This window comes from Bombina bombina, chromosome 1, assembly GCF_027579735.1.
Source record: "Bombina bombina isolate aBomBom1 chromosome 1, aBomBom1.pri, whole genome shotgun sequence".
Classification (NCBI taxonomy): domain Eukaryota; kingdom Metazoa; phylum Chordata; class Amphibia; order Anura; family Bombinatoridae; genus Bombina; species Bombina bombina.
In genome coordinates this window covers 626,438,582-626,582,760 of record NC_069499.1, presented here as the reverse complement: position 1 = coordinate 626,582,760, position 144,179 = coordinate 626,438,582, and the positions used below count along the sequence as shown (strand labels likewise).

Sequence of the window (144,179 nt, the reverse complement as noted above, 5' to 3'; positions counted from 1 at the left end):
GAGGACTGACGAAAATCCTTGGTCGCCTGTAAGTAAAATTTTAGAGCACAAACCACATCTAAATTGTGTAAAAGTCCGGGCAGAAACAACTTTAGGAAGAAAACCTAACTTTGTACGTAAAACTACCTTATACGAATGAAAAATAAGGTAAGATGACTCATACTGTAATGCCGAGAGCTCCGACACTCTACGAGCAAAGGAAATAGCCACTAGAAATAAAACTTTCCAAGACAACTACTTAATATCTAAGGAATGCATAGGCTCAAACGGAGCCCCTTGAAGAACCTTAAGAACTAAATTAAGACTCCAGGGAGGAGTAACTGGTTTGAACACAGGCCTGATCCTGACTAAGGCCTGACAAAACGACTGCACCTCTGGAATGTCTGCCAGACTTTTGTGTAACAAAATAGACAAGGCAGATATTTGACCCTTTAGGGAACTTGCCGATAATCCCTTCTGCAAACCTTCTTGGAGAAATGACAGAATTCTAGGAATCCTAACTCTACTCCAAGAGTAGCCTTTGGATTCACACCAATATAGTAGGTATTTACGCCATATCTTCTGGTAAATCCTTCTAGTCACAGGTTTACGAGCCTGAAACATGGTCTAAATAACTGAATCTGAAAATCCCTGCTTAGATAAAATTAAGCGCTCAATTTCCAAGCAGTCAGCTTCAGAGAAACTAGTTGTGGATGAAGAAAGGGCCCCTGAAGTAGAAGGTCCTTCCTCAATGGAAGTCTCCAAGGTGGAAGAGATGACATTTCCACCAAGTCTGCATACCAAATCCTGCAAGGCCAAGCCAGTGCAATGAGAATCACAAACGCCCTCTCCTACTTGATTCAAGCAATGACCCGAGGGAGAAGAGCAAATGGAGGAAATAGGTATGACAGACTGAAATTCCAAGGTAACACCAGGGCGTCTATCAACACTGCCTGAGGGTCCCTTGACCTCGATTCTACCTCGGAAGCTTGGTATTCTGTTGAGATGCAACGAGATCCAATTCTGGCTGACCCCATTCGAGAATCAGGCTGGAAAATACTTCCGGATGGAGTTCCCACTCCCCAGGTGAAAGGTCCGTCTGCTCAGGAAGTCCGCCTCCCAGTTGTCCACCCCTGGGATGTGGATCATCGACGGACAACAAGAGTCAGTCTCCGCCCACCGAATTATCTTGGCTACCTCTGTCATTGCTAAGGAACTCCGCGTTCCTCCCTGATGATTGATGTAAACCACTGAAGTTATGTTGTCCGACTGGAACCTGATAAACTGGGTCAAGACTAACTGGGGCCAGGCCAGAAGAGCATTGAAGATCGCTCTCAGCTCCAGAATGTTTATAGGAAGAACAGACTCTGAGTCCAAACTGTAGAGACAAATCCGCATAATCTCCTTTTCACTGACTGAGCATGTTTAGCTGCAGAGGTCTGAGGTGGAAACAAGTGAACGGGATGATGTCCATTGCGGCCACCATCAGCCCGATTACCTCCATGCACTGAGCCACTGATGGCCAAGGAGCGGACTGAAGCGCTAGGCAACTAAGGAGCTCTTTTCCAAATTTACCTTCCAACCGTGAGATCGCAGGAAGGATAACAACATTTCCATGTGGGACCTTGCTTGCTGAAAGGATGGCGCCTGGACCAGTATGTCGTCCAGATAGGGCGCCACTGCAATGCCCCGTAATCGGAGCACCGCCAAAGAACTTAACAACAACAAATGTAATATTAAACTCACTTGTCATATGAGTCAAAATGAGGTACCTTTCTTAGACTTGAGAATCTTTAAAAAACAGAATGGGCAGAATATCTTACAGTCATATGTGACGTTAAAACAGATATTAGGCAATAAAGTAGACGTAAGCTACAGAAGAGGGAGGAACTTTAAAGACATTCGGCTAGATTACGAGTGGTGCGTTAGCCTTAAAAAGCAGTGTTGAAAGGTCCCAACGCTTCTTTTTTCCAACGCTGGTATTACGAATCTTGCAGGTACAGGTGTACCGCTCACTTTTTTGGTCAGACTCGAAAATACCACAAATCCACTTACTTCAATTGCGTATCCTATACTTTCAATGGGACTTGCATAACGCCGGTATTACGAGTCTTCCAAAAAGTGAGCGGTACAGCCTCTCCTGTCAAGACTCCTACCGCATTTAAAAGTCAGTAGTTAAGAGTTTTATGGGCTAACGCCGTAGCATAAAACTCTTAACTAAAGTGCTAAAAAGTACACTAACACCCATAAACTACCTATTAACCCCTAAACCGAGCCCCCCAACATAGCAAACACTAAAATAAAAGTTTTAACCCCTAATCTGCTGAACCGGACATCGCCGCCACTATAATATATTAACCCCTAAACCGCCACCCTCCCGCATCGCAAGCATTAGTTAAATTTTATTAACCCCTAATCTGCCGTCCCTAACATCGCTGACACCTACCTACATTTATTAACCCCTAATCTGCCACCCACAACGTCGCTGCAACTATATTAAATGTATTAACCCCTAAATCTAAGTCTAACCCTAACCCCCCCTAACTGAAATATAATTTAAATAAATCTAAATAAAATTAATACAATTCACTAAATTATTCCTATTTAAAACTAAATACTTACCGATAAAATAAATCATAAGCTAGCTACAATATAACTAATAGTTACATTGTAGCTAGTTTAGGGTTTATTTTTATTTTACAGGCAAGTTTGTATTTATTTTAACTAGGTACAATAGTTATTAAATAGTTATTAACTATTTAATAGCTACCTAGTTAAAATAAAGACAAATTTACCTGTAAAATAAATCCTAAGTTACAATTACACCAACACTACACTATAATTAAATTAATTACCTAAACTAAATACAATTAAATACAATTTAAATAAATTATCTAAAGAACAAAAAAAAAACACTAAATTACATAAAATAATAAAATAATTACAAGTTTTTTAAACTAATTACACCTAATCTAATCCCCCTAATAAAATAAAAAAGCCCCCCAAAATAATGAAAAGCCCTACCCTATACTAAATTACAAATAGCCTTTAAAAGGGCCTTTTGCGGGGCATTGCCCCAAAGTAATCAGCTCTTTTACCTGTAAAAAAAGTACAATACCCCCCCAACATTAAAACCCACCACCCGCACACCCAACCCTACTCTAAAACCCACCCAATACCCCCTTAATAAAACCTAAAGTCCAAAGTCCTCAACGAAGCCGGGCGAAGTGGTCCTCCAGACAGGCAGAAGTCTTCATCGAAGCCGGGAAGAAGAGGTCCACCAGATGGGCAGAAGTCTTCATCCAGACGGCATCTTCTATCTTCATCCATCCGGCGCGAAGCGGGTCCATCTTCAAGACATCCGACGCGGAGCATCCTCTTTAAACGAAGTCCAATACAATCAGCCAATCGGAATTAAGGTAGAAAACAAATCAGACAATAGAATGCCAGCTCAATCCTATTGGCTGATTGGATCAGCCAATAGGATTGAACTTCAATCCTATTGGCTGATTGCATCAGCCAATAGGATTCTTCCTACCTTAATTCCGATTGGAATTAATCTATCTATCGATCTATCAGCCAATCGGAATTCAAGGGACGCCATCTTGGATGACGTCATTTAAAGGAACCGTCATTCGTCGGGTAGTCATCGGTCTGGATGGATGCTCTACATCGGATGTCTTCAAAATGGAGCCGCTCCTCGTTGGATGGATGTAGAAGATGCCGCCTGGATGAAGACTTCTGCCCGTCTGGAGGACCTCTTCTGGCCGGCTTCGATGAAGACTTCTGACCGTCTGGAGGACCACTTCGCCCGGCTTCATTGAGGACTTCGGCCCGGCTGGGTGAAGACTTCTCAAGGTAGGGTGATCTTCAAGGGGTTAGTATTAGGTTTTATTAAGGGGGTATTGGGTTGGTTTTAGAGTAGGGTTGGTTGTGTGGGTGGTGGGTTTTAATGTTGGGGGGGCATTGTACTTTTTTTTCAGGTAATAGAGCTGATTACTTTGGGGCAATGCCCCACAAAATGCCCTTTTAAGGACTATTTGTAATTTAGTATAGGGTAGGGCTTATTATCTGGGGGGCTTTTTTATTTTATCAGGGGGATTAGATTAGGTGTAATTAGTTTAAAAAACTTGTAATTATTTTTTTATTTTCTGTAATTCAGTGGGTATTTTTTTCGTACTTTAGATAATTTTTTTAAATTGTATTTAATTGTATTTAGTTTAGGTAATTTATTTAATTATAGTGTAGTGTTAGGTGTAATTGTAACTTAGGCTAGGATTTATTTTACAGGTAAATTTATTTTAACTAGATAGCTATTAAATAGTTTTAACTAGCTACCTAGTTAAAATAAATACAAACTTGCCTGTAAAATAAAAATAAACCCTAAGCTATTTACAAAATAACTATTAGTTATATTGTAGCTAGCTCAGGGTTTATTTTATAGGTAAGTATTTAGTTTTAAATAGAAATAATTTAGTTAATGATAGTTATTTTATTTAGCTTTATTTAAATTATATTTAAGTTAGGGGGGTGTTAGGGTTAGACTTAGAGTTAGGGGTTAAAAACTTTAATATAGTGGCAGCGACTTTGGGGGCGGCAGATTAGGGGTTAATAAGTGTAGGTAGGTTGCGGCAACATTGGGGGTGGCAGATTAGGGGTTAATAAATATAATGTAGGTGTCAGCGATGTTGGGGGCGGCAGATTAGGGGTTAATAAGTGTAAGAGTAGGGGTGTTTAGACTAGGGGTTCATGTTAGGGTGCTAGGTGTAGACATAAATGTATTTTCCCCATAGGAATCAATGGGGCTGCGTTAGGAGCTTTACGCTGCTTTTTTGCAGGTGTTAGGTTTTCTTTCAGCCGGCTCTCCCCCGTTGATTCCTACGGGGAAAACGTGCAAGAGCACGTTTTGCCAGCTCAACGTTACCGTAAGCAGCGCTGGTATTGAGGTGAGATGTGGAGCTAAATTTTGCTCACCTCGGTAGCCTACCATTTCCACAAATACCACCAAAGTTGGTAATTTATTTTGCACTGGAATTCAAAAGATCAATTTGGGCATAAGAGGTGGAGACATAACCAAAACACTATTACAGTGTGAAAGTAGATGGATTTTCTTAATGAATTCTGTTCAACCAAACGGATTAAACAAACATAACAATTAGTTTTCATATCTATAAGTATTTTTATATTATCCAACAAATACAAGATAGATGACAATAGAGGAGACAATTATATCTAACTGATAGGATATATGATAAGAGGAAATAGAAAACTAATGTATACTATTTACACTAAATTTAAACTTATCCTTTAGCAGTGGAGTAATACACACGTTTCTCTCCATTGGTATAATATAAAAGTCAACATAACTATCTTTTGGTTTGAATGCCCCTCAGAATAACACAAGTTGTCCTTAGAATGAATTTAGGATTAGACTCTTATAATACAAATAGAAACATTATTCATCGTATACAAATTCAAACATGAGAAACCACTTAAATTAATACAGGTGGTTGCTGCACTTGCACTATTTTGAAATAATTTTTGCTATACACAATCAATATTGTACTCTATTTCAAATGGGACTTTTTCTAAGTTAATTATTGCCAAACATAGCAATCATAATAGAATTTTTAGTTTTTATACACAAAGTAATTTTTGTTTTGAATCATTTAATTAGGTTATGCTTTTAGGTGCAGATCTCTCACTAATATCTTATTACAACTGTAAATGGTTGTATATGTGTGTTATTCCACTTTTCACAATACTCAGATTTAGCAAGCCCACTTGAGGATAAAGTCAATAGGATTAAACTGTTTGTAGATGACTCTAAGTAACTGTCCTTTCACCTTTTATTTACTCATATATACCAATTAAAATTATCACAGTATTCAGTCACACATCACGTTTACCTTAAGTACATTATTAAAAAATGTCACTGTTACCTACGTTTTATTTGTCCCCTGTCACATCCACTCAATCCTTAAAGGGACAGTCAAGTCCAAAAAAAACCTTTCATTTTTAAATATGGCATGTAATTTTAAATAACTTTCCAATTTACTTTTATCTACAATTTTGCTTTGTTCTCTTGGTATTCTAGTTGAAAGCAAACCTAGGGAGGCACATCTGATAATTTCTAAGCCCTTGAAGGCCGCCTCTATTTTATTTACTTTTCACAGCAGGGGAGAGCAAGCTCATGTAGGCCATATAGATAGCATTGTGATCACGCCCGTGGCTAGTGGCAGACACTGCACTAATTGGCTAAAATGCAAGTCAATAGATAATAACTAAAAGTCATGTGATTAGGGGCGGTCAGAAGATGCTTAGATACAAGTTAGTCACAGAAGTAAAAAGTGTATTAATATAACAGTGTTGGTTTTGAAAAACTGGGGAATGGGTAATAAAGGGATTATCTATCTTTTTAAACAATAAAAATTCTGGTGTTGACTGTCCCTTTAAAATAATATATCCCATCATAAAGATTAGTATAGTCAAGATTTTAAATAAAAAAAGTTTTTTTCTTAATTCACCTGTCACTTGTACACGTTTTTGAGAATGTTATTAGATTTTTATACACTAATTGTGGAACACTAACTGTAAATATTCTTAAGAATTGTCCCTAAGTATATTCTTATCAGAGTCTCCTGGACAATTTATATAAGATTAATACTCAGTATTGTTCCGCACAGAAATAACAATTATAACACATATCTTTAGCATTTAACAATTCAGACCTATTCTGATAGTAGGTGTGGGCAGTTTGGTGCAATTAAGGGCATAATAGTTTGGCAATACTATCATCTGAAGGGATATTGGTAATACCTCCCTATCGATGTATCCAATTAGCCTTAATGAATTTAAGAATATATAAGGGGATCTAAGAGTTTAGCTTGTAAAATATTATCAGATTATTCGTTCAATTAATACCTGAAGCACTAACAGCTCTGTACAACGTTTATTTAAACTACCTTAGAAGCACTTCTAGCAATATATATCTGCACAGGGTTCAAAATGAACTGTTAAAGATACATAGTCAGATATACTCCTTGTTTTGATTACTATACAACTGGGAAAAATATTTACAAGAAAAAGATGTCAATATGACAAAGTGTATCCATTTCCTAACAAAGATTTAATACAAAATCCAGGAGTGGGAATAAATGTGTGCCTTACAGCAAACCACCTTTCTAAGAACCGTGTAAATTTCATATACCTAGTACTAATTTGAACGTTAACTTGATACCCTCCAACAAGAGCTATATCAGCATTCTGTTTAGATATACTTACTATCAGGCAAGTGCCATCGAATTTCCTTAAATCCCTACCCTTAAGCCTTAATGAAGTTAAGAATAAATAAGGGGGATCTAAGAGTTTAGCTTGTAAAATATTATCTAATTATTTGTTTAATTAAAGCACTAACAGCTCTGTACAACGTTTATATAAACTACTTTAGAAGCGCTAATAGCAATATATATCTGCACAGGGTTCAAAATGAACTGTTAAAGATACATAGTCAGATATACTCCTTGTTTTGATTACTATACAACTGAGAATAATATTTACAAGAAAAAGGTGCCAATATGACAAAGTGTATATATTTCCTAACAAAGACTTAATACATAATCCAGGTAATACATAATCCAGGAGTGGGAATAAATGTGTGCCTTAGAGCAAACGACCTTTCTAAGAACCGTGTAAATTCAATATACCTAGTACTAATTTGAACATTAACTTGATACCCACCAACAAGAGCTATATCAGCATTCTGTTTAGATATCAGATCAGACAAGTGCCATTGAATATCCTTAGATCCCTAACCTTAATTTATTTGTAATCTACTGACACTGAGATACACCCTGGCCCCCTACATCTGACTCTGTATTATTATTGGAACTATATGTGGATATTTCTATAAAACCATGGATTAACACCGACATCCTAGGTTATTTATGTCATAATCATTGTTATAGTACATAAGACAGAGTGTTTGGTGCCACCTATACCAGTCTTCCCTCACAACCACATTATCCCTTACTTATTATTTTAAGTCTAGATGCAATTTCTGTGTTAACTTTTTCTGTCCATTTTTTAATTTGCCTAAATAAAAGTTATATTTTATTATTTGTTTCTTGTCGAATATCTGCCTCCTGCTGCTCTCTAGGTCTAGTAAATTTATAGGGAATCTGAGTGCTTTCAGATGTACATTTCTTAGCAGACCTGCACTGCTTTTTTCTACAAGTGCTTGGGCTTTTAATTGGATGATTTGGAATATGGGTGAAAAAATAAATCTTCCCATAGGAGGTCTTATTCTTAATATAATTTGATATCCCTGAGAGATTATATTCTGAATCCACGGATTTTGGACAGATTCTGACTAAAATTCTAAAAAAAAGGGTTGGGGGCTGCACCTTCATGCTGTCTTAAGGGCTGAATTCGGTTTCTTATATTTTTTGGATTTATTCCTATTTGAAGAGTCTCCAGTTAGAGCCAGAGGGTTTAGGGGAGGAGAAAACGTTTTGTTCTCTAGTCTGACGAAAGGAACGAAAGTGATTGGGGGCCTTAAAATTTCTCTTAGACTTTTTGACTTGGGGAAGGAAAACCGCATTACCTCAAGTAATAGTGGAAATAATAGAATCTAGTTGGGAACCGAATAAATTCTTTCCCTGAAAAATAAGAGATAACAATCTTGCCTTAGATACCATATCAGCATGCTATGACTTAAGCCATAAAGCTCTTCTGGTGAGAATAGTTAAAGACATAGCTTTAACATTGATTTTCAAATAACAATTTTCGCATGTTGAAGCAAATGAAGAATATTGGAACATTCAGGATCTGAAGAGAACTGCTGAACAAGACTAGATAACCAAAAAGTGGATGCGCAACTACGTCAGCAATAGAAATAGCTGGAATGGAGAAAGTAACCAGTATGTAAGTATGCCCTTCTAAGATAAATTCAAGTTTCCTATTTAAAGGGTCTTTGAAAGAAGTACTGTCTTCCAAAGGTATAGTAGTATGTTTGGCAAGAGTGGAAATAGCCCCATAAACTTTGGGGACTTTTTGCCAAAGCTCTAAATAAGCAATAGGTAAATGATATAATCGTTTAAACCTTGAAGAAGGGTTAAATAAGTACCTGGTTTAGACCATTCTTTAGCAATCATATCAGATACAGCGACAGGAATAGGAAAAACTTCAGGGAGATTGACAACAGTTTTAAACACTGAATTTAAATGATTACAGGGTTAATTGTCAGAAGGATTAGCTTCTTCAATCCCTAGAACAAATAAAAAATATTTTAAAAGAGATTGAATATGTTTCATTTTAAATAGAAAAGAAGAATTAACAACCTCTGTGTCTAATGTAGGAACTTCAGATTAAGAATTGTCCCCATTATTAGAAGATGCATCAGAATAAAATCGATCAGTACATATATTACTAGTAGTAGGTAAGACATGTGCTGACCTTTTACATTTATTTGAAGGCAGTATAGTTAGGGTTTTCTCAATGATGGCAGTAATAAAATCCTTCATTGCTGTGGGTATGCCATCTGCATTAGACTGAGGATAAAACGGTAGGTGCATTTGTACACAGAAACATTGTCAGAATGTGATAAAATTTCAAAACATGAGCCACATAAATGCACTGAAGAAGCTACTTCAGTCTGTTTACAATAAGCACACTTAGATTTGGTAGAAAGGTGTTCAGACAGCTCAGTTCCCATGGTAAGTTCATGGACAGGTGCAGGCTGCTCCATTATGGCAAACAAAAAATATAAAATAAATTTAAGAATGCAATAATATACTATTATAACCCCTTTTAAGTAAGTTTTTGGAGAAATTAGAAAAATTGCCTCTTTTCAAATAAATAGTAATAAACGGTTCTATTACATAAATGTTATATCATAAAGATAGGCAGTTAAAAGTTTGCATTGCAATTACATATATGTGTTTAGAAAATCAAAGGATGCAATAAATAGCCCCTTTGTTGCGATCTAGGGCAATGGTAGCGGAGGGGACTCTTCTTAATATAGCAAAAAAAGAGGCGCGAAAATTATCGTTTACCAAGTTGCGCCAAGTGGTGTGAAATGATGTGGATAACTGCGTCTTAAAAACTACGACACGACAAGCGCACCTGTGCGTGGGAAATAATAAATGCTTTGTCCAAGCAGAGGCCAAACTTCCTAAGGTAATGCCATAAAATTATATTTTACAGACCTTTAATATTTAATTGAGAAACAAATTAATATTATGCCTCATATATGCTTGTAGCAAGCAAGTTTAACCCCCTGACTTACACCAGAATTAGAAAAAACTGAGACCAGATATTAGATCGTTTTAAAGAAATAAAATACGGTCAAAAATATTATATTACCTATTTGCATTTAGGGGAAAACATAATTTATGTAAGAACTTACCTGATAAATTCATTTCTTTCATATTAGCAAGAGTCCATGAGCTAGTGACGTATGGGATATACATTCCTACCAGGAGGGGCAAAGTTTCCCAAACCTCAAAATGCCTATAAATACACCCCTCACCACACCCACAAATCAGTTTAACGAACAGCCAAGAAGTGGGGTGATAAGAAAAAAGTGCGAAAGCATAAAAAATAAGGAATTGGAATAATTGTGCTTTATACAAAAAAATCATAACCACCAAAAGTCTTTGGTTCATCATGTTTATGTTGAGTCAGGTAGAACTCCGCCTCAAAGGATTACAGCTCATTCAACTAGGTCAGTCTCTACTTCCTGGGCATTTAGGAATGAAGCTTCGGTTGATCAGATTTGCAAAGCAGCAACTTGGTCTTCTTTGCATACTTTTACTAAATTCTACCATTTTGATGTGTTTTCTTCCTCAGAAGCAGTCTTTGGTAGAAAAGTACTTCAGGCAGCTGTTTCAGTTTGATTCTTCTGCTTATATTTTCAGTTTTTTTCATTATAAGATTTAAACTTTGTTTTGGGTGTGGATTATTTTTCAACGGAATTGGCTGTCTTTATTTTATCCCTCCCTCTCTAGTGACTCTTGCGTGGAAGATCCACATCTTGGGTATTCATTATCCCATACGTCACTAGCTCATGGACTCTTGCTAATTACATGAAAGAAAACATAATTTATGTAAGAACTTACCTGATAAATTCATTTCTTTCATATTAGCAAGAGTCCATGAGGCCCACCCTTTTTTTGTGGTGGTTATGATTTTTTTGTATAAAGCACAATTATTCCAATTCCTTATTTTTTATGCTTTCGCACTTTTTTCTTATCACCCCACTTCTTGGCTGTTCGTTAAACTGATTTGTGGGTGTGGTGAGGGGTGTATTTATAGGCATTTTGAGGTTTGGGAAACTTTGCCCCTCCTGGTAGGAATGTATATCCCATAGGTCACTAGCTCATGGACTCTTGCTAATATGAAAGAAATGAATTTATCAGGTAAGTTCTTACATAAATTATGTTTTCTTTCATGTAATTAGCAAGAGTCCATGAGCTAGTGACGTATGGGATAATGAATACCCAAGATGTGGATCTTCCACGCAAGAGTCACTAGAGAGGGAGGGATAAAATAAAGACAGCCAATTCCGTTGAAAAATAATCCACACCCAAAACAAAGTTTAAATCTTATAATGAAAAAAACTGAAAATATAAGCAGAAGAATCAAACTGAAACAGCTGTGTGAAGTACTTTTCTACCAAAGACTGCTTCTGAGGAAGAAAACACATCAAAATGGTAGAATTTAGTAAAAGTATGCAAAGAAGACCAAGTTGCTGCTTTGCAAATCTGATCAACCGAAGCTTCATTCCTAAATGCCCAGGAAGTAGAGACTGACCTAGTTGAATGAGCTGTAATCCTTTGAGGCGGAGTTCTACCTGACTCAACATAAACATGATGAACCAAAGACTTTAACCACAATGCCAAAGAAATGGCAGAAGCCTTCTGACCTTTCCTTGAACCAGAAAAGATAACAAATAGACTAGAAGTCTTCCGGAAATCTTAGTAGCTTCAACATAATATTTCAAAGCTCTAACTACATCCAAAGAATGCAACGATCTTTCCTTAGAGATCTTAGGATTAGGACACAATGAAGGAACTACAATTTCTCTACTAATGTTGTTAGAATTCACAACCTTAGGTAAAAATTAAAAAGAAGTTCGCAAAACCGCCTTATCCTGATGAAAAATCAGAAAAGGAGACTCACAAGAAAGAGCAGATAATTCAGAAACTCTTCTAGCAGAAGAGATGGCCAAAAGAAACAAAACTTTCCAAGAAAGTAATTTAATATCCAGCGAATGCATAGGTTCAAACGGAGGAGCTTGAAGAGCCCCTAGAACCAAATTCAAACTCCAAGGAGGAGAAATTGACTTAATAACAGGTTTTATATGAACCAAAGCTTGTAAAAAAAAACCAAAACAATAAATATCAGGAAGACTAGCAATCTTTCTGTGAAAAAGAGCAGAGATTTGTCCTTTCAAGGAACTTGCAGACAAACCTTTATCCAGACCATCCTGAAGAAACTGTAAAATTCTAGGAATTCTAAAAGAATGCCAAGAAAAATGATGAGAAGAACACCAAGAAATGTAAGTCTTCCAGACTCAATAATATATCATCCTAGATACAGATTTACGAGCCTGTAACATAGTAATAATTACAGAGTCAGAGAAACCTCTATGACTGAGAATCAAGCGTTCAATCTCCATACCTTCAAATTTAAGGATTTGAGATCCTGATGGAAAAAAGGACCTTACGATAGAAGGTCTGGTCTTAACGGAAGAGTCCACGGTTGGCAAGTAGCCATCCGGACAAGATCCGCATACCAAAACCTGTGAGGCCATGCTGGAGCCACCAGCAGAATAAACGAACGCTCCTTTAGAATCTTGGAAATCACTCTTGGAAGAAGAACTAAAGGCGGAAAGATATAAGCAGGATGATACTTCCAAGGAAGTGACAATGCATCCACTGCTTCCGCCTGAGGATCCCTGGATCTGGACAGATACCTGGGAAGCTTCTTGTTTAGATGAGAAGCCATCAGATCTATTTCTGGAAGTCCCCATATTTGAACAATCTGAAGAAATACCTCTGGGTGAAGAGACCATTCGCCCAGATGTAGCGTTTGGCGACTGAGATAATCCGCTTCCCAATTGTCTATACCTGGGATATGAACCGCAGAAATTAGACAGGAGCTGGATTCCGCCCATACAAGTATTCGAGAGACTTCTTTCATAGCCAGAGGACTGTGAGTTCCTCCTTGATGATTGACATATGCCACGGTTGTGACATTGTCCGTCTGGAAACAAATGAACGACTCTCTCTTTAGAAGAGGCCACGACTGAAGAGCTCTGAAAATTGCACGGAGTTCCAAAATGTTGATTGGTAATCTCCCTGAGATTCCCAAACCCCTTGTGCTGTCAGAAACCTCCATACAGCTCCCCAACCTGTCAGACTTGCATCTGTTGAGATCAGTCTAGGTTGGAAGAACAAAAGAAGCCCCCTGAACTAAACGATGGTGGTCTGTCCACCACGTCAGAGAGTGTCGAACAATCGGTTTTAAAGATATTAATTAAGATATCTTTGTATAATCCCTGCGCCACTGGTTCAGCATACAGAGCTGAAGAGGTCGCATGTGAAAAACGAGCAAAGGGGATCACGTCCAATGCAGCAGTCATAAGACCTAGAATTTCCATGCATAAGGCTACCGAAGGGAAAGATTGAGACTAAAGATTTTGACAAGCTGAAACCAATTTCAGACGTCTCTTGTCCGTCAGAGACAGAGTCAAGGACACTGAATCTATCAGGAAACCTAAAAAGGTTACCCTTGTCTGAGGAATCAAACAAACATTTTGGTAAATTGATCCTCCAACCATGTTCTTGAAGAAACAACACTTATAAAATACTGGAAAGGTTCTTTCTAGTGAAAATGAGCAAAGGGAATTGAATCCAATGCTGTGGCCATAAGACCTAAAACTTCTATGCATATATAGCAACGGAAGGAAATAATAGAGACTAAAGGTACCGACAGACAGAACCCAAAAAAATTATCCTTGTCTGATAGAGACAAGGACAATGACACAAACTATCTGGAAACCTAAAAAAAGGTGACCCTTGTGTGAGGAATCAAGAGCTTTTGAAAAAAAAGATCCTCTAACTATGTCCTGAAGAGCAAGTGAATCATATGAGATTCCGCATCCTCAGAAAATAATCTGAATGAAAACAGAAAAATGAAAATATGCATTTATTGTATCTAATGAAAACAAATAATGCTATCAATGACCATAAAAAGGCAAAATAGTTTGAATAAAACTCCAAAACCCGGTTCCTCAAAAGGAACTGGAAGAAATACCCCAGAAGATTCCAGGTCTGAGCAGCGCTTGAACGCCATGGGTGCCCAGCCATGCTTCAACAGTACCCAAAATATATAGGACAGAAACACAGTTAAAGAAAGTGTTAGCCTTACTGGAATAAAATCAAAGAAATTTGGACAAAATAGAACCAAATAAATTTCAAAGAAGTCTTAACCTGCCCCTTACCAGCCAAGCTGGAATACGGCACGCACATCGCAATATTAGGGAGCTGATTTCGAACTCCAATTATAAACATGTTACTTGGGAAAGAACTCAGGAATTCGTTCCTTAATAAGAACAACCAAACTAGTATAAGCTTAAAGTTTTAGTCTTAGAACTCAATCTTGAAGCCCAGAGTAACAGTTAAGAATTGAATCCAATTATAAAACAAATAATTGATTATCTTAGAACAAAAGAAATATGGATTTTTTTTATTTATTTATTTTTATTTTTTTTTAAAAATCACAAAATTCTTCTAGCTAAAAAAGCTAAAGACATAGATTAACCCTCATTTGCGAAAATATTCAATAAAATGAAGACACAAATGAAATTATTAGCATGATAGTCCAGTTTAAAGGACCAGCCAATACAGTGGACTTGCATAAATCAATAAATGCAAAACAACAAGACAAATGCAACAGCACCTAGTCTAGTAAATCTTGTCCCTTTAACAATGCTAAAATAAATCATAATCTGATGCTTGATCTTAAAGTAAACAGAGAAAATGAAACAATTGCAATATCCAAATAAATCACAGGACCAAGAAAAGTACCTGAAACTAAATAATTTTCCATAAATAAGATACAACTATCTAAAGGAAAATAAATACTATTTTGCTATAGAAACAATAGCATAATTAGTAGAATTAGAGATAGCCCCAATAAATTGGAGAACCCTCCAAATTGAATTTAACTGCTGGCAAAGAATATAGTTTAAAACCTTTGAAGAAGGAATAAAAGAAAATTCTCAGCCTATTCCATTCCCTAGTATGGGGAATTGGAAAGAAAACCTCTGAAAACACAGAAGAAATAAATAGGCAGAAATAGTGTCAGCTAGTCTTAAAGAACTAGTTACCTTAATATCCAAAATAATCAACACCTTTTCAACAAAGAACAAATGTACTTTAATAATAGAAAAATAATAAAAAAGTAGATTTGTTAGTGTCAATATCTGATGAAGAAAATTTCTGAAAGAGAAAAAAACATCATCAGAGAAGAATAAATCAGTATGTTGTTGGTCATTTGAAACTTCAATAATTAAAAAAAGAAGTGAAAAAGACCTAAAAAATTTATTAGAAGGCACGAAGTCAGACAAAGCCTTTAAAATAGAATCAGAAAAATATTTCTTATAAATCTTCTAAATATTTCTTGTAAGAATGGAAATATATAAAGCATAAATACTAATGGATTCTGCATGTAAAAGTATATCATAATAACTTATTACAAACCATAGCTAAAGATAAACATTTATAACATTTAAAATAAATGAACTTAGCTTTGGTAGAACTGAAACTCAGTTAAGCGTTTTTTCCAGAAGTGGCTTCTGATTCAGGGTCAATCTGAGACATCTTGCAATATGTAATAGAAAAAACAACATATAAAGCAAAATTGATCAAATTCCTTAAATGACAGTTTCAGGAATGGGAAAAAAATGCTATAGAACAAGCTTCTAGCAACCAGAAGCAATAAATAATGAGACTTAAATATTGTGGAGACAAAAATGACACTCGAATTTTTTAGCGCCAAAAAAGCCGCCCACATTATTTGGCGCCTAAACGTCAAAAAAATGACGCAACTTCCGGCGACACGTATGACACCGTAAATGACAAGAAAATTTTTGCGCCAAGAAAGTCCGCGCCAAGAATGACAATAACATGAAGCATTTTCAGCCCCCGCGAGCCTAACAGCCCACAGGAAAAAACAGAATTTATGTTTACCTGATAAATTTCTTTCTCCAACGGTGTGTCCGGTCCACGGCGTCATCCTTACTTGTGGGATATTCTCTTCCCCAACAGGAAATGGCAAAGAGCCCAGCAAAGCTGGTCACATGATCCCTCCTAGGCTCCGCCTACCCCAGTCATTCGACCGACGTTAAGGAGGAATAATAGCATAGGAGAAACCATATGGTACCGTGGTGACTGTAGTTAAAGAAAATAAATTATCAGACCTGATTAAAAAACCAGGGCGGGCCGTGGACCGGACACACCGTTGGAGAAAGAAATTTATCAGGTAAACATAAATTCTGTTTTCTCCAACATAGGTGTGTCCGGTCCACGGCGTCATCCTTACTTGTGGGAACCAATACCAAAGCTTTAGGACACAGATGAAGGGAGGGAGCAAATCAGGTCACCTAAATGGAAGGCACCACGGCTTGCAAAACCTTTCTCCCAAAAATAGCCTCAGAAGAAGCAAAAGTATCAAACTTGTAAAATTTGGTAAAAGTGTGCAGTGAAGACCAAGTCGCTGCCCTACATATCTGATCAACAGAAGCCTCGTTCTTGAAGGCCCATGTGGAAGCCACAGCCCTAGTGGAATGAGCCGTGATTCTTTCGGGAGGCTGCCGTCCGGCAGTCTCGTAAGCCAATCTGATGATGCTTTTAATCCAAAAAGAGAGAGAGGTAGAAGTTGCTTTTTGACCTCTCCTTTTACCTGAATAAACAACAAACAGGGAAGATGTTTGTCTAAAATCCTTTGTAGCATCTAAATAGAATTTTAGAGCGCGAACAACATCCAAATTGTGCAACAAGCGTTCCTTCTTTGAAACTGGTTTCGGACACAGAGAAGGTACGATAATCTCCTGGTTAATGTTTTTGTTAGAAACAACTTTTGGAAGAAAATCAGGTTTAGTACGTAAAACCACCTTATCTGCATGGAACACCAGATAAGGAGGAGAACACTGCAGAGCAGATAATTCTGAAACTCTTCTAGCAGAAGAAATTGCAACTAAAAACAAAACTTTCCAAGATAATAACTTAATATCAACGGAATGTAAGGGTTCAAACGGAACCCCCTGAAGAACTGAAAGAACTAAATTGAGACTCCAAGGAGGAGTCAAAGGTTTGTAAACAGGCTTGATTCTAACCAGAGCCTGAACAAAGGCTTGAACATCTGGCACAGCTGCCAGTTTTTGTGAAGTAACACCGACAAGGCAGAAATCTGTCCCTTCAGGGAACTTGCCGATAATCCTTTTTCCAAACCTTCTTGAAGGAAGGATAGAATCCTAGGAATCTTAACCTTGTCCCAAGGGAATCCTTTAGATTCACACCAACAGATATATTTTTTCCAAATTTTGTGGTAAATCTTTCTAGTTACAGGCTTTCTGGCCTGAACAAGAGTATCGATAACAGAATCTGAGAAACCTCGCTTCGATAAAATCAAGCGTTCAATCTCCAAGCAGTCAGCTGGAGTGAAACCAGATTCGGATGTTCGAACGGACCCTGAACAAGAAGGTCTCGTCTCAAAGGTAGCTTCCAAGGTGGAGCCGATGACATATTCACCAGATCTGCATACCAAGTCCTGCGTGGCCACGCAGGAGCTATCAAGATCACCGACGCCCTCTCCTGATTGATCCTGGCTACCAGCCTGGGGATGAGAGGAAACGGCGGGAACACATAAGCTAGTTTGAAGGTCCAAGGTGCTACTAGTGCATCCACTAGAGCCGCCTTGGGATCCCTGGATCTGGACCCGTAGCAAGGAACTTTGAAGTTCTGACGAGAGGCCATCAGATCCATGTCTGGAATGCCCCAAAGTTGAGTGACTTGGGCAAAGATTTCCGGATGGAGTTCCCACTCCCCCGGATGCAATGTCTGACGACTCAGAAAATCCGCTTCCCAATTTTCCACTCCCGGGATGTGGATAGCAGACAGGTGGCAGGAGTGAGACTCCGCCCATAGAATAATCTTGGTCACTTCTTCCATCGCTAGGGAACTCCTTGTTCCCCCCTGATGGTTGATGTACGCAACAGTCGTCATGTTGTCTGATTGAAACCGTATGAACTTGGTCCTCGCTAGCTGAGGCCAAGCCTTGAGAGCATTGAATATCGCTCTCAGTTCCAGAATATTTATCGGTAGAAGAGATTCTTCCCGAGACCAAAGACCCTGAGCTTTCAGGGATCCCCAGACCGCGCCCCAGCCCATCAGACTGGCGTCGGTCGTGACAATGACCCACTCTGGTCTGTGGAATGTCATCCCTCGTGACAGGTTGTCCAGGGACAGCCACCAACGGAGTGAGTCTCTGGTCCTCTGATTTACTTGTATCTTTGGAGACAAGTCTGTATAGTCCCCATTCCACTGACTGAGCATGCACAGTTGTAATGGTCTTAGATGAATGCGCGCAAAAGGAACTATGTCCATTGCCGCTACCATCAACCCGATCACTTCCATGCACTGAGCTACGGAAGGAAGAGGAACGGAATGAAGTATTCGACAAGAGTCCAGAAGCTTTGTCTTTCTGGCCTCTGTTAGAAAAATCCTCATTTCTGAGGAGTCTATAATTGTTCCCAAGAAGGGAACCCTTGTTGACGGGGATAGAGAACTCTTTTCCACGTTCACTTTCCAGCCGTGCGATCTGAGAAAGGCCAGGACGATGTCCGTGTGAGCCTTTGCTCGAGGGAGGGACGACGCTTGAATCAGAATGTCGTCCAGGTAAGGTACTACTGCAATGCCCCTTGGTCTTAGCACAGCTAGAAGGGACCCTAGTACCTTTGTGAAAATCCTTGGAGCAGTGGCTAATCCGAAAGGAAGCGCCACGAACTGGTAATGTTTGTCCAGGAATGTAAACCTTAGGAACCGATGATGTTCCTTGTGGATAGGAATATGTAGATACGCATCCTTTAAATCCACCGTGGTCATGAATTGACCTTCCTGGATGGAAGGAAGGATAGTTCGAATGGTTTCCATCTTGAAAGATGGGACCTTGAGAAATTTGTTTAAGATCTTGAGATCTAGGATTGGTCTGAATGTTCCCTCTTTTTTGGGAACTATGAACAGATTGGAGTAGAACCCCATCCCTTGTTCTCTCAATGGAACAGGATGAATCACTCCCATTTTTAACAGGTCTTCTACACAATGTAAGAACGCCTGTCTTTTTATGTGGTCTGAAGACAACTGAGACCTGTGGAACCTTCCCCTTGGGGGAAGTCCCTTGAATTCCAGAAGATAACCCTGGGAGACTATTTCTAGCGCCCAAGGATCCAGAACATCTCTTGCCCAAGCCTGAGCGAAGAGAGAGAGTCTGCCCCCCACCAGATCCGGTCCCGGATCGGGGGCCGATATTTCATGCTGTCTTGGTAGCAGTGGCAGGTTTCTTTGCCTGCTTTCCCTTGTTCCAGCCTTGCATTGGTCTCCAAGCTGGCTTGGCCTGAGAAGTATTACCCTCTTGCTTAGAGGACGTAGCACCTTGGGCTGGTCCGTTTTTACGAAAGGGACGAAAATTAGGTCTATTTTTTGCCTTGAAAGGCCGATCCTGAGGAAGGGCATGGCCCTTACCCCCAGTGATATCAGAGATAATCTCTTTCAAGTCAGGACCAAACAGCGTTTTCCCCTTGAAAGGAATGTTTAGTAGCTTGTTCTTGGAAGACGCATCAGCCGACCAAGATTTCAACCAAAGCGCTCTGCGCGCCACAATAGCAAACCCAGAATTCTTAGCCGCTAACTTAGCCAATTGCAAAGAGGCGTCTAGAGTGAAAGAATTAGCCAATTTGAGAGCATTGACTCTGTCCATAATCTCCTCATAAGGAGGAGAGTCACTATCGAGCACCTTAATCAGTTCATCAAACCAGAAATATGCGGCTGTAGTGACAGGGACAATGCATGAAATGGGTTGTAGAAGGTAACCCTGCTGAACAAACATCTTTTTAAGCAAACCTTCTAATTTTTTATCCATAGGATCTTTGAAAGCACAACTATCCTCTATGGGAATAGTGGTGCGTTTGTTTAAAGTAGAAACCGCTCCCTCGACCTTGGGGACTGACTGCCATAAGTCCTTTCTGGGGTCGACCATAGGAAACAATTTTTTAAATATGGGGGGAGGGACGAAAGGAATACCGGGCCTTTCCCATTCTTTATTAACAATGTCCGCCACCCGCTTGGGTATAGGAAAAGCTTCTGGGAGCCCCGGCACCTCTAGGAACTTGTCCATTTTACATAGTTTCTCTGGGATGACCAAATTTTCACAATCATCCAGAGTGGATAATACCTCCTTAAGCAAAATGCGGAGATGTTCCAATTTAAATTTAAAAGTAATCACATCAGATTCAGCCTGCTGAGAAATGTTCCCTAAATCAGTAATTTCTCCCTCAGACAAAACCTCCCTGGCTCCCTCAGATTGGGTTAGGGGCCCTTCAGAGATATTAATATCAGCGTCGTCATGCTCTTCAGTAACTAAAACAGAGCATCCACGCTTACGCTGACAAGGGTTCATTTTGGCTAAAATGTTTTTGACAGAATTATCCATTACAGCCGTTAATTGTTGCATAGTAAGGAGTATTGGCGCGCTAGATGTACTAGGGGCCTCCTGAGTGGGCAAGACTCGTGTAGACGAAGGAGGGAATGATGCAGTACCATGCTTACTCCCCTCACTTGAGGAATCATCTTGGGCATCATTGTCATTATCACATAAATCACATTTATTTAAATGAATAGGAATTCTGGCTTCCCCACATTCAGAACACAGTCTATCTGGTAGTTCAGACATGTTAAACAGGCATAAACTTGATAAGAAAGTACAAAAAACGTTTTGAAATAAAACCGTTACTGTCACTTTAAATTTTAAACTGAACACACTTTATTACTGCAATTGCGAAAAAACATGAAGGAATTGTTCAAAATTCACCAAACTTTCACCACAGTGTCTTAAAGCCTTGAAAATATTGCACACCAATTTTGGAAGCTTTAACCCTTAAAATAACGGAACCGGAGCCGTTTTAAGCTTTAACCCCTTTACAGTCCCTGGTATCTGCTTTGCTGAGACCCAACCAAACCCAAGGGGAATACGATACCAAATGATGCCTTCAGAAGTCTTTTATAAGTATCAGAGCTCCTCTCACATGCGACTGCATGCCATGCCTCTCAAAAACAAGTGCGCAACACCGGCGCGAAAATGAGACTCTGCCTATGCTTTGGGAAAGCCCCTAAAGAATAAGGTGTCTAAAACAGTGCCTGCCGATATTATTATATCAAAATACCCAGAATAAATGATTCCTCAAGGCTAAATAAGTGTTAATATCAATCGATTTAGCCCAAAAAATGTCTACAGTCTAAATAAGCCCTTGTGAAGCCCTTATTTACAATCGTAATAAACATGGCTTACCGGATCCCATAGGGAAAATGACAGCTTCCAGCATTACATCGTCTTGTTAGAATGTGTCATACCTCAAGCAGCAAAGGACTGCAAACTGTTCCCCCAACTGAAGTTAATGCTCTCAACAGTCCTGTGTGGAACAGCCATGGATTTTAGTTACGGTTGCTAAAATCATTTTCCTCATACAAACAGAATTCTTCATCTCTTTTCTGTTTCTGAGTAAATAGTACGTACCAGCACTATTTGAAAATAACAAACTCTTGATTGAATAATGAAAAACTACAGTTAAACACTAAAAAACTCTAAGCCATCTCCGTGGAGATGTTGCCTGTACAACGGCAAAGAGAATGACTGGGGTAGGCGGAGCCTAGGAGGGATCATGTGACCAGCTTTGCTGGGCTCTTTGCCATTTCCTGTTGGGGAAGAGAATATCCCACAAGTAAGGATGACGCCGTGGACCGGACACACCTATGTTGGAGAAAAGTCAAATTTCAAGGTAAGAAAAAATTGATTTATTCATATGCATTATCCCAAATATGAAACTGACTGTCTGAAAATAAGGAACGTTGAACATCCTGAATCAAGGCAAATAAATGTTTAAACACATATATTTAGAACTTTATATAAAAGTGCCCAACCATAGCTTAGAGTGTCACAGAAAATAAGACTTACCCCAGGACACTCATCTACATGAAGTAGAAAGCCAAACCAGTACTGAAACGAGAATCAGTAGAGGTAATGGTATATATAAGAGTATATCGTCGATCTGAAAAGGGAGGTAAGAGATGAATCTCTACGACCGATAACAGAGAACCTATGAAATAGACCCCGTAGAAGGAGATCATTGAATTCAAATAGGCAATACTCTCTTCACATCCCTCTGACATTCACTGCACACTGAGAGGAAAACCGGGCTCCAGCCTGCTGCGAAGCGCATATCAACGTAGAATCTAGCACAAACTTACTTCACCACCTCCATGGGAGGCAAAGTTTGTAAAACTGATTTGTGGGTGTGGTGAGGGGTGTATTTATAGGCATTTTGAGGTTTGGGAACCTTTGCCCCTCCTGGTAGGAATTTATATCCCATACGTCACTAGCTCATGGACTCTTGCTAATTACATGAAAGAAATAAGCAATATATAAGACTTCAAAAAAGTGCAAAATCCATAGCTGTGTCTGATAAATCTTAACTATACTTACCCATGGACACTCATCCACTGATAGCAGACAACCAAACCAGTGCAGAACCATATTAGCAGAGGTAATGGAATAGGGGTATGTTGTCGATCTGTAAAGGGAGGCAGAAGATGAATCCCTGCGACTGAATTTACAGACAGCCTATGAAGAGATTTCCTGTGATGCGAAAACATGGTTTCAAAAGGCAATACTCCCTTCACTTCCCTCTGACAAGCTCTGTACTCTGAGGGGAACTGGCTTCAATATGGTCTGGAGCGAGGTGGGCGGGGTATTTATAGGCTTTCAAGATTTGGGTAAACTTTGCCTCCTCCTGGTAAGAATGTAAATCCCATATGTAACAGCTTGTGGACTCTCACCACCTGTATAAAAGAAATTCATATTTCATGTCGGGTTAGAGCTCTTGAGAAAACAAGATTGAGTTTTAGCACGCGTCAGGTTACAGCTTGCGTGAAAACTTTTTACTTTCAACTTACGCATGCTACCTAACTAAAATAAGGGGGCAGCCTGCAGAGGCTTAGATACGAGGTAATAACAGAGGTAAAAGCATATTAATATAACCGTGTTCATTATGCAAAACTGTGGAATACGTAATAAAAGGTTCTGTCTTTTTAAAACAGTAATTCTGGAGTAAACTGCCCCTGTAAACATTTATTAAGTTACTTTTTTTTAAGATACTCTTATTTAACGTTTCATATATTCAACCACAGATACATTTTCACCCGTTTCCGAAGATCATGGTTTTGCTTGTTGAAAGATAAAAAATTCCAATATGAATGTCCGTGAATAATACGTAAGATTCCTCTGTGCGTCAAAGTATACGTTAGAAAGTTTCAACTTGAAGTTGATCTGTTAATCCCTTTTGTTGGTATATAAGCGGCAGTTTCTGCTTGGGAGTGGTCTGCTAGTCTCAAGAAGCATCGCTAGTGTTCAAATTAAATGTTCTATACTGGCCCTTCAAGGTAAACATTTACTTTCCATTTATCTTACCTCTACTACTTATCCCTACTAGCACTCCCAAATATCTTCAGTTCCCAAACATCAAGTCAAATTGATTTAACAGATTCATGTAATAAAGAATCTCCACTCTTTTTATAAAGAATTATAGCAGTCAAAAAGTGTAATCTTGAAACGAATAAATAATTTCAGTGGCCCTTTAATAAATAAAAAAAAAATGTTCAAAACAAAAAAAAAAACACACCAAACTGAAAATATATTTTATAAAGAATACCTTTATAAATATGACAAAAATATAGTTTTTGAGATATTACTCGGGGGAAAAAAAAAGTTTGAAAAAACATATCCTGTTGATAAGTGATGATGGACACTTCTATTAAAGGGATATGATATCCAAAATGTCATGATCCAGATAGATCATGCGATTTTAAAGAACTTTCTAATTAACTTCTATTATCAATTTTTCTTTGTTCTCTTGGTATCTTTTTTAGAAAAGCAGAGGAATATTCTTAGGTGCCGGCCTATTTCTGGAGCACGATATGGCAGCAGTTTTGCAAGAATGTTATCCATTTGCAAGAGCACTAGATATCTCTTAAACGCAGAATAGCATGGTAACAAAGCAAATTTGATAATATATGTACATTTTAAAACGGTATGCTCTGTCTAAATCACAAAAGAAAATGTTTGGGTTTCCTATCCCTTTAATATGTGTCACACTGTATAGAACCCTCAAAAGATGAACACATTCCAAAAAGATTTAAAGCATTATACAAAACAGTGGCATTCAAGGGATGCTGTAAGATGAGGCTTTGATCCTCAACACACTGTGGTCTGTTTCTGAGCTCTTTAAATAATTCAAAACTATAAAACATATCTGTATTCACACTAAGAAGTTTTTGATTTAAAACATGTTGTGTTTCCATTCTGTACATTCTGCTAGCACGGTCATGTTGGAGGGTGGCCCTGCCATCCTTAAAAGTCTCTGAACAGCACAGGACAAGTGTCCCCGCTACTTGAATTGGTTGTCAATCAGTGTGCCCTTCATCTTGGCTTTCTTAGCTTCCAGCTCAGCCTGGAGAGGGAAATGGAACAGAAATTAATGTAAGTTCTGCATCAGGTCAGCAAGAATAATTCCATATAATAGAGAAAAGAAACAGTGGTAAACATCTGGAATAAAAAGAAAGTTTTGTTCTAATTTCAGAAAGTTGTTGTATCAAGTTAGCAATTTCACCATCCATCCTTCTCATTATTGATCACCAGAATATACAAGCACATATTTCACCATCCTTCTCATTACTGATCACCAGAACATACAAGCAGATATTTCACCATCCATCTCATTACTGATCACCAGAACATACAAGCAGATATTTCACAATCCATGTCATTACTGATCACCAGAACAAACAAGTTAGCTATTTCACCATCCTTCTCATAACCGATCACCAGAACATACAAGTTAGCTAAGAAAAGAAACAGTGGTAAACATCTGGAATAAAAAGAAAGTTATGTTCCGATTTCAGAAAGTTGTTGTAGCAAGTTAGCCATTTCACCATCCATTCTTCTCATTACTGATCACCAGAACATACAAGTAGATATTTCACAATCCATGTCATTACTGATCACCAGAACATACAAGTTAGCTATTTCACCATCCTTTTCATTACCGGTCACCAGAACATACAAGTTAGCTATTTCACCATCCTTCTCATTACTGATCACCAGAGCATACAAGTAGATATTTCAGCATCCTTCTCATTACTGATCACCAGAACATACAAAGTTAGCTATTTCACCATCCTTCTCATTACCGATCACCAGAACATACAAGTTAGCTATTTCACCATCCTTCTCATTACTGATCACCAGAACATACAAGTAGATATTTCACCATCCTTCTCATTACTGATCACCAGAACATACAAGTAGATATTTCACCATCCTTCTCATTACTGATCACCAGAACTTACAAGTTAGCTATTTCACCATCCTTCTCATTATCCATCACCAGAAAAACAAAATGTATGCTTACCTGATAAATTTCTTTCTTTCCGGACATAGAGAGTCCACAACGTCATTCCAATTACTAGTAGGATATTCACTCCTAGCCAGCAGGAGGAGGCAAAGAGCACCACAGCAAAGCCGTTAAGTGTCACTTCCCTTACCCATAACCCCCAGTCATTTAGCTGAAGGGAAATAGAAAAAGAAAATAACACAAAGGTGTAGAGGTGCCTAAGGTTTAGTAAAAATTACGGTCTAATCTAAAGGGCGGGGTCGTGGACTCTCCATGTCCGTAAAAAAAGAAGGAAGATCAGGTAAGCATCAATTTTGTTTTCTTTCCTAAGACATGGAGAGTCCACAACGTCATTCCAATTACTAGTGGGAACCAATACCCAAGCTAGAGGACACGGAATGAACAGGGAGGGAGAACAAGACAGGTTTCAGGCTCTTACTCTGGCCTTTATCAAGAGTCTTGATAAAGGCCAGAGGAAGGGCTGAAACGCGTTGACTGACACAGAACTGATTGACACTTCACAGCAGGTCACATACAATATTGGTGAACTGGAATTTGTGAGTTGATTTTTAGTTGAATTTTTAGTTGGCTGTTTAATGGCGCTTTAGTTGTGTTTTTCGCCACTCATTATATACACGTTTGGAACAATGCTGGAGTAATAACACTTCTGGAATGATAATATGGTAAAAAACTAAACCAGCCTCACTCCTCCACTGAAATTTACAGAGCCTCACATCTGCTGGCAATTTATAGAGCCCCACTGTGGGACTATTCAGGATCCCAACAATCTAGGACAGAGACTATTGAACACAGAGATCATTATTATTGTTTACCAGAGAGGGTCTGTCACACCACTGGTTCAACTCTAACACATAAAACAGACCAGTATTATTGTTTTTAAGTGATATTGTTTATTGTCTCATTTATGTACGCATTTTAATGATACACAGTGTACGGTTAGGGTGCATGGATCCATGCTAATCTTATCAGATTGTTTTTTAGCAAAGTGTGTGTTTTATGTTTAATACATTTGCACTAGCTTTTTAGTTGGTACAAGTACAGTCTTTAACCTTAGCCTCCATAAGGTAGGCGCTCTGTACATATCCACATCTCACTAGATTAACTCAAAGGAAGAGTAACAGGTTTAAACACAGGCCTGATTCTAACTAGGGCCTGACAAAAAGATTGAACATCTGGCACATCTGCCAGACGCTTATGTTAAAGAATAGATAATGCAGAAATCTGACCTTTCAGAGAACTGACTGACAACAAAATTCTAGGAATCCTGGCCCTACTCCAAGAGTAGCCCTTTGATTCACACCAATAAAGGTATTTACGCCATACCTTATGGTAAATCTTACGAGTAACAGGCTTGCGAACCTGAATCATATTTATCAATGACTGACTCAGAAAACACACGCTTAGCCAGAACTAAGCGTTTAATCTCCAAGCAGACAACTTCAGAGAAATGAGATTTGGATGGAGTAAAGGACCCTGAGTTAGAAGGTCCATCTTTAGAGGAAACCTCCAAGGAGGAAGAGAGGACATCTTCACTAGGTTTACAAACCAGATCCTGCGAGGCCATGCAGGAGCTATCATAATTACAGACACCCTCTCCTGTTTGATACGAGCAATGCCTCGTGGAAGGAGGAAACGGAGGAAACAGGTATGCTAGACCAAATTCCCAAGGAACCGCCAGAGAATCTATTACAGCGGCCTGAGGATCTCTTGACCTTGAACCGTAGGATTAACCTGGAGAACACCTCCGGGATGGAGAGCCCACTCCCCGGGATGAAAGGTTTGTTTGCTCAGGAAATCCACCTCCCAGTTGTCCACTCCTGGAATGAGGATGGCAGAAAGAAGACAATTGTGAGCTTCCACCAACTGCAAAATGGCCAAGGAACTCCAAGTTCCTCCATGGTGGTTGATGTAAGCCACTGAGGTGATATTGTCCGACTGGAACCTGATAAACCGGGCTAAGGACAACTGAAGCCAGGCCATCAGAGCATTGAAGATTGCTCTCAATTCCAAAATGTTTATTGAGAGAGAAGACTGCTCCCGAGACCATAGGCCCTGAGCCTTTAATGAGTCCCAGACTGCCCCCCAGCCTAGCAGGCTGGCATCCGTGGTCACAATCATCCAGGAGAGTCTCTTGAAGCATGTTTCCTGAGAAATTCACCACGAAAGAGAGTCTCTTGTCAATTGGTCTAGTTCTATCCTCTGAGATAGATTTGAATGGTCTCCATTCCATTGTCTGAGCATGCATAACTACAGAGCTCTCAAATGGAATCGATCAAAGGTAATGATGTCCATGGAAGCTACCATCAGACCAATTACCTCCATACATTGAGCCACTGATGGCCGAACAGTAGACTGTAGAGAGGGGCAAGTAGAGAGAAACTTGGATCTTCTGACCTCCATCATTTTTTTTTATAGATAGGGAATCGATGATGGTCCCTAAAAAAACCCACCATTGTAGCTGGTACAAGGGAACTCTTCTCCAGATTCACTTTCCATTTGCGGGAATGTAGAAAAGACAACAAGATCTCTGTATGAGAGTTTGCTTGTTGAAAAGATGGCCCCTGAACCAATATGTCATCCAGGTAAGGAGCCACCACAATTCCCTTAGACCAGACAACTACCAAGAGAGCCCCCAGAACCTTTGAAAAGATTCTAGTAGCTGTGGCACGGCCAAACAGAAGAGCCACAAACTGAAAGTGCTTGTCTAGAAAAGTGAATCTCAGAAACTGATGATGGTCCCTGTGGATGGGAACATGAAGATACGCGTTCTCCAGGTCTATGGTCGTTATGAACTGACCCTTTTGGACCAAAGGAAGAATGGAACAAATGGTTTCCATTTTGAAGGACAAAACCCTAAGAAACTTGATGAGACACTTTAGATCTAAAATGGGTGGAAAAGTTCCCTCTCTTTTGGGAACCACAAACAGGTTTGTTAAAATCCTAGACCCTGGTCTCTTACTAGAACCGGAATAATCACTCGCAGGGAGGAAAGGTCCTGAACGCACTTTAAGAATGCCTCTCTTTTTACCTGATCCGCAGATAACCTTGAGAGGAGAAATCTGCCCTTGGGAGGACAATATATGAATTCTATTTTGTACCCCTGAGATACTATATCCACAGCCCAAGGACTTGGGACATCTCGTATCCATGCTAGACAAAACAAGGAAAGTCTGCCCCCTACCTGATCCAATCCCAGACTGGGGGCAGACCCTTCATGCTGATTTAGTCTCAGCAGAGGGTTTGTTTGAATGCTTTCCCTTGTTCCAAGACTGATTGGGTTTCCAAGAAGACTTGGATTGCTCCTGCTTGGATGAGGGAGAGGAAGACTTTTGACCTTTGAAGTTACGAAAGGAAAAAAATTACTTTCCTTTAGATCTATTCTTCTTGTCTTGTGGTATAAAGGACCCCTTTCCACCCAAAATTTCAGAAATTATCACTGCCAGACCAGGACCAAACAGGGTATTAACCTTGTAAGGTAGTGATAAAAGTTTGGACTTGGAAGTAAAATCAGCTGACCATGATTTTAGCCACAGAGCCCTGCGGGCTAGGACAGTGAAGCCAGACATCTTGGCTCCCAGTCTAATGACTTGCATGTTAGCATCAGAGATAAAGGAATTGGCTGGCTTGAGAGCTTTAATCTGCACTTGCTACTGTGGCAATACAAACTGCAGGTTGCCATTGTAGACCCTGATGAACATAGATTTTCTTTAAATAGGCATTCAGCTTTTTTCCATGGGATCCTTAAAAGAACAGCTATCCTCAATAGGTATTATGGTTCTCTTAGAGTAGAAATAGCCCCTTCTACTTTAGGTACTGTATGCTATGAGTCTCGAATGGAGTCAGCAACATTAAACATCTTTGTAAAAAACGGGAGACAGGGAGAAATGTATCCCAGGTTTATCCCATTCCTGTGCAATGATCTCCAACACACGGTCTGGAACAGGAAATACTTCCACAGCGGAAGGAACATCATAGTATTTGTTAAGTTTACTAGATTCCTTAGAAATGACAGCGACATTGGCGTCAGAGTCGTCCAAAGTAGCCAGAACCTTCTTTAGCAGTAAGCGGAGGTGCTCAAGCTTAAATCTGAAGTTTACCTCTTCAGAGTCAGACAAAGCAATTATACTATCAGAATCTGAGATTTCACCCTCAGAGGCTACCGAGGTATCCTCATCAGACTTATGAGGGAGGTCAACCTTCACGGCAGCAGATGGGACAGACACCTTACCATCTGATAAATGATTAGATTTCCTCTTGCGTTTTCCCAACATAGGAAAAGCAGATAATTCCGCAGATACCGCAGAAGATATCTGTGCAGCAAAATCTGATGGCGAATAAACTCCTCCAGGAGGCTGAGAGGAACTGCAGGGCACTGTATGTGACGCCATTGAGACTTGGGACATTTGAGGAGAAAGCTGTGGCATTGCCTGAACAGCATCATCCTGAGAGACTTTAGGCTCAGAAAAAAGAAACATTTATCCATAAGAACAGACTCCTGCTCCATATCCATAGTAGAAAAGATTTCCAAAAATTAGAGAAAAGACAAATATATTTAAAATGACACTGTCACTTTAAAAAATAAAATTCACTCAGGGCGAATTTGAACTCCAAAATAAAACCCATAAATAAGGACCTTTACACCTCAGACAGTCTGAGGTACCCTACCTGACCCTCTGGATTAAAGACGATATTGCATCAAAGTAAAATCCTGCAGATCGCAGCAAAGAGTTCCTGACGATCACTAGAGAGACACAAATACCGCCGCTCCGCTCATAGACTGTGAACGGAAGCACAGTGAGTCACATGATTGGCCCTAAAAAAACTGTGCAACAAAAACAAAAGCGTCCATTTCTTTATACAGCCGAGAAAGACTGGAATGTAAAAATGCTAGTCTAGTAAGTCCATATAGTTACTTTTTATTATGCTTTCACTATAAGTCCCACATCAGAGCCTAAAAAACAAAATGAGCCACATAATAAAAATTATATTTAAAGGTATATCCTCCCCACACATTTAAGGAAGATTAACCCCTAAGTCTCCTGTCACATAAAATGAGTGCCTGCACCCTGCCTAAGTATATCCTCTAAAAAGGATAAGTTTGTCCCAATTAATTATTGCAGTAATAGCCTCTGAAGAGCAAGTCTCCAAGACCTAGAAGACAAAAGCACTTACCTGAGAAATTCACCACGAAAGAGAGTCTCTTGTCAATTGGTCTAGTTCTATCCTCTGAGATAGATTTGAATGGTCTCCATTCCATTGTCTGAGCATGCATAACTACAGAGCTCTCAAATTGAATCGATCAAAGGTAATGATGTCCATGGAAGCTACCATCAGACCAATTACCTCCATACATTGAGCCACTGATGGCCGAACAGTAGACTGTAGAGAGAGGCAAGTAGAGAGAAACTTGGATCTTCTGACCTCCAAATCATTGCTTGCTGTCATCGTTTTTTCCCTGCTTTCTTTGCCATGTGCTGCTGGCAGCCATTTTACTCACCTCTCTTGCTGAGTCTGGTGCAGTGTGTGATGCTGCTAATTTCCTGCATGCCCTCTTATGGCCAGACTGGTGTACATCATCCGTGTGAGACAGGTTGCAGTCTCAGAATTGTGATATCATCACTTATTATTTAAAGGGCCTCTGTTCAGTGTGCTTTGCCCTTGCGTTGTCTCAGACCCGTTTGTGAGTTCCAGTTCCTGTGTATTACCTGGCTGTCTTAACGTCCTTCCTGGTTCCTGATCTCTGGCATGTTCCTGACTCTGCTGTTCTCCTTGTTCTTGATTCCGGCTCGTCTGACTATTCACTTTGGCTCCTGACTCGGCTCGCCTGACTACCAGCTCTGGCTTTGACTCCTGGCTTGTTTTTTGACTTGTAGACATTTTATAATTTTTTGTTATTAATAAAGGTGTGATTATTTTTGCACTTCTCGTCTCAGTCTGATTCCTGGCACCCTGATATTACGCAAGGGCTATGAATCATGATGGTGCTAATAATCCAACTTTACCTACCATAATTTCCAGGATGGATGAACAGGATCACCGCTTGGATCAATTTGCACTAGCCCTGCAAACCCTGCTGACTCGCACCAAAGTGTCGCGCAAGTTATGGCTGCTCCCGTTTCCGCTGCTGCATCTCTACCTCAGCGATATGGAGGCAATCCTATTCAGTGCAGAGGGTTTTTGAACCAGGTGGGCATTTAATTTGAGATGATACCTCAGGTGTTTCCCTCTGACAGGGCTAAGGTGGGATTTCTCATCTCGTTACTCTCTGACACAGCTCTTGCCTGGGCTAATCCCTTGTGGGAGACTAATAAACCTGTAATTTCAAATTACCCTAAATTTGTGGCCTCCTTTCGAAGGGTATTTGATGTTTCGGCTCGCTCCTCATCTGCTGCTAAATGACTCATGTCCTTTCAGCAAGGTACAAGATCTGTTGCTCAGTATGCCATTGAGTTCCGTACGCTTGCCGCAGAGGTAGGTTGGAACAATGAAGCCCTTGTTGCCGCCTTTTTTCATGGGCTCTCTGATGCGATTAAAGACGAAGTTGCTGCCAGAGATTTACCAGAGGATCTCAAGACATTGGTGTCTTTTTTTATCCTAACTGACATCAGACTCAGAGAGAGGCCCTCTTTCAAGGAGTGCTTGCGGAAGCCTCCTGTTCCGTTGTCTCCTACGTATTCGTTCCCACCCATGCCTCCCTCTCCTCCCATACCTCCTGGTCCTGAGTCACCAGGTACTGCTGAGCCGATGCAGTTGGGATTCACGCATCTCCGGCGGAGAGGGCCTTTAGGAGGAGAGGGGCTCTGCCTCTATTTTGGGTTACAGGGCCAACTTTTAAAGTCTTGTTCTACACGGCCGGGAAACGCTCGCACATAAGGTCCTGTCGGGCATTTTCCAGTTGTTCTGGGTTATCCCTGGCTCCAAAAGCACAATCCCAGTCTCGACTGGCGCAGGTCCGAAATTTTGTCATGGTCTCCGCAATGTATTTCCACTTGTCGTCAGAATCCAATTAAAGTCTTGTGCATTTCTTTGGAATCTCAATTGCCAGTGGAGTACCAAGAGTTCCTAGACGTTTTTGACAAGGTGCGTGCCAGTACGTTGCCTCCTCACCGGTCTTACGATTGTGCCATAGACCTGCAACCCAGAGCCATTCCTCCTCGGGTCTGTTGCGGAGAATTGTGCTATGGAGGAGTATGTTGCCGATGCTCTATCGCGGGGGATCATCCGCAAATCCTGCTCTCCTGCAGGGGCTAGCTTCTTCATTGTGAAGAAAAAGGGTGGCGAGTTAAGACCATGTGTCGATTATAGGGGTCTTAATCGTCTTACCATTAAGAATGCTTACGCTATTCTGCTTATTACGGAACTCTTTGACCACTTCAAGGGAGCTACGGTCTTTTCTAAACTTGATCTGAGAGGAGCGTACAATCTAGTTAGGATCAAGGTGGGCCACGAATGGAAAACAGCATTTAACACCAGGAGCGGGCATTATGAATATCTTGTAATGCCCTTTGGCCTATGTAATGCTCCTGCTGTTTTCCAGGAATGTATTAATGATGTCCTATGAGATATGTTGCAACAGTGTGTTGTGGTGTACTTAGACAACATCCTCATACACTCACCCATACTTGAGGCTCATCGTTCTGATGTTACACAGGATCTTAAGAGACTACGTGAGAATGGCATGTTTTGTAAACTCGAGAAATGTGAGTTCCATCAGACTCAAGTAACCGTCCTAGGTTATGTTGTTATCTCCGTTGCAGGGTTCTCTATGGATCCCGACAAGTTGTCTGCAGTGGCCTCGCCCAGTTGGTCTTCGGTCTATTCAACGTTTTTTGGGCTTTGCCAATTACTATAGAAAGTTTCTTAAAAACTTTTCACTTACATGACCCGTAAAGAGAATGATCCACTCCAATGGTCACCTACTGCCATTAAGGCCTTTGATAGTCTTAAGACTGCCTTTGCTGCCGCTCCAGTTCTGACTCATTCTAACCCTGACCTGCCTTTCGTTCTTGAGGTTGATGTGTCTGAGACTGGAGTAGGTGCCTTCTTGTCTCAACGTCCTATGCCTGACGGTTCCTTGCATCTATGCGGTTTCTTCTCTAAGAAATTGGCTCCAGCGGAGTGCAATTATGAAATTGGCAACAGGGTATTACTGGCCATAATATTGGCACTCAAGGAATGGTGGCATCTTCTTGAGGGTACTAGCGTACCAGTGCTCATTCTTACCGACCACAAGAAATTAACTTATCTATCCGAAGCAAAGCGTGTGTCGCCCCCGACAGGCCAGATGGGCGCTATTTTTGTCTCAGTTTAATTATGTGGTCTCCTACCTGCCTAGTAGTAAGAAAGTTAGGGCTGATGCCCTCTCTCAACAATTTTTGCCTCTTTCTATGAAGGAGTCTATACCTACTCCAGTTATACCTCCTGACCATATTTTGGCTACCATACGTACTAATTTGACTTCTCCCTTGGGGGAGGAGATCCTGGCTGCACAAACCAAAGCACCTCCTGAGAAACCTAGTGGTAAGTGTTTTGTTCCTGAGAATCTTCAAACTAAACTTTTGCACACTTACCACTATCCTAAAGCCGCAGGACACCCGGGCAAGAACCAAATGATTTGGTCTGCCACTCGACAATTCTGGTGGCCAGGTCTTCGTTCTGATGTTGCTGCGTATGTTGCCTCCTGCTCCGTTTGTGCACAGAATAAGACTCCTTTATGTCTTCCTGTGGGTCTTCTTCAACCTATTGCTAATGATGAGCGTCCTTGGAAACATCTTTCCATGGACTTCATTGTCAAGCTCCCTGTTTTCAATGGCAATACTGTTATCCTTACGGTGGTTAACCGTTTTTCTAAAATGTCACATTGAATTCCCTCGAAGAAGCTGCCTACCGCTCAGGAGCTTGCTTCAATTTTTGCCCGGGAGATCTTCCGTTTACATGGGTTACCCAAGGAGATAGTGTCGGACCGGGGTAGCTAGTTTGTCTCCAGACTTTGGCGTTCCTTTTGTGCTCAAATTGGGATCCAGCTTTCCTTCTCCTCGGCATATCACCATCAATCCAATGGGGCTGCGGAACGGTCTAATCAAGCTCTGGAACAAATTCCTCCATTGCTATGTCTCAGATCACCACAATAATTGGTCTGAACTGTTACCTTGGGCAGAGTTTGCTCGTAATAGTGCTATTAATGCTTCCTCCCAGTTATCCCCGTTCATGGCGAATTATGGGTTTCAACCATCCTAGTTGCCCAATTCATTTATGTCTCAAGGTATTCCAGCTTTGGAGGAGCATCTCCGGCAACTCCGCTCCACGTGTGTGCAGATTCAGGATTGCCTTCATTGTTCTATGCAGCGCCAAAAGTTCCAGGCTGACCGTAGGCGTCTGCCCTCGCCTTCCTACCAGATTGGTGAGAGGGTTTGGCTGTCCTCCCGCAACTTGAACCTTCGTGTGCCTTCCAATAAACTGGCTCCCCGTTATGTTGGTCCTTTTCGAATACTCTGACGGGTCAATCCTGTGGCCTACACTCTTGACCTTCCTCCTGCATTCTTGAAATCATTGGTTTGTATTCGGTTTACTAATGTGTTGCCTCGTCCCCGTCCTATCTCTGTTGACAACCATGAAGAATATAAAGTCAGCCGCATTATTGACTCTCGTATGTCCAGGGGCAGCGTTCAGTATTTGGTTCACTGGAGGGGCTACGGTCTGGAGGAGCGTTCATGGATTCCCTCCTCTGATGTTCATACTCCCGCCCTCCTCCGTGCCTTCCATGCCCGTTTCCCCAATAAGCCTTTTGTCCTCCCGCGGGGGAGGGGTCATTGAGGGGAGGGTACGGTCAGGGTTTTTTCCCTACTTTGTTTGCCATGTGCTGCTGGCAGTCATTTTACTCACCTCTCTTGCTGAGTCTGGTGCAGTGTGTGATTCTGCTAATTTCCTGCACGCCCTCTTATGGCCAGACTGGTGTACATCATCCGTATGAGACAGGTTGCAGTCTCAGAATTGTGATGTCCTCACTTATTATTTAAAGGGCCTCTGTTCAGTATGCTTTGCCCTTGCGTTGTATCAGACCTGTTTGTGAGTTCCAGTTCCTGTGTATAACCTGGCTGTCTGACGTCCCTCCTGGTTCCTGATCTCTGGCTTGTTCCCAACTCTGCTGTTCTCCTTGTTCCTGATTCCGGCTCGTCTGACTATTTGCTTTGGCTCCTGACTTGGCTCGCCTGACTACCAGCTCTGGCTTTGACTCCTCGCTTGTTGTTTGACTTGTGGACTTTTTATTATTTTTTGTTATTAATAAAGGTGTGATTATTTTTGCACTTCTCGTCTCAGTCTGATTCCCGGCACCCTGACACTTGCAGGGAAAAGCACCCCAAAAATAAGGAAAAATATCTTCAGACACCTAACGTCACCTCCTCCATTGACAGAGGCAACGAGAATGACTGGGGGTTATGGGTTAGGGAAGTGACAATTAACAGCTTTGCTGTGATGCTCTTTGCCTCCTCCTGCTGACCAGAAGGGAATATCCCACTAGTAATTGGAGTGACGTTGTGGACTCTCCATGTCTTAGGAAAGAAATACAAGTTAGCTATTTCACCATACTTCTCATTACCGATCACCAGAACATAAAAGTTAGCTATTTCACCATCCTGCTCATTACCGACCACCAGAACATACAAGTTAGCTATTTCACCATCCTTCTCATTACTGATCACCTGAACATACAAGTTAGCTATTTCACCATCCTTATCATTACTGATCACCAGAACATACAAGTTAGCTATTTCACCATCCTTCTTATTACTGAGCACCAGAACATACAAGTGAAAGTCATGTGTCCCAGAAATATGATAAAAGGAAGAACAGTATTAAGTAAGTTATACAACTATAAGGAACAAATCAAGCCTAACATGACATCAATCAACTGTTTAGATTAGATGAAAACTCAACAAACTCTGGAAGTCAGGGTGCTATGGCCAATAAAATTGTATCTCTGGCTACCCAATTTTTTGTTGGCTCCAAAGTCTGATTAACACTTGTGAAGCTCCCTTGTTCCCAGTATGCAAAGGCCCAGTTTGCAAACCTTGTAATTTACCTTTAGTTTAGAAAAAACACACTCACTAGTTTTATAATTAATGATTAAAACAACATATCTGAATATGGGTAAGCCATTAAATTGTCTGTGAATATGTGATCTATTACTAAAATTTTAGGGCCGATAGTAGCAGAGGATGTGAATGACAGGGACTTACCAGTTCTTGCAGCCGTCTCTTGCTCATGCCCTTCCTCTCCAACTGCTTCTCAATCACCTTAGCGTTCTGGGCATATGAGTCAGCCACCTCCCTCTGAATGACAGACAAAAGCACATCAGTCACTGAGAAGATTATTTCCTTTTCTACTATACAGTGACAAACAACAGGCACTGCTTTAGCCTAAAGCCTGGAAGGATTAAGTTTAAACAGAACCCTTTTAACACATTTCTACTAACCGCTTCAATCTCCTCTTCTTCCTCATCAATAGTTGACACTGTGACGGAGCTAAACTTCCCCATGTCTTTTGTACGCTTGGTCATCATAACCTGCAAATAAAGATAATATTGATAAACTCATGCATATCCACATAAAAGCCTGTAAATTCGACTATAATGAAAACTGCTTATTTTAAGAACAGCTGGCATGTGGCTATAAATACTAATAACTATATAATCCATGCACTGGTATCTAAGACATATCAGATAACAATTAGCTGTGAAATAAATAATAATCACACAGACACCATGAGTTTTTAATTTTCATTATATAAATGTATGTACTATTAAACCTTAAGATGCTGTGACTATATTAAATCACAGCTGCAAAGTGCGATCAAAGCGTGCTGCTGACACCTAGCTCAGTTCTTAAAACAACCCTTCAGGGCTATGTGACCTGAAATGCCATTGCTGTTTGCAGTAATTGAATGTAGACAACAAAAACAAACAAAAATAGAACATGATACAGAATTATATATACACCCAGTTCAGAGACTGAGGCTATGGGAGTTACTGAGAAGTAATACCATCTCACACTTTTCTAATCAGTGCCAGAAAAGGTCACTAAGTGATAAAGTATGCCCACTGCTTATAGCTTGTACCTTCTTGGGTGGGTCAGGTTTCTGTGTATAAATGTTAGTTTTTCCAAAACCTTGTCCAAATTTGACTAGAGCTCCATCAACAATGAATGTAGCTGGTGCATTCTTCTGGTGGTGTTGGTAGAAGACAAGCAGGCTGCATCTGCAGACACAAAGGCCCAGGGAAATGTAATCATTGCAGTAACATTCTTATTCTCATATTGGTGTATACATCAGATACCACACTTCATTTTTATTTGAAAGGGATATGAAACACAAAAATTCTCTTTGTGATTCAGACAGAGCATAACATTTTTAAAAAAAATTCCAATTTACTTCTATTATTAAATCTGATTCCCATGATACTCTGTGTTGAAGAGATACCTAGGTTGGCATCCGGAGCACTACATGGCAGGAAATAATACTGCCATCTAGTGCTCTTGAAATGAACAACATTCTTGCAAAACTGCTGCTTTATAGTGCTTCAGAAATGGTCCGGCTCTTAAGCATAGGTCCCTGCTTTTCAACAAAAATACCAATAGTACAAAGAAAAATTGACAATAAAAGGTAAATTAGAAAGTTAATTAAAATCGCATGCACTATCTAAATCCCGAAGGGAAAATTTTAGGTTTCAATACCTTTAAAATATTCTTAAACACTTTTGAGATTCCATTTAAAATTGCTACATTTTAAATAAATACATTTAAAAAATGTCTATGCGATATTTATAAAATTCTTTACAAAGGAACATAATTAAAGCGACATGAAACACAAATATTTTCTTTCATGATTCAGATAAAGAATACAATTTTAAACAACATTCTAATTTACTTCTATTTTCTAATTTGCTTCATTCTTTAGATATCCTTTGTTGAAGAAAGAGCAATTCTCATGTGTGAGCCAATCACACGAGGCATCTATGTGCAGCCACAAATCAGGAGCTACTAAGCATATCTAGATATGCTATTTAAATAAAAAAAGGATCTCAAGAGAATGAAGCAAATAAAATAAGTAAATTGGAAAGTTGCTTAAATTTGCATGCTCTTTCTAAATTATGAAAGAAAAAAAATTGGGTTTCATGTCCCTTTAATGTTTACTTGTTTTTTTTTTTTTTTAAAGAGGCATGAAAGTGATGCATTTATTTCAATACTTTAAAAAAATTTAAATATAAAAAAAATAAATTATACATGTTCAAGCTTTGTATAAACTAAATGCAAACTATATATAATATATATACAGGTAGCCCTCAGTTTACGCCGGGGTTAGGTTCCAGAAGGAATGGTTGTAAAACGAAACCGTTGTAAATTGAAACCCAGTTTATAATCTAAGTCAATGGGAAGTGAGGGAGATAGGTTCCAAAATTGTCATAAGTAAGACCTAATACATTATTTTTAAAGCTTTGAAATGCAGACTTTAAATGCTAAACAGCATTATAAACCTAACAACAATCACACAATACAGACTTTACTTGCATTTTTCTGCAAACAGTTATTTCTATGCATTCCAATCTGGATTGATTTATAGACAGGAAGATCTTGTTCCTATGAAATCTGCTTGATAGCTCAGGTCTGGTTAAACTGATTAATTTCAGCATGCTTGGCTTGCATATCTTTGCTGCAACACAAGCGGACAGCTCCACCTACTGGCTATTTTAATCAATGCACTACTTCTCAATGCTTTTCAATAGCATTGACTGGAAAAAAAACATAATTTATGCTTACCTGATAAATTCCTTTCTTCTGTAGTGTGATCAGTCCACGGGTCATCATTACTTCTGGGATATTACTCCTCCCCAACAGGAAGTGCAAGAGGATTCACCCAGCAGAGCTGCATATAGCTCCTCCCCTCTACGTCACTCCCAGTCATTCGACCAAGGACCAACGAGAAAGGAAAAGCCAAGGGTGAAGTGGTGACTGGAGTATAAATCAAAAAATATTTACCTGCCTTAAAAACAGGGCGGGCCGTGGACTGATCACACTACAGAAGAAAGGAATTTATCAGGTAAGCATAAATTATGTTTTCTTCTGTTAAGTGTGATCAGTCCACGGGTCATCATTACTTCTGGGATACCAATACCAAAGCAAAAGTACACGGATGACGGGAGGGATAGGCAGGCTCTTTATACAGAAGGAACCACTGCCTGAAGAACCTTTCTCCCAAAAATAGCCTCCGATGAAGCAAAAGTGTCAAATTTGTAAAATTTGGAAAAAGTATGAAGCGAAGACCAAGTTGCAGCCTTGCAAATCTGTTCAACAGAGGCCTCATTCTTGAAGGCCCAAGTGGAAGCCACAGCTCTAGTAGAATGAGCTGTAATTCTTTCAGGAGGCTGCTGTCCAGCAGTCTCATAAGCTAAACGAATTATGCTACGAAGCCAAAAAGAAAGAGAGGTAGCGGAAGCTTTTTGACCTCTCCTCTGCCCAGAGTAAATGACAAACAGAGAAGACGTTTGTCGAAATTCCTTAGTTGCCTGTAAGTAAAATTTTAGAGCACGGACTACATCCAGGTTGTGCAGTAGACGTTCCTTCTTTGAAGAAGGATTTGGGCATAAGGAAGGAACAACAATCTGTTGATTGATATTCCTGTTAGTAACTACCTTAGGTAAGAACCCAGGTTTAGTACGCAGGACTACCTTATCCGAATGAAAAATCAAATAAGGAGAATCACAATGTAAGGCTGATAATTCAGAGACTCTTCGAGCCGAGGAAATAGCCATTAAAAATAGAACTTTCCAAGATAACAACTTTATATCAATGGAATGAAGGGGTTCAAACGGAACGCCCTGTAAAACATTAAGAACAAGGTTTAAACTCCATGGTGGAGCAACAGTTTTAAACACAGGCTTAATTCTGGCCAAAGCCTGACAAAAAGCCTGGACGTCAGGAACTTCTGACAGACGTTTGTGTAACAGAATGGACAGAGCTGAGATCTGTCCCTTTAATGAACTAGCAGATAAACCCTTTTCTAAACCTTCTTGTAGAAAAGACAATATCCTAGGAATCCTAACCTTACTCCAAGAGTAACCTTTGGATTCACACCAATATAGGTATTTACGCCATATCTTATGGTAAATCTTTCTGGTAACAGGTTTCCTAGCCTGTATTAAGGTATCAATAACTGACTCAGAAAATCCACGTCTTGATAAAATCAAGCGTTCAATTTCCAAGCAGTCAGCTTCAGGGAAGTTAGATTTTGATGTTTGAAGGGACCCTGTATCAGAAGGTCCTGTTTCAGAGGTAGAGACCAAGGTGGACAGGATGACATGTCCACCAGGTCTGCATACCAAGTCCTGCGTGGCCACGCAGGTGCTATTAGAATCACTGATGCTCTCTCTTGTTTGATTCTGGCAATCAATCGAGGAAGCAACGGGAAGGGTGGAAACACGTAAGCCATCCTGAAGTCCCAAGGTGCTGTCAGAGCATCTATCAGGACTGCTCCTGGATCCCTGGATCTGGACCCGTAACGAGGAAGCTTGGCGTTCTGTCGAGACGCCATGAGATCTATCTCTGGTTTGCCCCAACGTCGAAGTATTTGGGCAAAGACCTCCGGATGAAGTTCCCACTCCCCCGGATGAAAAGTCTGACGACTTAAGAAATCCGCCTCCCAGTTCTCCACTCCCGGGATGTGGATTGCTGACAGGTGGCAAGAGTGAGACTCTGCCCAGCAAATTATCTTTGATACTTCCATCATAGCTAGGGAGCTTCTTGTCCCTCCCTGATGGTTGATGTAAGCTACAGTCGTGATGTTGTCCGACTGAAACCTGATGAACCCCCGAGTTGTCAACTGGGGCCAAGCCAGGAGGGCATTGAGAACTGCTCTCAATTCCAGAATGTTTATTGGCAGGAGACTCTCCTCCTGACTCCATTGTCCCTGAGCCTTCAGAGAATTCCAGACGGCACCCCAACCTAGAAGGCTGGCGTCTGTTGTTACAATTGTCCAGTCTGGTCTGCTGAATGGCATCCCCCTGGACAGATGTGGCCGAGAAAGCCACCATAGAAGAGAATTTCTGGTCTCTTGATCCAGATTCAGAGAAGGGGATAAGTCTGAGTAATCCCCATTCCACTGACTTAGCATGCACAGTTGCAGTGGTCTGAGGTGTAAGTGTGCAAAGGGTACTATGTCCATTGCCGCTACCATTAAGCCGATTACCTCCATGCATTGAGCCACTGACGGGTGTTGAATGGAATGAAGTCTTGTTAGCCTGTCCTCTGTCAGGTAAATCTTCATTTCTACAGAATCTATAAGAGTCCCCAGGAAGGGAACTCTTGTGAGTGGAACGAGTGAACTTTTCTTTTCGTTCACCTTCCATCCATGTGACCTTAGAAATGCCAGCACTAACTCTGTATGAGACTTGGCAGTTTGAAAGCTTGAAGCTTGTATCAGAATGTCGTCTAGGTATGGAGCTACCGAGATTCCCCGCGGTCTTAGTACCGCCAGAAGAGCACCCAGAACCTTTGTGAAGATTCTTGGAGCTGTAGCCAATCCGAATGGAAGAGCCACAAACTGGTAATGCCTGTCTAGGAAGGCAAACCTTAGGTACCGATAATGATCTTTGTGAATCGGTATGTGAAGGTAAGCATCTTTTAAATCTACAGTGGTCATGTATTGACCCTCTTGGATCATAGGTAAAATTGTCCGAATAGTCTCCATCTTGAACGATGGAACTCTTAGGAATTTGTTTAGGATCTTTAAGTCCAGGATTGGTCTGAAAGTTCCCTCTTTTTTGGGAACCACAAACAGATTTGAGTAAAACCCCTGTCCCTGTTCCGATCGTGGAACTGGATGGATTACTCCCATTAACAAGAGCTCTTGTACGCAGCGTAGAAACGCCTCTTTCTTTGTCTGGATTGTTGACAATCTTGACAGATGAAATCTCTCTCTTGGAGGAGAGTATTTGAAGTCCAGAAGGTATCCCTGAGATATTATCTCTAGCGCCCAGGGATCCTGAACATCTCTTGCCCAAGCCTGGGCGAAGAGAGAAAGTCTGCCCCCCACTAGATCCGATCCCGGATCGGGGGCCCTCAATTCATGCTGTTTTAGGGGCAGCAGCAGGTTTCCTAGTCTGCTTGCCCTTGTTCCAGGACTGGTTAAGTTTCCAGCCTTGTCTGTAGCGAGCAACAGCTCCTTCCTGTTTTGGTGCAGAGGAAGTTGATGCTGCTCCTGCTTTGAAATTACGAAAGGAACGAAAATTAGACTGTCTAGTCTTGGCTTTGGCTTTGTCCTGAGGCAGGGCATGGCCTTTACCTCCTGTAATGTCAGCGATAATCTCTTTCAACCCGGGCCCGAATAAGGTCTGCCCTTTGAAAGGTATATTAAGCAATTTAGACTTAGAAGTAACATCAGCTGACCAGGATTTTAGCCACAGCGCCCTGCGTGCCTGAATGGCGAATCCTGAATTTTTCGCCGTAAGTTTAGTAAGATGTACTACGGCTTCCGAAATGAATGAATTAGCTAGTTTAAGGACTCTAAGCCTGTCCGTAATGTCGTCCAGAGTAGCTGAACCAATGTTCTCTTCCAGAGACTCAATCCAGAATGCCGCTGCAGCCGTGATCGGCGCAATGCATGCAAGGGGTTGCAATATAAAACCTTGTTGAACAAACATTTTCTTAAGGTAACCCTCTAACTTTTTATCCATTGGATCTGAAAAAGCACAGCTATCCTCCACCGGGATAGTGGTACGCTTAGCTAAGGTAGAAACTGCTCCCTCCACCTTAGGGACCGTTTGCCATAAGTCCCTTGTGGTGGCGTCTATTGGAAACATTTTTCTAAATATCGGAGGGGGTGAGAACGGCACACCGGGTCTATCCCACTCCTTAGTAACAATTTCAGTAAGTCTCTTAGGTATAGGAAAAACCTCAGTACTCGTCGGTACCGCAAAATATTTATCCAACCTACACATTTTCTCTGGTATTGCAACTGTGTTACAATCAGAGCCGCTAACACCTCCCCTAGTAATACACAGAGGTTTTCCAGTTTAAATTTAAAATTTGAAATATCTGAATCCAGTCTGTTTGGATCAGAACCGTCACCCACAGAATGAAGTTCTCCGTCCTCATGTTCTGCCACCTGTGACGCAGTGTCTGACATGGCCCTAATATTATCAGCGCACTCTGTTCTCACCCCAGAGTGATCACGCTTACCTCTTAGTTCTGGTAATTTAGCCAAAACCTCAGTCATAACAGTAGCCATATCCTGTAATGCGATTTGTAATGGCCGCCCAGATGTACTCGGCGCTACAATATCACGCACCTCCCTCTGAGCGGGAGATGTAGGTACTGACACGTGAGGCGAGTTAGTCGGCATAACTCTCCCCTCGTTGTTTGGTGAAATTTGTTCAATTTGTACAGATTGACTTTTATTTAAAGTAGCATCAATACAGTTAGTACATAAATTTCTATTGGGCTCCACTTTGGCATTGCAACAAATGACACAGGTATCATCCTCTGAATCAGACATGTTTAACACACTAGCAAATAAACTTGCAACTTGGAAATACAATTCAATTAGAATAATATTAAAATGTACTGTGCCTTTAAGAAGCACAGAAGATCTATGACAGTTGACAATTAATAAATTGAAACAGTTATAGCCTCAATCCTTGTAAACAACACAACTTTAGCAAAGGTTTAATCCCATTAGCAAAGATAACAAATTCTGAAAGCAGGAAACAAATTACAGAATAAACGTTTTTTATCTCAGTCAAACTATAATTCTCACAGCTCTGCTGAGAGAAATTACCTTGCAGGGAATACAATGAGTTGCTGACTGAAATATTTGATGCATAGAAAAAGCGCCAAAAAATGGCCCCTCCCCCTCACACACAGCAGTGAGGGAGAACAGAAACTGTCAGAAAAACAGATTAAGCAACTGCCAAGTGGAAAAATAGTGCCCAAACATTTATTCACACAGTACCTCAGCAAATGAAAACGATTTTACATTCCAGCAAAAACGTTAAACATAATCTCTAGTTATTAAACAGCTTTATGTATTTCTTACAGTGTAATTCTAGTGAAGTACCATTCCCCAGAATACTGAAGTGTAAAGTATACATACATGACATTATATCGGTATGGCAGGATTTTCTCATCAATTCCATTGTCAGAAAATAAAAACTGCTACATACCTCTATGCAGATTCATCTGCCCGCTGTCCCCTGATCTGAAGTTTACCTCACTCCTCAGATGGCCGAGAACAGCAATATGATCTTAACTACTCCGGCTAAAATCATAGCAAAACTCTGGTAGATTCTTCTTCAAACTCTGCCAGAGAGGTAATAACACACTCCGGTGCTATTTTAAAATAACAAACTTTTGATTGAAGATATAAAACTAAGTATAATCACCATAGTCCTCTCACACATCCTATCTAGTCGTTGGGTGCAAGAGAATGACTGGGAGTGACGTAGAGGGGAGGAGCTATATGCAGCTCTGCTGGGTGAATCCTCTTGCACTTCCTGTTGGGGAGGAGTAATATCCCAGAAGTAATGATGACCCGTGGACTGATCACACTTAACAGAAGAAAAAGGTTGATATATATATATATATATATATATATATATATATATATACACAATGAAAAATAGTCAGTCATATTGTAAGCATAGAGTGCATTGTTTTGCAGTTATCTTTTAAAGCTAGTCAAAATTATGTGGCAGGGTTATCCTTGATAAATTTCCGCATGCTTTTTCAGTTATGAGAATCAGAAAAAAGTCACAATTTTCAGAACTAAATTGCACGAAAAGGAAGCAAAATAAAGTGAAATTACATTGCAAAGTTATTTTACTACACATAAAAAGCAATTTTATATTAAAATCTCAAGGTATTTACTGTTCATTTAAAGGAATATGAAACCAAATATTTTCTTTTGTGAATCAGACCGTAAAAAAAAAAAAAAAAAAAGAAAAATGTACTATTATCAAATTTGCTTTGTTCCCCATGATATTCTCTGTTGAAGAGAAACCTAGGTAGACATCTAGCGCACTACATGGCAGGAAATCGTGCTGCCATATAGTGATCTTGCAAATGGATAGCATTTTTGCAAAACTGCTGCCATATAGTGCTCCAGAATAAGCCGGCTCCTAAGCATACATCCCTGCTTTTCAACAAAAGATACCAAGATTACAAAGAAAAATTGATAATAGAAGTAAAAAAAAAAAAAAAAAAGTTTAAAATTGCATGCTGTATCTGAATTATTAAAGAAAACATTTTTGGTTTCATATCCCTTTAAACAAAAGCTGTACTCCATTAAATACAAAATCCTAATATCAAGCCGTCAACGCCGGATGGATGAAGATAGAAGATGCCGTCTGGATGAAGACTTCTCCAGCTTGGATGAAGATGGAAGAGGCCGAACAGATGAAGACTTCTTGCCACATGGATGAGGACTTCGCCGGCTGGATGAAGATGGAAGAGGCCGCCTGGATGAAGACTTCTTGCCGGCTGGATGGATCCTTCAAGCGGGACTTCTATAACTGTAAGTGGATCGTCGGGGGTTAGTGTTAGGTTTATTTAAGGTTTTTTTTGGTGGGTTTTATTTTTAAATTAGGGTCTGGGCATGTAAAAGAGCTAAATGCCCTTTTAAGGGCAATGCCTATACAAATGCTCTTTTCAGGGCAATGGGGAGCTTAGGTTATTTTAGATAGGGTTTTCATTTTGGGGGGTTGGTTGGTCGGGTGGTGGGTTTTACTGTTGGGTGGTGTTTGTATTTTTCTTTACAGGTAAAAAAGCCGATTTCTTTAGGGCAATGCCCCACAAAAGGCCTTTTTAAGGGCCATTGGTAGTTTAATTGTAGGCTAGGGTTTTTTATTCGTAATTTAGTGTTTTTTATTTTTTGTAACTTAGCGTTTTATAGTATATTTGAATAATTTTAGTAGGGTTAGGTTTTTTCAATATGTAATTTGGTTAATTTAATTGCTAGTTTAATTTAATTGTAGTATAATAGTTAGGGTAGGTTAATTAATAGTTTATTTTAATTCTACAGGTAAGTTTAAATTTATTTTAAGATAGGGATGTTGTAATTTTAATTTAGAGTTAGCGGGTTGTTAGGTTTAGGGGTTAATAGCTTAATTTAGTTTATGGCGATGTGGGGGGGCTGATATTTTAGGGGTTAATAGGTTTAGTTAGTGGTAGTGATGTGGGAGGCCAGGGGTCTAGGGTTTAATAAGTTTATTTAGTGGCGGTGGGGTACGGGAGCGGCGGGATAGGGGTTAATAACTTTATTTAGGTTGCGGCGATGTCGGGGAGCGGCGGAATAGGGGTTAATAACATTATGTAGGTGTCGGCAATGTTGGGGCGGCAGATTAGGGGTGTTTGTAAAGGTAACTTGTTTTCAACCACGGAAATCAATGGGATATCTGGCAGCATCGAACATAATCTTTCGGTGCTTTCAGACTCCTATTGATTTCTATGGCATCCACGGCCTCCAGGGTGGCGGATTTAAAACCAGGTACGCTGGGCCAGAATAGCCGTGAGCGTACCTATTAGAAATTTGATAACTTTGAAAAAGTGTCAGATAGAGCCGAATGTGTATTCAGAACATCTGTAATGACGTAAGCATTGATCTGCGTCGGATTGAGACCGGCGGATCATATGTTACGTCACAAATTTCAACTATTGCTGGTCTGTAGGCTTTGATAACTAGGTCGGATCAAGCTCGCAATAATTACGCTGCAGAATTCCGGCGTATTTGCAATTGACGGATTGATACATATCCCCCATGGTCTTGTCAAAAATAAACTTTCATGATTCAGATAGATCATGCAATTTTAAGCAACTTTCTAATTTACTCCTATAATCAATTTTACTTCGTTCTCTTGGTATCTTTATTTAACAAAGCTGGAAAACATAATTTATGCTTACCTGATAAATTTATTTCTCTTGTAGTGTATCCAGTCCACGGATCATCCATTACTTGTGGGATATTCTCCTTCCCAACAGGAAGTTGCAAGAGGATCACCCACAGCAGAGCTGCTATATAGCTCCTCCCCTCACTGCCATATCCAGTCATTCGACCGAAACAAGACGAGAAAGGAGAAACCATAGGGTGCAGTGGTGACTGTAGTTTAATTAAAATTTAGACCTGCCTTAAAAAGGACAGGGTGGGCCGTGGACTGGATACACTACAAGAGAAATAAATTTATCAGGTAAGCATAAATTATGTTTTCTCTTGTTAAGTGTATCCAGTCCACGGATCATCCATTACTTGTGGGATACCAATACCAAAGCTAAAGTACACGGATGATGGGAGGGACAAGGCAGGAACTTAAATGGAAGGAACCACTGCCTGTAGAACCTTTCCCCTAAAAACAGCCTCTGAAGAAGCAAAAGTGTCAAATTTATAAAATTTTGAAAAGGTGTGAAGTGAAGACCAAGTCGCAGCCTTGCAAATATGTTCAACAGAGGCCTCATTTTTAAAGGCCCAGGTGGAAGCCACAGCTCTAGTAGAATGAGCTGTAATCCTTTCAGGGGGCTGCTGTCCAGCAGTCTCATAGGCTAAGCGTATTATGCTCCGAAGCCAAAAGGAGAGAGAGGTTGCCGAAGCTTTTTGACCTCTCCTCTGTCCAGAGTAAACGACAAACAGGGCAGATGTTTGACGAAAATCTTTAGTAGCCTGTAAGTAAAACTTCAAGGCACGGACTACGTCCAGATTATGCAAAAGACGTTCCTTCTTTGAAGAAGGATTAGAACACAATGATGGAACAACAATCTCTTGATTGATATTCCTGTTAGAAACCACCTTAGGTAAAAACCCAGGTTTGGTACGCAGAACTACCTTGTCTGAATGAAAAATCAGATAAGGAGAATCACAATGTAAGGCAGATAACTCAGAGACTCTTCGAGCCGAGGAAATAGCCATTAAAAACAGAACTTTCCAAGATAAAAGTTTAATATCAATGGAATGAAGGGGTTCAAACGGAACTCCCTGAAGAACTTTAAGAACCAAGTTTAAGCTCCACGGGGGAGCAACAGTTTTAAACACAGGCTTAATCCTAACCAAAGCCTGACAAAATGCCTGGACGTCTGGAACTTCTGCCTGACGCTTGTGCAAAAGAATAGACAGAGCAGAGATCTGTCTTTTTAAAGAACTAGCTGATAAGCCTTTGTCCAAACCCTCTTGGAGAAAGGACAATATCCTAGGAATCCTAACCTTACTCCATGAATAACTCTTGGATTCACACCAATAGATATTTACGCCATATCTTATGGTAGATTTTCCTGGTGACAGGCTTCCGAGCCTGTATTAAGATATCAATGACTGACTCAGAGAAGCCACGCCTTGATAGGATCAAGCGTTCAATCTCCATGCAGTCAGTCTCAGAGAAAGTAGATTTGGATGATTGAAAGGACCTTGTATTAGAAGTTCCTGCCTCAGAGGCAGAGTCCATGGTGGAAGAGATGACATGTCCACTAGGTCTGCATACCAGGTCCTGCGTGGCCACGCAGGCTCTATCAGAATCACTGATGCTCTCTCCTGTTTGATTTTGGCAATCAGTCGAGGGAGCAGAGGAAACGGTGGAAACACATAGGCCAGGTTGAAGAACCAAGGAGCTGCTAGAGCATCTATCAGCGTTGCTCCCGGGTCCCTGGACCTGGATCCGTAACAAGGAAGCTTGGCATTCTGGCGAGACGCCATGAGATCCAGTTCTGGTTTGCCCCAACGATGGACCAGTTGAGCAAACACCTCCGGATGGAGTTCCCACTCCCCCGGATGAAAAGTCTGACGACGTAGAAAATCCGCCTCCCAGTTCTCTACGCCTGGGATGTGGATCGCTGACCGGTGGCAAGAGTGAGACTCTGCCCAGCGAATTATCTTTGAGACTTCTAACATCGCTAGGGAACTCCTGGTTCCCCCTTGATGGTTGATGTAAGCCACAGTCGTGATGTTGTCCGACTGAAATCTGATGAACCTCAGTGTTGCTAACTGAGGCCAAGCTAGAAGAGAATTGAATATTGCTCTTAACTCCAGAATATTTATTGGGAGGAGTTTCTCCTCCTGAGTCCACGATCCCTGAGCCTTCAGGGAGTTCCAGACTGCACCCCAACCTAGAAGGCTGGCATCTGTTGTTACAATCGTCCAATCTGGCCTGCGAAAGGTCACACCCTTGGACAGATGGACCCGAGAAAGCCACCAGAGAAGAGAATCTCTGGTCTCTTGATCCAGATTTAGTAGAGGGGACAAATCTGAGTAATCCCCATTCCACTGACTTAGCATGCATAATTGCAGCGGTCTGAGATGCAGGCGCGCAAATGGCACTATGTCCATTGCCGCTACTATTAAGCCGATTACTTCCATGCACTGAGCCACTGACGGGCGTGGAATGGAATGAAGGACACGGCAAGCATTTAGAAGTTTTGATAACCTGGACTCCATCAGGTAAATTTTCATCTCTACAGAATCTATAAGAGTCCGTAGGAAGGAGACTCTTGTGAGTGGTGATAGAGAACTCTTTTCCATGTTCACTTTCCACCCATGCGACCTCAGAAATGCCAGAACTATCTCTGTATGAGACTTGGCAATTTGAAAGCTTGACGCCTGTATCAGGATGTCGTCTAGATACGGAGCCACCGCTATGCCTCGCGGTCTTAGAACCGCCAGAAGTGAGCCCAGAACCTTTGTAAAAATTCTCGGGGCAGTGGCCAACCCGAAGGGAAGAGCTACAAATTGGTAATGCCTGTCTAGAAAGGCAAACCTTAGGAACCGATGATGATCTTTGTGAATCGGTATGTGAAGGTAGGCATCCTTTAAGTCCACTGTGGTCATGTACTGACCCTTTTGGATCATGGGTAGGATGGTCCAAATAGTTTCCATTTTGAATGATGGAACTCTGAGGAATTTGTTTAAGATCTTTAGATCCAAGATTGGTCTGAAGGTTCCCTCTTTCTTGGGAACCACAAACAGATTTGAATAAAATCCCTGTCCTTGTTCCGTCCGCGGAACTGGATGGATCACTCCCATTACTAGGAGGTCTTGCACACAGCTAAGGAATGCCTCTTTCTTTATCTGGTTTGATGATAACCTTGAAAGATGAAATCTCCCTTGTGGAGGAGAAGCTTTGAAGTCCAGAAGATATCCCTGAGATATGATCTCCAACGCCCAGGGATCCTGAACATCTCTTGCCCACGCCTGGGCGAAGAGAGAAAGTCTGCCCCCCACTAGATCCGTTTCCGGATAGGGGGCCGTTTCTTCATGCTGTCTTGGGGGCAGCAGCAGGCTTCCTGGCCTGCTTGCCCTTGTTCCAGGACTGGTTAGGTTTCCAGGCCTGTATGGAATGAGCAACAGTTCCCTCTTGTTTTGAAGCGGAGGAAGTTGATGCTGCTCCTGCCTTGAAATTTCGAAAGGCACGAAAATTAGACTGTTTGGCCTTTGATTTGGCCCTGTCCTGAGGAAGGGTATGACCCTTGCCTCCAGTAATGTCAGCAATAATTTCCTTCAAGCCAGGCCCGAATAAGGTCTGCCCCTTGAAAGGAATGTTGAGTAATTTAGACTTTGAAGTCACGTCAGCTGACCAGGATTTAAGCCATAGTGCCCTACGCGCCTGGATGGCAAATCCGGAATTCTTAGCCGTTAGTTTAGTCAAATGAACAATGGCATCAGAAACAAATGAGTTAGCTAGCTTAAGCGTTCTAAGCTTGTCAATAATTTCATTCAAGCCAGCCATGTGGAAAAAACTAGGCCCCAATAAGTTTTATCACCAAACATATGTAAAAAACGATTAAACATGCCAGCAAACGTTTTAAAATACACTTTTATAAGAGTATGTATCTCTATTAATAAGCCTGATACCAGTCGCTATCACTGCATTTACGGCTTTACTTACATTACTTCGGTATCAGCAGCATTTTCTAGCAAATTCCATCCCTAGAAAAATATTTTAACTGCACATACCTTATTGCAGGAAAACCGGCACGCTATTCCCCCTCTGAAGTTACCTCACTCCTCAGAATATGTGAGAACAGCAAAGGATCTTAGTTACTTCTGCTAAGATCATAGAAAATGCAGGCAGATTCTTCTTCTAAATACTGCCTGAGATAAACAGTACACTCCGGTACCATTTAAAAATAACAAACTTTTGATTGAAGAAATAAACTAAGTATAAAACACCACAGTCTTCTTACGACCTCCATCTTAGTTGAGAGTTGCAAGAGAATGACTGGATATGGCAGTGAGGGGAGGAGCTATATAGCAGCTTTGCTGTGGGTGATCCTCTTGCAACTTCCTGTTGGGAAGGAGAATATCCCACAAGTAATGGATGATCCGTGGACTGGATACACTTAACAAGAGAAAACAAAATTTATGCTTACCTGATAAATTCCTTTCTCCTGTAGTGTGGTCAGTCCACGGGTCATCATTACTTCTGGGATATTAACTCCTCCCCAACAGGAAGTGCAAGAGGATCACCCAGCAGAGCTGCTATATAGCTCCTCCCCTCTACGTCACACCCAGTCATTCGACCGAGAACCAACGAGAAAGGAGAAGCCAAAGGGTGCAGTGGTGACTGGAGTATAATTTAAAAATTTAGACCTGCCATAAAAACAGGGCGGGCCGTGGGCAGACCACACAAAAGGAGAAAAGAAATTATTAGGTAAGCATAAATTTTGTTTTCTCCTGTTAAGTGTGGTCAGTCCACGGGTCATCATTACTTCTGGGATACCAATACCAAAGCTAAAGTACACGGATGACGGGAGGGACAGGCAGGCTCTTTATACGGAAGGAACCACTGCCTGAAGAACCTTTCTCCCAAAAACAGCCTCCGAAGAAGCAAAAGTGTCAAATTTGTAAAATTTGGAAAAAGTATGAAGAGAAGACCAAGTTGCAGCCTTGCAAATCTGTTCAACAGAGGCCTCATTCTTAAAGGCCCAAGTGGAAGCCACAGCTCTAGTAGAATGAGCTGTAATCCTTTCAGGAGGCTGCTGTCCAGCAGTCTCATAGGCTAAACGTATAATGCTACGAAGCCAAAAAGAGAGAGAGGTAGCCGAAGCTTTTTGACCTCTCCTCTGACCAGAATAAACGACAAACAGGGAAGACGTTTGTCGAAAATCCTTAGTTGCCTGTAGATAAAATTTCAGGGCACGGACTACATCTAGATTGTGTAGAAGACGTTCCTTCTTCGAAGAAGGATTAGGACACAAAGATAGAACAACAATCTCTTGATTGATATTCCTGTTAGTGACCACCTTAGGTAAGAACCCAGGTTTAGTACGCAGAACTACCTTGTCTGAATGAAAAATCAGATAAGGAGAATCACAATGTAAGGCAGATAACTCAGAGACTCTTCGAGCCGAGGAAATAGCCATTAAAAACAGAACTTTCCAAGATAACAGCTTGATATCAATGGAATGAAGGGGTTCAAACGGAACACCCTGTAAAACATTAAGAACTAAGTTCAAACTCCATGGCGGAGCAACAGTTTTAAACACAGGCTTGATCCTAGCCAAAGCCTGACAAAAAGCTTGAACGTCCGGAACCTCTGACAGACGTTTGTGTAAAAGAATGGACAGAGCTGAAATCTGTCCCTTTAAGGAACTAGCGGATAAACCCTTTTCTAAACCTTCTTGTAGAAAAGACAATATCCTAGGAATCCTAACCTTACTCCATGAGTAACTCTTGGATTCGCACCAATATAAGCATTTACGCCATATTTTATGGTAAATCTTCCTGGTAACAGGCTTCCTAGCCTGTATTAAGGTATCAATTACTGACTCAGAAAAACCACGTTTTGATAAAATCAAGCGTTCAATTTCCAAGCAGTCAGCTTCAGAGAAATTAGATTTTGATGTTTGAAGGGACCCTGGATCAGAAGGTCCTGTCTCAGAGGCAGAGACCAAGGTGGACAGGATGACATGTCCACTAGATCTGCATACCAAGTCCTGCGTGGCCACGCAGGCGCTATTAGAATCACCGATGCTCTCTCCTGTTTGATTCTGGCAATCAATCGAGGAAGCATCGGGAAGGGTGGAAACACATAAGCCATCCCGAAGGTCCAAGGTACTGTCAAAGCATCTATCAGAACCGCTCCCGGATCCCTGGATCTGGACCCGTAACAAGGAAGCTTGGCGTTCTGTCGAGACGCCATGAGATCTATCTCTGGTTTGCCCCAACGTCGAAGTATTTGGGCAAAGACCTCCGGATGAAGTTCCCACTCCCCCGGATGAAAAGTCTGACGACTTAGGAAATCCGCCTCCCAGTTCTCCACTCCCGGGATGTGGATTGCCGACAGGTGGCAAGAGTGAGACTCTGCCCAGCGAATTATCTTTGATACTTCCATCATTGCTAGGGAGCTTCTTGTCCCTCCTTGATGGTTGATGTAAGCTACAGTCGTGATGTTGTCCGACTGAAACCTGATGAACCCCCGAGTTGTTAACTGGGGCCAAGCCAGAAGGGCATTGAGAACTGCTCTCAATTCCAGAATGTTTATTGGCAGGAGACTCTCCTCCTGAGTCCATGGTCCCTGAGCCTTCAGAGAATTCCAGACAGCGCCCCAACCTAGTAGGCTGGCGTCTGTTGTTACAATTGTCCAATCTGGCCTGCTGAATGGCATCCCCCTGGACAGATGTGGCCGAGAAAGCCACCATAGAAGAGAATTTCTGGTCTCTTGATCCAGATTCAGAGTAGGGGACAAGTCTGAGTAATCCCCATTCCACTGACTTAGCATGCACAATTGCAGCGGTCTGAGATGTAGGCGTGCAAAGGGTACTATGTCCATTGCCGCTACCATTAAGCCGATTACCTCCATGCATTGAGCCACTGACGGGTGTTGAATGGAATGAAGGACACGGCATGCATTTTGAAGCTTTGTTAACCTGTCTTCTGTCAGGTAGATCTTCATTTCTACAGAATCTATAAGAGTCCCCAAGAAGGGAACTCTTGTGAGTGGAAAGAGAGAACTCTTCTTTTCGTTCACCTTCCATCCATGCGACCTTAGAAATGCCAGTACTAACTCTGTATGAGACTTGGCAGTTTGAAAGCTTAAAGCTTGTATCAGAATGTCGTCTAGGTACGGAGCAACCGAAATTCCTCGCGGTCTTAGTACCGCCAGAAGAGCACCCAGAACCTTTGTGAAGATTCTTGGAGCCGTAGCCAATCCGAATGGAAGAGCTACAAACTGGTAATGCCTGTCTAGGAAGGCAAACCTTAGATACCGGTAATGATCCTTGTGAATCGGTATGTGAAGGTAAGCATCCTTTAAATCCACTGTGGTCATGTACTGACCCTTTTGGATCATGGGTAGGATTGTCCGAATAGTTTCCATTTTGAACGATGGAACTCTTAGGAATTTGTTTAGGATCTTTAAATCCAAGATTGGCCTGAAAGTTCCCTCTTTTTTGGGAACCACAAACAGATTTGAGTAAAACCCCTGTCCGTGTTCCGACCGCGGAACCGGATGGATCACTCCCATTAGTAAAAGATCTTGTACACAGCGTAGAAAAGCCTCTTTCTTTATTTGGTTTGTTGACAACCTTGACAGATGAAATCTCCCTTTTGGGGGAGAGGATTTGAAGTCCAGAAGATATCCCTGAGATATGATCTCTAACGCCCAGGGATCCTAGACATCTCTTGCCCAAGCCTGGGCGAAGAGACAAAGTCTGCCCCCCACTAGATCCGTTCCCGGATCGGGGGCCCTCAATTCATGCTGTCTTAGGGGCAGCAGCAGGTTTCCTGGCCTGCTTGCCCTTGTTCCAGGACTGGTTAGGTCTCCAGCCTTGTCTGTAGCGAGCAACAGCTCCTTCCTGTTTTGGTGCAGAGGAAGTTGATGCTGCTCCTGCCTTGAAATTACGAAAGGAACGAAAATTAGACTGTCTAGCCTTAGGTTTGGCTCTGTCTTGAGGCAGGGCATGGCCTTTACCTCCTGTAATGTCAGCGATAATCTCTTTCAACCCGGGCCCGAATAAGGTCTGCCCTTTGAAAGGTATGTTAAGTAATTTAGATTTAGAAGTAACGTCAGCTGACCAGGATTTTAGCCACAGTGCTCTGCGTGCCTGAATGGCGAATCCGGAATTCTTAGCCGTAAGTTTAGTTAAATGTACTACGGCATCCGAAATAAATGAATTAGCTAGCTTAAGTGTCTTAAGCTTGTTTGAAATCTCATCTATAGTTATTGAGTCAAGAGTCTCTTCCAGGGACTCGGACCAAAAAGCGGCCGCGGCCGTGACAGACGCAATACATGCAAGGGGTTGCAATATAAAACCTTGTTGAACAAACATTTTCTTAAGGTAACCCTCTAATTTTTTATCCATTGGATCTGAAAAGGCACAGCTATCCTCCACTGGGATAGTGGTACGCTTAGCCAGAGTAGAAACCGCTCCCTCCACCTTAGGGACCGTCTGCCATAAGTCCCGTGTGGTGGTGTCTATTGGAAACATTTTTCTAAACACAGGAGGGGGGGGAAAGGGTACACCGGGCCTATCCCACTCCTTAGTAATTATCTCTGTAAGCCTCTTAGGTATAGGAAATACGTCAGTACTCGCCGGTACCGCATAGTATCTATCCAGCCTACATAATTTCTCTGGGATTGCAACGGTGTTACAATCATTCAGAGCTGCTAATACCTCCCCTAACAGTACACGGAGGTTTTCGAGTTTAAACTTAAAATTAGAAATGTCTGAATCCATTCTATTGGGATCAGAACCGTCGCCTGCCGATTGAAGCTCTCCGTCCTCATGTTCAGCATACAGTGACGCAGTATCAGACATGGCCCTATTATCAACAGCGCACTCTGTTCTCACCCCAGAGTGATCACGCTTACCTCTAAGTTCTGGTAATTTAGCCAAAACTTCAGTCATAACATTAGCCATATCCTGTAATGTGATTTGTAATGGCCACCCTGATGTACTCGGCGCTACAATATCACGCACCTCCCGAGCGGGAGATGCAGGTACTGACACGTGAGGCGAGTTAGTCGGCATAACTCTCCCCTCGTTGTTTGGTGAATGATGTTCAATTTGTACAGATTGACTTTTATTTAAAGTAGCATCAATGCAATTAGTACATAAATTTCTATTGGGCTCCACTTTGGCTTTAGCACATATAGCACAGAGATATTCCTCTGAGTCAGACATGTTTAACACACTAGCAATTAAACTAGCAACTTGGAAATACTTTTCAAAGCAATTTACAAATAATATGAAAACGTACTGTGCCTTTAAGAAGCACAGAAAAAAAGTTATGACAGGTGAGAAATAATAAACTTGAGAAACTATAACATCCAATTCTTTCTGGTAAAAACACAATTTTAGCAAAGGATTGCCCCCATTAGCAATGGATAACTAACCCTGAATAGCAGAAAAAAAGTACAGAAAATAAACGTTTTTTATCACAGTCAGTCACAATCTCACAGCTCTGCTGTGAGTGATTACCTCCCTCAAATTAACTTTTGAAGACCCCTGAGCTCTGTAGAGACGAACCGGATCATGCAGGGAAGACAAGAGACTTCTGACTGAATTTTCTGATGCGTAGCAAAAGCGCCAAAATAGGCCCCTCCCCCTCACACACAACAGTGAGGGAGATCAGTAAACTGTCTTAAATTAAATAAAACGACTGCCAAGTGGAAAAAAACAGTGCCCAAAACAATTTTTCACCCAGTACCTCAGAAAATTAAACGATTTAACATGCCAGCAAAAACGTTTAACATCAAATAAATGAAATGTCATTAGAAAGCCTGTTGCTAGTCACTGCAAATTAGGCTAAAGTCTTATGCATACAGTATTATCCCAGTGAAGTGCCATTCCCCAGAATACTGAAGTGTAAATATACATACATGACAGCCTGATACCAGTTGCTACTACTGCATTTAAGGCTGAGCTTACATTATATCGGTATGGCAGAATTTTCTCAGTCAATTCCATTGTCAGAAAATAATATGCTGCTACATACCTCTTTGCAGGTTAACCTGCCCGCTGTCCCCTGATCTGAAGTTTACCTCACTCCTCAGATGGCCGAGAACAGCAATATGATCTTAACTACGCCGGCTAAAATCATACAAAAAACTCAGGTAGATTCTTCTTCAAATTCTACCAGAGAAGGAACAACACACTCCGGTGCTGTTATAAAATAACAAACTTTTGATTGAAGGTATAAAACTAAGTATAATCACCACAGTCCTCTCACACATCCTATCTATTAGTTGGGTGCAAGAGAATGACTGGGTGTGACGTAGAGGGGAGGAGCTATATAGCAGCTCTGCTGGGTGATCCTCTTGCACTTCCTGTTGGGGAGGAGTTAATATCCCAGAAGTAATGATGACCCGTGGACTGACCACACTTAACAGGAGAAAGTAAGTTTATTTTTTTTGCCCATTTTTGGTTCAGGCCCTGGGTAGCGCTTGCTGATTGGATGGCTACATTTAGACACCAATCAGAAAGCACTTACCAGGTGATGAACCAAAAATGGTCCGACTTCTAAGCTTACATTTTAGCTTTTTAATATAAAAATACCAAGAGAACACAGACAATTTGATAATAGGAGTAAATTAGAATGTTGCTTAAAATTGCATGTTCTCTCTGCATCATGAAAGTTTAATTTTTGACTATACTATCCCTTTAATAGATTGTAATGTAAGATGTGACGGCAAACCCTTATTTCAGTTGCTGGTTAGCAAAGTTAAATGCCTTCCTAGTTACAGATGTAGATGCCTTGAAAAACGATAAAAAAGAAAACACAAAAGTATAATTGCTGAAAAAATGCAGTGTTTAGAGCTATAAATAACAATTTGTAAAGCATTTAGACTTAATAAACCTTTCTTCGGTGTGGTACTGACAGAGGATTTTCAGCTTGAGGAGCATACAAAAATAAAATGTAATGAGAAACAGAAAACGCATGGAGTTAAATGAAGCTTTTAGAGGAAAGCACAGATCTATATATGTGTTCCCCAGAGGGTAATTTCCTGCTGCACAAACCATTCACCAAATCATGTTCTTCCTTGTGAGCTACAGGCTACAGAAAAATTATACCCAAATGAATGCATTTCTGTGCCATTCTCAGACACTTCTGGGCATTCAGTGTAATCTCTCTTAAAGCATCTGCAGGGTAAGTCTTTTGTAATTGCAGCTTTCCTGTAGGAAACCTTTTATGCCAGACACGTACAGTTTGCCCATATCACGTTATCCGTTTCTTTCTCAGGACCTCACATTCCTTTTTAGCTGCAGCACATGTGATTATAGAAATGTGGGGAATGCAGCATGGTTCTGCCTTGATGGACTAGCTAACAAGGGTATATGCAGCCTGGTAAAGTAACTGCTGCACACTTGTACACCCGGTCTTGTTTTTGTTTCAGTTCCAGAGGCTCTAAAGTGAAATCCTTAATACAGTCACAATGCACAGAAAAGGAAGTGATAATCAGAAATATTGCAATTTAATCTCCACATTTGACTTGCAAAACAATCTCATTGTATTGGGAAAGAAGAACACTTGCATTGTGGCTGGTGGTTGAAGTGATGGTCAGTGCATGTTAAAAGGGACAGTCTACTCCAGAATTTCTATTGTTTAAAAAGATAGCTAATCCCTTTATTATCCATTCCCCAATTATGCTTAATTAACACAATTATATTAATATACTTTTTACCTCTGTGATTACCCTGTATCTAAGCTTCTGCAGACTGCCCCCTTATTTCAGTTCTTTTGACAGACATGCATTTTAGCCGATCCGTGCCCTCTCATTTGTAACTCCATGGGAGTGAGCACAATGTTATCTATATGGCACACAAAATAGCAATGTCTAGATGTGAAAACTTGAACTGAGAAAAGAGGCATCCTTATGAGCCTACCTAGGTTTAGCTTTCAGCAAAGAATATACCAAGAGAACAAAGCAAATTTGATGATAAAAGTAAATTGGAAAGTTGTTTAAAATTGCATGCCCTATCTGAATCATAAACGTTTAATTTTGACCAGACTGTCCCTTTAAGAAACAACTGAAGGGATGTTACACACATTTGTTTAGCTTAAAGGAACACTAAACCCAAAAAAATTCTTTCATGATTAAAGTAGAGAATACAATTTTAAACATCATTCCAATTTACTTCTATTATCTAATTTGTTTCATGTTTTAGATATCTTTTGTTTAAGAAATAGAAATGCACATGGGAGAGCCAATCACACAAGGCATCTATGTGCAGCTACCAATCAGCAGCTTCTGAGCCTATCTAGATATGCTTTTCAGCAAAGGATATCAAGAGAATGAAGCATCATAGATAATTGAAGTAAATTAGAAAGTTGTTTAAAATTGCATGCTCTTTCTAAATCATGAGAGAGAAAAATTGGGTTTCATGAGAGCATTTAAAATGTTTTACATTATTTTGAGAAAGTGTTCTTATACTGAATAAGCCCAGTGTTTCTTATTACACTACAGCGAATTAAACTTTTCATAACTGATACATTATTTCCTTTACTGCAGTGTCTGTACCCTTCTCCTTCCCTTTAAATGTACCTTTTTATGCAAAACATTTAGCAAATTCAATCAACTAAATTTAAACAAGTTTTTTTTACAGCAATGCCCCTTTAAAAGGGATATGAAACCCAAACTTTTTATTTTGTGATTCATAAAGATCTCGCAATTATAAACAACTTTCTAATTTACTTCTATTATACATTTTTATTTCTTCTCTTGGTATCTTTTGATAAAAAGTAGGGACATAAGCTCATGAGACGGCCCAATTCTGGAGCACTATATGGCAGCAGTTTTGCAAGAGCACTAGATGGCAGCTCAATTTCCTGCTATGTAGTGCTCCATTTGTCTACCTAGGTATCTCTTCAACAAAGAATACCATGGGAACAAAGCAAATTGTAAACTTTTAAAAATGGTATGTTCTATCTGAATCACAAAAGAACATTTTTTTGGGTTTCATATCCCTTTAAAGTAAAAAAACATCTGCATACAAAATGTTTATCTTTTTTTTTAGTCAAGTAGTCGAGCATGGACAGTTCCAAAATATGAGATAAATAAAAAAACACTAGATGGAACCTTTAAGATAAAAAACTCTATAAACCAAACAATATATTGTGTTCATTTCTCAATGGTTGTTATTTAATCTCCAACATCAAATATGTGAAGCTGCACTGTCCCCAGAGTCACAGGCAGTTAACCCCAGACAGGTCTGGGTGCAAGGCCCATAGGGAAAATTACAAAACAAATTAATACAACACACAGAGAAAGTCCAGGACTCACTTACAAGCTCTCAGCTAAGATTAAAAGCAAAAATGGAAGAGTTAGTTACCGCATCTGGCCAAATGGAATAAGCCCAGTGAGTGCTGGACTTTCTCTGTGTGCTGTATTAATTTGTTTTGTTTATATATATATATATATATATATATATATATATATATATATATATATATATATATATATATATATATATATATATATATATATATATATATATATATATATGTCACTTTACCCCTAGAAAAAAAAAACACAGAGAACTAGAATGGTACAACATTGTGTATCAATAGGGTTAATTGGAGTAGAGAGGGATGGGGGAGATGAGTAGTGGATCACAGTTTGTTCTGTCTTTGCTTTATCTCCATGCCTCATGCTTGCCTAGTTTAGTTTACAATTCAAAATCACATGATTTTACTCTATACTTATTTAAAAGGGAATAGTAGATATTTTATTTCAAATCTGACCCATCAGCAATTATTATAAATTATCATCAGAGAGATATATTTTTTTCTAGAATTAGTCTATTTTTAAACATTAGTTAAAAATAGTACAGTGCAATACCACAAAAGGAAAGTAATACATGTATTAATTAGGAAGGATATGTAGTAAGGGCAAAAAGCATCTAAAACCTTTAATCAAATCATTTCACTCACAGAAGTTCTTTGACACAAATGCTTTTAAACTGCTTTGAATAGAACACTTTACACCTTTGTCTCAGCAAAACATAGATAATGTACCTGAGAAAGAAGGTCATCTCTATTTTGTACAAAACTTTACCTTTTATCAGCAATAGTACTAGGTAGCAGACCATTTGTGGCTATTTAACATAGCTGCCTCATTCACAAACTGGTATGCAGGTGAAGTGTGCATTGTACAAAGCTTAAAACATAAAAATCGACCTGCTCATCTGCTCATTTCCTCCCTCTAAACCAGTGCTTTCCAAACTGTGTGTCGTGACACACTAGTGTGTCGGCAGCAGTGTATAGGTGTGTCCCTGCTTCAGCACAAATTGCTTTTTAATTTAAAATTCTTTTTAAATGTTTTTTTGGTTTCCGACTTTCCGCCTTCCTGCTACGCATAACAAGTAGTTGACTGCACGTGTAGTCTCCTCAATCGGCTCGTGACTGCATGTGTAGTCAGTGAGTGGTATAGCAGTGTATTTGCAGCGCGGGCAGTAGTCAGTCGGACTCGCAGAGCTCTGAGGGCAGCAACTTAAACGCTGAGCAGAAGTCAAAGTGTTGGAGGGGGGGTTACAGCTAGCTCCCAGTAGTGCATTGCTGCTTCTGCTCTTGATATATGGATAGGAAGTGGAAGCTTAAAAATGCTTGATGATGTAATCTGAGTGTCTTTATCTAATATTCCACTAAATATTCAGAAACTGTTCATCCCATAAACCTCATACAGCCCATTAAAATAGTACGTAGCTATTGGGGTTACTAAACTTTTTTAAAACACATTTTTGTAAATACATTTCATTATTATATAATTTATGTATGTGTCCGTATCTCTTAAAACAAGTTAGTTTAACCTCCTGTTTGCTAGTACAACTGAATTACTGTGTCGCAAAATGATGTAGGTCTAAAAAGTGTGTCACCAACATGAAAAGTTTGGAAAGCTCTGCTCTAAACCAAGGCACTACAAACAGTACATACCCCCTTTACACCTAAAACAGATGTATGGCTCACAGTTAACTCATTCTACATTATTAAAGAGACACAAAACCCAATTTTATTTTCTTTCATGATTCAGATAGAGCATGCAATATTAAGCAACTTTCTAATTTACTCCTATTATAAAAAATGTTTTAATTCGCTTGCTATCTTTATTTGAAAAAGCAGGAATGTAAGCATAGGAGCCGGCCCATTTTTGGTTCACCTGGGTAGAGCGTGCTGATTGATTGCTAAATGTAGGCACCAACAACAAGCGCTACCCAGGTGCTGAACCAAAAATGGGCCAGCTCCTATGCTTACACTCCTGCTTTTTCGAATAAAGATACTAAGAGAAAGAAGAAAGATTGGTAATAGGAGTAAATTAGAAAGTTGCTTAATATTGCATGCTCTGTCTGAATCATGAAAGAAAAAAAAATGTGGATTTTGTGTCCCTTTAACAACCAATAGCATTTATATTGTTCACAAAGTACAGATTCAAATGTAAAATATAATCAGATTATCTTGTGATATGAAAAATATAATTTGCAAATACAACCTTTAACTTTATATAAAAATATGTTAAAGGAACAAGTTTCCCATATTCTATATCACTTGAAAGAGATGCAGCATATGTGTATAAAGCCGACTAGAAAATATCACCTATCTCCATGTAAAAAAGAAATATATTAATTGAAAATTAAATGTTTACATTGTAGACGAACATTTAAAATCTAATTTGGATTATCCCAGGTTTAGCAAAGGAGTTTGCAACTATCACATTTATTTCCCTCGTCAGTTTATGAAAATATCATGAGATTATAGTGAAGTTCCAGAAAAACACAGTAAATCTCAGTTACTTTGGTGAGATGATCTTAGTTATAAAGAAAAACCCAGGTATGCATCATAAAAAAAAATGTCAAAGCTGCATCAAGGATAAATGAGAATCTATGCTAAGTAGCATGTTAAATGTTAAAGGGACAGTTTAGTCAAAATTAAAGGACCCGTCAACAGAGTAGATTTGCATAATCAACAAATGCAAGATAACAAGACAATGCAATAGCACTTAGTCTGAACTTCAAATGAGTAGTAGATTTTTTTCCTGACAATTTTAAGTTATGTCTTTTCCACTCCCCCTGTACCATGTGACAGCCATCAGCCAATCACAAATGCATACACGTACCATGTGACAGCCATCAGCCATTCACAAATACATACACACTTATTCTTGCACATGCTCAGTAGGAGCTGGTGACTCAAAAAGTATAAATATAAAAAGAATGTGCACATTTAGATAATGGAATTAAATTGGAAAGTTGTTTAAAATGGCATGCTCTATCTGAATCATGAAAGTTTAATTTTGATTAAGTGTCCCTTTAAACTTCATGAATAAGATAAGGCATGCCATTTTGAACAACTTCCCATTTTACTTATATCATCAAATTTGCTTTGTAGTCTCATATTTTACTGCATTTTGACAGCGCTAGTTCATGTGTGCCATATAGATAACATTGTGCTCACTCCCACAGAGTTATTTATGAGTCAGCACTAATTGGCTAATATGCAAGTCTGTCAAAAGAACTGAGATAAGGAGCAGTCTGCAGAGGCTTAGATACAAGGTAATCACAGAAGAAAAAAACATAATTTATGCTTACCTGATAAATTCCTTTCTTCTGTTGTGTGATCAGTCCACGGGTCATCATTACTTCTGGGATATTATCTGCTCCCCTACAGGAAGTGCAAGAGGATTCACCCAGCAGAGTTGCTATATAGCTCCTCCCCTCTACGTCACCTCCAGTCATTCGACCAAAGACCAACGAGAAAGGAGAAACCAAGGGTGTAGTGGTGACTGAATTATAATTTAAAAAATATGCACCTGCCTTAAAAACAGGGCGGGCCGTGGACTGATCACACAACAGAAGAAAGGAATTTATCAGGTAAGCATAAATTATGTTTTCTTCTGTTATGTGTGATCAGTCCACGGGTCATCATTACTTCTGGGATACCAATACCAAAGCAAAAGTACACGGATGACGGGAGGGATAGGCAGGCTCATTATACAGAAGGAACCACTGCCTGAAGAACCTTTCTCCCAAAAATAGCCTCCGAAGAAGCAAAAGTGTCAAATTTGGAAAATTTGGAAAAAGTATGAAGCGAAGACCAAGTTGCAGCCTTGCAAATCTGTTCAACAGAGGCCTCATTCTTAAAGGCCCAAGTGGAAGCCACAGCTCTAGTGGAATGAGCTGTAATTCTTTCAGGAGGCTGCTGTCCAGCAGTCTCATAGGCTAAACGTATTAAGCTACGAAGCCAAAAAGAGAGAGAGGTAGCAGAAGCTTTTTGACCTCTCCTCTGTCCAGAATAAACAACAAACAGGGAAGAAGTTTGGCGAAAATCTTTAGTTGCCTGCAAGTAGAACTTGAGGGCACGAACTACATCCAGATTGTGTAGAAGACGTTCCTTCTTTGAAGAAGGATTTGGACACAAGGATGGAACAACAATCTCTTGATTGATATTCCTGTTAGTGACTACCTTAGGTAAGAACCCAGGTTTAGTACGCAGAACTACCTTGTCTGAGTGAAAGATCAGATAAGGAGAATCACAATGTAGGGCTGATAACTCAGAGACTCTTCGAGCCGAGGAAATAGCCATTAAAAATAGAACTTTCCAAGATAACAATTTTATATCAATGGAATGAAGGGGTTCAAACGGAACACCCTGTAAAACGTTAAGAACTAAGTTTAAACTCCATGGCGGAGCAACAGTTTTAAACACAGGCTTGATCCTAGTTAAAGCCTGACAAAAGGCTTGGATGTCTGAATTTTCTGACAGACGCCTGTGAAACAAGATGGACAGAGCTGAAATCTGTCCCTTTAATGAGCTAGCCGATAAACCCTTTTCTAAACCTTCTTGTAGAAAAGACAATATCCTAGGAATCCTAACCTTACTCCAGGAGTAATCTTTGGATTCACACCAGTATAGGTATTTACGCCATATTTTATGGTAAATCTTTCTGGTAACAGGCTTCCTAGCCTGTATCAGGGTATCAATAACCGACTCAGAAAAACATAATTTATACTTACCTGATAAATTCCTTTCTTCTGTTGTGTGATCAGTCCACGGGTCATCATTACTTCTGGGATATTATCTGCTCCCCTACAGGAAGTGCAAGAGGATTCACCCAGCAGAGTTGCTATATAGCTCCTCCCCTCTACGTCACCTCCAGTCATTCGACCAAAGACCAACGAGAAAGGAGAAGCCAAGGGTGTAGTGGTGACTGAATTATAATTTAAAAAATATTTACCTGCCTTAAAAAACAGGGCGGGCCGTGGACTGATCACACAACAGAAGAAAGGAATTTATCAGGTAAGTATAAATTATGTTTTCTTCTGTTATGTGTGATCAGTCCACGGGTCATCATTACTTCTGGGATACCAATACCAAAGCAAAAGTACACGGATGACGGGAGGGATAGGCAGGCTCATTATACAGAAGGAACCACTGCCTGAAGAACCTTTCTCCCAAAAATCGCCTCCGAAGAAGCAAAAGTGTCAAATTTGTAAAATTTGGAAAAAGTATGAAGCGAAGACCAAGTTGCAGCCTTGCAAATCTGTTCAACAGAGGCCTCATTCTTAAAGGCCCAAGTGGAAGCCACAGCTCTAGTGGAATGAGCTGAAATTCTTTCAGGAGGCTGCTGTCCAGCAGTCTCATAGGCTAAACGTATTATGCTACGAAGCCAAAAAGAGAGAGAGGTAGCAGAAGCTTTTTGACCTCTCCTCTGCCCAGAATAAACGACAAACAGGGAAGAAGTTTGGCGAAAATCTTTAGTTGCCTGCAAGTAGAACTTGAGGGCACGAACTACATCCAGATTGTGTAGAAGACGTTCCTTCTTAGAAGAAGGATTTGGACACAAGGATGGAACAACAATCTCTTGATTGATATTCCTGTTAGAGACAACCTTAGGTAAGAAACCAGGTTTAGTACGCAGAACTACCTTGTCTGAGTGAAAGATCAGATAAGGAGAATCACAATGTAGGGCTGATAACTCAGAGACTCTTCGAGCCGAGGAAATAGCCATTAAAAATAGAACTTTCCAAGATAACAATTTTATATCAATGGAATGAAGGGGTTCAAACGGAACACCCTGTAAAACGTTAAGAACTAAGTTTAAACTCCATGGCGGAGCAACAGCTTTAAACACAGGCTTGATCCTAGCTAAAGCCTGACAAAAGGCCTGGATGTCTGAATTTTCTGACAGACGCCTGTGTAACAAGATGGACAGAGCTGAGATCTGTCCCTTTAATGAGCTAGCCGATAAACCCTTTTCTAAACCTTCTTGTAGAAAAGACAATATCCTAGGAATCCTAACCTTACTCCAGGAGTAATCTTTGGATTCACACCAGTATAGGTATTTACGCCATATTTTATGGTAAATCTTTCTGGTAACAGGCTTCCTAGCCTGTATCAGGGTATCAATAACCGACTCAGAAAAACCACGTTTTGATAAAATCAAGCGTTCAATTTCCAAGCAGTCAGCTTCAGAGAAGCTAGACTTTGATGTTTGAATGGACCCTGAATCAGAAGGTCCTGTCTTAGAGGTAGAGACCAAGGCGGACAGGATGACATGTCCACTAGATCTGCATACCAAGTCCTGCGCGGCCATGCAGGCGCTATTAGAATCACTGATGCTGTCTCCTGTTTGATCTTGGCAATCAATCGAGGAAGCAGCGGGAAGGGTGGAAACACATAAGCCATCCTGAAGTTCCAAGGTGCTGTCAAAGCATCTATCAGAACCGCTCCCGGATCCCTGGATCTGGATCCGTAGCGAGGAAGTTTGGCGTTCTGGCGAGACGCCATGAGATCTATCTCTGGTTTGCCCCAACGTCGAAGTATTTGGGCAAAGACCTCCGGATGAAGTTCCCACTCCCCCGGATGAAGAGTCTGACGACTCAAGAAATCCGCCTCCCAGTTCTCCACTCCCGGGATGTGGATTGCTGACAGGTGGCAAGAGTGAGACTCTGCCCAGCGAATTATCTTTGATACTTCTATCATTGCTAGGGAGCTTCTTGTCCCTCCCTGATGGTTGATGTAAGCCACAATCGTGATGTTGTCCGACTGAAACCTGATGAACCCCCGAGTCTTTAACTGGGGCCAAGCTAGAAGGGCATTGAGAACTGCTCTCAATTCCAGAATGTTTATTGGCAGGAGACTTTCCTCCTGACTCCATAGTCCCTGAGCCTTCAGAGAATTCCAGACAGCGCCCCAACCTAGAAGGCTGGCGTCTGTTGTTACAATTGTCCAGTCCGGCCTGCTGAACGGCATCCCCCTGGACAGATGTGGCCGAGAAAGCCACCATAGAAGAGAGTTTCTGGTCTCTTGATCCAGATTCAGAGTGGGGGACAAATCTGAGTAATCCCCATTCCACTGACTCAGCATGCACAATTGCAGCGGTCTGAGATGTAGGCGTGCAAAGGGAACTATGTCCATTGCTGCTACCATTAAGCCGATCACCTCCATGCATTGAGCTACTGACGGGAGTTGAATGGAATGAAGGACACGGCATGCATTTAGAAGCTTTGTTAATCTGTCTTCTGTCAGATAAATCTTCATTTCTACAGAATCTATAAGAGTCCCCAAGAATGGAACTCTTGTGAGAGGCAAGAGAGAACTCTTCTTTTCGTTCACTTTCCATCCATGCGACCTTAGAAATGCCAGAACTAACTCTGTATGAGACTTGGCAGTTTGAAAGCTTGAAGCTTGTATCAGAATGTCGTCTAGGTACGGAGCTACCGAAATTCCTCGCGGTCTCAGAACCGCTAGAAGGGCACCCAGAACCTTTGTGAAGATTCTTGGAGCCGTAGCCAATCCGAATGGAAGGGCTACAAACTGGTAATGCCTGTCTAAGAAGGCAAACCTTAGATACCGGTAATGATCTTTGTGAATCGGTATGTGAAGGTAAGCATCCTTTAAATCCACTGTGGTCATGTACTGACCCTTTTGGATCATGGGTAAGATTGTCCGAATAGTTTCCATTTTGAACGATGGAACTCTTAGGAATTTGTTTAGGATCTTTAAATCCAAGATTGGCCTGAAAGTTCCCTCTTTTTTGGGAACCACAAACAGGTTTGAGTAAAACCCTTGTCCTTGTTCCGACCGCGGAACCGGATGGATCACTCCCATTAATAATAGATCTTGTACACAGCGTAGAAACGCGTCTTTCTTTATTTGGTTTGTTGACAACCTTGACAGATGAAATCTCCCTCTTGGGGGAGATAATTTGAAGTCTAGAAGGTATCCCTGAGATATGATCTCTAGCGCCCAGGGATCCTGGACATCTCTTGCCCAAGCCTGGGCGAAGAGAGAGAGTCTGCCCCCCACTAGATCCGGTCCCGGATCGGGGGCCCTCGGTTCATGCTGTCTTAGGGGCAGCAGCAGGTTTTCTGGCCTGCTTGCCCTTATTCCAGGACTGGTTAGGTTTCCAGCCTTGTCTGTAACGAGCAACAGCTCCTTCCTGTTTTGGTGCAGTGGAAGTTGATGCTGCACCTGCTTTGAAATTCCGAAAGGGACGAAAATTAGACTGTCTAGCCTTAGCTTTGGCTTTGTCTTGAGGCAGAGCGTGGCCCTTACCTCCTGTAATGTCAGCGATAATCTCTTTCAAACCGGGCCCAAATAAAGTTTGCCCCTTGAAAGGTATATTAAGTAATTTGGACTTAGAAGTTACATCAGCCGACCAGGATTTTAGCCACAGCGCCCTACGTGCCTGAATGGCGAATCCTGAATTCTTAGCCGTAAGTTTGGTTAAATGTACTACGGCCTCCGAAATGAATGAATTAGCTAGTTTAAGGACTCTAAGCCTGTCCGTAATGTCGTCCAGCGTAGCGGAACTAAGGTTCTCTTCCAGAGACTCAATCCAAAATGCTGCCGCAGCCGTAATCGGCGCGATGCATGCAAGGGGTTGCAATATAAAACCTTGTTGAACAAACATTTTCTTAAGGTAACCCTCTAATTTTTTATCCATAGGATCTGAAAAAGCACAGCTATCCTCCACCGGGATAGTGGTGCGCTTAGCTAAAGTAGAAACTGCTCCCTCCACCTTAGGGACCGTTTGCCATAAGTCCCGTGTGGTGGCGTCTATTGGAAACATCTTCCTAAATATTGGAGGGGGTGAGAACGGCACACCGGGTCTATCCCACTCCTTAGTAACAATTTCAGTTAATCTCTTAGGTATAGGAAAAACGTCAGTACTCGCCGGTACCGCAAAGTATTTATCCAACCTACACATTTTCTCTGGTATTGCAACAGTGTTACAATCGTTAAGAGCCGCTAAGACCTCCCCTAGTAATACACGGAGGTTTTCCAATTTAAATTTAAAATTTGAAATATCTGAATCCAATCTGCTTGGATCAGAACCGTCACCTACAGAATGAAGCTCTCCGTCCTCATGCTCTGCAAGCTGTGACGCAGTATCAGACATGGCCCTAGAATTATCAGCGCACTCTGTTCTCACCCCAGAGTGATCACGCTTGCCTCTTAGTTCTGGTAATTTAGCCAAAACTTCAGTCATAACAGTAGCCATATCTTGTAATGTTATCTGTAATGGCTGCCCAGATGTACTAGGCGCCATAATATCACGCACCTCCCGGGCGGGAGACGCAGGTACTGACACGTGAGGCGAGTTAGACGGCATAACTCTCCCCTCGCTGTTTGGTGAAATTTGTTCAATTTGTACAGATTGGCTTTTATTTAAAGTAGCATCAATACAGTTAGTACATAAATTTCTATTGGGCTCCACCTTGGCATTGGAACAAATGACACAGGTATCTTCCTCTGAATCAGACATGTTTAACACACTAGCAATAAACATGCAACTTGGTTACAATCTTAGTTAACAAAAACGTACTGTGCCTCAAAGAAGCACTAAACGATTAAATGACAGTTGAAATAATGAACTGAAAAACAGTTATAGCATCACTCTTTAAAAACAACACAACTTGTTAGCAAAGGTTTGTTCCCATTAGTAAAGTAACACTAATTAAATTTTAAACATAAAAATCATAGAGCAACGTTTTAAAACACAGTCACTACATAAGTCTCACAGCTCTGCTGAGAGAAACTACCTCCCTTCAAAGAAGTTTGAAGACCCCTGAGTTCTGTTAGAGATGAACCGGATCATGCAGAAAATACAAGAGTAACTGACTGGAAATTTTTGATGCGTAGCAAAGAGCGCCAAAAACGGCCCCTCCCCCTCACACACAGCAGTGAGAGAGAAACGAAACTGTCATAATCAAAACAAGTAAACTGCCAAGTGGAAAAATAATGCCCAAATATTTATTCACTCAGTACCTCAGAAATGCAAACGATTCTACATTCCAGCAAAAACGTTTAACATGAATTAAATACCTATTAAAAGGTTTAATGTATTTTTACAGAGTAATTCCGGTGAAATACCATCCCCAGAATACTGAAGTGTAGAGTATACATACATGTCATTATAACGGTATGGCAGGATTTTCTCATCAATTCCATTCAGAAAATAAAAACTGCTACATACCTCAATGCAGATTCAACTGCCCGCTGTCCCCTGATCTGAAGCTTTTACCTCCCTCAGATGGCCGAGAAACAGCAATATGATCTTAACTACTCCGGTTAAAATCATAAGAAAAACTCTGGTAGATTCTTCTTCAAACTCTGCCAGAGAAGTAATAACACGCTCCGGTGCTATTGTAAAATAACAAACTTTTGATTGAAGTTATAAAAACTAAGTATAATCACCATAGTCCTCTCACACCTCCTATCTAGTCTTTGGGTGCAAGAGAATGACTGGAGGTGACGTAGAGGGGAGGAGCTATATAGCAACTCTGCTGGGTGAATCCTCTTGCACTTCCTGTAGGGGAGCAGATAATATCCCAGAAGTAATGATGACCCGTGGACTGATCACACATAACAGAAGAAAACCACGTTTTGATAAAATCAAGCGTTCAATTTCCAAGCAGTCAGCTTCAGAGAAGTTAGACTTTGATGTTTGAATGGACCCTGAATCAGAAGGTCCTGTCTTAGAGGTAGAGACCAAGGCGGACAGGATGACATGTCCACTAGATCTGCATACCAAGTCCTGCGCGGCCATGCAGGCGCTATTAGAATCACTGATGCTTTCTCCTGTTTGATTTTGGCAATCAATCGAGGAAGCAGCGGGAAGGGTGGAAACACATAAGCCATCCTGAAGTTCCAAGGTGCTGTCAAAGCATCTATCAGAACCGCTCCCGGATCCCTGGATCTGGATCCGTAGCGAGGAAGTTTGGCGTTCTGGCGAGACGCCATGAGATCTATCTCTGGTTTGCCCCAACGTTGAAGTATTTGGGCAAAGACCTCCGGATGAAGTTCCCACTCCCCCGGATGAAGAGTCTGGCGACTCAAGAAATCCGCCTCCCAGTTCTCCACTCCCGGGATGTGGATTGCTGACAGATGGCAAGAGTGAGACTCTGCCCAGCGAATTATCTTTGATACTTCTATCATTGCTAGGGAGCTTCTTGTCCCTCCTTGATGGTTGATGTAAGCTACAGTCGTGATGTTGTCCGACTGAAACCTGATGAACCCCCGAGTCTTTAACTGGGGCCAAGCTAGAAGGGCATTGAGAACTGCTCTCAATTCCAGAATGTTTATTGGCAGGAGACTTTCCTCCTGACTCCATTGTCCCTGAGCCTTCAGAGAATTCCAGACAGCGCCCCAACCTAGAAGGCTGGCGTCTGTTGTTACAATTGTCCAGTCCGGCCTGCTGAACGGTATCCCACTGGACAGATGTGGCCGAGAAAGCCACCATAGAAGAGAGTTTCTGGTCTCTTGATCCAGATTCAGAGTGGGGGACAAATCTGAGTAATCCCCATTCCACTGACTCAGCATGCACAATTGCAGCGGTCTGAGATGTAGGCGTGCAAAGGGAACTATGTCCATTGCTGCTACCATTAAGCCGATCACCTCCATGCATTGGGCTACTGACGGGAGTTGAATGGAATGAAGGACACGGCATGCATTTAGAAGCTTTGTTAATCTGTCTTCTGTCAGATAAATCTTCATTTCTACAGAATCTATAAGAGTCCCCAAGAATGGAACTCTTGTGAGAGGAAAGAGAGAACTCTTCTTTTCGTTCACTTTCCATCCGTGCGACCTTAGAAATGCCAGAACTAACTCTGTATGAGACTTGGCAGTTTGAAAGCTTGAAGCTTGTATCAGAATGTCGTCTAGGTACGGAGCTACCGAAATTCCTCGCGGTCTTAGTACCGCCAGAAGGGCACCCAGAACCTTTGTAAAGATTCTTGGAGCCGTAGCCAATCCGAATGGAAGGGCTACAAACTGGTAATGCCTGTTTAAGAAGGCAAACCTTAGATACCGGTAATGATCTTTGTGAATCGGTATGTGAAGGTAAGCATCCTTTAAATCCACTGTGGTCATGTACTGACCCTCTTGGATCATGGGTAAGATTGTCCGAATAGTTTCCATTTTGAACGATGGAACTCTTAGGAATTTGTTTAGGATCTTTAAATCCAAGATTGGCCTGAAAGTTCCCTCTTTTTTGGGAACCACAAACAGGTTTGAGTAAAACCCTTGTCCTTGTTCCGACCGCGGAACCGGATGGATCACTCCCATTAATAATAGATCTTGTACACAGCGTAGAAACGCGTCTTTCTTTATTTGGTTTGTTGACAACCTTGACAGATGAAATCTCCCTCTTGGGGGAGAGGATTTGAAGTCTAGAAGGTATCCCTGAGATATGATCTCTAGCGCCCAGGGATCCTGGACATCTCTTGCCCAAGCCTGGGCGAAGAGAGAGAGTCTGCCCCCCACTAGATCCGGTCCCGGATCGGGGGCCCTCGGTTCATGCTGTCTTTGGGACAGCAGCAGGTTTACTGGCCTGCTTGCCCTTGTTCCAGGACTGATTAGGCTTCCAGCCTTGTCTGTAACGAGCAACAGCTCCTCCCTGTTTTGGTGCAGTGGAAGTTGGCGCTGCTCCTGCTTTGAAATTCCGAAAGGGACGAAAATTAGACTGTCTAGCCTTAGCTTTGGCTTTGTCTTGAGGTAGAGCGTGGCCCTTACCTCCTGTAATGTCAGCAATAATTTCTTTCAAACCGGGCCCAAATAAAGTTTGCCCCTTGAAAGGTATACTAAGTAATTTGGACTTAGAAGTTACATCAGCCGACCAGGATTTTAGCCACAGCGCTCTGCGTGCCTGAATGGCGAATCCTGAATTCTTAGCCGTAAGTTTGGTTAAATGTACTACGGCCTCCGAAATGAATGAATTAGCTAGTTTAAGGACTCTAAGCCTGTCCGTAATGTCGTCCAGCGTAGCTGAACTAAGGTTCTCTTCCAGAGACTCAATCCAAAATGCTGCCGCAGCCGTGATCGGCGCGATGCATGCAAGGGGTTGTAATATAAAACCTTGTTGAATAAACATTTTCTTAAGGTAACCCTCTAATTTTTTATCCATAGGATCTGAAAAAGCACAGCTATCCTCCACCGGGATAGTGGTACGCTTAGCTAAAGTAGAAACTGCTCCCTCCACCTTAGGGACCGTTTGCCATAAGTCCCGTGTGGTGGCGTCTATTGGAAACATCTTTCTAAATATTGGAGGGGGTGAGAACGGCACACCGGGTCTATCCCACTCCTTAGTAACAATTTCAGTTAATCTCTTAGGTATAGGAAAAACGTCAGTACTCGCCGGTACCGCAAAGTATTTATCCAACCTACACATTTTCTCTGGTATTGCAACAGCGTTACAATCGTTGAGAGCTGCTAAGACCTCCCCTAGTAATACACGGAGGTTTTCCAATTTAAATTTAAAATTTGAAATATCTGAATCCAATCTGTTTGGATCAGAACCGTCACCTACAGAATGAAGCTCTCCGTCCTCATGCTCTGCAAGCTGTGACGCAGTATCAGACATGGCCCTAGAATTATCAGCGCACTCTGTTCTCACCCCAGAGTGATCACGCTTGCCTCTTAGTTCTGGTAATTTAGCCAAAACTTCAGTCATAACAGTAGCCATATCTTGTAATGTTATCTGTAATGGCTGCCCAGATGTACTAGGCGCCATAATATCACGCACCTCCCGGGCGGGAGATGCAGGTACTGACACGTGAGGCGAGTTAGTCGGCATAACTCTCCCCTCGCTGTTTGGTGAAATTTGTTCAATTTGTACAGATTGGCTTTTATTTAAGGTAGCATCAATACAGTTAGTACATAAATTTCTATTGGGCTCCACCTTGGCATTGGAACAAATGACACAGGTATCTTCCTCTGAATCAGACATGTTTAACACACTAGCAATAAACATGCAACTCGGTTACAATTTTATTTAATAAAAACGTACTGTGCCTCAAGAAGCACTAAACGATTAAATGACAGTTGAAATAATGAACTGAAAAACAGTTATAGCATCACTCTTAACAAACAACACAACTTTTTAGCAAAGGTTTGTTCCCATTAGTAAAATAACACTAATTAAATTTTAAACAACGTTTTAAAACACAGTCACTATATAAGTCTCACAGCTCTGCTGAGAGAATCTACCTCCCTTCAAAGAAGTTTGAAGACCCCTGAGTTCTGTTAGAGATGAACCGGATCATGCAGAAAAACTGACTGGAAATTTTTGATGCGTAGCAAAGAGCGCCAAAAACGGCCCCTCCCTCTCACACACAGCAGTGAGAGAGAAACGAAACTGTCATAATTAACACAAGCACAAGTGGAAAATAATGCCCAAATACTTATTCACTCAGTACCTCATTAATGCAAACGATTCTACATTCCAGCAAAAACGTTTAACATGAAAAATACCTAATAAAAGGTTTAATGTACTTTTACAGAGTAATTCCGGTGAAATACCATCCCCAGAATACTAAAGTGTAGAGTATACATACATGTTCATTATAACGGTATGGCAGGATTTTTTCATCAATTCCATTCAGAAAATAACAACTGCGACATACCTCAATGCAGATTCAACTGCCCGCTGTCCCCTGATCTGAAGCTTTTACCTCCCTCAGATGGCCGAGAAACAGCAATATGATCTTAACTACTCCGGTTAAAATCATAAGAAAAACTCTGGTAGATTCTTCTTCAAACTCTGCCAGAGAGGTAATAACACGCTCCGGTGCTATTGTAAAATAACAAACTTTTGATTGAAGTTCTAAAAACTAAGTATAATCACCATAGTCCTCTCACACCTCCTATCTAGTCTTTGGGTGCAAGAGAATGACTGGAGGTGACGTAGAGGGGAGGAGCTATATAGCAACTCTGCTGGGTGAATCCTCTTGCACTTCCTGTAGGGGAGCAGATAATATCCCAGAAGTAATGATGACCCGTGGACTGATCACACATAACAGAAGAAAAGTGTATTAATATAAGTGTTGGTTATGCAAAACTGGAGAAAGTAATACATGAATTATCTATCTTTTTAAACAATAAAATGTTTTCAAGTAGATTGTTCCTTTAACTTGCAACTGTATCGGCAGTTAGTCATGTGCAAGTAACCTACATTTCTTCTCCTGTGCAATGTCATGTGACATGGTCGGCATAGTCACATTGACACCAGCTGCAGTGCAAATTATTATTTTAGCCAGACTAACCTAGCAGAATTTTTTTTTTTCAAATGCAGGTTTATTGCAAAAGTTCTTCTATTTATATTTGAATTAGACTTCTGTGCATTTAAAAATAGTTATTAGGTCAATCTAAAGGGGTAAAAACAACTAAGAAAGAATAGCCAAGGAAGGAATCTAGATTTAAAGGGGCATTAAAGTAAAAAATTAAAAACTTTCATTATCCAGATAGAGAACTCAATAATAAATAAAAAAATCTTCCCATTTTGTTTTCTTCCTATTCTTAGTTGAACAGCATACCTAGGTAGGTTGTGGAGCATGCACATGGCTTAAGCACCATATACACAGACTGAGCACTTTATAAACAAGCAAAAGATAAAGAATCTGATAATATTTGTAAAAAGTAACTTGTATCATCCACCCTTGTTGTTAATCGCTTGGTTTCAGTGGAGCAGCAGGTAACTCAAAACTTCCTGGTTTTGTTGCCGCATTTCCGAAGGACACCATACTTATGTTCAACTTTTATACCACAGGTTTGGTTCTGTAGACACCACTGTGGGTATATTTTGTTTTTAAAGGGTAACGGCAAGGTCAGTAATTTATGATTCACTTTTTCACTAACGATAATGGGTGCAATTAAAGGATATAAATATGTTCTATTAATACATCAAACCTGGGAAACCTCATTAAACAAATTACAGAATATTACCTTGGTGAAAATAGCATTTCTAGTTATGTGTGTGATCTGATGAGATGCTGTTTGGTGGCTTTACAGTTAAGACCCACATAACAGTTACTCAACCGCTGAAACAATATTGTTGTTCATTATACTGTTTTCTCTTTAATCCTCTGTCTATGACCAGTTAATATTGTTAACAATAAACATATAATTAGACTAAATGAGGTGCTTGTCTATTACTTACTTGCTGCACTTTTTCCTGTACTGCCGCTCAATACCATCCGGTCTGGAGGGGGAAAAAAAACAGTAAATCAATGATCACAGTTTCATCCTATACATCACAAGACTGGCATTGCAATAGCATGGATGGCCTCATCAGTCCCACATATGCAATCGCTAGGTCTCAAACTACAGAAAAGGTCTAACACACATTAAATGAAGAGCAACTATTTAAGTTATATTTTTGTTTTGTTTATTAAGTGACACTTCTACCGAGGGCTCTTGATAGTGCAGTTCTGTTTTTTAATAACACATTTCAGCTTTCTACATGTAGGACTTGTCTCCACTAAAATCTGTAAAAATGAAAAGGTAAACAAAAAACTATTTCTGTTTTCTTGTACCAGATGTAGAAAAAACACAGACAATGTCATACCATGTATTGTAAGTCAAGAGTTTATTGATATATAAAAAAGCACTTTAAATAAAATGAACATTAAAACACCATGTATCTGTACAATAATAAATAATGCCCAGTGTTCAATAGCCCATGCAGATCACATACAAACCTTATCTATAGCAATTCCTTATTCATTATACTTTTTAGGAAAAATAAATAAATAATGAGTTTTCTAGGTAAAGAACTTCCAGCTACTCCCCCACGTGCACCTGCAAAAGGCGTCAGTGTTTTGAGTGCAAGAGCAAAACAGAGGTGGCTGTGCACATCAGCAGAGCTAATTAAGGCTCAAGAGCACACATCACATGACTGAGGAAAACTTAAGGTATAACAAAACTGTAGGGGTGGTGGGGTGCGTTCATTTTCTAAACAGCTGTTTTTTTATGCCAGAAAGTAAATAAATACATCTTTTTTGCTCACCTGTTAAAGGGACAGTCTACCATAGAATTGTTATAGTTTTAAAATATAGATCATCCCTTTATTACCCATTCCCCAGTTTTGCATAACCAACACAGTTATATTAATATACTTTTTACCTCTTTGATTACCTTGTATCTAGGAACCTTCTCCCAGCCCCCTGATCACATGACTGTAACTGTTTATTATCTATTGTCTTAAATTTAGCATTGTATTGTGCTAGATCTTAAATAACCCCCTGTGCCTGAACACAGTATTATCTATATGGCCCACGTGCACTTTCTGTCTCTTTGTGTTGAAAAGAGATTTAAAAAGCCTGTGATAAGAGGCAGCCCTCAAAGGCTTAGAAATTAGCATATGAGCCTACCTATGTTTAGTTTAAACTAAGAATACCAAGAGAAAAAAAGCAAATTTGATGATAAAAGTAAATTGGAAAGTCAATTAAAATTAAAAGTCCTATCTGTATAATGAAAGTTTAATTTATACTTGACTGTCCCTTTAAGTGTGTTTTTTCTCTCAAAATATCTATATGAACTTTAATGCCCCTTTCATGGAAATTAATGTTTCTAGTTATATTTAGCATTGCTTTTTGATTTAGCCCATAATTTGAATTTAGAATGCCCCATCACAACTTCTTTTTCCCCCAAATTCTACAATGTGTAAATAATGATGCTTAGTTCGTACCTTCTGTATAATTTTTCTTTTTTTAAGTGCCTAATGATTTTAAGCCTAAAGTCTCCTGTTGATTTTGCCATCGTTAGAAGCAGAGAGAAAATTTACTCCAGCAATCAAGGCCAATCAGATGATAAACGAGTGACGAGATGCCATGCACTGCTACAGCAAAGCATGTTAATTATACCCCCTACTGAGACTAATAGGAATTAGCATACTGTTCATTCAAATGCAGACCTAGCACCGTGCAAAAAAATAAAAAAGCCACCAGGAAAGGGGAGGGCATCACCAATATAAGGAGAACAGAAAACGAGGCTATGAAAATTAGAAAACTAATGTAAATCATCTAGGACGAAAAAAGAAAAAAAAGGAACACACAAAATATTTAAGTTACAGAAATAGAAATTAAAATAGAAGTGTAAAAAAGAACAGAACAGACTTGTTTTGTCCCATGTACAACAAATCCAATGTATGTTGTTAATGAACACACAAGGCTTGATTTATGTATTTATTTTTATCAAATCTAGATTTCCTTTAGAAATAGTGGTAAAAATACAGAAGCTTTAATTCTATACAGCACACTCACGTTTTAGCTTGATTAAAGGGACAGTCTACTGTGGGGCGCCAGAGCTCTTAAGGGGAGGCGCAAGAACAGGAATGTTTTTTTTTTTTTTTTAAATTAATGTGCAAGTTTTTCGGTGGCAGTCTCTCCAGGAAACGGCGCAGAGACCTGAAGACTGAACGCCTTCCAAGCACAGTGAGGCTCAGTGACCAGCCGTAAGTACAAATGAAAGGACTCTGGCTTGCTGCATGTCTTCAGATGCGTGTGGATGAAGAGAAGCAGGGAGCGCGGGCTGTGAGTCGCACATACAGGGCAGCAAAACAAAGTAAGGGGACTGAATTCAGGTCCTTTTGCTTTATAGTGCTGAAAAAGCCTCTTAGCACAGAGGCAAAAGTTAGAGAAGGTTAAAAGTATAAAATGAACCCCATAATGCATGTATCGAGTACTATGCAAATTAATGCCTGTACATGTTGTGCCTGTATAAAAACTGCTTTTATTTGGAGATGTAATTGAGACAGGATTTTGCTCCATCTGTATTACAAAGTGCTATTTTTTAAGAAACATTATTTTGGGTGTGTGGCTGCCTATGGGGGCTTATTTTTCTATGCATGTGGCTGCCTATGGGGGCTTGTGTATGTGCTCATGTGGCTGCATATGGGGGCTTGTGTGTGTGCACATGTGGCTGCCTATGGGGGCTTGTGTGTGTGTGCGCGCATGTGGCTGCCTATGGAGGCTTGTGTGTGTGTGCGCGCATGTGGCTGCCTATGGGGGCTTGTGTGTGCGCATGTGGTTGCCTGTGGAGGCTTGTGTGTGTGCGCGCGCATGTGGCTACCTACGAGGGCTTCTGTGTGTGTGTGGGCATTTTATTTATTTTTTTGCTCCCCCCACCCTTTGAAAATGTTCTGCGGACACCAAAATTGTTATTGTTTGAAAAAGATATATAACAACTTTACTACCCATTCCACAAACAACATTATTATTATTATATTATATTAATATACTTTATAACATTTCAACCTCTAAATTTCTGCTTGTTTCTAAGCAACTTCAGACAGCCTCTTATCACGTTTTTTTATTAGCTTTTCACAACAAGACAAGGCTAGTTCATGTGGGCCATATAGATCAAATTGTGCTCTCTCTGTGGAGTTGTGGCTGACACTGCACTAATTGGGTAAAATGCAAGTCAATATATAATAAATAGCCATGTGATCAGGGGGCTGTCAGAAGGGACTTAGATACAAGGTAATCACAGAGGTAAAAAGTATATTAAAGGACCCGTAAATACAGTAGATTTGCATAATCAACAAATGCATGGATTAAAGGGACAGTCAAGTAAAAAAAAAAAAAACTTTCAGGATTTAAATAGGGCATGTAATTTTAAACAACTTTCCAATTTACTTTTATTACCAATTTTGCTTTGTTCTGTTGGTATTCTTAGTTGAAAGCTAAATCTAGGAGGTTCATATGCTAATTTCTTAGACCTTGAAGGCCACCTCTAATCTGAAAGCATTTTGACAGTTTTTCACCACTAGAGGGCGTTGGTTCATGTGTTTCATATAGCTAACATTGAGCTCAGGCACGTGAAGCTCCTAAGAGCAAGCACTGATTGGCTTAAAATGCAAGTCTGTCAAAAGAACTGAAATAAGGGGGCAGTTTGCAGAGCCATAGATACAAGGTAATCACAGAGGTAAAAAGTATATTATTATAACTATTAGTTATGCAAAATTGGGGAATGGGTAATAAAGGGATTATCTACCTTTTTAAACAACAAAAATTCTGGTGTTTACTGTCCCTTTAAAAGACAATGCAATAGCATTAAGTCTGAACTTCAAATCAATAGATTTTTTTTCTGACGAATTTCAGAGTTATGTCTATTTCCATCATGTGACAGCCATCAGCCAATCACAAATGCATATTGTGAATTCTTGCACATGCTCAGTAGGAGCTCGTGACTCAAAAAGTGCAAATATAAAAAGACTGTGCACAATTTGTTAATGGAAGAAAATTAAAAAGTTGTTTAAAAATGCATGATCTAGCTGAATCATTTAAGTTAGTTACATTTTGACAGAAGTGTCCCTTTAACATAACCATGTAGGCTGTGCAAAACTGTGGAATGAGTAATAAATAGATTATCTATCTTTTTAAACAAAAATTTTGGAGTTGACTGTGACTGTCCCTTTAATCATTTGAATAATTTGACAGCAAACCCTTGTTCACTAAATAGGATCCCATTTGATCAATTGTATCATAGAGAATAGATAAATTCAGCTAGATTACGAGTTGTGCGTTAGGCTGAAAAAGCAGAGTTAAGAGGTCCTAACGCTGCTTTTTTATGCCCACTGCTATTACGAGTCTTGAAGGTTTAGGGGCACCACACACTTTTTGGCCTTAGCGCAAAACGACTTACGTAAACTTCTAAAAGTCTTTTTTTTATGGGACTTCCATAGCGCCGGTATTACGAGTCTGTCCTGGGCGGCCAAAAAGTGAGCGGTACACCCTACCCTGTCAAGAGTCCTAACGCATTTAAAAGTCAGTAGTTATGAGTTTTATGGTACAACGCCGTAACATAAAACTCATAACTAAAGTGCTAAAAAAGTACACTAACACCCATAAACTACCTATTAACCCCTAATCTGCCGCCACCAACGTCGCCGCCACTATAATAAACATATTAAACCCTAAACCGCCGCACTTCCGCCTCGCAAACATTAGTTAAATATTATTAACCCCTAATCTGCCGTCCCTAACACCTACCTACATTTATTAACCCATAATCTGCCGCCCCCAATGTCGCCACCACTATATTAAAGTTACTAACCCCTAAACCTAACACCCACTAACTTAAATATAATTTAAATAAATCTAAATAAATATTCCTATTATTACCTAAATTATTCCTATTTAAAACTAAATACTTACCTGTAAAATAAACCCTAAGATAGCTACAATATAACTAATAGTTACATTGTAGCTAGCTTAGGATTTATTTTTATTTTACAGGCAAGTTTGTATTTATTTTAACTAGGTAGAATAGTTACTAAATAGTTATTAACTACCTAGCTAAAATAAATACAATTTTACCTGTAAAATAAAACCTAACCTAAGTTACACTAACATCTAACACTACACTATAATTAAATAAATTAACTACATTAAATACAATTACCTAAATTAAATTAGCTAAAGTACAAAAAACAAACAAACACTAAATTACTGAAAATAATTTTTAACTAATTACACCTAATCTAATAGCCCTATTAACCCCCCCCCCCCCCAAATAAAAAAAACCTTAGCCTAAACTAAACTACCAATAGCCCTTAAAAGGGCCTTTTGCAGGGCATTGCCCCAAAGTAATTAGCTCTTTTACCTGTAAAAAAAAAAAAAATACAAACAACCCCCCCAACAGTAAAACCCACCACCCACACAACCAACCCCCCGAATAAAATACTATCTAAAAAAAAAACAAAGCTCCCCATTGCCTTGAAAAGGGCATTGCCCTTAAAAGGGCAGTTAGTTCTTTTGCTGCCCAAACCCTAATCTAAAAAATAAAACCCACCCAATACACCCTTAAAAAAAAACCTAACACTAACCCCCTGAAGATCGACTTACCGGGAGACGTCTTCATCCAAGCCAGGCGAAGTGGTCCTCCAGACGGGCAGAAGTCTTCATCCAAGCCGGGCAGAAGTGGTCCTCCAGACGGGCAGAAGTCTTCATCCAGACGGCATCTTCTATCTTCATTCATCCGGCGTGGAGCGAGTCCATCGCAAGACATCCGACGCGGAGCATCCTCTTCATCCGACGACTAAAACAGAATGAAGGTACCTTTAAGTGATGCCATCCAAGATGGTGTCCCTTAGATTCCGATTGGCTGATAGAATTCTATCAGCCAATCGGAATTAAGGTAGAAAAAATCCTATTGGCTGATGCAATCAGCCAATAGGACTGAAGTTCAATCCTATTGGCTGATCCAATCAGCCAATAGGATTGAGCTTGCATTCTATTGGATGATTGGAACAGCCAATAGAATGCAAGCTCAATCCTATTGGCTGATTGGATCAGCCAATAGGATTGAACTTCAGTCCTATTGGCTGATTGCATCTTGGATGACGTCACTTAAAAGGTACCTTCATTCTGTTTTAGTCGTCGGATGAAGAGGATGCTCCGCGTCGGATGTCTTGAAGATGGACCCGCTCCGCGCCGGATGGATGAAGATAGAAGATGCCGTCTGGATGAAGACTTCTGCCCGTCTGGAGGACCACTTTGCCCGGCTTGGATGAAGACTTCTGCCCGTCTGCAGGACCACTTCGCCCGGCTTGGATGAAGACGTCTCCCGGCTTAGGTTTTTTTAGATAGTATTTTATTTGGGGGTTGGTTGTGTGGGTGGTGGGTTTTACTGTTGGGTGGGTTGTTTGTATTTTTTTTTAAATTATATTTAAGTTAGTGGGCGTTAGGTTTAGACTTAGGTTTAGGGGTTAATAACTTTAATATAGTGACAGCGACGTTGGGGCGGCAGATTAGGTGTTAATAAGTGTAGGTAGGTGGCGGCGACATTGGGGGCGGCAGATTAGGGGTTAATAAATATAATGTAGGTGGCGGCGATGTTGGGGCAGCAGATTAGGGGTTTATAAATATAATGTAGGTGGCGGCGGTGACCGGAGCAGCAGATTAGGGGTTAATAAGTGTAAGAGTAGGGGTGTGTAGACTCGGGGTTCAAGTTAGGGTGTTAGGTGTAGACATAACTTTTATATCCCATAGGAATCAATTGGGCTGCGTTAAGGAGTTTTACACTGCATTTTTGCAGGTGTTAGACTTTTTTTCAGCCGGCTCTCCCCGTTGATTCCTATGGGGAAATCGTGCATGAGCACGTTACACCAGCTCACCGCTGACTTAAAAAGTGCTGGTATTGGAGTGCGGTAATGAGCAAAATTTTGCTCAACGCTCACTTCTTGTCTTTTAATTAGATTAGATTAGATTAGATTCGTTTTATTGTCATTGTACAAAGTAGGAAAACAGAGACAACGAAATTATATTTGAAAATCTAACCAATCCTATACACAGATAGCACTATAATGGTAAGAACTAATAGATAGCAAAAAATTCAAGTGACTTGTGCAGAAAATTTCTATACCACTAACGTAAGATCAATGTAAGTGTAATAAAGTGCAAGTGCAAAAAAAAATCAGTTCCATACAAAAAAGTATATATATGTGTAAAAAAATTTAATAAAAAATTAGTCATCTTGCACACATGTGTACATTTGCATTATATATATGATGTGAATCATGAGTGTTTTATATGAATCATATGTGTATTTTATATTATATGTGTTATGTGAATATAAAGTGAGGTGAAAAAGAACCATTAACAGGACAATCAATAAATTAAATTAAAACCATTAATTTAGCACTTTCTTCAATATAATAAAAAGATCTAATCATCAGAAGGATAAAAAATTAAAAAGTTGAAAAAGGCTATGAGCATAAGAGAGATTTTTAAAAGTTATTATTTAGCAGAGTAATGGCTCTTGGGAAAAAACTATTCCGTAATCTAGCAGTTTTTCCTTTTAAGCTTCTATAACGTCTCCCAGATGGTAAAAGGGCAAATAGTCTGTTGCTAACATGGAAAGGATCATGAATAATTCAATAGGCCTTTAAAAGACTACGTCTGCTTTGAAGATCTTCAATGGTAGGTAACTGAGCACCTATGATATACTGGGCGGTTTTAACAACCCGTTGCACAGCTTTGCGATCAGAATTAGTACAGTTTCCATACCATACTGTAATACAGTTGGTGAGAATACTCTCAATAGTACAGCTATAAAAATTAATTAAAATCTGAGTAGATAAATTAACTTTTTTAATGACGGGTTTCTGAAAACTCTTAATACCAGTGCTGCATGTGAGTGGTGAGGGAAAACTGCTCGTTAGCACTGCACAGCCTCTAACACAAAACTCGTAAACTAGGTGATTATATTTTAACCCTTGTGGAAATGTATTAACCTCTTCTGTTCTACATGACTGCATATCACTAATTTAAAAAACATAAAATACCATATTTCTGTAATGCAAAACTGTTATTTCTTCTTGTAAGTAAAAAAAAACGTATCTCCATTTTCTTATAAAAACACATGCAAGTAAATAAGTGCAAAGATGAATTTCCACAGTTTCCACAGAAAGTAAAGTCAAGGCAGAGATAGAAAGATTACAAGCCTTTGAGACTTACCTGCGTAGATAAACTGCTTCCTCCTCCTCAGTGTTACAGAACTTGTGAGCGTGTTTAGCCGCATCAATGACTCTTGCTCTATCTCGCGGCCTCATGGGAAGTTTCTCTAGCTGGCAGTCTGGGGGGAAAAAAAGAACAGTGTAGAGGAACTTTAAGCTCATTACGTTAAAACTATGTCCTGGAGGGTAAAAACAAAGCTTTTTAAAACAAGGCTGAAAATATCATTTTGCATAGAAAAACAAATGGTTGTATTTGCAAACTCTCTGAAGACCAAAATTATTTCTTCTGGTTTATTAGAAGAAACAGCTCAGTAATTTCATAAAGCTCTTGAGAGAGCACTGTGTAAAAAAAATATTTACATTTCGAATTCATAATTTATTTTTGCATGAAACAGTTAATTTAACCCCTTCCCGCTGTTAGGATGTTTATCGCCATTAGGGCGGCATGGACAGTACTAGTCATTTGGCTGTCCTGAATCCATATCCGATTCCTAAATGGGATCAAGGGCTGGAGGGCGTGCCTAGTGTCATAGGAAATCCCCCCGACCCGATCCTATTATTGAAATCACGCAATCGCATAAACGATCGCGTGATTTCATTTTTTTATTTTTTGTTTACATTTGAACTTTGTTCCGATATAGACAAATAAGTCCCGGTAGGAAGGGGTTAAAGCGGTGTCTTTGGATTTTAAAGACAACAGGAAGTGGTTATCTGTGTACAACTGGTCCATAAAGACTAAGTTTATTCAATGGCTGATGCACAAAACTCCCACTGTGAAAACTGACACACAAGCATAAAAAAATGCTATTTTCCCCAATACAAGAATATCAATTTAACAAGACACAAAGCTCTACTACGTTTTAAAGGGATATAAAACACAATTTTTTTCTTTCATGATTTAGATAGAACATAACATTTTAAACTACTTTCTAATTTACTTCTGTTATCAAATTTTCTTTGTCTTCTTGTTATCCTTTGTTGAAAAGCAGAAATGTAAGCTCAAGAGTGTGCACGTGTCTGCAGCACTAAATAGCAGCAGTTTTGCAACAATGTAATACATTAGCAGGGGCACTAGATGGCAGCGCTATTTCCTGTCATGTAGTGCTTCAGGCATGTGCACGCTACCTACCTAGGTATCTCTTCAACATAGAAAATGAGAATGAAATACATTTGATAATAGAAGTAAATTGTAAACTTTTTAAAAATGGTATTCTCTATCTGAATCATGAAAGAAAAAAAAATTGAGTTTAATGTCCCTTTAAGATGCTCTCCTCAATATGCCTCTTCTACATCTCTATATGAAGAACACTCCCCCATACAAAAAGTATACGTTTCTAAAACCCTGTCACAGCTAGCCTTAGTCATATTCTAAGAACATAATCTAAACATGCTCACAAGGGTTTTCAATTGGCTTTTTTCTGGACTGATCGGAGACTGCAAAATCCTGCATTTATTATGTTAGCAAATAAATAGATTCAAATGTTTTTCAAAACAGTTATTTCATATATTGTAGTCAGGGGTCAAGTCGAATGGGAACTGAGTTCCTGCACTATTTTTGCAGGAGGAACTAAGTTCCCCCTGGAAAGAGAACAGAAACGCTTCAGTAAACACTGCTGCAGGGAGAGCTGGAGCACAGTCTGGCTAGCAGTTCTTGACAAATCTGTTTAAAATTTAGGGGCCAGTAAGTATACTTAGGAGTCAGAAAGAGGGATTTGTATATAGATATATGTAGAATAACCCAAAAAAAATTAGGAGCCAGCCAGAGGTAAAATTCTAGGAGCCAGTGGCTCCCAGGCTCCTGGGATTGTCGAGCCCTGGGTTAGTGGGATAGTGAGAGCCTTTAGTAATGGGCAGTAACACTTCCTTCAATACAGTAAATGCAAGCCTGTCAGCGGTCCTGCTGTGTGATCACCCGGCACTGTGTGGAACACATGGTGCTTACATTTCTGTGTGGCTTGCTCTGGGGTTATTTAGCTCTCCTCAGCAGAAACAGGACTATTGCACCTTAAGAGGGTGAGACTGATTGAGGAGGAGTCTCAGACCCAAAGGCAACCATTTAAGCGTTCATTGGTTTAATAATTAGTTTTAATTAACTAAAGTGTATAGATTATATGCATATAAATACAGTGTGTGTGTATATATATATATATATATATATATATATATATATATATATATATATATATATATATATATATATATATATATATATATATATATATATATATATATATACACACACACACACACACACACACAATATTAATTGTGAGTACCCACACTTTTTTTGTAGGACTTGACCCCTGATTGTAGTTTACCTGCTGATTTATATGACACGTTTTTGTTTTGTTTTTTAAATGTCCCTGTCCCTTTTTGTTTTGTTTTTTAAATGTCCCTGTCCCTTTAATTTACAGTGTATGTGTGTATTTAAATTGTATACATCAAACCTAATATGAAGAAATTAGACAAAAAGGGTTAAACTGAGCAAGAGGCTAGCTAAATTCTACACAACTTTTTATCTTGTGCAGCTTAGACAGCAGCAATATCAAGTAAATACCCAAACTTAAAAGGTAGGAGAGGAAAAAAACATTTAGCCGCTTTAATGTATTCAGCAAGTCTTCTGCGATAACGACAAATGCCTAAAGGCGATTCCTTGCAACCAATTTTTTTAAATAATTCCTACACTGCTGTAACTATCATGAAGTATGTTCTAGGCAGTAGCCTTTGCTGGTTTCTAATCCAATTTTTCCGTGTTCTGTTATTTATGAGGACAAGCTGCCCCCGCCCCCCCCCCCTTCCAAAACTGCTGTGGGCAATGTTTGAGACAAAGACTGTGAGGGAACCATGTAATGCACTTCATATCAAATTTTAAATTTAGTAGATATAAAAGTGATGCTTCTCAGCTGGTCACCCCTTTTTGATGAATCGCCTTTCATTTTTACTCCACATGCCATTTTTTCAGTTTCCTCTTCCTTATTTCTTGCTCAACTTGAATCTCTCCTAATCCTCATCCCTGTTCTCTCAAGCGTCACAACAATCCTAACTCCAGTACCTTGCATTTATTTACAAATCCTTCTTATCTCACTCCAGAACCCAACAGAGAAGATGTCTCATACAGTGTAGCAAGTCCCTGCAACAGCTGTTGAGAAGCTCTGCCTAGCAGCATACATGTGTACATAGCTCTGGGCCTGATAAGAGCTAATGAATAGAGTATGTGTTCTTTACAATGCCTAAGCTACACGCTAAAACACTTGCACTTGTAGAATTTCACAGACCCGGAGAAATGGTTGGTAAATCATACATAAAACACTCTGCCTTACATTCACTCCATCCTTTTCAGATTCCTGCATGTGTAGCAAAACGGATCTTAGCATTTTACTTACAGGTGTGTTATGCTTAAAGGAACATTAAACATAAAGGCCTAGATTTGGAGTTTGGCGGTAGCCGTGAAAACCAGCGTTAGAGGCTCCTAACGCTGGTTTTAGGCTACCTCCGGTATTTGGAGTCACTCAAAAAAGGGTCTAACGCTCACTTTTCAGCCGCGACTTTTCCATACCACAGATCCCCTTACGTCAATTGCGTATCCTATCTTTTCAATGGGATTTTTTTTTAACCCCTAATCTGCCGACCGCCACCTAAATTATACTTATGTACCCCTAATCTGCTGCCCCTAACACCGCCGACCCCTATATTATATTTATTAACCCCTAACCTGCCCCCCACAACGTTGCAGCCAGCTACCTACAATAATTAACCCCTAATCTGCCGACCACAAACAGCCGCCACCTACATTATAGCTATGTACCCCTAATCTGCTGCCCCTAACAACGCCGACCCCTATATTATATTTATTAACCCCTAATCTGCCCCCCTCAACGTCGCCTCCACCTGCCTACACTTATTAACCCCTAATCTGCCGAGCGGACCTGAGCGCTACTATAATAAAGTTATTAACCCCTAATCCGCCTCACTAACCCTATAATAAATAGTATTAACCCCTAATCTGCCCTCCCTAACATCGCCAACACCTAACTTCTATTATTAACCCCTAATCTGCCGACTGGAGCTCACCGCTATTCTAATAAATGTATTAACCCCTAAAGCTAAGTCTAACCCTAACACTAACACCCCCCTAAATTAAATATAATTTTAATCTAACGAAATTAATTAACTCTTATTAAATAAATTATTCCTATTTAAAGATAAATACTTACCTGTAAAATAAACCCTAATATAGCTACAATATAAATTATAATTATATTATAGCTATTTTAGGATTAATATTTATTTTACAGGTAACTTTGTAATTATTTTAACCAGGTACAATAGCTATTAAATAGTTAATAACTATTTAATAGCTAAAATAGTTAAAATAATTACAAATATACCTGTAAAATAAATCCTAACCTAAGTTACAATTAAACCTAACACTACACTATCAATAAATTAATTAAATAAAATACCTATAATTATCTACAATTAAACCTAACACTACACTATCAATAAATAAATTAAATACAATTCCTACAAATAAATACAATGAAATAAAACTAACTAAAGTACAAAAAATAAAAAAGAACTAAGTTACAAAAAATAAAAAAATATTTACAAACATAAGGAAAATCTTACAACAATTTTAAACTAATTACACCTACTCTAAGCCCCCTAATAAAATAACAAAGCCAAAATAAAAAATGCCCTACCCTATTCTAAAAAGTTCAAAGCTCTTTTACCTTACCAGCCCTAAACAGGGCCCTTTGCGGGGCATGCCCAAAGAATTCAGCTCTTTTGCCTGTAAAAAAAAAAACATACAATACCCCCCCCCAACATTACAACCCACCACCCACATACCCCTAATCTAACCCAAACCCCCCTTAAATAAACCTAACACTAAGCCCCTGAAGATCATCCTACCTTGTCTTCACCATACCAGGTTCACCGATCCGTCCTGGCTCCAAAATCTTCATCCAACCCAAGCGGGGGCTGGCGATCCATCATCCGGCGGCTGAAGAGGTCCAGAAGAGGCTCCAAAGTCTTCATCCTATCCGGGAAGAAGAGTAGATCCGGACCGGCAACCATCATCTTCCAAGCGGCATCTTCTATCTTCATCCGATGAGGACCGGCTCCATCCTGAAGACCTCCACCGCGGACCCATCTTCAGCCAATCAGAATCAAGATCAATCCGATTGGCTGATCCAATCAGCCAATCAGATTGAGCTCGCATTCTATTGGCTGATCGGAACAGCCAATAGAATGCGAGCTCAATCTGATTGGCTGATTGGATCAGCCAATCGGATTGAACTTGATTCTGATTGGCTGATTCCATCAGCCAATCAGAATATTCCTACCTTAATTCCGATTGGCTGATAGAATCCTATCAGCCAATCGGAATTCGAGGGACGCCATCATGGATGACGTCCCTTAACCCCTTAAGGACCAGCGACGTACCCTGTATGTCGCTGGCCTTTTTTTGGCACGTGATTGTTTTATAGCGCGGTCTTGCCACCAGCGTTTAGACTGCTCTATTCCACAAAGCCTGCTGGAGGGAGGGCATTAATAGCTTGTTCTTGCTAGACTTGTGCTATTATGTCCTGAAAAAACCCTTAACGACCAGTGACATACAGGGTACATTGTGGTCATTAAGGGGTTAAAGGAACCGTCATTCTTCAGTTGGACGTCGCCGGATGAAGATGGGTCCGCGGTGGAGGTCTTCAGGATGGAGCCGGTCCTCATCGGATGAAGATAGAAGATGCCGCTTGGAAGATGATGGTTGCCGGTCCGGATCTACTCTTCTTCCCGGATAGGATGAAGACTTTGGAGCCTCTTCTGGACCTCTTCAGCCGCCGGATGATGGATCGCCAGCCCCCGCTTGGGTTGGATGAAGATTTTGGAGCCAGGACGGATCGGTGAACATGGTATGGTGAAGACAAGGTAGGATGATCTTCAGGGGCTTAGTGTTAGGTTTATTTAAGGGGGGTTTGGGTTAGATTAGGGGTATGTGGGTGGTGGGTTGTAATGTTGGGGGGGGGATTGTATGTTTTTTTTTTACAGGCAAAAGAGCTGAATTCTTTGGGGCATGCCCCGCAAAGGGCCCTGTTCAGGGCTGGTAAGGTAAAAGAGCTTTGAACTTTAGTAATTTAGAATAGGGTAGGGCATTTTTTATTTTGGGGGGCTGTTATTTTATTAGGGGGCTTAGAGTAGGTGTAATTAGTTTAAAATTGTTGTAAGATTTTCCTTATGTTTGTAAATATTTTTTTATTTTTTGTTACTTAGTTCTTTTTTAATTTTTGTACTTTAGTTAGTTTATTTCATTGTAGTTATTTGTAGATATTGTATTTAATTAATGTATTGATAGTGTAGTGTTAGGTTTAATTGTAGATATTTTATTTAATTAATTTAATGATAGTGTAGTGTTAGGTTTAATTGTAACTTAGGTTAGGATTTATTTTACAGGTAATTTTGTTATTATTTTAACTAGGTAACTATTAAATAGTTATTAACTATTTAATAGCTATTGTACCTGGTTAAAATAATTACAAAGTTACCTGTAAAATAAATATTAATCCTAAAATAGCTATAATATAATTATAATTTATAGTGTAGCTATATTAGGATTTATTTTACAGGTAAGTATTTAGCTTTAAATAGGAATAATTTATTTAATAAGAGATAATTAATTTCGTTAGATGTAAATTATATTTAATTTAGGGGGGTGTTAGTGTTAGGGTTAGACTTAGCTTTAGGGGTTAATACATTTATTAGAATAGTGGTGAGCTCCAGTCGGCAGATTAGGGGTTAATAATTGAAGTTAGGTGTCGGCGATGTTAGGCAGGGCAGATTAGGGGTTAATACTATTTATTATAGGGTTAGTGAGGCGGATTAGGGGTTAATAACTATTATAGTAGCGCTCAGGTCCGGTCGGCAGATTAGGGGTTAATAAGTGTAGGCAGGTGGAGGCGACGTTGTGGGGGGCAGATTAGGGGTTAATAAATATAATATAGGTGTCGGCGGTGTTAGGGGCAGCAGATTAGGGGTACATAGGGATAACGTAAGTAGCGGCGGTTTACGGAGCGGCAGATTAGGTGTTAAAAATAATATACAGGGGTCAGCTGATAATGATTTCATGGATACTTGGAATGGTATTTTGTCTGACTGCTCCCTAAAACTAATGCGCATCATTATCATGTATAAGGAAAAAACATAATTTATGCTTACCTGATAAATTTATTTCTCTTGTGGTGTATCCAGTCCACGGATCATCCATTACTTGTGGGATATTCTCATTCCCAACAGGAAGTTGCAAGAGGACACCCACAGCAGAGCTGTAATATAGCTCCTCCCCTAACTGTCATAGCCAGTCATTCGACTGAAAACAAGCCGAGAAAGGAGGAACCATAGGGTGTAGAGGTTACTGTAGTTTAAATTTAAAAATTACCTGCCTTAAAATGACAGGGCAGGCTGTGGACTGGATACACCACAAGAGAAATAAATTTATCAGGTAAGCATAAATTGTGTTTTCTCTTGTAAGGTGTATCCAGTCCACGGATCATCCATTACTTGTGGGATACCAATACCAAAGCTAAAGTACACGGATGAAGGGAGGGACAAGGCAGGAACTTAAATGGAAGGAACCACTGCCTGTAAAACCTTTCTTCCAAATATAGCCTCCGAAGAAGCAAAAGTATCACATTTGTAAAATTTTGAAAAAGTATGAAGCGAAGACCAAGTCGCCGCCTTGCAAATCTGTTCAACAGAAGCCTCATTTTTAAAGGCCCAAGTGGAAGTGACAGCTCTAGTGGAATGAGCTGTAATCCTTTCAGGAGGCTGCTGTCCAGCAGTCTCATAGGCTAAGTGGATTAAGCTTCTTAGCCAAAAAGAAAAAGAGGTTGCCAAAGCCTTTTGACCTCTCCTCTGTCCAGAGTAGACAACAAACAAAGCAGATGTTTGATGAAAATCTTTAGTAGCTTGTAAGTAAAACTTTAAAGCACAGACCACGTCCAGATTGTGTAACACAAGGATGGAACCACAATCTCTTGATTGATATTCTTGTTAGATACCACCTTAGGTAAGAACCCAGGTTTGGTACGCAGGACTACCTTATCCGTATGAAAAATCAGATAAGGAGAATCACATTGTAAGGCAGATAGCTCAGAGACTCTACGAGCCAAGGAAATAGCTACAAAAAAAAAAAAAAAAAAAAAGAACTTTCCAAGATAAAAGTTTGATATCTATGGAATGAAGAGGTTCAAACGGAACTCCTTGAAGAACCTTAAGAACCAAGTTTAAGCTCCATGGTGGAGCAACAGGTTTAAAAACAGGTTTGATTCAAACTAAAGCCTGACAAAATGCCTGAACGTCTGGAACATCTGCCAGACGCTAGTGCAAAAGAATAGACAGAGCAAAAATCTGTCCCTTTAAGAAACTAGCTGACAATCCTTTTTCCAAACCTTCTTGGAGAAAAGATAAAATCCTAGGAATCCTGACCTTACTCCATGAGTAACCCTTGGATTCACACCAATAAAGATATCTACGCCATACCTTATGGAAAATTTTCCTGGTGACAGGCTTTCGTGCCTGTATTAAGGTATCAATAACTGACTCGGAGAAGCCATGCTTTGATAAAATCAAGCATTCAATCTCCAGGCAGTCAGCCTCAGAGAAATTTCATTTGGATGGTTGAAAGGACCCTGAAGTAGAAGGTCCTGTCTCAGAGGCAGAGACCATGGTGGAAAGGATGACATGTCCACTAGATCTGCATACCAGGTCCTGCGTGGCCACGCAGGTGCTATCAGAATCACCGATGCTCTCTCCTGCTTGATCTTGGCAATCAGTCGAGGGAGCAGAGGAAACGGTGGAAACACATAAGCCAGGTTGAAAGACCAGGGCGCTGCTAGAGCATCTATCAGTGTCGCCTTGGGATCCCTGGACCTGGATCCGTAACACGGAAGCTTGGCGTTCTGGCGAGACGCCATGAGATCCAGTTCTGGTTTGCCCCAACGGAGAATCAGTTGTGCAAATACCTCCGGATGGAGTTCCCACTCTCCCGGATGAAAAGTCTGACGACTTAGAAAATCCGCCTCCCAGTGCTCTACACCTGGGATATGGATAGCTGATAGGTGGCAAGAGTGAATCTCTGCCCAGTGAATTATTTTTGAAACTTCTAACATCTCTAGGGAACTTCTTGTTCCCCCTCGATGGTTGATGTAAGCTACAGTCGTGATGTTGACCGACTGAAATCTGATGTACCTCAGAGTTGCTGAGGCCAAACCTGAAGAGCCTTGAATATCGCTCTAAGTTCCAGAATATTTATTGGAAGGAGACCTGAGTCCACGATCCCTGAGCCTTCAGGGAGTTCCAGACTGCACCCCAACCTAGAAGGCTGGCATTTGTTGTTACAATAGTCCAATCTGGCCTGCGAAGGTCATACCTTTGGACAGATGGACGCGAGATAGCCACCAGGGAAGAGGATCCCTGGTCTCTTGGTCCAGATTCAGTTGAGGGGCCAAATCTGTGTAATCCCCGCTCCACTGACTGAGCCTGCATAGTTGCAGCGGTCTGAGATGTAAGCGTGCAAACGGCACTATGTCCATTGCCGCTACCATTAAGCCGATTACTTCCATACACTGAGCCACCAAAGGGCGCAGAATGGAATGAAGAACCCGATAGGAATTTAGAAGCTTTGATAACCTGGACTCCGTCAAGGTAAATTTTCATTTCTACAGAATCTATCAGAGTCCCTAGAAAGGAAACTCTTGTGAGTGGGGATAGAGAACACTTTTCCTCATTCACTTTCCACCCATGCGACCTCAGAAATGCCAGTACTACGTCCGTATGAGACTTGGCAATTTGGAAGTTTGACGCCTGTATCAGGATGTCATCTAAATAAGGGGCTACTGCTATGCCCCGCGGCCTTAGGACCGCCAAAAGCGACCCTAGAACCTTTGTAAAGATTCTTGGGGCTGTAGCTAATCCAAAGGGAAGAGCTACAACTGGTAATGCCTGTCTTGAAAGGCAAACCTGAGAAACCGATGATGATCTTTGTGTATCGGAATGTGAAGATAAGCATCCTTTAGATCCACTGTAGTCATATATTGACCCTCCTGGATCAGTGGTAGGATGGTACGAATAGTTTCCATCTTGAACGACGGAACTTTGAGGAATTTGTTTAAGATCTTTAGATCCAAAATCGGTCTGAAGGTTCCCTCTTTTTTGGGAACCACAAACAGATTTGAGTAAAAACCCTGTCCCTGTTCCTCCTTTGGAACTGGATGGATCACTCCCATAACTAGGAGGTCTCGTACACAGTGTAAGAATGCCTCACTCTTTATCTGGTTTGCAGATAATTGTGAAAGGTGAAATCTCCCTTTTGGGGGGGAAGCTTTGAAGTCCAGAAGATATCCCTGGGATATAATTTCCAATGCCCAGGGATCCTGAACATCTCTTGCCCACGCCTGGGCGAAGAGTGAAAGTCTGCCCCCTACTAGATCCGTTACCTGCTTACCTTTTTTCCAGGTCTGGTTTGGTCTCCAGACCGTCTTGGATTGAGCAAAAGTTCCCTCTTGTTTATTATTAGAGGAAGTTGATGCCGCACCTGCCTTGAAGTTTCGAAAGGCACGAAAATTAGACTGTTTGGCCCTAGATTTGGACCTTTCCTGAGGAAGGGCACAACCTTTTCCTCCCGTGATATCAGCAATAATCTCCTTCAAACCAGGCCCGAATAGGGTCTGCCCCTTGAAGGGAATGTTAAGTAGCTTAGATTTTAAAGTCACGTTAGCCGACTATGATTTAAGCCATAGCGCTCTGCGCACCTGTATAGCAAAACCAGAATTCTTAGCCGTTAGTTTATTCAAATGAACAATGGCATCAGAAATAAAATAATTGGCTTGCTTAAGTGCTCTAAGTTTGCCAAATATGTCATCCAATGGAGTCGCTACCTGTAAAGCCTCTTCCAGAGACTCAAACCAGTACGCCGCAGCAGCAGTGACAGGGGCAATGCATGCAATGGGCTGTAGGATAAAACCTTGTTGAATAAATATTTTCTTAAGGTAACTTCTAATTTTTTATCCATTGGCTCTAAAAAAGCACAACTGTCCTCGACAGGGATAGTAGTACGCTTTGCTAGAGTAGAAACTGCTCCCTCCACCTTAGGGACTGTCTGCCATAAGTCCCGTGTGGTGGCGTCTATTGGAAAACATTTTTCTAAAAATAGGAGGGGAAGAGAATGGCACACCTGGTCTATCCCATTCCTTATTAATAATTTCTGTAAACCTTTTAGGTATTGGAAAAACATCAGTACACACCGGCACTGCAAAGCATTTATCCAGTCTACAAAATTTCTCTGGCACTGCAGTGGTATCACAGTCATTCAGAGCAGCTAAAACCTCCCTAAGTAACACGCGGAGGTGTTCAAGCTTAAATTTAAATGTAGAAATATTAGAATCAGGTATCTTTCCTGAGTCATTAACATCACCCACTGACTGAAGCTCTCCTTCCTCAGCTTCTGCATATTGTGAGGCAGTATCAGACATGGTTCTTAAAGTGTCAGTATGCTCTGCATTTTGTCTCACCCCAGAGCTATCTCGCTAACCTCTAAGTTCAGGTAGTCTGGCTAATACCGCTGACAGTGTATTATCCATGACTGCCGCCATGTCTTGTAAAGTAAACGCTATGGGCGCCCTAGATGTACTTGGCGCCATTTGAGCGTGAGTCCCTTGGGCGGGAGTCAAAGGGTCTGACACGTGGGGAGAGTTAGTAGGCATAACTTTCCCCTCGTCAGATTCCTCTGGTGATAATTTTTTTAAAAACAGAATATGATCTTTATTGCATAAAATGAAATCAGTACATTTGGTACACATTCTAAGAGGGGGTTCCACCATGGCTTTTAAACATAATGAACAAGGAGTTTCTTCTATGTTAGACATGTTTATACAGAGTAGCAATGAGACTAGCAAGCTTGGAAAACACTTTAAATCAAGTTAACAAGCAAATATAAAAAACGGTACTGTGCCTTTAAGAGAAACAAATTTTGTCAGAATTTGAAAAACAGTGAAGAAAAGCAGTAAATCAAACGAAATTTTTACAGTGTATGTAATAGGCTAGCAGAGCATTGCATCCACTTGCAAATGGATGATTAACTCCTTAGTTCAAAAAACGGATAAAAAAAACGAAATAGACGTTTTTTTTTTGTTTGTTTTTTAACAGTCACAACCAACTGCCACAGCAAGCTGTGGTCCTACCTTCCCCAATAAACGACTTTGGAAAGCCTTTGAGCCCTTTAGAGATGTCCTATAGCATACAGGGGACTCCTGAGGGAAGCTGGATGTCACAGTTTGTAATTTTAACTGCACCGACTGTAACTTTTATACTATAACAGTGGAAAGCCTCAGTAAAACTGTTTCTAGTCAAAATTTAAGCCAGCCATGTGGAAAAAACTAGGCCCCAATAAAGTTTTATCACCAATGCATATATAAAAACGATTAAACATGCCAGCAAACTTTTATATTGCAATATCATAAGGGTATTACCCCTGGGAGTAAGCATGATACCAGTCGTTATTAAATCACTGTATTCAGGCTTAATTTACATTAATCCGGTATCAGCAGCATTTTCTAGTGTTTTCCATCTCTAGAAAAAATTATAACTGCACATACCTGATAGCAGAATAAACTGCACGCCATTCTCTCGCTGAAGTTACCTCATCTGTGTAATCCCCTCAGACATATGTGAGAATAGCAATGGATCTTAGTTACAACCTGCTAAGATCATAGAAACCTCAGGCAGATTCTTCTTCTATTTACTGCCTGAGATAAAATAGCACAACTCCGGTACTATTTAAAAATAACAAACTTTTGATTGAAGAAAATAAACTAACTATATTTAACCACTCTCTCCTACAACATCCTAGCTTGTTGAGAGTTGCAAGAGAATGACTGGCTATGACAGTTAGGGGAGGAGCTATATTACAGCTCTGCTGTGGGTGTCCTCTTGCAACTTCCTGTTGGGAATGAGAATATCCCACAAGTAATGGATGATCCGTGGACTGGATACACCTTACAAGAGAAACAACATGCACAACTGAAAGATGAAATTGTAGAATTACAGAAGGAACTGAATAAATTTATAGGACATAAAGACTATGTACAGCTAGATGCTATTCTGGATAAATCTATTTCAACAATTAAAATGGAAGTGGATATTAACAAACAGGGAAAGTTTGAAAGAGACTCACTGGATTACAAATTAAACATTGTGTACAATTGGAAGCAGATTAAACCTAACAGGAGATCATCTAGATCAAGATCAAGGAATAGAAGGAACAGGAGGAGAGTGACTTTTTCAGACACAGAGGGTGAATCTGGAGAAGAGAGACACACCAATACTAATGTTTATTCTACCATACCCACTGAGACACAGAGCTCAAACATGGCTATATATGAGGGTTCTAATACAGCTACACATGAGACCAGGACATATACTGCTGCTAGTGTGTCTAATGATAGTAACAACACATTTGGTCTTGCCCAGAGCAATCAGCATATAATGGGAGCGGTGGGTGGTATACTGAGATCTACGGATCTCCCCACGGCTCAAACAGCAAAAGCCAATGTAAATAAATATCAGTTAGCTCCCTCCCATATTCCAACTATAAATAATGCCTCAAAAGAGATGCAGGTTTTTCAAGGGGGCCAGCAAAATCCAAGAGGGGGAGGCGGCCACACAAGAGGGGGGGCAGACGCAGGAGTAAGCAGATATGTGCTGAGACCACTGACACAACAGCAGAAAATGAAAAACAAATACAAGATTTAACTATTTTGAACCTTTCTGATACCAGGCTAGATGCAGATGAGGAAAGAGTGTTAAAATACGGTCTTGGTTTTGTTCCATCCACAGATTTCAACCTTTTTGACACAATCTTGGATTTAAATAAGTTTATAAGAAATCTAAATTAAAAAAGTGTTTCAAACAAGATGAAAGAAGTTTGGAAACTGTGGATCAGGAACAATTAGATTTACAAACTGAAAGAGTGGATGTTTATTTCCATGAAGCTACTGATTATTTGTCACTCTTGAGCTTAGAAATGGAGTCCTGTAAAGAGGAACAGGTTAATATTAAATTCAAACCTAAATCTGAATTTTATTCCACTAGGAAAAGAGGTATTTATCTAGAATCTTTCCATAGAAGGGTTGAGTCAGAACTTGTTAAACTACAAGACTCACTTTCCAGTAGAGAGAACAAACAATATAAATCTCACTAGATTGGAGCAAGAAGCTATTCAGAGGTTAAAATCTAAACAGGACATAGTCATTCGCAAAAGCGACAAGGGTGGAAAACATAATTTATGCTTACCTGATAAATTCCTTTCTTCTGTTGTGTGATCAGTCCACGGGTCATCATTACTTCTGGGATATTATCTGCTCCCCTACAGGAAGTGCAAGAGGATTCACCCAGCAGAGTTGCTATATAGCTCCTCCCCTCTACGTCACCTCCAGTCATTCGACCAAAGACCAACGAGAAAGGAGAAACCAAGGGTGTAGTGGTGACTGAATTATAATTTAAAAAATATGTACCTGCCTTAAAAAACAGGGCGGGCCGTGGACTGATCACACAACAGAAGAAAGGAATTTATCAGGTAAGCATAAATTATGTTTTCTTCTGTTATGTGTGATCAGTCCACGGGTCATCATTACTTCTGGGATACCAATACCAAAGCAAAAGTACACGGATGACGGGAGGGATAGGCAGGCTCATTATACAGAAGGAACCACTGCCTGAAGAACCTTTCTCCCAAAAATAGCCTCCGAAGAAGCAAAAGTGTCAAATTTGTAAAATTTGGAAAAAGTATGAAGCGAAGACCAAGTTGCAGCCTTGCAAATCTGTTCAACAGAGGCCTCATTCTTAAAGGCCCAAGTGGAAGCCACAGCTCTAGTGGAATGAGCTGTAATTCTTTCAGGAGGCTGCTGTCCAGCAGTCTCATAGGCTAAACGTATTATGCTACGAAGCCAAAAAGAGAGAGAGGTAGCAGAAGCTTTTTGACCTCTCCTCTGTCCAGAATAAACGACAAACAGGGAAGAAGTTTGGCGAAAATCTTTAGTTGCCTGCAAGTAGAACTTGAGGGCACGAACTACATCCAGATTGTGTAGAAGACGTTCCTTCTTTGAAGAAGGATTTGGACACAAGGATGGAACAACAATCTCTTGATTGATATTCCTGTTAGTGACTACCTTAGGTAAGAACCCAGGCTTAGTACGCAGAACTACCTTGTCTGAGTGAAAGATCAGATAAGGAGAATCACAATGTAGGGCTGATAACTCAGAGACTCTTCGAGCCGAGGAAATAGCCATTAAAAATAGAACTTTCCAAGATAACAATTTTATATCAATGGAATGAAGGGGTTCAAACGGAACACCCTGTAAAACGTTAAGAACTAAGTTTAAACTCCATGGCGGAGCAACAGTTTTAAACACAGGCTTGATCCTAGTTAAAGCCTGACAAAAGGCCTGGATGTCTGAATTTTCTGACAGACGCCTGTGTAACAAGATGGACAGAGCTGAGATCTGTCCCTTTAATGAGCTAGCCGATAAACCCTTTTCTAAACCTTCTTGTAGAAAAGACAATATCCTAGGAATCCTAACCTTACTCCAGGAGTAATCTTTGGATTCACACCAGTATAGGTATTTACGCCATATTTTATGGTAAATCTTTCTGGTAACAGGCTTCCTAGCCTGTATCAGGGTATCAATAACCGACTCAGAAAAACCACGTTTTGATAAAATCAAGCGTTCAATTTCCAAGCAGTCAGCTTCAGAGAAGTTAGACTTTGATGTTTGAATGGACCCTGAATCAGAAGGTCCTGTCTTAGAGGTAGAGACCAAGGCGGACAGGATGACATGTCCACTAGATCTGCATACCAAGTCCTGCGCGGCCATGCAGGCGCTATTAGAATCACTGATGCTCTCTCCTGTTTGATTTTGGCAATCAATCGAGGAAGCAGTGGGAAGGGTGGAAACACATAAGCCATCCTGAAGTTCCAAGGTGCTGTCAAAGCATCTATCAGAACCGCTCCCGGATCCCTGGATCTGGATCCGTAGCGAGGAAGTTTGGCGTTCTGGCGAGACGCCCTGAGATCTATCTCTGGTTTGCCCCAACGTTGAAGTATTTGGGCAAAGACCTCCGGATGAAGTTCCCACTCCCCCGGATGAAGAGTCTGGCGACTCAAGAAATCCGCCTCCCAGTTCTCCACTCCCGGGATGTGGATTGCTGACAGGTGGCAAGAGTGAGACTCTGCCCAGCGAATTATCTTTGATACTTCTATCATTGCTAGGGAGCTTCTTGTCCCTCCTTGATGGTTGATGTAAGCTACAGTCGTGATGTTGTCCGACTGAAACCTGATGAACCCCCGAGTCTTTAACTGGGGCCAAGCTAGAAGGGCATTGAGAACTGCTCTCAATTCCAGAATGTTTATTGGCAGGAGACTTTCCTCCTGACTCCATTGTCCCTGAGCCTTCAGAGAATTCCAGACAGCGCCCCAACCTAGAAGGCTGGCGTCTGTTGTTACAATTGTCCAGTCCGGCCTGCTGAACGGCATCCCCCTGGACAGATGTGGCCGAGAAAGCCACCATAGAAGAGAGTTTCTGGTCTCTTGATCCAGATTCAGAGTGGGGGACAAATCTGAGTAATCCCCATTCCACTGACTCAGCATGCACAATTGCAGCGGTCTGAGATGTAGGCGTGCAAAGGGAACTATGTCCATTGCTGCTACCATTAAGCCGATCACCTCCATGCATTGAGCTACTGACGGGAGTTGAATGGAATGAAGGACACGGCATGCATTTAGAAGCTTTGTTAATCTGTCTTCTGTCAGATAAATCTTCATTTCTACAGAATCTATAAGAGTCCCCAAGAATGGAACTCTTGTGAGAGGAAAGAGAGAACTCTTCTTTTCGTTCACTTTCCATCCATGCGACCTTAGAAATGCCAGAACTAACTCTGTATGAGACTTGGCAGTTTGAAAGCTTGAAGCTTGTATCAGAATGTCGTCTAGGTACGGAGCTACCGAAATTCCTCGCGGTCTTAGTACCGCCAGGAGGGCACCCAGAACCTTTGTAAAGATTCTTGGAGCCGTAGCCAATCCGAATGGAAGGGCTACAAACTGGTAATGCCTGTTTAAGAAGGCAAACCTTAGATACCGGTAATGATCTTTGTGAATCGGTATGTGAAGGTAAGCATCCTTTAAATCCACTGTGGTCATGTACTGACCCTCTTGGATCATGGGTAAGATTGTCCGAATAGTTTCCATTTTGAACGATGGAACTCTTAGGAATTTGTTTAGGATCTTTAAATCCAAGATTGGCCTGAAAGTTCCCTCTTTTTTGGGAACCACAAACAGGTTTGAGTAAAACCCTTGTCCTTGTTCCGACCGCGGAACCGGATGGATCACTCCCATTAATAATAGATCTTGTACACAGCGTAGAAACGCGTCCTTCTTTATTTGGTTTGTTGACAACCTTGACAGATGAAATCTCCCTCTTGGGGGAGAGAATTTGAAGTCTAGAAGGTATCCCTGAGATATGATCTCTAGCGCCCAGGGATCCTGGACATCTCTTGCCCAAGCCTGGGCGAAGAGAGAGAGTCTGCCCCCCACTAGATCCGGTCCCAGATCGGGGGCCCTCGGTTCATGCTGTCTTTGGGGCAGCAGCAGGTTTACTGGCCTGCTTGCCCTTGTTCCAGGACTGGTTAGGCTTCCAGCCTTGTCTGTAACGAGCAACAGCTCCTCCCTGTTTTGGTGCAGTGGAAGTTGGCGCTGCTCCTGCTTTGAAATTCCGAAAGGGACGAAAATTAGACTGTCTAGCCTTAGCTTTGGCTTTGTCTTGAGGTAGAGCGTGGCCCTTACCTCCTGTAATGTCAGCAATAATTTCTTTCAAACCGGGCCCAAATAAAGTTTGCCCCTTGAAAGGTATATTAAGTAATTTGGACTTAGAAGTTACATCAGCCGACCAGGATTTTAGCCACAGCGCCCTGCGTGCCTGAATGGCGAATCCTGAATTCTTAGCCGTAAGTTTGGTTAAATGTACTACGGCCTCCGAAATGAATGAATTAGCTAGTTTAAGGACTCTAAGCCTGTCCGTAATGTCGTCCAGCGTAGCTGAACTAAGGTTCTCTTCCAGAGACTCAATCCAAAATGCTGCCGCAGCCGTGATCGGCGCGATGCATGCAAGGGGTTGTAATATAAAACCTTGTTGAACAAACATTTTCTTAAGGTAACCCTCTAATTTTTTATCCATAGGATCTGAAAAAGCACAGCTATCCTCCACCGGGATAGTGGTACGCTTAGCTAAAGTAGAAACTGCTCCCTCCACCTTAGGGACCGTTTGCCATAAGTCCCGTGTGGTGGCGTCTATTGGAAACATCTTTCTAAATATTGGAGGGGGTGAGAACGGCACACCGGGTCTATCCCACTCCTTAGTAACAATTTCAGTTAATCTCTTAGGTATAGGAAAAACGTCAGTACTCGCCGGTACCGCAAAGTATTTATCCAACCTACACATTTTCTCTGGTATTGCAACAGCGTTACAATCGTTGAGAGCTGCTAAGACCTCCCCTAGTAATACACGGAGGTTTTCCAATTTAAATTTTGAAATATCTGAATCCAATCTGTTTGGATCAGAACCGTCACCTACAGAATGAAGCTCTCCGTCCTCATGCTCTGCAAGCTGTGACGCAGTATCAGACATGGCCCTAGAATTATCAGCGCACTCTGTTCTCACCCCAGAGTGATCACGCTTGCCTCTTAGTTCTGGTAATTTAGCCAAAACTTCAGTCATAACAGTAGCCATATCTTGTAATGTTATCTGTAATGGCTGCCCAGAAGTACTAGGCGCCATAATATCACGCACCTCCCGGGCGGGAGATGCAGGTACTGACACGTGAGGCGAGTTAGTCGGCATAACTCTCCCCTCGCTGTTTGGTGAAATTTGTTCAATTTGTACAGATTGGCTTTTATTTAAGGTAGCATCAATACAGTTAGTACATAAATTTCTATTGGGCTCCACCTTGGCATTGGAACAAATGACACAGGTATCTTCCTCTGAATCAGACATGTTTAACACACTAGCAATAAACATGCAACTCGGTTACAATTTTATTTAATAAAAACGTACTGTGCCTCAAGAAGCACTAAACGATTAAATGACAGTTGAAATAATGAACTGAAAAACAGTTATAGCATCACTCTTAACAAACAACACAACTTTTTAGCAAAGGTTTGTTCCCATTAGTAAAATAACACTAATTAAATTTTAAACATAAAAATTACAGAGCAACGTTTTAAATCACAGTCACTATATAAGTCTCACAGCTCTGCTGAGAGAATCTACCTCCCTTCAAAGAAGTTTGAAGACCCCTGAGTTCTGTTAGAGATGAACCGGATCATGCAGAAAAACTGACTGGAAATTTTTGATGCGTAGCAAAGAGCGCCAAAAACGGCCCCTCCCTCTCACACACAGCAGTGAGAGAGAAACGAAACTGTCATAATTAACACAAGCAAACTGCCAAGTGGAAAAATAATGCCCAAATACTTATTCACTCAGTACCTCATTAATGCAAACGATTCTACATTCCAGCAAAAACGTTTAACATGAAAAATACCTAATAAAAGGTTTAATGTACTTTTACAGAGTAATTCCGGTGAAATACCATCCCCAGAATACTAAAGTGTAGAGTATACATACATGTTCATTATAACGGTATGGCAGGATTTTTTCATCAATTCCATTCAGAAAATAAAAACTGCTACATACCTCAATGCAGATTCAACTGCCCGCTGTCCCCTGATCTGAAGTTTTTACCTCCCTCAGATGGCCGAGAAACAGCAATATGATCTTAACTACTCCGGTTAAAATCATAAGAAAAACTCTGGTAGATTCTTCTTCAAACTCTGCCAGAGAGGTAATAACACGCTCCGGTGCTATTGTAAAATAACAAACTTTTGATTGAAGTTCTAAAAACTAAGTATAATCACCATAGTCCTCTCACACCTCCTATCTAGTCTTTGGGTGCAAGAGAATGACTGGAGGTGACGTAGAGGGGAGGAGCTATATAGCAACTCTGCTGGGTGAATCCTCTTGCACTTCCTGTAGGGGAGCAGATAATATCCCAGAAGTAATGATGACCCGTGGACTGATCACACATAACAGAAGAAAACATAATTTATGTAAGAACTTACCTGATAAATTCATTTCTTTCATATTAGCAAGAGTCCATGAGCTAGTGACGTATGGGATATACATTCCTACCAGGAGGGGCAAAGTTTCCCAAACCTCAAAATGCCTATAAATACACCCCTCACCACACCCACAATTCAGTTTAACGAATAGCCAAGAAGTGGGGTGATAAAAAAGTGCGAAAGCATATAAAATAAGGAATTGGAATAATTGTGCTTTATACAAAATCATAACCACCACAAAAAAGGGCGGGCCTCATGGACTCTTGCTAATATGAAAGAAATGAATTTATCAGGTAAGTTCTTACATAAATTATATTTTCTTTCATGTAATTAGCAAGAGTCCATGAGCTAGTGACGTATGGGATAATGACTACCCAAGATGTGGATCTTTCCACACAAGAGTCACTAGAGAGGGAGGGATAAAATAAAGACAGCCAATTCCTGCTGAAAATAATCCACACCCAAAATAAAGTTTAACGAAAAACATAAGCAGAAGATTCAAACTGAAACCGCTGCCTGAAGTACTTTTCTACCAAAAACTGCTTCAGAAGAAGAAAATACATCAAAATGGTAGAATTTAGTAAAAGTATGCAAAGAGGACCAAGTTGCTGCTTTGCAGATCTGGTCAACCGAAGCTTCATTCCTAAACGCCCAGGAAGTAGAAACTGACCTAGTAGAATGAGCTGTAATTCTCTGAGGCGGAGTTTTACCCGACTCAACATAGGCAAGATGAATTAAAGATTTCAACCAAGATGCCAAAGAAATGGCAGAAGCTTTCTGGCCTTTTCTAGAACCGGAAAAGATAACAAATAGACTAGAAGTCTTACGAAAAGATTTCGTAGCTTCAACATAATATTTCAAAGCTCTAACAACATCCAAAGAATGCAACGATTTCTCCTTAGAATTCTTAGGATTAGGACATAATGAAGGAACCACAATTTCTCTACTAATGTTGTTGGAATTCACAACTTTAGGTAAAAATTCAAAAGAAGTTCGCAACACCGCCTTATCCTGATGAAAAATCAGAAAAGGAGACTCCCAAGAAAGAGCAGATAATTCAGAAACTCTTCTGGCAGAAGAGATGGCCAAAAGGAACAAAACTTTCCAAGAAAGTAATTTAATGTCCAATGAATGCATAGGTTCAAACGGAGGAGCTTGAAGAGCTCCCAGAACCAAATTCAAACTCCAAGGAGGAGAAATTGACTTAATGACAGGTTTTATACGAACCAAAGCTTGTACAAAACAATGAATATCAGGAAGAATAGCAATCTTTCTGTGAAAAAGAACAGAAAGAGCAGAGATTTGTCCTTTCAAAGAACTTGCGGACAAACCCTTATCTAAACCATCCTGAAGAAACTGTAAAATTCTCGGTATTCTAAAAGAATGCCAGGAAAAATGATGAGAAAGACACCAAGAAATATAAGTCTTCCAGACTCTATAATATATCTCTCGAGATACAGATTTACGAGCCTGTAACATAGTATTAATCACAGAGTCAGAGAAACCTCTTTGACCAAGAATTAAGCGTTCAATCTCCATACCTTTAAATTTAAGGATTTCAGATCCTGATGGAAAAAGGGACCTTGTGACAGAAGGTCTGGTCTTAACGGAAGAGTCCACGGTTGGCAAGAGGCCATCCGGACAAGATCCGCATACCAAAACCTGTGAGGCCATGCCGGAGCAACCAGCAGAACAAACTAGCATTCCTTCAGAATCTTGGAGATTACTCTTGGAAGAAGAACTAGAGGCGGAAAGATATAGGCAGGATGATACTTCCAAGGAAGTGATAATGCATCCACTGCCTCCGCCTGAGGATCCCGGGATCTGGACAGATACCTGGGAAGTTTCTTGTTTAGATGGGACGCCATCAGATCTATTTCTGGAAGTTCCCACATTTGAACAATCTGAAGAAATACCTCTGGGTGAAGAGACCATTCGCCCGGATGCAATGTTTGGCGACTGAGATAATCCGCTTCCCAATTGTCTACACCTGGGATATGAACCGCAGAGATTAGACAGGAGCTGGATTCCGCCCAAACCAAAATTCGAGATACTTCTTTCATAGCCAGAGGACTGTGAGTCCCTCCTTGATGATTGATGTATGCCACAGTTGTGACATTGTCTGTCTGAAAACAAATGAACGATTCTCTCTTCAGAAGAGGCCAAAACTGAAGAGCTCTGAAAATTGCACGGAGTTCCAAAATATTGATCGGTAATCTCACCTCCTGAGATTCCCAAACTCCTTGTGCCGTCAGAGATCCCCACACAGCTCCCCAACCTGTGAGACTTGCATCTGTTGAAATTACAGTCCAAGTCGGAAGCACAAAAGAAGCCCCCTGAATTAAACGATGGTGATCTGTCCACCATGTTAGAGAGTGTCGAACAATCGGTTTTAAAGATATTAATTGAGATATCTTCGTGTAATCCTTGCACCATTGCTTCAGCATACAGAGCTGAAGAGGTCGCATGTGAAAACGAGCAAAGGGGATCGCGTCCGATGCAGCAGTCATAAGACCTAGAATTTCCATGCATAAGGCTACCGAAGGGAATGATTGTGACTGAAGGTTTCGACAAGCTGCAATCAACTTTAGACGTCTCTTGTCTGTTAAAGACAGAGTCATGGACACTGAATCCATCTGGAAACCCAGAAAGGTTACCCTTGTCTGAGGAATCAAAGAACTTTTTGGTAAATTGATCCTCCAACCATGATCTTGAAGAAACAACACAAGTCGATTCGTATGAGATTCTGCTAAATGTAAAGACTGAGCAAGTACCAAGATATCGTCCAAATAAGGAAATACCACAATACCCTGTTCTCTGATTACAGACAGCAGGGCACCGAGAACCTTTGTAAAAATTCTTGGAGCTGTAGCTAGGCCAAACGGCAGAGCCACAAACTGGTAATGCTTGTCCAGAAACGAGAATCTCAGGAACTGATAATGATCTGGATGAATCGGAATATGCAGATATGCATCCTGTAAATCTATTGTGGACATATAATTCCCTTGCTGAATAAAAGGTAAGATACTCCTTACAGTTACCATCTTGAATGTTGGTATCCTTACATAATGATTCAATATTTTTAGATCCAGAACTGGTCTGAAAGAATTCTCCTTCTTTGGTACAATGAAGAGATTTGAATAAAACCCCATCCCCTGTTCCGGAACTGGAACTGGCATAATTACTCCAGTCAACTCTAGATCTGAAACACATTTCAGAAATGCTTGAGCTTTTACTGGATTTACTGGGACACGGGAAAGAAAAAATCTCTTTGCAGGAGGTCTCAACTTGAAACCAATTCTGTACCCTTCTGAAACAATGCTCTGAATCCAAAGATTGTGAACAGAATTGATCCAAATTTCCTTGAAAAAACGTAACCTGCCCCCTACCAGCTGAGCTGGAATGAGGGCCGCACCTTCATGTGGACTTAGAAGCAGGCTTTGCCTTTCTAGCTGGCTTGGATTTATTCCAGACTGGAGATGGTCTCCAAACTGAAACTGCTCCTGAGGATGAAGGATCAGGCTTTTGTTCTTTGTTGAAACGAAAGGAACGAAAACGATTATTAGCCCTGTTTTTACCTTTAGATTTTTTATCCTGTGGTAAAAAAGTTCCTTTCCCACCAGTAACAGTTGAAATAATGGAATCCAACTGAGAACCAAATAATTTGTTACCCTGGAAAGAAATGGAAAGTAAAGTTGATTTAGAAGCCATATCAGCATTCCAAGTTTTAAGCCATAAAGCTCTTCTAGCTAAAATAGCTAGAGACATAAACCTGACATCAACTCTGATAATATCAAAAATGGCATCACAGATAAAATTATTAGCATGCTGAAGAAGAATAATAATATCATGAGAATCACGATGTGTTACTTGTTGCGCTAAAGTTTCCAACCAAAAAGTTGAAGCTGCAGCAACATCAGCCAAAGATATAGCAGGTCTAAGAAGATTACCTGAACACAGATAAGCTTTTCTTAGAAAGGATTCAATTTTCCTATCTAGAGGATCCTTAAACGAAGTACCATCTGACGTAGGAATAGTAGTACGTTTAGCAAGGGTAGAAATAGCCCCATCAACTTTAGGGATCTTGTCCCAAAATTCTAATCTGTCAGACGGCACAGGATATAATTGCTTAAAACGTTTAGAAGGAGTAAATGAATTACCCAAATTATCCCATTCTTTGGAAATTACTGCAGAAATAGCATTAGGAACAGGAAAAACTTCTGGAATAACCACAGGAGCTTTAAATACCTTATCTAAACGTTTAGAATTAGTATCAAGAGGACCAGAATCCTCTATTTCTAAAGCAATTAGTACTTCTTTAAGTAAAGAACGAATAAATTCCATTTTAAATAAATATGAAGATTTATCAGCATCAACCTCTGAGACAGAATCCTCTGAACCAGAGGAATCATCAGAATCAGAATGATGATGTTCATTTAAAAATTCATCTGTAGGGAGAGAAGTTTTAAAAGATTTTTTACGTTTACTAGAAGGAGAAATAACAGACATAGCCTTCTTTATGGATTCAGAAACAAAATCTCTTATATTATCGGGAACATTCTGCACCTTAGATGTTGAAGGAACTGCAACAGGCAATGGTACTTTACTAAAGGAAATATTATCTGCTTTAACAAGTTTGTCATGACAATCAATACAAACAACAGCTGGAGGAATAGCTACCAAAAGTTTACAGCAGATACACTTAGCTTTGGTAGATTCAGCACTTGACAGCGATTTTCCTGTAGTATTTTCTGACTCAGATGCAACGTGAGACATCTTGCAATATGTAAGAGAAAAAACAACATATATATAAAGCAAAATTGATCAAATTCCTTAAATGACAGTTTCAGGAATGGGAAAAAATGCCAAAGAACAAGCTTCTAGCAACCAGAAGCAATAAAAAATGAGACTTAAATAATGTGGAGACAAAAGCGACGCCCATATTTTTTCGCGCCAAATAAGACGCCCACATTATTTGGCGCCTAAATGCTTTTTGGCGCCAAAAATGACGCCACATCTGGAACGCCAACATTTTTGGCGCAAAATAACGTCAAAAAATGACGCAACTTCCGGCGACACGTATGACGCCAGAAACGAAATAGAATTTTTGCGCCAAAAAAGTCCGCGCCAAGAATGACGCAATAAACTGAAGCATTTTCAGCCCCTGCGAGCCTAACAGCCCACAGGGAAAAAGTCAAATTTTAAAGGTAAGAAAAATGTTAAATTAAAATGCATTATCCCAAATATGAAACTGACTGTTTGAAAATAAGGAAAGTTGAACATTCTGAGTCAAGGCAAATAAATGTTTGAATACATATATTTAGAACTTTATAAACAAAGTGCCCAACCATAGCTTGGAGTGTCACAGAAAATAAGACTTACTTACCCCAGGACACTCATCTACATATAGCAGATAGCCAAACCAGTACTGAAACGAGAATCAGCAGAGGTAATGGTATATATAAGAGTATATCGTCGATCTGAAAAGGGAGGTAAGAGATGAATCTCTACGACCGATAACAGAGAACCTATGAAAAAGACCCCGTAGAAGGAGATCACTGCATTCAAATAGGCAATACTCTCCTCACATCCCTCTGACATTCACTGCACGCTGAGAGGAAAACCGGGCTCCAACTTGCTGCGGAACGCATATCAACGTAGAATCTAGCACAAAAACTTACTTCACCACCTCCATCGGAGGCAAATTTTGTAAAACTGAATTGTGGGTGTGGTGAGGGGTGTATTTATAGGCATTTTGAGGTTTGGGAAACTTTGCCCCTCCTGGTAGGAATGTATATCCCATACGTCACTAGCTCATGGACTCTTGCTAATTACATGAAAGAAATATTGTCATCCTTAACAAATTAGATTATGTTCAAGAAGCTGTTATACAATTAGATGATCCAGATGTGTATATCAAATTGAGCTTTGATCCTACTTTATCTTTCAAACAGAGCCTTGAACAAATACTTGATGATGGCTGTGATTTGGGCATCATTGATCAAGACACTAGGGTATATCTTAGTGTTAAGTACCCCAGGATTCCAATTTTCCACCACCTCCTCAAAGACACACAAATCCCTTGAAAATGTACAGGGACGCCCACTAGTGTCTGGCATTGGGTCATTGTTAGAACCCTTGGGGAGGTGGATGGAAAATATACTACAGCCCCTAGTGAGAATGTTGCACTCCTTCCTACAAGACACTAAACATCTTTTAGTCATGCTTGAAAAAATTGATTGGGATCCATAGAAACATAGAAACATAGATATTGACGGCAGATAAGAGCCATAGGCCCAGCAAGTCTGCCCCACCTTACCTAACAGTATAAACTTATCTAGTTCGTAGGATAGCCCTATGCTTGTCCCATGCATTTTTAAAGTCCCCCACAGTGTTTGTTGCTACTACCTCTTGAGGAAGTTTATTCCATAAATCAATCACTCTTTCTGTAAAGAAGTGCTTCCTCAAATTACTCCTGAATCTACTACCCTTTAGCTTGAGCTCATGACCCCTTGTTCTTGAATTTTCCATTTTATGTAAAATACCCACAGCCTCAGTTTTACTAAACCCTTTAATGTACTTGAAAGTTGCTATCATATCACCTCTTTCCCTTCTCTCCTCTAAGCTATACATATTTAGGTCATTGAGCCTATCCTGGTAAGTTTTATTTTTTAGACCATGTACCATTTTGGTAGCCCTCCTTTGCACAGATTCAAGTTTGTTAATATCCTTCTGAAGATATGGCCTCCAGAACTGCACACAATACTCAAGATGAGGCCTAACTAATGATCTATAAAGTGGCATAAGAACCTTACTATTTCTGCTGCAAATACCTCTACCAATACATCCAAGCATTCTGCTAGCCTTACTCGCTGCCTTACTACATTGTTTACTAAGTTTTAAATCATCTGAAATAATAATTCCCAAGTCCTGTTCCTCGTCTGTAACAGTCAGTAAAGTGTCATTGAGTCTGTAATTAACATTTGGATTTTTCTTCCCTAAATGCATTATTTTACACTTGCTGTGTTAAACTTTAGATCCCAGTCGTTTGTCCAATCCTCCAATTGTTGTATATCACTTCTCATTTTGTCTACCCCCCCTGGAACATCCACTCTGTTGCAAATTTTTGTATCATCTGCAAAGAGACATACTTTCCCCTGTAGCCCTTTGCTGATATCGCAGATAAATATGTTAAACAAAACAGGCCCCAGAACTGACCCCTGAGGAACACCACTAGTAACAGCCCCCTCTGCTGAATGAACTCCATTTACTAAGACACTTTGTTTTCTGTCCTTAAGCCAGCATTCCACCCAGTTCACAATTTTTGAATCTAGACCAAGGAGATATAGTTTGTGAATAAGTTTATTGTGTGGGACGGTGTCAAATGCTTTGCTGAAATCTAGATATGCTACATCAACTGCTCCTCCCTTGTCTAATACTTTTGTTACATAATCAAAGAAGTCAATTAGATTAGTCTGACATGATCTCCCTGAAGTAAAACCATGCTGATTTTGGTCCTCTAAATTGTTTGTCTTTATGTAAGTCATAATTCTTTCCTTTAAGAGGCTTTCCATTAATTTCCCTACTACTGAAGTTAAACTAACTGGCCTGTAGTTGCCAGATTCTTCTCTACTGCCCTTTTTATGAAGAGGTATTACATTTGCTATTCTCCAATCATCTGGGACAGCTCCTGTTAATAGTGACTGATTAAACAGATCAGTTAATGGGACAGTTAGCACTGAACGAAGTTCTTTTAAAACCCTTGGATGAATATTATCAGGACCCACTGCCTTTGTAACATTTATTTTTGATAATGCTAACAAAACCTCATCCTCTGTAAAAAGATTACTGTTAAGCTTGTTTCTATTTTGCATAGCATCCCTTAATGTAGACATTGTATCTTCACAATCTTTAGTGAAAACAGAACAGAAGTAATCATTGAGACAGTCTGCAATCTGCTTATCTCCTTCTATTATTCTACCATCAACTGATTTCAATTTTACTATTCCTACCTTATTTTTTCTTCTTTCACTGATATATCTAAAGAATGTTTTGTCCCCATGTTTTACTGACTGTGCTATCTTCTCTTCTGCATCAGCTTTAACCTTCCTAATTAACTGCTTAGTCTTTTTTTGTTGGAGTCTCCATATTTTCATATCATCATCTGCTTGTGTGTGTCTGTAATTTTTATAAGCTATCTTTTTTGTCTTTACAGCATGTGCTACTTCTTTGGAAAACCAAATTGGTTTCCGCTTTCTTTTACTTTTACAGACATGTCTAATACAGTGTGCGGTTGCATCTAAAATGGCACCTTTCACAAATTCCCACTGTTCTTGAACCCCTGTAATAAGATTTTTCCCCTTTAAATAGTTTTTTAGGTATTCTCCCATTAATGAAAAATCTGCCGTCCTAAAGTCTAAAACTTTTGTTTTAGTCTGGGTGTACAGTTCCTGAACATGAATACTAAACCAAACAGATTGATGATCACTGGATCCTAAGTTCTCACCTACAGACACATCTGAAACTGTATCACTGTTTGTAAGTATTAGATCTAATATAGCTTCCTTACGAGTTGGTTCCTTGACTAATTGTTCAAGTGATTCCCCTAGCAGAGATTCAAGAATATACCTGCTTCTAGCCGATCTAGCAGAAGGAATCTTCCAGTCTATATCTGGCAAATTAAAGTCCCCCAGTACTATAACCTTACCCTTCATGGTCATTTTGGTTATTTCATCTAATAACAGATTGTCCAGTTTTTCATCCTGCAATGGAGGCCTATATACAACCCCTATTCTAAAAACATTTTTATCTCCAATTTCCAAAGTCACCCAAATACTTTCCACCTCATCATTTGTTCCTACAATTTCAGTAACCTTTATATTTTCATTTACATACAAAGCAACTCCTCCACCTTTCTTTCCTACTCTGTTCTTTTTAAATAACCTGTATCCAGGTATGACTATGTCCCAGTCATGCAAATCATTGTACCATGTTTCTGTTATAGCTACTAAATCCAAGTTGTCCCTAGTCATTATTGAAATGAGTTCAGGTAATTTATTTCCTAAGCTGCGAGCATTTGTGCTCATGGCACGAAGAATTTTTCTACTAGAATTTCTAGAATTGTTACTTGGACTAACAGTTTTGGCATGCTGTGGGGGGCAGGTGGATATATTAATGCTACCCCCCTTTATTAGTTTAAATGATTTCTAATAAAGTATTTGAACTCCTCTCCCAGATACTCTGTTCCTTTAGCATCCAAATGCAAGCCATCTCTCCCAAATAACCTAGTATCTTTCCAAGCAGAGCTATAATGGCCAATAAAACCAAATCCTCGTTCCCTGCACCACTTATCTAACCAAGAATTAAATGTTGTTATCCGCTCCATCTTTCCTGCTTCCTGGTCATACACAGGTAAAATAGCAGAAAATGATAGAGTTGATGCCACAGTCTCTAAATGATTACCTAGGTCACAAAACTCTTTCTGAACAGCAGCAACATGATTACTAGCCAGATCATTTGTTCCTAAATGAACAATCACATCCAACTCACTTCCCTTTCCTGCTGCCTTAACAATTCTCAAAATACGATTCCTATCCCTGTGAGCAGTAGCTCCTGGAAGACATCTAACCTCCCTTGTTTCTCCTTTACTTTCACCTAAATACACATTCCTCAAAATAGAGTCACCCACTAACAGTCTTTTTCTCAAAAACACATCTGCAGTTCTTTCCTGTGTTATGTTACCTGGAGAATCAGGTGCCAATAGATTTAAATTACCTGTTACAGCTTCAGAGGGCTCAGAAACAGCAATCTCCTCATCACAAGTGTATCCAGGTTATTCCTGGATGACGATCGATGTTACAAGCCTCTATTCCAGTATTCCTTTAGATAAAGGAATGATGGCTATTTCCTTTTTTCTGGACAATTATACTGGATATGTTGATACACATAAGAGTTTTATCCTCAGAGTCTTGTATTTCTTACTTACACACAATTACTTCTCCTTTGGCGGCAATTTTAATCTCCAAAAGAGAGGAACAGCGATGGGGGCAACTTTTGCCCCGGCGTTTGCCAACTTATACATGGGATGGTGGGAGCTATCCCATGTATATGGAGAGAATGGCAGTCATGGGGGAAGGATTGTGATGTATAAGAGATACATAGACGATCTTATCATTATTTGGGAAGGGACAGAACAGGATTTAATTTTACAAAATACAGATAATAAAGTAATAACCAAACTACATCGCAAATCTATATCAGGAAACAGCATCTTACATGCAAAAAGCATGCATCCTAGACACACAAGATTCGGTATTTTGAAGGGTGAATTTATTCGCCTAAGACGGAACTGTTCCACATCAGAAGAGTATCAAAAGTCAGCTGTAGAATTTATAGATAGATTCTCTAAGAGAGGCTTTCCATATTATTTGATAGCTAAAGCTTACAATATGGTGGCTAATATGGATAGGCAATCTATGCTATATACTGGTAAGAGTAGGAAGAAGAAACAAGGAATGCAAAAACATCCTGTTTTTGTGACGAATTATAGCAATCAATTTGAACAAATTGCTAAAATTATAAATGATTGTTTGCCGATTTTAAAAGGAGATGAGGATCTTTATGAGATAGTCAAGACAGGATGCAAATGTGTATCTAGGAAGAATGTGACTATAGGCAATATGCTGGCCCCAAGTGAGGTTAAAACATCCATGGATAGAAGTCAGAGTTGGCTTGAATGTAAAGGGCATTATAAATGTGGTGCTACCAGATGTAAGGCATGTTCACTTACATTACCTGGAAAAACTTTTCAGTCTGTTAATACACAGAAAGTTTTCATGATGGATGCCTGTACAAACTGTCGAAGCACCTATGTTGTGTATCTGGTGACATGCCAACCTTGTGAGAAACAATACGTAGGTCTAACGACTAGGGAAGTGAGAGAAAGGATTAAAGAACACATTAATGATGTAAAATCAGAGGAACCAGACTCACAGGTAGCTAGGCATTACAAATTTTGCCATAATGGAAATGTCGAATCACTCAAATGGCAGGTTATAGAGTGGGTAAGAACCCCAAAGAGAGGGGGTGATAAGGACATGATGCTTCGCACACGCGAAGCATTTTGGATCTTTAAACTCAAGACCCGTATGCCACAGGGACTTAACATTCAAAATGATTTAATTAATTGTTGGCGTTGAGATATACGTTGATTCCTATATTTATTCAGTACTTTGGAAATAGCTTTGATACAAGACAACACATTTAAAGGCTTTACATAAGCATTATAATATAGTTTATTTGACTTTAGGGGTATTGCTATATAAAAGGTAGTAGTTTTTGACTATATAAAATCATTATCTATTGGGGCTATAATTATGGCCTATGTTTTGTCTCCCCTAAGATAGTCAGTATTTGCTTTTGTATGTATAAATTTATTAGACAGTTTATTGTTAGACTTTCCTGTTAACCCATGCATATCCAGTTTAATATATTATAGTTGTAGTAACAACCTAGGATCAGTATTATTTACTTTGTATCCACATTGTGGGTTATACTATACAATATATTATGAACAGTAAATTACACTGTTGCATAGCATCACAAGATGTTTAAAAGGCTTTAACTAATTTTCTTATTATTCCAAATAATCATGTCTATATCATATGTCTTGTTATTGATGCCTTTTCTACTTTATTTATTTCTATCTTCTTTTTTGGTGTGGTAGGGGTTAACTAATTGATTGCTGCATATGATGTCAGAGTGATTTTGTAATTTAAGAGGCATGTGAGCTTTGAGCAGCACAGTCTATGAGTAAGGCAGGAGCCGAAACATGTAAGATTGCTGCTGCTCAAGCTCATTCTGACCCATACTGCATGCTATTTCTGCTTTTTATCTAACTTTCCTTTTTGGCAATAAACGTTAAGTTTTAAATTTTTCTGCTTGCCCAGCCTTGCCCTTTTTTTTTTTTGTCCTTCTACATAGGGATAATGTAAGTAGCGGCGGTTTACGGAGCGGCAGATTAGGGGTTAAAAATAATATACAGGGGTCAGCGATAGCGGGGGCGGCAGAATAGGGGTTAATAAGTGTAAGGTTAGGGGTGTTTAGACTCGGGGTACATGTTAGAGTGTTAGGTGCAGATGTAGGAAGTGTTTCCCCATAGCAAACAATGGGGCTGCGTTAGGAGCTCAACGCGGCTTTTTTGCAGGTGTTAGGTTTTTTTTCAGCTCAAACAGCCCCATTGTTTCCTAAGGGGGAATCGTGCACGAGCACGTTTTTGAGGCTGGCCGCGTCCGTAAGCAACTCTGGTATCGAGAGTTGCAGTTGCGTTAAATATGCTCTACGCTCCTTTTTTGGAGCCTAACGCAGCCTTTCTGTGGACTCTCAATACCAGAGTTATTTTTATGGTGCGGCCAAAAAAAAGCCAGCGTTAGCTACGCGGGTCCTTACCGACAAAACTCTAAATCTAGCCGAAAATGTTTACTTATGCATATTTATATAACGAAATACACTTTTATTATTTATTTTTCCTGCTGTTCTTATAATTTAACAGTAAATGATGAAGGCTAGAGTGCACTCTGTGGAATGCGGAAATGTGAAGAAAAAAACAAAAACATTCAAGAAGGTTTTCTAGGTAAGGGTCCAGATATTATCAATACAATGCTATTTTTGTAACAAAATTGCAGTTTTACATACTCTTAAACATTTATTTTGTATGTAGATTGCAATGCAGTGCATACTGTCTAAAGTATAAATAACATTAAAAAGTGTGCGTCTCTTTAAAGCCCCTAGACTACAACAAAATCCATTTCCCATGCTGCATATTTCTTGAGACAGATCACAAAAAAGCAACACCAGATCAACTTCTAATAGCTATGTTTGAGAAAAGCAGCAAGCGAAACGCATCAGATGGCCAGCTAGCTGGGATACAGCATGATGTAACTGTGAGTGCACTTTATTACACAATGTATGCTTTTAATCATACGAAATAAAGATGGAATGTTTTAACATTGATGTTTGGTGTTTTAAGTTGCTTAGGATTGGGCCACTAAAGACATTCAGTAAACTACTTTACAATAATTAATGTATGGGTGTCTCTATATTCCAATAATAGATCTGAAAGATGGGACAGTTTTGAGAAGGGATAAAACAGCAGGACCGCTGACAGTCTTACATTTAGTGTATTGAATGAAGTGTTACTGCCCATTACTTACTAGAGGATCACACTATCCCTCTAACCATACTGTGCTCCAGCTCCTCCCACTAGCAGCAGCAGTGTTTACTGAAGTGCTTCTGTTCTCTGCCCAGAGGGAACTTAGTTCCTCCTGCAAAAATAGTGCAGGAACTCTGTCCCCATGCGTTCCGACCCGACTTGACCCCTGGAGTAATTTAGGCAATATTTACATGTCAAAGCTTATACACACACAACCTAAAAGTCGTTTAAAATTATTTGTAATACTTGTGTATACATAATATAGTACAGCACTGTAATCAGAAAGGTACTATTTGCAGTTTTAAATAAATCTAGAGTATTATTTGCATTTCAGAACACAAAAACCAAACCAAAGACACAGGCAGTAAATTTGGATTTTGGAATGCCAGATTTAGGGATTTATACCTGTATAGGCAAATACCAAAAGGGAATTGAGATTACCTGGGATAATCATAAACCTATGCTAAAAATTAACTAAGTATACATGTCATATTGTGGAGAGATTTGAAGGGTATTCTGGTTTTTATCTGCCATTAAAGGGACAGTATACTCAAAAAATGTCTCCCCTTTAATTTGTTCCCAATGATCCACTTTACTTACTGGAGTGTATTAAATTGTTTACAAGTATTTCTATTACACTTATATTGGCATTTGAAATAGTTTATTTAGCCTGTGGTATCCCCACCCATCCTGAAAGTTTTTTGCCTCAAGGCCAAGTTGTGTTAACACAGCCAGTAGAAGAAAGCACACTCCCAGTGGGTTATAGAAGAGATAAGGTAATAAAATGTTAATTTTCCATTGTCCTCTCCAAGTATTGAGGATGCGGTTTATTGACAGATATAAGATAAAAGAAGCAGGTGTATGTACACAATGTGATAAAGTAATGAGATCGGATTATACCTACAAGTTCAACCCATTTTATTAGGTTGTGGCTTCAAAACACAAAATCAGCTAATTCATATACACAAATAAGCAAATCTCATACATTTTATACTCTTCAGCTGGTAAAAAAAGTAATTGGAAACACATTAAGGGAAAAAACAATTTTATTGTATACTGTCCCTTTTTTTTTTATTTTTTTTATAATATTTATTGAGGTAATAAAGCATACATAAACAGACTCTTGGAAAAAACATCATGGCAACTCACCTATTTGACATACATCAGCATTTATGCATCGAATATAACAGGCATGTCTTCGAGACTGTAAACCGTATTAGATCTAAACCCAAAAAGGTAATATATCTAGCCATGAATAATACCTCATTTTACATATGTACATTTTCAAACGGACATTGAACATATAGAATAACAAGCAGCCATTGTTGGGCCTAGTTTCGGTAGGAATTCCTTAATATATGCAGGCCTATACTTGTCCATAGTATATACACAACATAACATATAGCTAAGTAAAATGACGCATGAAAAATATTCAAAAATGTATCTGATTAGATATCACCTGGAATGTACTTACTCCTCGAACTATAACTGGCCCGAGGGATTATGCTGCATATATATAGTAACAATGTACAGGTGAATAGACAGTATTACTAGTTGTTGAGAAAGGTTGTTGTCCCCGAGGCGACAGGGCATAGGAGAGAAAAAAAAAAAAAGGGGGGTGGGTGGGAGGGAGATGGGGGCAGGGGGAGTTTTCTTGGGGGGCAAAGGACGATTCAAATTCAAACTGTCAGCACTTTCTGGTAATTAGTCATTTAAGACTACACTTACACACTTTAGCACTAATTCTGAATGTTTGCACGTCTGTTACTTTAACACTACATTAAAAGTGACAGTAATCACTGTGTATTTACAAATCAGCCAAGTCCTATTGTTTTTAAAATAAATGAACCCTTTGAGTGCTAAGCACTTTCCCACCTGGGTGCTAAGGTTTTTTTAAAGGTTTTTTTATTTTATATTTTTAAAAATATATATTTTTTTACTTTTCTTTTATTTATTTCAGATCCCCAAGACTTACACTGTTGGAAAGGTTAGGCGATTACCTTTCCAACGGTGGGTCTTAAGGGTCTGTAGCTGCTGAGATGCCTGAGATACAGGCTTCTAAGCAGCATGCCCCCTGCTCCTATATTAACATTGTTAATGTTAAATAAAGTTGCGCAGTGACGTCATCACGTTATTGCGCGTGACGTCACCACGCAAAACAGGAAGCCCCGGCGATGCCTGGCATTATGCAGCACCGATCGCTGGGGTAGGAGCGGGTGGGAGCCCCCAGATCTCCCTCAATTTGGGAGAGTGCTAATGACGGCTCTGAGCCGTCATTAGCACCAGAGGGGGAAATTCTGTGACGGCTCAGAGCCGTCATTAGCACTCAAGGGGTTAACCTTTTTACTGCAATTTTTTTTCCAATAGCCTAACTCCACCCACCTTTTGCTTTATTTGGAGGAGCCAATCTGGGCTTTAGTCTCCAGACAACAAGGCTAGCCATAGTCATAAAGTTAGCATAAGGCAAATTGTTTTGCAGTTATCTGATAAATCTACTTAGGGATAGAAATATAGCAGAGTTAACCTTGAGAAGTCTGCAGAGTACATAATGAGAATTATAAATTGCTCAATTTTCAAAGCTAAAATTTCAATGAAAGGGGGAAGTAAATAATGAAAATATATTGCAAAGTTGTTTCATTGCACACAACTAGACATATATAAAAAAAAAATCTCAAGGTGTTGCTTGTCCCTTTAAAAGGGATAGTAAACCCCAAAATTCTCTTTTATGATTCAGATAGAATATACAATTTTAAACAACTTTCCAATTTAACTCTATTATCAAATTTTCTTCATTTTCTTGTTATCCATTGCTGAAGGGACAGCATTGCACTACTGACAGGATGCTGTAAATATCTATTTAGCCAATCACAAGAGACAAATGTGTGCAGGCACCAATTAGCAGCAGCTCCCACTAGTGCAGAATATGTGTGTATTCATTTTTCAACCAGGGATACTAAGAGAATGAAACACATTTGAAAATAGAAGTTAATTTAAAAGTGTCTTAAAATGACATGCTCTATCTGAATCATGCAAGTTTAATTTTGACTTTCCTATCCCTTTAACTTATAAATGAACTGGATTAGTTCATTACTTCCTGAAAAATCTAATCATTTAGTTTGTTGTGCAATTTTAAGTTTTCAGCAACAGTTTATAGTTATTAGCAAGTAATATTCTCTTAGAAAAACTGGGTATGCTTATCTCTAACTCTGCTCTCACAAATTAAATAATTACTGCATCCTAGCAAAAAGCAGTTTCCAGACACACAGAGAAGCCTAAATCCAATTACATCTTCATAGAGTTTCAGTCAGAAGTTCAAAGGGCCTGAATTTGCCATGAAGCACAAACCAAGTTTGCTGGCATCATTAAAAATAATGTATTCTCAGTGGATGTGCGGATCTGTTTTCCTTAAATGGTAAAGCTTCAGCACAAACCTGAAATTTGTTAACAACTTGGCTCGAAAATCAAGCACTCATCCTCAGCCCTGGCATACTCCTCTGACACGATACCTATGCAGATGTTCCCGTACTGCTGAGCAGCACTGGAGAAAATTTAGGAGTTCAGCTGATTTTCAACATTACAAATTTATCTTGAACTCCTACTACTCTGCCCTTAATTTCCATAAGCAACACTACTTCTCTACTCTTATCTCTAATCTTTCTTCAAACCCAAAACGTTTGTTCTCCACTTTCAATACTCTTCTCCGCCCTCCCCCACCTCCTAATACAACTTCTCTGTCAGCTCAAGACTTTGCCAACCACTTCAATAATAAAATCAACTCCATCAGAAATGAAATCAGCTCTCAATATAATTCCATTCTCTCACCCCCTCAAATGCTCTCAATCACCCACATAACCTTAAACTTAGCTCATTCTCCCCTGTTACTGAGGAAGAAGTTTCGGCACTTATACTGCGCTCTCACCTCACTACCTGTCCCCTTGACCCTATCCCCTCACAGATACTCCCCTCCCTCTCTGCCACCCTTACCCCTATACTCACACACACTTTCTTTTAACCTCTCCCTCAGCACCGGTATATTTCCCTCATCGCTGAAACATGCACTGGTCACACCTATCCTCAAAAAACCTTCCCTTGATCCTACCTCCCCATCCAACTACCGCCCTATTTCCCTCCTCCCTCTTGCATCAAAGCTTCTCGAAAAACTAGCTTATGCACGCCTATCCCATTTCCTTACAATAAACTCCCTCCTTGACCCATTGCAATCTGGATTTCGTCCCCATCACTCCACAGAGACAGCAATTGTTAAGGTTACCAATGACCTACTTACAGCAAAATCAAAAGGTCACTTCTCTCTGCTTATCCTCCTTGATCTGTCCGCAGCCTTTGACACTGTTGACAACCCTCTTTTGCTCCAAACCCTCCAATCCTTCGGCATATGTGACACAGCCCTCTCGTGGCTCTCTTCCTACCTGTCAAACCGTACCTTTAGTGTAGCCTTCTCTGGGGCCTCCTCTGCCCCGTCACCACTTTCTGTCGGAGTACCGCAAGGCTCTGTCCTCGGTCCCCTTCTCTTCTCAATCTACACGTAATCACTAGGTTCCCTAATAAAGTCCCACGGTTTACGATATCATTTGTATGCCGATGACAACCAAATCTATTTCTCTGCACCAGACCTTTCTCCTTCCTTGCTAACCCGTGTCACTAACTGTCTTTCTTGCATCTCCAACTGGATGTCCTCTCACTACCTCAAGCTAAATCTCTCCAAAACTGAGCTCCTTATTTCCCCCCCTTCTTCTAAACTCTCCACCCCCAATCTCTCTATAACTGTCGACAACTCCATCATTCCCCCTACCCCGCATGCCCGATGTCTCAGGGTCACATTTGACTCAGATCTTTCTTTCATTCCTCACATTCAGTCGTTGGCTAAAGCCTGCCGCTTCCACCTTAAAAACCATCTCTAAAATTAGACACTTCCTTACACAAGACACAACTAAGATTTTAATCCACTCTCTCATTCTCTCCTGCCTCTATTACTGCAACTCTGTCCTCTCTGGTCTCCCCACCTGCCGCCTAGCTCCTTTACAATCCATAATGAATGCCTCTGCCAGACTCATCTTCCTTACACGTCGCTCTTCATCTGCTGCACCTCTCTGCCAATCCCTTCACTGGCTTCCTCTTGCCTCTAGGATCAAACACAAAATTCTCACTCTGACATACAAAGCCCTCAACTGCACTGCTCCCCCCTATATCTCAGACCTTGTCTCCAGATACTCCCCCCCCCCCCCCCGTCCCTTTCCCTTCGCTCTGCTCATGACCTCCTACTCTCCTCCTCTCTTGTCACCTCATCACACTCCCATTTACAGGACTTCTCCAGACTGGCTCCCATCTTGTGGAACTCTCTGTCTCGCTCCACAAGACTCTCTTCTAGTTTTAAAAGCTTCAAGTGCTCCCTAAATACTCTACTGTTCAGGGATGCATACAACCTACGCTAACCATTCTTTATACCAGTTCCTCTCCTCCATTGCTATCCCCTGAACCCCCTTAGCATGTAAGCCTAAGAGTCCAGCTGTTTGTAGATCACCTTCTTAAGAGCGGACTACAACAGTGCAACTCTTGGCAGGGCCCTCTACCCATTTGATCCCTATAATTGTTTTGTTGTACTCAGCATTTGTTTATAGCGCTGTGGAATCTGTTGGCGCTCTACAAATAACCGATAATAACAAAAAATAATAATAACTTGAAAAAAACAGCAACTTTTATCTTGGAGGAGGTCTGCGTTCTCTTTTTTCTACATAATAATAACTTGGCTCACAGGATGTGCAACTATGCTCCATTGCACATTTGTTACAGATACTTGCATCACGGTGCGTATAGATGTCAACAATGAAAGCTGGAAACAGAAAAATCTGTATCTCACTCCTACAATCTGGACATAAAATCATGCATAGTGTGTGAAACAGGTCGACAAATCATTTGTTTCTCACCCTTTTTTCTAGCAAGTACCGCAACAGGCATAAATATTTATCATAAGTATCCCTAATGCACATAAATATTATTAGGTAACAGAAAATAAGTAAAATGCCCAGGAATTTGTTCAAAAGGTAATGAAAGGGCCCGCCACTGAGTACCCTTTACCAAAGCTCCAAGACCCTCAGCGGTACATGTACCACAGGTTGAGAAACTAAATGCATTGGGAACTATGGCTGCCAATTAAAGTGAAGGTCAATTTTCATCAATGAGTGCTCGGTTTTTAAAAATACTTTTAAAAACAGGGGCACTTTCATTGATGAAAATTAACATAGCACTGGATTTGAAGAAATACTTACCTTTTACTTCTGCAAAGCCGGATCGACAATCCCCCTCCTTCTTCTTCCTGCTGTAGACCACAGCAATGACGAAACTGGCTTCCTCCAATCACAGCCAGGCATCACGAGCTGGACGCTCTGGGGTGCCAGCCATGATTGGAGGAAGCCGTTTTTCGTCATTTCTGACGTCACTACAGAGGAACTGAGGCTGAGATCGGCGATCCGGTTTTGCAGGAGTAAAAGGTAAGTATTTCTTCAAATCCAGTGCAATGTTAATTTTCATCAATGAAAGTGCCCCTGTTTTTAAAAGTATTTTTAAAAACCGGGCACTCATTGATGAAAATTGACCTTCACTTTAAGGCTCTATGCAGCATTTTCAAAATGTGTTTTTATTATATTATACTAGTTGGAAATCCTGCCCAGAGAGCAGTCTATTGTAGTGATGGAACCACCCTGTCATTTTCAAAAGGACAGTCTATTGTGGTGATGGAACCACCCTGCCATTTTAGGAATACAGCTGGATGCAGCTTACACTCTCCCCCCTTTTTTTTTTTTTATCTCTCCCTCCCCTCTTTCGATCTCCCTCCCCTCTCTTTCGATCTCCCTTCCCTCTCATCTTGCTCTCCCCTCCCCCTCTCTCTCCCCACTCTCTCTTGCTCTCTCCCCACTCTCTCTTGCTCTCTCCCCACTCTCTCTTGCTCTCTCCCCACTCTCTCTTGCTCTCTCCCCACTCTCTCTTGCTCTCTCCCCACTCTCTCTTGATCTCTCCCCACTCTCTCTTGATCTCTCCCCACTCTCTCTTGATCTCTCCCCACTCTCTCTTGATCTCTCCCCACTCTCTCTTGATCTCTCCCCACTCTCTCTTGATCTCTCCCTCTCTCCCCACTCTCTTTTGCTCTCTCTCTCTCCCCACTCTCTCTTGATATCTCTCTCTCTTGATCTCTCTCTCCCCCCTCTCTCTCTCCCCCCTCTCTCTCTCCCCCCAACATTCCTTTGAGGATGCGTGCGCAACTGCTGACGGTGACGAATGCGTTACAAACGCGATTATAGTTTAGATACACAGGTGTGGCAAAATATCACAAGTTTACCAGTCAGGTGAAAACATTACTAATCTGCTTAAAGTGAAGGTCAATTTTGATTAATTAGTGACCGGTTTTTAATAATCCTATTAAAAACAAGGGCACTTTAATTCATCAAAATTGACATTTCACTTCTTTTCTTCAAAAACGTACCTTTTAATTCTGGCAGCCCCTCCAGCATTTCTTCCGCCGGTCGCAGGCCGTCTTCTCAGGATCCAAAATGACGAATCCGACTTCCTCCAATAACGGCGTTGCATCAGGCCAAGATTCCTCCCCGGGGGGGGGGGCGGAGCCGTGATTGGAGGAAGCCTGGCTCGTCATTGCTGACGTCTGCAGAGGCTTCCGACGGCCGGGGGAATTGCTGGAGCGGCTGCCAGGATTAAAAGGTAAGTTTTTGAAGAAAAGAAGTGAAATGTCAATTTTGATGAATTAAAGTACCATTGTTTTTAATAGCATTATTAAAAACCGGGCACTAATTCATCAAAATTGACCTTCACTTTAATGTTAAATAAACACATAAAAAACTCCTCCTAATTTCTTACTCATCCACTGCAGTTATCTTTAGTGAAAAACTTCAACTTGTTAATACTACTATACTCTGAATAAAGTTGGTCTCTATATCTATTAATAGTACATTATACACTAAGATTTTCACACATTGGAACCATTCATATAGAAACTGTTAAGTTGAGTCATATTTCATAAAATTATACATGATTGTTCAATTTGACCAGTGGCAACTAAAGGACTCACTATAACATAAGATTGCAACTTATTGTCGTAGCCTATTGATCATGCCCTTTATGTTATAAATAACTTACCCAATCTACAGGAGGTCCATCTATACATATATGTCCACCCAGCCTTCATAATTATAATGACATTTTTTTTACAGTTAAGCCCATTTCTATAACCCCTGCACAAGTCAAAGCATAATTCCTGGAACAATCATGCACAGTTCAAGATGGGGATGGCTCATAACTGCAGCATACAAGTATACCTGCTCCTCATTGGTCGTACCCTTATTTGGTGTGGCGGAGGAAAGTACTGAATACAACGCTTTGACTTCCCCCTGATCTGAATGTCTTATAAGAGACTCCCCGGCTTTGCTTACCGGTCCGGCTAGGCCTCACTCACCTAGGACAAGCACCATTTGGCCACAGAGACAGTAGTACACGTGTAATGGCTTTTCGCCGTCATCATACTCCTCCCGATCTCGGGTATCCGAACAAACTACGGAACGTGACACTACTTTAGGCATTCTAAATCTTCCACCACTACCCAGTCACTCGAGAACGGAGTGTGTTTAAAGGATAGACCGGTTTCAGTTTCGTCGCAATATGATGACATCAGAAAAGCGCCGCTCTTTTAGTACAGACCTTGATCTGTTCATATGTATCCGTGTTAGAGCACTGTAGTTGGTGAAACGTTCAGGAAAATAACTGTGCTGCTAACAGCGCTACCAAGGAAATATTGCCTGATATGAGACATAAACCTCGTATATGTATATGTTTTAAAGACTTTAATTGTATACATGACAAAGTTATTTTAGAACAAAATTTAAAGGGACTGTAAAGCATACAAATGTTTTATAGTGAATATAGAACTACTGGATAAGATAATATAGCTTGCGATATAGTATATTTGTACCACTGACCCTGAGACTACTGCTGCCCTTTTAAAACAGGCATTTACTGGCTTTTGTACTTGTGAAGGTAAATTTTTATGATCAGCAAAACATGGATGTAATATATAACAATAGTATATTGAGATCGCTATGTTTTTTATTTTTTTTATATTACTGATTCTATTTTTTTTTAATATATATTTTTCTTACCATCATTAGCCTTACTCCGCCCATCCTTTACTTCCTATATTTTGCTTCCATTTACGTATAGAGCGGTCCCACCCACTCTAAACGTAGGAGTAATGTGCATTCACGAGTATGCATGACTCGTTGATCGTGGCCGCAATGCGCATGCAATTTTACGCGACTTTCCCTGTTGGTTGCATTTGTAACATTGGCAATCAAAATACAGAGCCATACATGTTAGTCTTCAGCTATGCGCATGCGCGAATCGGGAACGTGCACCCGACATCAATATGGGTAGAAGAGCTTTGGCGCATGTGCAGTTGATCAGATAATGGGATGACGTAGCTTCACGGCTGCCGATCGGCCAGAAACTCAATTGGACGAAAAATACACGTGACCTGTAAGTGAATTAGCTGTAGAAAAACGGGCAGATTAGAAAATCGGAAAAATTTGACTTTATTTTTGGAGAAAAAGGTATTTAGATGAAACTTTTAAAAAAAAGATGAATTAAACTATTATTATTTTTAACTAAACAATGTAACTGTGTATAGCAAATCACGTAAGTTTACCTTTACTTTAAAGCATCCCTCTCGGTAACAACTGTACAAACTTCTGAGGAAATAATGTTCACACAGCCTTAAAGGGCAGGATAGCACCTGGTCACACAGTCTTAAAGGGACAGACAAAAAAAACCACACAGCCTTGAAAGGGTCAACTAGCACCACACGCACACAGTCTTAAAGGGGCAGATCGCAGTAATGTTCACGCAGCTCAACCTTAAAGGCCAGCTCGACACCTGCGCACAGAGCCTTAAAGGGACAGATCACCGTAATGTGCGCGCAGCGCAACCTTAAAGGGCAGCTCGACACCTGCGCACAGAGCCTTAAAGGGACAGATCACCGTAATGTGCACGCAGCGCAACCTTAAAGGTCAGCTCGACACCTGCGCACACAGTCTTAAAGGGACAGATCACCGTAATGTGCACGCAGCGCAACCTTAAAGGGCAGCTCGACACCTGCGCACACAGCCTTAAAGGGACAGATCACCGTAATGTACACACAGCGCAACCTTAAAGGGCAGCTCGACACCTGCGCACAGAGACTTAAAGGGACAGATCACCGTAATGTGCATGCAGCACAACCTTAAAGGGCAGCTCGACGCCTGCGCACATAGCCTTAAAGGACAGATCACCTTAATGTGGACGCAGCGCAACCTTAAAGGGCAGCTTGACACTTGCGCACACAGCCATAAAGGGACAGATCACTGAAATGTGCACCCAGCGCAACCTTAAAAGGCAGCTTGACACCTGCGCATATAGCCTTAAAGGGACAGATCACCATAATGTGCATGCAGCACAACCTTAAAGGGACACTGAACCCACACAGTTTTAAAGTGAGTGATAGTATGCATCCAAACGCAAAGCACACCGCCTTAAAGGGAAGCTCTTAAAGGGGCAGGGGCACGTGCACAGCCTTTAAAAGGACAACTTGCACCATAACCACACAGTGTTAAAGGAACAGCTCACACCATGCACACATAGAGCAGCCTTAAAGGGCAGCTCACGCCTGCTCACACAGTCTTAAAGGGGCAGGCACACACAACATTTAGTGGGTAAAGTCACACCACACGCACACAGTCTTAAAGGGAGCGATAACAGTATACATCCGCACGCAACGCACACAGCCTTAAAGGAATATCTCACACCATGCACAGTCTTTAAGGGGCAGGCACACAGGCTTTTAAGCACACCCAAATGCACACAGCCTTAAAGTGGCACCCAGTATTAAAGCGACAGGCACAAACGCAGACTTTAAAGGGGGATCTCACACCACACACACACACAGTTTTAATGGTACAGGTGCACAAACACAGCACACACAGCCTTAACAGCACAGATCACATTATGCTTGCACAGTCTTAAAGGCACGGACACCCTTACACAATGCACAAGTCCTTAAAGTGATAGTAAACTTTTCCCTTTGTCTAAACAAATCTGTAATGTTATAGATATTTTAGGAGTTTAACTATTCAGTTGTTATGAAGATGCGCTATAACTTACTTTTTAATGTAGAGCTGAAATCCAAATACCCTGCCCACTTGCCACCAACTTGAAAAGTAATATTTTAATTGAACTAACAGTTTGAAATATTTTCCAATCATCTCTCTAAAACAAAGGTGCTGTATGACTAGAGAGCTGATTGGGGAACCGTTCAAACTGTTAGCTCAACAACAAAAAAACACACACACTCACAGACTAAAAGCACAGCTCATGGCTTTGTGTGAATGCCATAAAATCTCTATAACTCTTTTAATGATTGCCTTGAGCCATCTCTAAGGGGCCAATTTACTAAAGTGCGGACGGACATGATACAATGTAGCGTATCATGTCCGCCGCACATCGATAAATGCTGACAGCATACACTTTTGGCATTTATCATTGCACAAGCAGTTTGTGAACTGCTAGTGCAATGCCGCCATCAGCAGATTCCCGGCCAATCGGCCGCTAGCAGAAGGTGTCAATCAGCCTGATCGTATAGGATCGGGCGTATTGAAGTCCGCAGCCTCAGAGGCAGCAGATCAGTTATGGAGCAGCGGTCTTTAGACCACTGCTTCATAACTGCCTGAAGGCTTGCGCGGAAACGGGGCATCACGCTCCATTCGGAACTTGATAATTCAGCCCCTAAGTCTGTGTGTACCATAAACCATCCATTTATAGCATTTAAGGCTGTGCGTGAATGCCATGAGCTGTCCTTTTAAAGTTGTGTGTGAACATTGTGGCACCTGTACAATTACAACTGTGTGTGTGTGTGTGGTGTGAGCTCCCCCTTTAAAGTCTGTGTTTGTGTCTGCCACTTTAATACTGGATGCCCCTTTAAGGCTGTGTGCATTTGGGTGTGCTTAAAAGCCTGTGTGCCTGCCCCTTAAAGACTGTGCATGGTGTGAGATGTTCCTTTAAGGCTGTGTGCGTTGCGTGCGGATGTATACTGTTATCGCTCCCTTTAAGACTGTGTGTGTGTGGTGTGACTTTACCCACTAAAGGTTGTGTGTGCCTGCCCCTTTAAGAATGTGTGAGCAGGCGGTGAGCTGCCCTTTAAGGCTGCGCTAGGTGTGCATGGTGTGAGCTTTTCCATTTACACTGTGTGGTTATGGTGCAAGTTGTCCTTTTAAAGGCTGTTCACGTGCCCTGTCCCTTTAAGACAGAGTGTCCCTTTAAGGCGCTGTGCTTTGCGTGTGGATGCATACTATCACTCTCTTTAAAACTGTGTGCGTTTAACCACTAAAGGTGGTGTGTGCCTGTACCTTAAAGACTGTGTGCGCAGGTGCCGAGCTGCTCTTTAATGTTGCGCTGCGTGGACATTATGGTGATCTGTCCCTTTTAAGGCTCTGTGCGCAGGTGTCGAGCTGCCCTTTAAGGTTGCGCTGCCTGCACATTATGGTGATCTGTCCCTTTAAGGCTCTGTGCGCAGGTGTCGAGCTGCCCTTTAAGGGTGCGCTGCGTGCACATTATGGTGATCTGTCCCTCTAAGGCTCTGTGCGCAGGTGTCGAGCTGCCCTTTAAGGTTGCGCTGCGTGCACATTACAGTGATCTGTCCCTTTAAGGCTGTGTGCGCATATGTCAAGCTGCCCTTTAAGGTTGTGCTGCGTCCACATTAAGGTGATCTGTCCCTTTTAAGGCTCTGTGCGCAGGTGTCGAGCTGCCCTTTAAGGTTGCGCTGCATGCACATTACGGTGATCTGTCCCTTTAAGGCTCTGTGCGCAGGTGTCAAGCTGCACTTTAAGGTTGCGCTGCGTGCACATTAAGGTGATCTGTCCCTTTAAGGCTCTGTGCGCAGGTGTCAAGCTGCCCTTTAAGGTTGTGCTGCATGCACATTACGGTGATCTGTCCCTTTAAGGCTCTGTGCGCAGGTGTTGAGCTGCCCTTTAAGGTTGTGCTGCGTGAACATTACTGCGATCTGTCCCTTTAAGACTGTGTGCGTGTGGTGCTAGTTGACGCTTTCAAGGCTGTGGTTTTTTTTGTCTGTCCCTTTAAGACTGTGTGACCAGGTGCTATCCTGCCCTTTAAGGCTGTGTGAACATTATTTCCTCTGCAGTTTGTACAGTTGTTACCGAGAGGGATGCTTTAAAGTGATGGTAAAGTCGTATATATTGCCAAATATATTCCTGATGCTCTTACCTTAACTAGCACATCGATGTGCTTATATAAATAAAAAAAACTTTTTTCACTTTGTAATACCGTTTTTATTTGGCTAACCGTACAGTGTAATAATCTGCCTCTCTAGATTTTTTTCACAGGGGCAGCTTTGATTGACATTGCTTTTAGCCAATTATCAGCTCACCATGCGCCCCATGTGAAATAGGAACTGCACGCTCCCGTGCTCTCAACTAACTCATTGCTACTGACTGCGCATGCGCAATTCTTACGCTACTTGCGCATTTCTAAATGAGAATACTCAGCTCCGGGTTACATAAACATAGCATCCGATGTAAGTAAACAGTAAATCATTCCTTTCGTACTGATTCACTGTTTACTTTCATTTCTGTCTTCATCAATTAGTTTTCTCTTCATTTATACAATTATTGTAAGTATTTATTGCCAAAGAATTACCTCAAAAAAATGACAAACCTTTATTTGAAAATTATAAGTAGCGTAAGAATTGCGCATGCGCAGTCAGTAGCAATGAGTTAGTTGAGAGCACGGGAGCGTGCAGTTCCTATTTCACATGGGGCGCATGGTGAGCTGATGATTGGCTAAAAGCAATGTCAATCAAAGCTGCCCCTGTGAAAAAATTCTAGAGAGGCAGATTATTACACTGTACAGTTAGCCAAATAAAAACGGCATTACAAAGTGAAAAAAGTTTTTTTTATTTATATAAGCACATCGATGTGCTAGTTAAGGTAAGAGCATCAGGAATATATTTGGCAATATATACGACTTTACCATCACTTTAAGTGTCTGTGTACAGTAAACAGTTACAAATGTATAAAAACCTGTAGGCTGAGGGTTTGATACAATGTATCCATGTATGTGAGCAGAGGTGGCTGGCTGTGGAAAGTCTATGGGGAAAACAGGGACTTTACACCCCAAAATATGGCTCCCCTTTTTGTTCCTGGAGACACAAACACTGTAGCATTGTTGGTTGCCTTCATCTGAATTTCCACGCCATTTTTTGTAGGAAAATAATGAGATATGGCTGAGAAAATAATTTATTTTAGAACGCTAAACTAAGATTTTACCCACGTTTTGCTTTTTTATGGTTTTGAAAATATTTAATATCTAAACTATAATCGCGTCTGTCGCCGGTGTTGTGTCGAATCTGGAGATCTATCAAAATCAGGAATCGGCAATTCCCGGAACCCCGCCCACACATCTCTAACCCGCCCCACAGTCACATCTCTAGTAAGCTAACCCACACTATGCCTTACGTCCGCCCAGGCTACCTCCCACTTCTACTAAACTCCACCCAGGATACCTCCCCACTCCTCCAAAATGCCACCCAGCTACGTTGGGACAGATGAGCTGTCACATTTACTATGTTGACAACATAGTATTTGTGACAGCTTGTCACGTATGAGGCAGGGAACACAATAAGTACAGGTAACATATATACATATGCTCTGTAAATAGTCACTGCCATGTGACTACACTTTATATTCTAACTAAGAAACACACTGTGTATATAAACACAGTAAGTATAGGTGATATATTTAAATATGCTCTTTAAATAATGACTTATAAACACTGCCAAATGCCACTTTATACAGTAAGTACGAAATACAAGGCTAATAAATACCCTGCCTCGTACGTGACAAGCTGTCACAAATACTATGTTGTCAACATAGTAAATGTGACAGCTCATCTGTCCCAACTTTCTAGGTGGCCTTTTGGAGGAGTGGGGAGGTATCCTGGGTGGAGTTTAGTAGAATTGGGAGGTAGCCTGGGCGGACGTTAGGCATAGTGTGTGTTAGCTTACTAGAGATGTGTGGGGTGGGTTAGAGATGTGTGGGCGGGGTTCCGGGAATTGCTGATTCCCGATTTTGATAGATCCCCAGATTCGACACAACACCGGTTTTGTGGGGCCACGTGACACTGTACATGAAGTTTTTTAATATAATCCGCCCTATACTTTAAGTGTTGATCATTTGGGATTCACATATTTTTTAATATTTCTTGAAATTGTATGTTTGTTTGTTTTTCACCTCCATTGTACGGCACCGCGCGCATGCGCACTGAAGCCAACTCGCCTGTATAAATCCTGGACCCTCTGATGCCGTGTGCATGCGCGGAGTGTGTCGGAAGCAAATGCGCAATAAAGGCTAATCTCCAAATAACTCCTAGACCCTTTGCTGATACTGAAACAGCTGTATATGTTTTTTTCCCCACCCCCATTGTACGTAGGGTTGCCACCTGTCCCGGTATCACCGGGACAGTCCCGGTCTGGGACTGTATGTCCCGTGTCCCAAAACTAGGCTCCAGTGCCCCGGCCTGCCCAGCTTCCATGTCAGACACACACAACACTGTTGATTTTTTTTTTTTTTTAAACTTTGGTGAAGGAAAACTAGGGAAAACTAGACTCACATGCTGACGCTACACGCAAAAGAGAGGAGGAGAGTATAAGCAAAAGTGAGGGGGGAGAGAGAGAGCAAATGAGGGGGAGAAAGAGCAAAAGAGAGGGGAGGGAGAGAGCAAAAGAGGAGAGGGGAGGGAGAGAGCAAAAGAGGAGAGGGGAGGGAGAGAGCAAAAGAGAGAGAGAGAGCAAAAGAGGGGGAGAGGGAGCATAAGAGAGTGGGAGCGAGAAAGCAAAAAAGAGGGGAGAGAGAGCAAATGAGGGGGGAGAGAGCAAAAGAGAGGGGGGAGGGAGAGAGCAAAAGAGAGGGGGGATAGAGAGCAAAAGAGAGGGGGGATAGAGAGCAAAAGAGAAAGGGGATAGAGAGCAAAAGAGAGGGGGAGAGAGAGCATAAGCTGCATCCAGGTTGATTTAAAAAATGGCAGGGTGGTAAAAGAATTCAACGCTGCATCCAGGTGGATTCTTTCACCACCCTACCATTTTCAGAATCCACCTGGATGCAGGTTCCGTCACCATAATAGACTGCCCTTCTGACAATAGCAGGGTGGTTCGGTGGTTCCTTCACCACAATAGACTGCCCTCTGAGCAGGCTTTCCCACTAGTAGGTATAATTGAAAAACAATACCAGAGTTAATAAGAAAGCATTAGTTCACCTTTCCAAAATATAGAATTGTATACCTGATTTAATAGTAATAGCGCTTAAAAAAAAATGCATTCATGCTCTTTTCCCTGCCCAAATTAATTTAACAGTGTAAAAAATAATTAAAAAAACAATAAACATAAAATAATTGCACCAAAATCACCCTATGCAAAACTTAACAAACTATAAGACATTTTTATACTCTTTTAATTTTTTATATTTATTTGAATGATTGTATTTTTTAGCTCAGAGAAACAAGATTACTTGTGACTAACAACAAAACAAATTAAATCTAGAAGTTGCTGCATGGTAATTTACTGTGACAGTCACTTGACAGCTATAAGGAAGGACACAAACTACATTTTGATGGTTGGACCTTCTTCTTTTAAATTATGCTTTTCATTATAAGTTTCTATTGTGATAGGTGTGTCCTTGCCACCCACCATAAATATAACAAATACTGTGAGTTAGTTGTTATTGCAACGACAGTCACCTTGAAACTGGATGGGCATAGGGCCACTGATTTGAAATAGTAAGTTTCCTGCTTTCAAATAAGAGGTCTCATCTTACGCAGGTGGGTTAGCAAAGGAGTTACTCATTGCCCATTATTTTTCTAAAACATATGGTTTTATCAGGTAATTACTCTTACCATGTTGATCACCTAATGCTTATTTGGGGATGGATGCTGTGTTCCTTTCAGAGAATAGAACATCTTAAAACAAACCTAGAGGGCAAGTGATTTAAATTTAAACAGCCCCTTCATGCTACCTAAATGGATATGATAACCCTCATTTTGAATAGGCTATTCCCCTATTTTATATGAAGGAATATTGTGAGTGTGGTGTATGCAGCTAATACGTTAGGTAGGTTAATGACATTTTATAGCATTCACTTATAGATGACAGAGATATGGGACTAATCATTAGAAAGAGGGGGCACTCCTCTTTTAGAATGGAGTCTAATCCCCCTCATTTTGGCTTAAAGACACCTAATCTTACACTTATTAACCCCTAATCTGCCGCCCGACATCGCCGACACCTACATTATACTTATTAACCCCTAATCTGCCGCTCCGGACATCGCCGCCACTATAAAAAAACATATTAACCCCTAAACTGCCGCCCTCTTGCATCACAAACACTAGTTAAATATTATTAACCCCTAATCTGCCACCCCTAACATCGCCACCACCTAACTACATTTACGAACACCTAATCTGCCACCCCAACGTCGCCGCCACTATACATGGCGGCGACGTTGCAATCAGCCAATAGGATTGAGCTTGCATTCTATTAGCGGGTACAATCAGCCAATAGAATGCAAGCTCAATCCTATTTGCTGATTGGATCAGCCAATAGGATTGAAGCTCAATCCTATTGGCTGATTGCATCAGCCAATAGGATTTTTTCACCTTTAATTCCGATTGGCTGATAGAATTCTATCAGCCAATCAGAATTCAAGGGATGCCATCTTGGATGACGTCACTTAAAGGAACCTTCATTCTGGAATAAGACTTCAATTGAAGAGGATGCTCCACGCCGGATGTCTTGAAGATGGACCCGCTCTGCGCCGGGTGGATGAAGATAGAAGATGCTGTCTGGATGAAGACTTCTGCCCCTCTGGAGGACCACCACGGCTTGGATGAAGACTTCTCCCGGCTTTGTTGATGACTTCTTGCCGCTTGGATGAAGACTTCTCCCGGCTTCGTTGAGGATGGATGTCCGGTCTTCAAAACTGTAAGTGGATCTTCGGGGGTTAGTGTTAGGTTTTTTTAATGGTTTATTGGGTGGCTTTTATTTTTAGATTAGGGTTTGGGCTGAAAAAGAGCTAAATTAAGGGCAATTCCCATCTAATTGCCCTTTTCAGAGCAATGGGGAGCTTAAGGGACACTGAACCCAATTTTTTTCTTTTGTGATTCAGATAGAACATGCAATTTTAAGCAACTTTCTAATTTACTCCTATTATTATTATTTTTCGTTCTCTTGTTATCTTTATTTGAAAAAGAAGGCATCTAAGCTTTTTTTTGTTTAGCACTCTGGACATCACTTTTTTATTGGTGGATGCATTTATCCACCAATCAGCAAGGACAACCCAGGTTGATCACCAAAAATGGGCCAGCATCTAAACTTACATTCTTGCATTTCAAATAAAGATACCAAGAGAATGAAGAAAATGTGATAATAGGAGTAAACTAGAAAGTTGTTTAAAATTTCATGCTTTATCTAAATCACGAAAGAAAAAATGTGGGTTCAGTGTCCCTTTAGGTTTTTTAGTTAGGATTTTATTTGGGGGGTTGATTGTGTGGGTGGTGGGTTTTACTGTTGGGAGGTTGTTTGTATTTTTCTTTAGGGCAATGCCCTGCAAAAGGCCCTTTTAAGGGCTATTGGTAGTTTAGTTTAGGCTAGGGTTTTTTTTATTTTGGGGGGGCTTTTTTATTTTGATAGGGCTATTAGATTAGGTGTAATTAGTTTAAATATTTGATAATGTCCTTTTTTTGTGTAATTTAGTGGGGTTTTTTTTGTAATTTAGGTAATTTCATTTAATTTAGGTAATTTATTTAATTGTAGTGTAAGGTTAGGTGTTAGTGTAACTCAGGTTCAGTTTTCTTTTACAGGTAAATTTGTATTTATTTTAGCTAGGTAGTTAGTAAATAGTTAATAACTATTTAGTAACTATTCTACCTAGTTAAAATAAATACAAACTTACTTGTAAAATAAAAATAAACCCTAAGCTAGCTACAATGTAACTATTAGTTATATTGTAGCTATCTTAGGGTTTATTTTATAGGTAATTATTTGGTTTTAAATAGGAATTATTTAGGTAATGATAGTAGGTTTTATTTAGTTTTATTTTAATTATATTTAAGTTAGGGGGTGTTAGGGTTAGTCTTAGGTTTAGGGGTTAATATCTTTAGTATAGCGGCGGCGACGTTGGGGTGGCAGATTAGGGGTTAATAATTGTAATGTATGTTGTGGCGATGTTAGGGACAGCAGATTATGGGTTAATAATATTTAACTAGTGTTTGCAAGGTGGGAGTGTGGCGGTTTAGGGGTTAATATGTTTATTATAGTGGCAGCGATGTCGGGAGCGGCAGATTAGTGGTTAATAATTTTATTTTAGTGTTTGCAATGCGGGAGGGCCTTGGTTTAGGTGTTAATAGGTAGTTTATGGGTGTTAGTGTACTTTTTAACACTTTAGTTATGAGCTTTATGCTACAGCTTTGTAGCGCAAAACTCATAACTACTGACTTTAGATTGCGTTACAAATCTTGCGGTATAGGCTATACTGCTCACTTTTTGGCTTCCCAGAAAAAGCTTGTAATATCGGAGCTATGGAAGTCCCATTGAAAAAAGACTTTGCGCAAACTGCGTAAGTTAATTTGCATTACGGCCAAAAAAGTGTGTGGTACAGCTTTTTTGACAAGACTCGTAATAGCAGCGGTAGTGAAAAAGCAGCGTTAATTAATAGGTTAATTTAGTTTATCGTGATGTGGGGGCTGGCAGTTTAGGGGTTAAAAGGTTTAGTAAGTGGTAGTGATGAGGGATGCCAGGGGTTTAGGGGTTAATACATTTATTTAGTTGTGGTGGGCTCTGGGTGCGGAGGGATAGGGGTTAATACATTTAGTTAGTTTCGGCAGTGTCGGGGAGCGGCGGAATAGGGGTTAATAACTTTATTAGAGTTGCGGTGGGCTCCGGGAGCAGCGGGATAGGGGTTAATAACTTTATTTAGTTGCGGCGGGGTCGGGGAGCGTCGGGATAAGGGTTAAACATTTTAGTATAGTGGCGGTGTTTAGTGACAGGGTATAAATAAAGCTGGGAAAAAGCCGAATAGCAGCAAGATCGATGACTGTTAGTTAACAACAGTCTGCTGCTTATAGCCCCGTACTTGGTGTGTGGCTTTTTGACAGCTTTTTTAATAAATAAGGATAGCGTATTCAGGTCCGCGGCCATGATGTTAGGCGATCTCAGGCGAGCGTATTGGTGCCAGTGAATGCAGCACAGTTGACGGCTTGATACGTAGGCCTCAGAGCATGCAATTTTAAGCAACTTTCTAATTTACTCATATTAGCAAATGTTCTTCATTCTCTTGGTATCTTTATTTGAAAAGCAAGAATGTAAGTCTAGATGCTGGCCCATTTTTGGTGAACAACCTGGGTTGTTCTTGCTGATTGGTGGATAAATTCATCCACCAATAAACAAGTGCTGTCCAGTCTTTTGGACTTTGTTTTTCAAATAAAGATAACAAGAGAACGAAGACAAATTGATAATAGGAGTAAAAAAGAAAGTTGCTTAAAATTACATGCTCTATCTGAATCATGAAAGAAAAAAAAATTGGGCTCAGTATCCCTTTAAGCTGTTTTGAGAATTAAGAAATCCTCAAAGCCCTATTCTAAAAAAAATCATATACTAAAACATTTAAAAGAGAGCCCCCAGACAGACTAATATAGTGTAGTATATTTACCCAACTATGGGCCAGATTACAAGTGGTTTTATGATTTCACTCTAGCATTAACACTGCCAGAAGTAAAGAGTTTGCTTAAGTTGAAAGTAGAACTTTTGTGCATTAACAAAACCTGATGCACGCTAATTTCAGGACTTCTGAAATTGCAACTAACCCACTTACTCTCCCCCATAGACTTCAATGGAAAGCATAGAACAAAAAAAAACTAACACTTATCGCTCAAACACTAACCTGACTTGAGTTATTAATATTTCACATTCAAATGTTCTTTCATATAGATATGTACATATAGATACATATGTTACATTAACATTATCAGATATATACACTCACCGGCCACTTTATTTGGTACACCTTGCTAGTACCAGGTTGGACCCCCTTTTGCCTTCAGAACTGCCTTTATTCTTTGTGGTATAATTTGAACAAGATGTTTGAAACATTCCTCAGAGATTTTGGTCCATATTGACATGATAGCATCACGCAGTTGCTAACAGGAACAGCTTGGATCTTTATACTGTATCCAATACAGGTGCTTGTCCAACCAAGGAATGTATCCCTCAGAACAAAAGGTGCTATCACTATGTGATAAAAACATAAGCATCAAGTGATAGGGGGCATATACTGTATATGAAACCCCCTTTACATGCAATGCATTTCTAGGTTTGTAAACAGAGCTTTTGTAACAGTTGGTGCTTTATGCCTGATAAAACAGCTGTAACAGGGGTTTCATATATGCCCCCTATCCCTTGATGCTTATGTTTTTAATTTGTTTTTAAATAAATAAGTTTTAACTTAGCACATAGTGATAGCACCTTTTGTTCTGAGGGATATATTCCTTGGTTGGACACAGCACCTGTATTGGATACAGTATAAAGATCCGGTCTGTTCCTGACACCAGGTGTGGGTGAGCTGATACACCCTGAGATATCAGCCTGCGACTACTAGCACATCAGGGTGCTCTTGCTAAATGGGAGTGCGCTTTTTGCTTACTTTATCCACTGCTGTGAGATACATTGGATGATCTACACAAGGCGCCCCTCTATCTGTTTGTTAAAGCCATTTGCCTGCCTTTTTTCCCCTAACACCTAAGATCTCCTATATTTGAGCCCTTATAACGTTATTGTTTTTTGGAAAAAAGTTAACCACAGCTCTGAGAAGGATTGAAGCGTAAATGGCGATTGCACTAGCGCAATCGAGATTTTGCTCCACTTGTAATAGCGCAATGAAAATGGCTCACAAAAACAAGATTATGCTAGCACAAAACCGTTTGCCCCTCACTTGTCAACTAGCCCATAGTAAAAGACATTAATAAATATTATATTGATTTAAAAAAATGTTCTATACAGTTTTAAGGTATTTGAGTGGAAAGGGCTCGATAGTGTATACATGTGTATGTGTGTATTTATATGTGTATATATGTATGTATATACATATATGAATACATAAATACACATTTATACATATATTTCTTTATATAGATACATGCATACACATATTTAGGCATGTATATGTATCTATATATCCATTATAGCCCTTTCCATTCAAATAGCTTGCCATATACGATAAACCTTTTAACCCTTATAACTTTTTTAAAACATTTATATGAATATGTTTTATTATATAGTGTATACATCATTGTAACATTTTATTTTAATGTATTTATGTTGTGTTTAGTGCAACTTTAATTTTATCCCTAACCCTTTACTCAAGGTCTTCAGTCATGCAATACCAACATGCTCTAAATTTGCGCTTGAGTGAACTCGCACAAGTTAGCGCAGGTGCAATATTTCAATACTGCATGCACGCTAACATTAGTGTACCACTTGTAATCTAGCCCAAAGTAAAGAAAAACAAATGGCCACTCATGTAGCGCCTGCCATTATCAAATTTCTGGAATTGACTTACATTGCTGGTATTTGCCAGAGATGTCTGTGTTGTCCCTATTTCTTCTCTTGAACATTTTCTGTTTGGGTATACAAGGAAAAAGCATGCTGCCTCCTTCTGTGGAATGGGAAACAATTGTCTTTATATACTACATATTATCCTGCTGTGTGTGTGTATACAGTGGGTCCACAATCACCTACTGGTTTTATATGATCATTTATTAAAATGTAGTAAGGTATTGACAACAATTAACACTCAGACAATATCCTCTTCACAAACCACTTGCTAATACATTTTCAACTACTTATTTTATTAAAAAGTTAACATCCTAGCTAACATGCATGTCATTTGTATTTGTTTTTTTTAACTATTAACATCTGGCATTAATTATATTAGTATGTTCTTGCTAGTTCTTCTACCTGTGCTCCAGTAAATGCTCCTGTTAGGGCCTTTGGAGAAGGACATTATTTGAAATACCTTTTGTAATCATGTCAAAAGAGTGTTAACTTGATAACACATTGTTCACCTAAGTGCTGAAAAACTTGAAAAATGCCAGCTTGCAGCTCTGAAATATTTATATATGATAGTACAGTGCACGCTGAATATATTTTCAGAAATCCCCATCAGAATGTAATTATATCAAGCTAACATCATTAAGGAATAGAATAACATCTGTATCCACAATTCAAGCATAGCAGAACCAGGAATGCTCTATCACTACACAAAAACAACCGGCAAAGTGCAGTCTTCATGGGAGAGTAGCTGTCTCAAAACCACTTCTTCATAGAAATAAAGAAATCTAAACATTTAGCAAGGGCTAAAAAATATACGGCTAGATTACGAGTTTTGCGTTAGTGTAAAAAAAGCAGCTTTAAGAGGTCCTAACGCTGCTTTTTTACGCCCGCTGGTATTACGAGTCTTGAAGGTTTAGGGTCACCGCACACTTTTTTGGCCTTACCGCAAAACGACTTACGTAAACTTTGTCTTTTTTCTATGGGACTTCCATAGTGCCGGTATTACAAGTCTGTCCTGGGAGGCCAAAAAGTGAGCGGTACACCCTACCCTGTCAAGAGTCCTACTGCATTTAAAAGTCAGTAGTTAAGAGTTTTATGGTACAACGCCGTAACATAAAACTCATATCTAAAGTTCTAAAAAGTACACTAACACCCATAAACTACCTATTAACCCCTAAACCGAGGCCCTCCTGCATCGCAAACACTAAAATAAAATTATTAACCCCTAATCTGCCGCTCCCGCCACCGCCGCCACCTACATTATACTTATGAACCCCTAATCTGCTGCCCCCAACATCGCCCACACCTACATTAATTTTATTAACCCCTAATCTACTGCCCCCAATGTCGCTACCACCTACCTACACTTATTAACCCCTAATCTGCCGCCCCCAACGTCGCCGCTACTATACTAAATGTATTAACCACTAAACCTAAATCTAACCCTAACACCCCCTAACATATTTTAATAATAAGTAATTTAAATAAATCTAAATACAAATTACTATAATTAACTACATTATTCCTATTTAAAACTAAATACTTACCTATAAAATAAACCCTATGCTAGCTACAATATAACTAATAGTTACTTTGTATCTAGCTTAGGGTTTATTTTTATTTTACAGGCAAGTTTCTATTTATTTTAACTAGGTAGAATAGTTACTAAATAGTTATTAACTATTTACTAACTACCTAGCTAAAATAAATACAAAAGTACCTGTAAAATAAAACCTAACCTAAGTTACAATAACACCTAACACTACACTATAATTAAATACATTAAATACAAATAAATAAATTAAATTAAATTAGCTACAGTACAAAAAAACACACTAAATTACAGAAAATAATAAACAAATTACAAGATATTTAAACTAATTACACCTAATCTAATAGCCCTATCAAAATAAAAAAGTCCCCCCAAAATAAAAACCCCCTAAACTAAACTACCAATAGCCCTTAAAAGGACCTTTTGCGGGGCATTGCCCCAAAGTAATAAGCTCTTTTACCTTTTAAAAAAAATACAAACAAACCCCCAAACAGTAAAACCAACCCCCCAAATAAAAACCTAACTAAAAAAACCTAAGCTCCCCATTGCCCTGAAAAGGGCATTTGGATGGGCATTGCCCTTAAAAGGGCAGTTAGCTCTATTGCTCCCCAAACCCTAATCTAAAAATAAAACCCACCCAATACACCCTTAAAAAAACCTAACACTAACCCCCTGAAGATCGACTTACTGTTCTGAAGATCCGACATCCGTCCTCAAGGAAGTGGCAGAAGTCTTCATCCAACCGGGCCGAAGTCCTCAATGAAGCCGGGAGAAGTCTTCATCCAAGCCAGGGGAAGTGGTCCTCCAGAAGTCTTCATCCAGACGACATCTTCTATCTTCATCCATCCGACGCGGAGCCAGGGTCGGCTCCAAGGGGGGACATTGGGGGCAATGCCCACCCAAATGGAATGCTGTGCCCCCTCAAAAAATATTGATATGATCATACGCTTTAAAAATAATAAATAAAATAATGAATTGTTATGTAATGCTGCATGCTG

The 144,179-nt window shown here is 40.4% G+C and overlaps 1 protein-coding gene across 1 annotated transcript; it reads right to left on the bottom strand.

Annotated features, from left to right (window-relative positions):
• Positions 1-24,008: 24,008 nt before the first annotated feature.
• Positions 24,009-127,578, bottom strand: STEEP1 (STING1 ER exit protein 1). Its single transcript, XM_053699035.1, has 7 exons — positions 127,389-127,578; positions 85,480-85,597; positions 77,178-77,219; positions 37,901-38,039; positions 37,260-37,349; positions 37,024-37,116; positions 24,009-24,823 (listed from the first exon to the last, which is right to left on the bottom strand). The coding sequence occupies exons 1-7, from the start codon at positions 127,510-127,512 to the stop codon at positions 24,761-24,763; spliced, it is 669 nt and encodes a 222-aa protein (XP_053555010.1). The 5' UTR covers positions 127,513-127,578; the 3' UTR covers positions 24,009-24,760.
• Positions 127,579-144,179: the final 16,601 nt, after the last annotated feature.

What these genes read in the sequence shown, in the direction of transcription:
- STEEP1 (XM_053699035.1), bottom strand. Translation starts at nt 127,512, where the DNA reads ATGCCTAAAGTAGTGTCACGTTCCGTAGTTTGTTCGGATACCCGAGAT. An exon ending in GAAGCAGTTTATCTACGCAG is followed by an intron (nt 77,220 to 85,479) that starts GTAAGTCTCAAA and finishes TTCCCCCTCCAG; the next exon opens with ACCGGATGGTATTGAGCGGC. An exon ending in AACCTGACCCACCCAAGAAG is followed by an intron (nt 37,350 to 37,900) that starts GTACAAGCTATA and finishes CTTTATTTGCAG; the next exon opens with GTTATGATGACCAAGCGTAC.